Genomic DNA, 142,010 nt, shown 5'->3' with positions numbered 1-142,010 from the left:
ATATGCAGACTGGGATATGAAAATATTTAAGCAAATCAGTCTTTATATTTCATTGGTAACCAATTATTATGTGTTTGTATTTTTCTCGCTGGGCACCTTTTCAATATTGTTTTGGCATGGCAATTTTTAACTGTCTATTGATCACCAGTTATCTTTCTGCTCAATGACTTAGTTTTGTTTATGCTTTCTTTGATTCTTGATTATTAGAATCGGTCAGCGTCTTTTAAAACCATTTTGGAAACCTCTTGAGCTATTATGGTATTGGAAGGGTGCATGTTTGATTGAAAAAATGAAAAAATAAAGAAATACAGTTGGTGAAATTTCACTGTAATTACTTATTTGGAGTCTTCTCTACCTCAGACCTTTTAAGTTTCAACAGAATCAAAGTCATATTTTGTACCATACAAATATAAAATTCTTGTTCTGGTTCACTGGCGATTCTTCTTCCTTTTTCTATATTTTTCCTTCTCTCAAGACTTCCTTCTGCTAGAAAAATTTTGTTCTTGATCAAAATACTGTTGTTTGCAGAGCTTCTTTGATGTATCCATGTAGATAGTAGAAGTTAAAAATGCTATAATTGTATCAGATTTTTTGTACAATCATATATTCCCAATAGATGAAAAGTCTGCTGTTTCATATTGTCTGTTGGTCATCGATGATATCCTAATACACAGAAAGAAAGGCAACATACACAAACTTTTTTTTTTGACATATATCTAATGCAGGTGGAACTGGTCATTCTTCCTCGTTCGATAATTAATGAGACCCCACCAGAACAGCAAAACCAACAGCCTCCACCACCTCCCCCTCCGCAAAATCAAGATTCAGGGGAGGAGGAGCAGAATGAGGAGGAAGATCAGGAGGTTTGTTAAAATGGATCAGTATTTTAGATTTTTTAGCCTACATCCATTTCTCTTATATTAATATCAAGAAGTATGGTGGTGCTTTTTTCCCAGGATGAGAATGATGAAGAGAATGAACAGCAGCAGGAACAGTTGCCTGAAGAATTTATTTTTGATGCAGAAGGGGGTTTGGTTGATGAAAAACTTCTTTTCTTCGCACAACAAGCGCAGAGACGCCGAGGTAAGGCTGGGAGAACAAAGAATGTAATCTTTTCAGAGGATAGAGGGCGATATATTAAGCCAATGCTCCCAAAGGTTATAACCCTTTATCCCTCCGTATCTCCCTTCTTTCTACCATGCATAAGACATTAAAATTTCTGCTGTATACATGTGCTCTTTTCTCAATCTATTATTTCTTTTCTGGTCCTGAGAAGTGAGAACTTGTTGATTTTATGGACCCTTAGTGTGCATCATCAGTAAGTCCAGTTTCCAGTTGATTGGCTAGTAGTGTTTTATGTTTTTCTAAACTTTCTTTCCTCATACATACTTCACTTCATCAGTCTGAGTAAGCTCCATATCTTTCACAGGGTCCTATTAAGAGATTAGCTGTTGATGCAACACTTAGAGCAGCTGCACCATATCAAAAACTACGTCGAGAGAGGGATACTCAAAAAACTAGGAAAGTTTTTGTTGAGAAAACTGACATGAGGGCAAAAAGAATGGCAAGGAAAGCAGGAGCATTGGTAGGTTTGATGTTCTCAGTGCTTATTTTACAATTAATACTTTTACCATTTCAGGAAGAAAAAGGAAAAAGAATGAAGCTGATTTTCTCACAAAAACCATCTTGCATATTTTATTCTGGTTGATGCTTCATAATTTCGACAACTATTATATGCCAGTATATCAATATTGAGTAATGATATAGCCACAAAATCTTCTACAAATTTATTTTGTACAAACTGATGTGGTGTTAATTTCTTGATTGAATTAAATATCTCTTGGCTCACATGATTTATTTCTATTATTTTATATTTTCATTCAACTAATGAATTAATGACGCATCAGTTTGTACAAGAGTTTGTGGCTGTATTATCATTCATCAATATTTTCATCTTCTGTTTTTAGCTGCCTTTAATTGCCATGGAAAAATGGAAAATTGAACCTGTATGTTGGTTTGTGTGGAAGCGGACCATAATCTCATTTTGTGGGGCTTAGTCCAAATTTAAATAAATTCATAGTTGACTCTGCTTGTTTCATTTATTTTTATTGTTCATGTGTGAGAAATAGAGTAATAAATTCAATTGAAAAGGGCTGACAACTTTTAATGCATTTGACATTTGAGTTCTTGAAATTACTGTTTGTGGAAGGTAATATTTGTGGTTGATGCAAGTGGGAGCATGGCACTCAACCGAATGCAAAATGCTAAAGGTGCAGCACTTAAGCTACTTGCTGAGAGTTATACAAGCAGAGATCAGGTAACTTCAAACTGCAAATTATTCAGTATTTGGATTAAACAATATTCTCTTTCCATTGATTACTTTATTTCGCTGCAGCAAAGAATCAATTAATTTCTCCTTGGTTAATTGAATTTCCTTTGTCCCGATAGGATGTTCTAGTTGATTTTATCACTTGCTGTTAAAGCAAGAGGACAAGGGTTCAATCCCAAAGGGATATGTTTAATTTGGGATGGGACGGGTAGGGTGCATGGTTAAAAAAGAAAAAAAATGTGAATCTTTCTTTTCCTAGATTATTTTTCTCAGTGATGCATTTTATCATTTCCATGCAGTTCTGAAAATAAGCAAAGCTCCAAAGTTGGCTTTACAAAAGCCTGTGTTGCACATATTTACCTTTTAACTAATTTCAGGTATTGTTTGCTGGTAATTTAAGTAGGTTTCCATTATTCCTTTCCGAGGAGACTCTGCAGAAGTCCTTTTGCCTCCTTCCAGATCAATTGCAATGGCAAGGAAACGTCTAGAGAGACTTCCATGTGGCGGTGGTTCTCCTCTAGCTCATGGTTTATCAATGGTGTGTAGATCTGTTAAACCCCATCATTGTGGCATCTTGACAAAGATATTCTTAAGATGTTGGTGGCTTTTATTGTCAGAAACTATTGATGAACGTCTAAATGTTGCAAATGACTCCTCTTCTGATTATTGGAACCCAACTTGTTGATTATTATTTAGTGTACCAAGCAATTATTCTCTTTCTAAGATTTTCCATCCCTTCTCGTTCCTGCTTAAAGCTGTTCTTTTACCATCAAGTTCTACGAATTTTGGCATTTATTGTTCCAATTTTCTAATTATAGACAATCATTTATGATTATTTAATGCTTTAATATGCCTAGGCCGTCAGGGTTGGGCTAAATGCGGAGAAGAGTGGTGATGTTGGGCGTATAATGATTGTTGCAATAACAGATGGCAGAGCTAATATATCGCTGAAAAGATCTACGGATCCTGAAGCAACTGCTTCTGATGCCCCTAGGCCTTCGTCACAAGAATTGAAGGTAAATAATGAGAACCACAGTGTACGCTTAGTTTATCAGTATCAATGCACTTTGCTGACTGGCTGCGAACTTTCGTCACGATGAGATGATCTTTTATTTTATTTTATCGTATTTTCTCGTGATTCTTATTTTGAACTTGAGCATACTTGTTCAACCAATGCATGATCACCCATACAAATAAGATTTGGCAATTGGCATGCTTAGGTTCGAAGACATTCCTCGAAATTTAATATTGGAACTAATTGATATTGTTACATCTTTTTGTTTGATGAAGGATGAGATTCTTGAAGTTGCTGGGAAAATATACAAAGCGGGGATGTCTCTCTTAGTTATCGACACAGAAAACAAGTTTGTTTCTACTGGCTTTGCCAAAGAGATTGCCAGAGTTGCTCAAGGTGTGTTTGTTTGCTTTGAATACTGCTGGTTTTTCTGGATTCATATGCAACTAACACAAAATTTTTTTATTTTTGCAGGAAAATATTACTACTTGCCAAATGCTTCAGATGCTGTTATTTCAGCTACGACAAAGGATGCTTTATCAGCATTGAAGAATTCTTGATTTTTGTCCCTCTTCAATTTTTTATTTTTTATTTTTTAACTTTCTTATTTGGTATTAACAAAATCCTTTGATAGCATGTTCAAAAAGAAACAACTGACATTTACCCATTTCTCATATTGTGTAGCCTGTGAAACGTATGGCTTACATTTTATTTTATTTTATATAATTTTTCGATGGACTGTGTGAAATATATGTTACAACTTTCATTGAGATACAAAGAACTTGAGTTTTCTTAATTATTCAGTAGTATTTGTAAATGTGTGCATACATTAAAGTACCGTGGAATATTGAGATAGATCAGATATCAAATTAAATTTATTAATTTCAAGTGATACTCTGCTCAATTACTCCTCTGGGATTTATGAGAAATTATCCTTTCAAAGCTGAAATAAAATAAAAATACTTCAACCAATTGAAAAGTAATTACTTACTACTGTCCTAGGTTTATAATAAAGAATAATTCTATTATTTATAAATTTAAAATTATGAATAAAATATTTATATTGCATTCAACCGTTGAATTCATTTAAATGAATGGATCCATTAAAATACAACACCTAAGTGCAATGGTGGCATGGTACCACCGTTGCAGCATAGTTTTCTTCTTATATTGATTTCTTATATTGATTGACCTAATGCAATTTACAATCTGATGGACTGAATGACAATAATACTCAATTCCATAGGAAAAACAAAAATTACAGATTAAGGGTAATTTGGTAACTTGACATTTCTTTTAGAATAGGCTGGATCACTTCATTTTGACTTGTATAATTTTCCCGTCTCTATAATGGGAGATGTTATTTCGACTGCATCCTTTCGACGAGCTTTGGTTGCGACGTGAATGATTTGCTGGATGAGTTCGGAAATGAAGCTTAGTGAACATGTTTTTTGTTTGACGCTCAACCCAGTTCCTTCGAATAAGGTAGGAAAACACATACCTACTTGTTGTAATTGTTTGGTGCTGAGTCCACGATCCGTAAAAGAGATGAATGAAATACTATTGCTAGATATTGTAATGGACAAGAATAATTTTGATTTGAAAGATAACTCCGGGGCTTTGGTGAATGAAGATGCGATTTATGTGATTGGTATGGGAGGTGTTGGCAATGAAAATCTGGGTAGCCTTTTATCCAGATAGTTTCTTATTCAGTGACTGTTTAAGTGGAAAAAGACTTTCGAGGTCATTTTTTCAACAGTCAATTAAGAATTGCTCTTATCTTAAGGTCAATTTTTTAACAATCAATTAGTATATGTCTTGATTTTAGATGCATGACCTTATCCATGATCTTGAGCAATTAGCAAATCTGAGTGGCCTTCTATCTGGAAAGTTTTCTTTCCAGTGACTGGCTGGACCAGACAAGCTTGGGAAATTCGCTGAATAAATATGCAGGTTGATAAATAATGAAAACCTATCAAAAACCATTTATTTTAAATAAGATAGTATTGGAAAGTTCGAAGCCTTTTATGATGTAGCAGATGATCAATATAAAGATTTGGTGGGCTGCTGAACAAAAATGCTTTAGGAAATATGAGGTTGATAAGTAATGCAAACTTATCGAAAACCATTTATTTTAAATAAGATAGTATTAGAAAGTTTGAAGTCTTTTGTAATGTAGCGGATGGATTTTGCAAAAAGGATGGTTGGGAAGTACTTTGAGAGTTTGAGAGGGCTGATCCCAACACTGGGGATAATCCCCTCGATGCCGATCACATCTGGCGCTCTGCCATTTTGAACACAATTCTGGGGTTGATCCTTTCTAAATGCCTGATTGGTCTGTCTCAGAAAATGTACGAAGTGGACTGCTGTTTGGCTGACCCCTTTCTTCCCTTTCGGGTTGGGAATTCAAGTAGGAAGGAAGAGTACACCACTTATGATGCTAGTGTTAGGGTTATTTGATGATTAATGTTCGTGTTGATTTGTTATCAACGCCACAATGGTTAGGCGTCTTGTCTTTTAAATATATTAGAGCTTCTAGTTGAAATTAGAGATGATAAACATCTATGATGTCTTGATCTTTAAAATTTGAAGACACTTGTAGTAGAAAGGTATTGTTCTCTAAAGAAATTGTGTCAAGACATGGGGAGCCTCAGTTACCTACGACATCTCAAAATTTCTGATGTTGATTCATTGGAAAGAGTGGACAAACTGACCACTTTTATTTTTATGGGCTAAGCATTTGCTCTATATGAGTTGAAGTTGTAAACACGGCTTCGGGATACACTCAACATTTTAAAGATGGAGACTGTAGATGATGTTGGGGAGGCCAAGGATGCTGACTTAAATGGCAAGTGAAACCTTAACATGTTGTTGCTGAGAATTGTAATATTGGCATTTGGCAATTCAAGGAAGGCAGAAATTGAAAGATGAGTGCTTGACATGCCTTTACACCATGCAGAATCAGAGATCTCAAGATCTGTAAGCTATTATTTGAGTGGGGAATGCATAGACTCACACTTCTTTTAGACATCTCTTCATTAACAGAGGATGTTCAGAGAATGCCCTGCCGCCCTCACTTTTGAACCCATTAATCTTGGATGTTCTAGTTCTCTGCTAGAACAAGGGTGCATATGGGATGAAGGTTGATGTTGCCACATGATAACCCAGATACACATCTACAAGGTAAATCCATTTCTGAAATGCTTTAGTGTTACCTTTTTTCTACATTTCCGTAAATGAACTTCATGATCTTTGGCTGTTAAAGAAAGAAATGAGATAACAAACAAAATGTATGCCTGGACAACTGCAGGATTTGCTATGATTTTACAAATAGTGTTATTAATTATTTCTTTTCAATATTGATTTTGAGGAATTAGCTTCAGAGTAATTGAACAACTTGCAAATGATTTTGAAAGGCAAGTAATATTTTTCCCTTGGGAAAGTTAAAGCAAAATAGGTTTTGTGAATTCTCTGTTCCATTAATCAAAACCTTAATATCTTTATTGCCTACTGTTTGACAATTTATAGCTTATAGCATGGATATACAACCATCTTATATCTGTATGCATGTAGTTCAACCTCCTGTCTTTGTTCTGTGTTTTTGTTCTTTTTGTTTGACAAGGTCAAAGTTCTTTAAAACACTTGGGCAATGGGCATTTAGACGAGGGACAATTGCAACCCAATGGATTTGCATCAATACATGTTTATGTTATTAAAATGAATGGACCGTAGAGACTATCATCATTTTGCTCGTCGCTAATGGAAAATCAATTTAATTTTCTTCTTTTGATAATTTCTGATATGTTATTCTTGTGCTTACAAATCAATTCTAGGTTGTTTTGACTAGAAAATAATAAAATTTTAGGTTGTTTCCTCAATTCCACCACGAAGTAAAACATTACAGTTGTGTTTGTGTTTTTATTTGCAGTTCAATAAATCGATGGGATTATTTTTTTAGAAGTAACCCTTGTTGAGTATGTATAATGTCTGCAGGAGCAACAATGTTCTTCGTCTCCAGAAGTACCGGATGTTGAAGATACAGAATATACTGGTATTAGGTGTATTTGCTTTGGCTTTCTTGGCTTAAAGCTGCAGTGTTGTCTTTGCTGTGTATGTAAACAAAGGTGGTGTACAATCAATCACCTGTAAAACAGATTGATTTCACTTGGATTTTTGTATTTGATTGCCCCATCAAAACATAATTTTTTTTTTTTTTGGTTGTGACTTATGTTGATGAGAGTGGGCATTTGTTGCTTCCATTTACAGATAAATAAAAGATATTATAAATGAAATTTGTTTAGGTAAATGTAATATTACGCAGGTAATAACAAACTCGAGCCAGCCATGCATGATGATGATTGTTCATTGATTAAGTGCTTACCCCAAGTATATGATGATATAAAATAGGATTAGTGACTGTTTAACAATTGCCATTTTCCAATTTAGGTGTCGGATTCCCATATAGGAGAAGAAAACTAGAAAAGCAAAAGAACGGGAATAATTGGTACAAAATTTAACAATTATGTTTTTTTTTCAAATGTCAAAATAATATACTCATGGGTCTCGCTAAATCACTAAATACTGGTTTAAGTTTTGATAGTTGTATTTATCTACTCTTAACAAACAGTTTGTTTCTAGAGATATTTGTATTTTGAGTTATTAATATCTTATTGATAAAAATGAACGAAAAAAATGTAAGGTAGATTAAAAAAAAATATTTAAAACTGAGCCAATTAAAAAAAAAAAATATTCTCATGCAAGAGTTGAAGAAATCATACTTTTATACAATATTTTAATTAAATTCTACATAATGATCAATAAAATTTTGATTAATAAAATTTTGCATCGTTTATATTAAAAAACATGTACTTGGATTTCTAATTTATCTTTTCCTTTGTAATTAATTTTCTGGAAAGCATATTTTTAAATAAAAAAATTTATGAATATTATATCAAAGACATTCAACAAAATTAAAAATATTAAGAAAAAAATCGAAATTTTGCATTATATATTAATTTTTAAACTGTTTTCAACTTTCAAATCACAAATACTCAAACCGACGTCGCTTTGGCCTCCTAACAAGGCAACGGCCAACGAGCAACTAAAACGCAAAGCGTGAGTGGCGCTAAGCTAACCAACCAAAGTTGAAAGACTTGGAAACCCCGTCTTTCTTCCGGCCGTCACAGAGGCAAGTCAGTCACTCTCTCAGTCAACCTTTCTTTCAAACAGTTGGTGTGCACAAAAATATCAAAGAGAAAGATCAACAGAAACAGTAAACCCAAAACCAAAAAAAATAAAGAAATGTGGTACCTGTGCGTGTTTTTCCACAGACTGTTAGATTACAGAAAGCCAGAAGTTGAATCATTAGCTTACCTCTTCGGTGTCAATGATGCTTTAGAATGGAAGCTTCCAATACACCACCACCCTGACTCTCCTTTTCATTTCGTCAATCTTCCCTCTGAAGATATCGCTCGCAGCATTGCCAATCGAAGTGAGTTTCTTAAGTATTTTTAATAATTATTGTTTCTTTTTTAAACTTAATTGTAATTTAATTATTTCTCATAGGTATACTGGTGAAGGGGATGTACGAAGTTTGGGGAGAAGGAAGTAGTTATGAAGAATTGGAGGAGGCTATTAGAAGTTACCCAGAAGACCAGATGCTCCCGTATTTGAGCTCTGATACCACTTTCAAGATTACTGTTGATAGCTTTGGTAAAGTCTTCAGCTTCCAGGAGCAAAATGATCGAATTAAAGGACTTTCGTATATTCCTTTCAAGGTCCGTTGTTTTGTATCTTACCATTTGCTCATTGTGTGTTTTAATGAAGCAATAATGTTAGTGACATATAGCAATACCATTTTCCCTTTTTTCGCAATTGGTGACATATAGCAATATTATTTTCCCTTTTTTCACAAATTGGGTATCTTTCTATTTATTTAGAAGAGGTGGTATGATTGTGATTGATTGTGTGCTCTGTTTCTGTTCTGTTTCCTTGGACACACACCATGCTGTGTTTCTGTTTTGTTAGTCATTTACCTCTATGATGCATTCTGAGCACTTCTTGGTTGTACAATGTCTGAAGCTGCTATGCGCTTTTTTTTTTTTTTCACCTCTATTGATTTCAACTTCAAAATATATGACTTAGCAATCATTACATCAGTTAAACGCATTTAGAACATATGAACCTTCTTGTACTTTCAAATCATCTTTTTTCTTATGCTATCTTAAGATATTGTTCAGCCTTTTTTCTCTCGCTACCTCCATATGACCATGATAGATTCCCAAAATCTTGGAAAAGACCTGCTACTGCCTCTAGGATTAACTTGTCTCCATTATAGTCTCTCACAATTAGGATGACCATCTCACAGGCGCAACAGCTTGGTGCTAATTTTTCTTTTCAAAATTTTGTTGTTCCCTATTTTACATCAACTATTTCTTTTTGGGGCAGTAAACTGCATGGTTTTTCTGAAGTGGCAGAGTTTGCTGCTTTTAAAAATAATAATTATAATAAAAACAAAAAATAAGAAATAAAAATTTAATCCACTACAGGCAGCAACAAAGTAGAGGATATTTTTCCATTCTTATAAGTTCCATCTTTTAAATGATATAATTGGTATCTTAAAAATTTAAATAAAAAATGTATTTTGAGTGGGTGTTAAGAATAATTTATTTTATTTAGTTTTAACAGCCCAGATATTTAAAAATTCAAGATTTTCTAAATATCTCAAAGTTTCTACTGGTCAGTCAAAATTAGGCAAAAGTTCGAGAATGGATGGATTATAGGTTATGTCACTAAGTTCTAATGGCAATCAATTTATGTATTCTTTATCATCTCTAAAGTAAAGGAGTAATCAATATGTTGCAGGGTCGAGTTAATTTGAAAAATCCAGATCACAAGTTTTGGCTTATAGAAACTGATGACTATGGAGTGAATAATGGGCTCCCACCAGTGGCAGAAAGGAGAATCTTTTTCGGTAGAGAAATAGGTGCTGCTGATAGGAAACTAATACCAACATATCAGTTAAAAAGCCGCAATTATCTTGGCCCCACAGCAATGGATGCAGAAGTGGCTTTCTTAATGGCCAACCAGGCATTGGTTGAACCTGGGAAACTTGTCTATGACCCTTTTGTCGGCACTGGGAGTATTCTTGTTGCTGCAGCTCACTTCGGTGCAATGACAATGGTTAGCACTTGTTGCTCTCTTATTTACTTTGAAATACATTGCACTTGGTAGTTCTGTTTCAGAGTTTTTATCAACTATGTGCTCGTTATAAACTGGTTTAGTTATTATTTAACAGTTTTTAATATGTCAGGGTGCAGATATTGACATTAGAGTTGTCCGCGATGGGCGTGGCCCAGATACTAATGTTTGGAGCAATTTTAAGCAGGTGAATATTCTGTGTGATAGCATTTCCTTTCATTTCTTTTTTTGTTTAATGGAATATTTTATTTTAAGACGTACTTTAAACACTTGGTTGGTTATCCACACCACAAAAAGCAGTGATGAATTGTCATTAATATGCAATTGTGAACTCATTTGACATTATTAACTTATACTCCTTTTATATTAATAGCTCATTCTTAATTCTTTAGGTTTGAAAAGTTAATGTGGACCATGGTTTGTATAATTGTATCAGAATTGCATGACACTGTACTCGTTCTCATATTTCTGCAGTATGGATTACAAATGCCTATTGGTTTGCTAAGGGCAGATAATAACCTTCCACCTTGGCGTCCTGGTTTGAAAGAGGTATGTATGGGAGATTTTTACTCTTGCAGTGTGTACTGTGTAATAAGTGGTTCCTTTTCTGTCTGTACTCTGGTAGATTTTATTACTTAATTTTTCAATTGATTTCTTAACAATTATGATGTGCCAGTAATTTTGCTACTGACAGTTAAGAAAATATTACATCATCTCACAATAGAATCCCAAAAATTTTAACTGAAAGTAAAATGCACTAAATTGAAGCAAATTTTACTGGTGCGTGTTTACTAATTTGAGGCATTATACAATGACGAATTCTTTAGGATTTTATGGCAGTAATGTTGCGTTCTTAACAACATAACATCCATGTCCTTTTTGATGTTATTGACTAAAAAATGAAACTTTTACTAAATTTGAAGTATCAAATCGTTGAACTAAATTTTTTATTTATTTGTGTATCGGATGGTGACAGTTTTATTTTTAAAAAGCCTGAACTTACCAGATAGAAATGAATTTCTGTCTGTTCAACTGTTGTTGACTGCAATTTACCCAATGCTGTACAAATAAGAAGAAAGATGGTTGCCTAAGAACCTTATGGTGACATTTGGTAAAAGTTTAATCATTGATTGGAACTCTTAAGTTACATAAATTGATTATTACTGTTATTTTTCTGGATCTTATATTTTCATTTAAAGTTATATTATGTTGATTAGGTCTTTGATGCCATAATCTGTGACCCTCCTTATGGAGTGCGGGCTGGTGGACGTAAATCTGGTGGACGTAAATTGCTAAAGGGAGTCGTGGATCCTTACACTGTTCCTGATGACAAGAGAGTTGGCCACATACCATCGACAGCTCCATACTGCTTATCTGAGTGTGTGCATGATTTGCTTGACCTTGCTGGTAGGATGCTAGTAATGGGTGGCAGGCTTGTGTATTTCTACCCTGTTCTAAGAGAAGATTCAACGCGGAACCCTTTCCCTGAGCACCCATGTTTTAAATTGGTTGCTTCTTCTGAACAGATCTTAAGCTCACGTTACAGTCGGGTTCTGCTAACAATGGTGAAGATAGGTCCGTACACTGAGGAAATTGCAGAGACCGCCAGGAGAAAACACTTGGAGTTTAGAGAGAACCATTTAAAGTGGTTGGAAGATGGTAATCTTCATTCTTCGGTCTTTGCTTCCGCTGATCCGCAGGTGACTGCAGCAGGCGATCTCAAACTCAGTAAAGACCCAAAACCGAAGTACCGCGGCAAGTATGTATAGTCTTCTGAGCTACAATGCCTTGTCTTTAGTAGAAAAATTTTTGTGGGCTTCATACGAAACTGGCACCAAAGTTGCACCATACATCCAATAACATGTGTTATCTGTAGTGGTCAGTTTTATGCATGAATGTGTAGCAATGGAGTTTCTGTCCGAAGCAATGAGGTTTTCTTTTATTCTTCACGAGAATGTTTAAATTTTAATCATCAAATTATCTAAGGAAATATTGCGTGTTTCAAAACATGTTTTGCAAAAAAATCTGGTCAGTAATTTATGAAGCTTGTGATTAGATATTATAATGGCTTTGATGTTGAATGCCTTCTACTAGAAGTCCATAAAAATGATAAGGTTTAAGGAAAGCAAAAATATTATCAACAATATTAATGAGCAGGGATTTTTAATAAAATGTGCCTCAATAGGTCAATAATCTCTACATTTAACCCATATTCACATAGTTTTTAGATATCTCTAATTACAAATATAAAATACATAAATTCAAAGAAATAATGCATTCAATATGAAATTTATATTATATAATTGTTCACATCGATTGGCTGCGAATGCATTCTATATTCACGGTGATCCAAGAACAAGGCTGAGATGTTTGGAATTTCTCATCGTTATCCAAAACTTTAAAATAAAAAAATAAAAAAATGATATTATGATAAAGTTATTAATTAACATAAATTTGTAAAAAGTTTTGTGAATTATTATAAAATTATACTCACTTAATAATTTTTAAATATCTAAATTTCTTTAAAAAAAATCTAACCAATCTAAAAAGTCTTAAAACCTAATAAATTAATACCCCGCTAAACAGTACTAGGATTTAAAAGCAGAGGAAAACATGCCAATTTCCGTAATTTTTAAAAATAAATTATGATTGGTTTTCGTAAAGGGATTATTATTGTTTATTTCGTAAATAATATAAGGAAAAATTGTAAACTTCTTAATACATCCTTCCTTGGGGCTTAGAAACCCTACTGACTTTTGACTCTTTGAGAATTTTTCTCTACTTCACAAGAAGTGCTCGAGGATGCAGACGGCAAAGGAGAAGCAGAGGACGAAAGAACCAGTGAAGATCTGGCTTTACGAGCTTATAAACTTGGCTTATGAGATGAAGATTTACTTGATGAGTTTGCAAGTAAAGCTTTTCTTGAAGCTGAACCCAGTTCTTTCAAGTGAGGTAAGAAAACTCAAACCCACTTGTTATAACAGATTGATGATGAGTCCGCGATCTGTAAAAGAGATGACTGTGAGATTGCAAGATATTGTTATGGACAAAGGTAATTTTGATTTGAAGGAGAATCTAGGTTTTTTGTTGAATAAGAATCAAATTCATGTAATTGGTATGGGAGGTGCTGGCAATACAATTATTAGTCATTTTAATCACTGAATAGGTTAAAGATGTTTGTCTTTTGGCAGCAAAAACACTTGGGGATATAAATTCATCAAGATTATTTTACATGGTTGTTAAGTTTGAAATTTCTTTTAGTTACGGTTTTATGAATTATTATTATCATAAAATTGAGACACCATTCGAGCTAGTTTGATTGAAAGTTTTTTAAGATGGGTTATGCATCTGGAGTGGTGATCGGCTTATCCATCGCGTACACGGTGTTTAAGATGGTTTGTAAGGATGATCGAAAGTAAAAGGTGAGAAGGGTGATCAAATTAGACAATGCAAAAAGAAATAAGATAGTAAATGCCTCTATGTCCCTGATGAGTAATTATTAATTAGTTTGCCTTGGTGTTTAAGATGGTTTGTAAGGACGATCGAAAGTAAAAGGTGAGAAGGGTGATCAAATTAGACGGTGCAAAAAGAAATCAGATAGTAAATGCCTCTATGTCCCTCGATGAGTAATTATTAATTAGTTTGGCTTACGGATGTATAAACTGATATATGTACTATTGTTCTTTGAGTAGACAGCATGGTGCTCTTCACATAATCTAGCAGTTGATTTGTAAAAACCACAATCCTGATTAAATTCAAATTATGTTTGTAAGATCAGTACGTGTACGGATCTTGAAGGGGTTAATGATTGTTATGTTCACGAATTTTAGTTGTAGATAGCATGGTGAAATTTTTGTTGAATAAGAATCAAAAAATGTAATTGAAATGGGAGGTGCTGGCAATACAATTAACAGTGGCCTTAACCATGGAAATGGAATAGACTAAAGATACTTGCTTTTTAGCAGTAAAAAAGCAATATTTTAGAGGCATGCACTTGCTTTTTACTTGTTTTTTAACGGTAAAAACTCTTGGAGACATACACTTACCAATATTTTACATCAAGGAGAATTAGTAAGAAATATATGGAATATTTAAGCGATTGTTTTCAAAAACAGTCTCTGTCGCGATTAACTGTAAATTCTCGTCAGCTCCGTCAAGACATTAATTCGGAATAGGTGCTTTTTCAAATTCCCTGACCTCGTAAAGTGACTAATTCAGAATATATGATTTTTTTCTTCTAGAATTCGTGATGAAATCAACATGAATGTATACTTAATATCTTATCTTATGGATAGGCATGATGTAGAAAAAGTTTGAAGCATTCTGTAAGTTTGTACATTTACGCTGCCATTTTAAATACTTAATGGCGTTGAAAATCTTGCAAAAATCAATTTCTCTTCTTTACAAGAAATTGTGTTAAGAAATGGGAATATTGTATAGAAAATAGCATTGAAATTAAAAATGATGTGTCATAATAATTAATAGAATAATGGAAAATAAAAGTTCTAAGGAATATAAGTGGATAGGTGATGTGGAAAAAATATATACATATATAAATGCAATGTCAATTTTTACAAAAAAAACTTTATGCATAATTTGTGTATGTAATTCCTTCATTATTTTATGTCAATTTATAGATCAGCTATTGAGTGACTGGATAATATTATTTGTGCACTTAAGTTATATAAATTCGATGCTAACTTTTATTTTTTTTCTGATTATTAAGAGACCGAAGCACCTTGAATATGTCTAAAGTTGAAGAGATATATCTAAATGATTATACTTTATAAAAAAAAATGCATAAACTGAGATTTTTGGAGTTTTATAGCTCACGCGATGGAGAGAACATAAATAAAGTACATAATTTTCAAGGGCTGGAGTGTATTTTCACTGAGCTGAGGTGTCTTTGAGTGGCATGGATGTCCATTCAAATCATTATCTTCAATCATTCGTCCAAAAAATCTTGTTTCGCCCGAAATACCTCGTAACAGTATTAAACAACTGTGGAAGGTTGTCCAGGTAAAGCTCATTATTTATATTATAATTACTCTTTTATCAGGAAATTATAGATATAAATGCTAATTATTTTCTTTTTTTTAATAAATATTTACAGCGCTTTTTTTGTGTGTATTACATTGGGTCCCGACTAATTCAGATTCGAACCGAGTAAGACCACTGGGGTGGCAAAGCTCTCCCAACAAATATTTAATGCAGCTGCATTTCTAAGTCTCAAACCGAATACTTTGGTTAAGTTAGAACAACTCTATGCCAGTTAATCTATGCGCCTGTTGGTAAATATTTATAGCGCCTTGTTAACTTAAAAAGTATAAATCTAAATCATTCAGAGCATTTAACTGAAATCCCAAGTCTTTCATTGGCCACAAATCTTGAGAGCTTGAATTTCCAAGGCTATACAAGTTTGCTGGAGACTCACTCCTCTATACGACATTTGAATAAGTTTGTTGCCCGAAATCTAAAACATTGCAGAAGTCTTACGAATCTTTCTACAAGTATTCATTTGGAATCTCTCCAAAAACTTATTCTTTCTGGCTGCTCAAATCTCATGAGTTTTCCAGAGCTCTTTTATAATATAAAGGAGTTATCTCTAGATGGAACTGCAATCAATGAATTGCCCTCATCTATTGAGTATCTATCCAAGCTTGTCATACTGAATCTTGGAAACTGCTCAAGGCTTGAAGGGCTCCCTAGCAAAATATGTAAGCTGAAATCTCTACAACACCTTAATCTCTCATGTTGCTCAAATCTAGAGAGCTTTCCTAACGAACTTAGAAATTTAGTAACTTAAAGGGAGCTGAAAGCCGAAAGAATTGCTATAAGTACTTTCATCAATTGTATGTTTGAAAAATCTTGGTTGATTATCTTTCGAGAGATTCAAGGATCATGAGTGCTGCAATTATTGCCTATTTCATTTGGCTTGAAATGTCTAACTTATCTGAAGCTAATTGATTGCAGCATCACAGAGTTACCTGAAAGTATTGGCTAGTTATCCTCATTGAGAATTTTATTTCTAGAAAAAAAACCATTTTGAGAGAATATCAGAAAGCATCATTCATCTGTCTCATTTGTATTGGCTCAGCATAAGCTACTGTAAGAGGTTCAATCCTTACCACAGTTTCCTTGTGATCTATATGATATTGAAGCACATTGGTGCTCATCACTAGAAACGTTATCAGGTTTATCAATTATCTTCACGAAAATATCTCGGAATACACAGTTATTTGATTTCATCAATTGTTTTAAATTGCACCAGAATGTAGTCCAAGGAATTATCAACAATGCTCAACTAAAATTACAGCTTCCAACAAGTGCTGGGTGGAAAGAACATGAAAATGTGTCTCTCTTAACTCTCTTTTTTAATGATGTTAGTTCTTTTTTCTCCTAAAACAGCGAATGAGATTTAAAGGTAACAATGTGAAAAATGATATTTTTCATTGAACAAGAATATTGTGAAATCTCATCAGGTAGTCACTTTTTCTCCAGTAGTGAACTTTTAGAGTGGTTTATGTTTCAAAACATATGATCTTTTATGACCCTCAGGCTGCCGCCAAGTTGGTTTTCTGACAATTTTGTTGGATTTGCTCTGTACGCTATTATTGCATTTCAGTTATGATCTCGCATTCACAGGTAACTTAAAAACCCAAGCCATCATCATAATAGTCTTGAAATACAACAATAGCGCGCAGAGCAATGTCAACAGAGTTGTCAGAGAACCGACCTGATAGCAGCTTGAGGATCATAGAAGATCTTATGTTTTGAAACATAAACCACTCTACTGGGAAACAATGACTACCTGATGAGATTTTACAATATTTTTGTTCCATGAAAAATATCATTTTTCACATTATTACCTTTAACTCTCATTCCCCTTTTTTAAAGGAAAAAGAAACTAACATTATTAAAAAATAGAGTTAAGAGAAACACCTTGTGTGGAATGTATTCCAAGGAATTATTTGATTTCATTTTTCACATTATTACCTTTAAATCTCATTTCCCTTTTTTAAAGGAAAAAGAAACTAACAATATCAACTGAAAGCAACATTCTCTCGGATTACTGAAACTAAATGTGTGGAATTACTTGCTTGCTCGTAAAGGCCTACTACATTTTGGAGGAAATGAATCGTTTTGTGCTCAGCTACTAGGAAGTTTAGGGAGAGCCAACTCCAAGTAGTCATTTTCAGCACCATACGATCTGGATTGGAAAAGATTTTAACTGGAGGATTAGATTATGATTTTGCAAATAATGTTGTTAGTTATTAGTTTCCTTGTATGAATGATTATTTTTCATTGTTAATTTGAAGATTCAACCTCATAGTCTCATAGCATATGAACAAATTATTAATGATCTTGAGAGAGAACTGATAATTTTGTCTAAAGAAAGTAACAGAAGGCAGCTCAAGTTTTTGTGCCCTTTGCCTTATGCTCCCTCCTGCTTTCAGTTTTGTGGTGGTGCTGTGGCTGCTTGAACGAATAAGTTTTTGGAGCTATAAAATGGCTCTGTTATAGGTTGTGCCAAATGTGGTATGAGATTATTGGATGAATTTTTTTAAAAACTAAAGCAAATGATTTGCCTTAAATGACAACAGGTTCATAGAGTATTTCATTTTAAAAAAAAAAATTGAACGTTATTATTTGGCAATCAGATGTAGGAGAGCTTACTCAAACAATACTCAGAGAGTAACTTGAAAGAGAGAGGTTGTAGCATTTAACTTCTGTTCAGTAAATAACAGAACTCAACAGTGCATATATCTGACAATAACTTTAACCATAGTGCAACAAATCATTTCGAAACGTCATAAACTTTTGAGTGCTGTGCAAAAGGAGATCTATAAAAAGCTTCCGCTTACAAAAGGTACCAGCGGTGATTGCTTTACAGAGTACATCAATCTCTTGGGTGGTGTCGGCAGCAGCAATGGTAGTTCCTCTTCCTCATCAGAACTAAAATTCCAAACTGAATCCTCTGTTGAATCAGCAAAATCTCGGGAGTACAACAAATGAATCCCGCATTTTGTCACCTCACAAAAATCTACACACCTCCGATCCTCGAGATAGAATTGGATAAAAACTTCATCACTGCAATAATATTCATCCAAACCATCTGAAAACATATTGAAATCGAAACCCAAGAAAACGTGATCCGACCCAATATAACGAGGGCCAGGAGAACCATCAAACCAACCAGTCATGCGGCCATCAGTAACCCGAAAGAGACCATCTTCAGTTTTGAGTATGGATTCACAGCAAACATGAAAACCCCCACCACCATCATGATGGTCTCGAAATGCAACAACAGCACATAGAGCAAAGCCAACAAAGTTATAACTGAACCAATCCAGTGGTAGCTTGAAGATTGCAGAAGATCCCATGCTTTGAAACATAAACCACTCCGGAAGTTCACTACCAGGGAAACAGATCATACCCCTCGGGACTTCACAATGTTGCTGTACCCAAAAAAAAAAAACAATGTGTTAACATTGTTAGCTTTAACATCACACTCCTTTTCTTAGGAAAAATAATAATAATAATAAAATCATTCAAAGATAGAGTTAGAAAGACACCTTTTCAAGTTTTTCCCACCATGCAGTTGCTTCAAGCTGCATTTTCCGTTGAGCATCTTTGATAATTTCTTTGAGCTCATTCTTATCCAATTTAAAACAATTGACAAAATCAAAACACTGTGAATTCCAAGATGTTTGTGTGAAGAGAATTGATAAACCTGATAATGCCTCCAATGATGAGCAACAATGTGCTTCAATATCACTTAGATCACACGGAAGCTCTGGTAAAGATTTAAGCCTCTCACAATAGCTTATCCTCAGCCAATACAAGTGAGACAGGCAAATGATACTTTCTGGTATTCTCTCAAAATTGTTTTTGTCTAGAAATAAAATTCTCAGTGATGACAACTGGCCAAGACATTCAGGTAACTCTGTGATGCTGCAATCAGTTAGTCTTAGATATGTTAGACTGGTCAAGCCAAATGAAATAGGCAACAAGAGCCCCATCTGCTCATGACCCTTGAAGCTCTCAAAAGATAATCTACCCAGATTTTTCAAACAAACAATCGATGAAGGTACTTCTCTTATAGCAATTCCTTCGGCTTTCAGCTCCTTCAAGGCTTCTAAATTTCCAAGTTCGTTAGGTAACCTTTGCAGATTCGAGCAACCTGAGAGATTAAGGCGTTCGAGAGATTTCAACTTACATATTTTGCTCGGGAGCCCTTCAAGCCTCGAGCAATTTCCAAGATTCAATAAGATTAAACTGGATAGGCGCTCAATGGATGAGGGAAGTTCTTGGATTGCAGTTCCATCTAAAGATAACTCCTCTATATTACAAGATAGCTCTGGAAAACTCATGAGATTTGAGCAGCCAGAAAGAATAAGCTTTTTAAGAGATTCCAAATGAGTACTTGTGGAAAGACTCGTTAAACTTCTGCAATGTCCTAGATTTAGGACAATAAGCTTATTCAGATATTGAATAGAAGAGTGAGTCTCGAGCAAACTTGTGCAGCCTTGGAAATTCAGGCTCTCAAGATTTGTTGCCAATGAAAGGTCTGGGATTTTGGTTAGATGCTCTGAGTGACTGAGATTTAAATGTTTTAAGTTGACAAGACGCTGCAAAAATTTATTTCAAAGCAAAAGTATTAGCATATAGGAAATCAATAACTATTTCACAAAAAGACTAATTGCAATATGAATGCTAAGGTATACCTGGACACCCTTCCATAGTTGTTTAATGCTGCTATGAGGCATTTCAAGCGAAACAAGATTCTCTGGATGAATTTTCGAAGACAATGATTTTAATGGACATCCATGCCACTGAAGATACCTCAACTCAGTAGACTCCAATCCTCGAAAATTATGTACCTTATTCACGTTCTCTCCATAGTGTGAGCTATATAACTTAAAAAATCTCAATTTGTGCATATTTGTGAAACTGCGGGCATTCAGGTGTATATCTTCGACTTCAGACATATCCAAAGAGATGCCCTCAATTGATTCAGTTCCCTAATGAAATAATAATAATAATAATTTCGATTAATCTTAAACTACCATAAACTAAATTGATAATGCATATAAGGATATAAAAAACAAGTGATTTACTGGCACAGAATATGCATTCAAACTTTTCTATGCATCACCTATCCACTTACATTTCTTAGGCTTTTTTACTTTTACCATTCTAATTTTTAATGTCATTTTTCTATACGATATTACCATTCTAATTTTTAGTGTCATTTTTCTGTACGATATTACCCTTCTAATTTTTAATATTATTTTTCTATACAATATTCTCCAACAAAATGCTAAACTAATCTGGCATAAATGAAATAGACTTAAGTAGTAGTCACTTCAGTGCTCACCATATTTTTTGTTAAAACATTGTAGATATCCTCATGATGCCACAATCGACTGCGCTTTCCAGGATCTTTGATGGATTCTTGTCTGACAATTTCCCTGCCCATTTCTTGTAGCAAATCATGCATCATTATCGTGTTATTGGATATAATCATGAGACACTTATCAACAAGAACACTTATTCCTATTTCAGATGAGAAGCCACAGCCATCTAAGAATCTTATTACACAATCTTTGTCTTCTCCTTTAAAGAAACATGCAATATCTAGAAATATATTTTGTTCCTCGTCATCCAATCCATCATAACTTACTTTTAGCACTCTTTGGATATCCACATGAGGGATTCGTTTCATTTTATTCATTGCACTTTCCCAATCTTGTATTCTCCTTCCACATAGGAAGCGCCCGAAAACCTTAATAGCCAATGGAACTCCTTTAGCGTACTTTATAATTTTGTTTGACAGCTCCATATAATCTGCATTGGGATGGTTTTTTCCAAAGGCATATCGACTAAAAAGCATAAGAGCATCATCATCAAATAATTCTTTGACCTCGTATATTGTATCCACTCCACAATTTCTGAGAACTTGTTTATCTCTAGCTGTTATTACAAGTCGACTCCCTGGCATTAACCAACCCTTATCTCCAATTAGGAATTCCATTTGTTCAGAAGTAGATACATCATCAAAAACAATTAGAACCTTCTTGCGGCTAAGCCTTTTGCTTCTAAAGTTGAGGCCAATATTCCGACATACTATTGAAACATTTCCATCCTCTAATATTGCAGAAAGGAGTGTTTGTCGCAAGTGAGCTAGTCCTCCAGATTTTTCAGATTCCTCTCTAACATTTTGAATAAAGTAAGAACCATCAAAATGAGTCGAGATCTTGCTGAAAATAGCACTAGCAATTGTTGTCTTGCCTATACCACCAATGCCCCAAATACCAAGACTGTAAACTTCTTTCGACCCAGTACTTAGTAAAGATTCAATTACCCTTATGCTTGATTCTACACCAACCAGCCTTTCTTTGCAATCACTTGGAAATATATCATTTAATCTCTTCAAAACATCTTTGACCAGTTCCTCTATGAGTACAGATTCAGGCCTAAGAAATATTGAAAGCAAATAGAAAGTTCAGATAAATTAATAGAAAGTGAAAAAAAAAAAAATAGAGAAAGGCAATATATGTTAGGTTCCAAAGGGATAACAAATGGAAGTTTCACAAGATAATTACCTACCGTTAACATATATAGTTTAATATATATGTCAATTGTATGAATCATCTGTTTTAATGTCATTTACTATCTACAGACATGTGGATAACAATTATTCAGTACAATATAACTAAATTTCTTATGCTTTTATCCATTGATTCTGTATCATATATAGCTTTTGGTAGTAAATCCTGATTTTACAAAAGCTTCGGTAGTTTTAAGGGAATTTTCCCATACGTCAAAAACTTATCCCAACTTCTCAAATATGCAATCCTAAGCACATCATTCTGTAAAACTGAGCACAGATAACATTTTTTTAATCAATTTGCAACCACTTCCACAAGGATTTTATTTCTATCCATCAATTAAAGTTAAGGATATTTTTGTCTCAAAAGCATACATTGACAGTTGCTTTGCCATATTCATTTTATGCAAAGCCATACGGGAACAGTTGCTTTGCTATATTTATTTTATGCAGACAGTAGAGTATTCCATGAGGAGAGATTACCTGACAGTATTAGAATCAAAGCCAGAAATATTGGCAGCTTCCCTCAGTGCAATCCTGATTTTACAAATATAGCTTTTGGTAGTAAATCCTGATTTTACAAAAGCTTAGGTAGTTTTAACGGAATTTTCCCATACATCAAAAAATTATCCCAAATTCTCAAATATGCAATCCTAAGCACACATTCTGTAAAACTGAGCACAGTTAACATTTTTTTAATCAACTCACAACCATTTCCATAAGGATTTTATTTCTATCAATCAATTAAAGTTAAAGATATTTTTTTCTTCAAACCCATACGTGGACAGTTGCTTCGCTACATTGAGTTTATGCAGACAGTAGGGTATTCTTTGAGAAGAGATTACCTAACAGTATTAGAATCAAGGCCAGAAATATTGGCAGCTTCCCTCAGTGCAATCCTCCATGTTCGCAGCTTGTCTACCCTCCCCACAAATCGTCCTTCAAGCATTGAAAATTCATCCCCAAAAATCCCAGTTTGGTTTCTTACATTTGATGGCTCAACATGATAAAAAACTGGTATAACAATTTGTCCATATTTGTCTTTGCATTCCAGGATCTTCACAAGTTCTTCAAGGCACCATCCGGAAGAAGCATACCCTTTAGAGAAAATGACCACCGAAATCTTTGATCTTTCAATTGCATCCAAGAGAGACGGGGAAATGTCCTCTCCTCTAATAAGTTGGTTATCAATGAAAGTTTCAATCTTTTTCCGGCACAAAGCTGCGTAAAGATGGCTGGTGAAGTTGTCTCGGGTATCCTCACCTCTAAAACTAAGAAAAACATCGTATTTCACTTGAGGAAGAGTAGCGGTGGGAGAGAATGAAGAGGAAGCCATCGTGCTCAAACTGATCAGAGACTGCGTGTGGATCTGATGTCTTAACATATTTCATCTATCTTTCTTAGATTTAAGCTAACAAGAAAACAATATAATATTTCTATGCTTGCCATTTAACTTCTTTTTTCACTTTAGTCTTCGTCCATTTCTCAAAAGATACCTTGATCGGCAGCAATGTTGACTTTGAGTTAAACAATAAAAATTACCCAAAAAAAAAAAATTGAATTCATGTATCTTGCTTCCAGAATGACCAAATGAAAAACAGGGAAATTATATAAAGGATAGCCAAACAGGTCTTAACAACTAGCTTAATCAATCTTCAAATTGAAAAAAATAAATAAGATAAAACTACTAGCTTAATTATATATTCCAAATTCAGGCTCCATTGACTTGACTTTTGGGAGAATGAGTAATTTATTTTCTTCTTAACAAGTCATAATTCAGCCAAATTAAGTAATATGAGCCAAATACATGTATAAACACATGCATTCAATCAATTAAAATTTGAACATGTAATAAAAACTTTAGCACTTGAACACAGAGAAATATGAACTCACCAGCTGGAAGACGACCCATAATTTGACCAATATCTCTGCCAACAGGAAGCGCGATTATCTGATTTCATTAGTGATTGAAAGTAAAATCAAACAAAACGTTTTCACAATTTAATTATTAAATTTATAGAAAGTTTCATCTAGACCCCGGTATTTTTATATTTCTTTCATTGAAACCCTGACTTGACTTTTGCTCAAGTTCTTTAAGGTATCTTTGAATGAATTTGTTGAGGACTCGCTGAAGATTTGGTTGAATGAGCTTTGTTGCTTGGGTTTGCTTGATGAGTTGCAACTCAAGCGTTGCCCCTTTTTTTTTTAATAGGCAAACAAAGTTGTTTCTTGTACATCATCAGTATATTTCAAAGAGATAAACAAATTGATATCCATTTTTTTTAAGGAATATTTTACAATTACAGAATTCCTTTATTCTATTCAAGTAAGTGATAAATTAAAAATAAAAAAATATTAATAAAATATATTTTGTCTTGTAAAAACAATCAAATAGTTTAACAAGGATTTCATAATATGTAAAAAGAGATCATTGTAAAATTGACATACACTATCAAAATCTATCTCTAATTAAAGAATGAATTAAGAGAGCAAACGAGTCTCATCATAATAACCTAAAGAAACTACAACATACTAGAGATTATAACCGGTTATAGAATGTAAGTATTATAATATGAAACTTATACTAATTTAAGATTAATTCAAAATTCTGCTCTCGCTAATATTTGTAAAAAAATTTATCTCTACCCATATTTATGTGAGAGAAAATAATTGTAAGAGGGAAAACATGAACTTGTGTACTTAACCCCATCACTAAATCAAAGCTTTCGTTTTTGCTGGTGTAAACTTTTTGAATCGTGAGGAACTATTGGCATTTTGGCCCCATCAGTGATTTTTGGTAAATTAATAGATAATTGGTGAAATTTTTCTTTTGCTTTATATTAAAGGAAAAGAAAATTATTTTTAGTATAAAAACCCGAATTAGGAAATGACTAACTAATGAGTGAGGTGAAAACGGGGAGCGTGCGTTACACGCCCCGCATGTTTGTTGAAAACGGCAACGTTGAAATCATGAAAATAAAAACTAGCCGTTGGAGACCAAAATACAGACAACAGGAATCTACGCCGACCCATAACGTTCGAAATATTTTTCAAAAAACAATCACCATCAAACCGACACCGTTTTATGCCATCCACATTCTGTTTTAAACCAAACCCACAGGAATCTGCTTCTCATCTCTCGCTCTCTCGCAAACACTCTCTGAAGAAGAAGAGAAGATCAATAAAACCCTAATTCGTTCTCTTCTTCTTCTTCTTCTTCTTCTTCTTCTTCTTCTTCTCATTGTCACTGCAATTGAGCAATCCGACAGCGTTTTCTTGCCCTTTCTTGATCTGGGTTATTGAGTTTTCTTTGTTTGAATCAAGAAACAAAGAAGAAAGAAAAAGAATACAAAAGGTATGGCTACAGTTAACGGTTACCAAGGCAATACTCCGGTGGCCGCTTCGACAACGGCAACAGCACCGAAACAGCCCGTCAACACTTTAAAGACTGTGGATACGCAATCTGTGCTTAAAAGGTACTTTTTTCTTTGGTTCTCTTTGTTATGATTTGAATTGGGTTTTTGTTAAATGTCACTTTATTTTCACTTGAGTAATTATCTGATAATTTTTTCTCTTATTCTCATGTTTATTTAACAGGCTGCAATCTGAATTGATGGCCTTAATGGTGAGCACAGCAACCTCCTATTTAGTTACCCTAAATAATTCCCCTAATTTTCTGTTTGGATGCCAAGAAAACTGACAAGGAAAACATCAAAAATATAGTCTTGGACCTCAATTTGTCTTAGCTAGTACATGGTTTCTACGTCCTTTTTTGCTTTCTTTGATAATAGATGAGTTGACTGACAAAAATTTTCTTTTTGAATGCTAGGAAAATTTATTGATTTTCAATAACATAAGAGGAAATGTTCAGTTTCAATCCCAGGAATTTTCTTACCTGTGAGCCAATTAAACAGTAGACAATTAAAAAAATATAAAAAAGAGTCTGAATATGTTTTTTTCTTAAGCTAAAATAGGATTTCTAATTTTTTTCCTCTTTTTTTTTTATTTGTTTTTTCTTAAGCTAAAATTGGGTTTCTAATTTTTTTCCTCTTCTTTTTGATTTACTTATATAGATGAGTGGGGATTCTGGGATATCTGCATTCCCGGAGGAGGATAACATATTCTGCTGGAAAGGTACGATCCAGGGCAGCAAAGACACTGTTTTCGAAGGAACTGAATACAGGCTTTCCCTTTCATTTCCCAATGATTACCCCTTCAAGCCTCCTAAAGTGAAGTTCGAAACCGGCTGCTTCCACCCCAATGTTGATATCTACGGCAATATTTGCTTGGACATTCTCCAGGTACCCTTTGCTTTGCAGCAATTATCTCTTTCAAGATTATGGAATGTGCTTTTGAGTTGATTTGATCTGATTTGATTTATACAGGATAAATGGTCATCAGCTTATGATGTGAGAACCATTCTGCTATCGATCCAGTCTCTGCTTGGAGGTATAAATTTTCCTTCTAGGAATTAGCTGAGATAAGGCTTTTTGTGATCTTTTGGATGTTAATTTCTTAATTGATTGTTTCTCTTTGTGCTGTGTATTATTTCAGAACCAAACATTAGCTCTCCTCTAAACAGCCAGGCAGCACAACTTTGGAGCAATCAAGAAGGTAATATAATATGCAATCTGGATCATCCTTTCTCTTTATCCAACAGCATATACCTTTTTGGTTGCTTTTGTATGTCTGAACAAGGTTTTTCAATGATCTTGCAGAATATAGGAAGATGGTTGAGAAGCTGTACAAGCCTCCAAGTGCATAATTCTGAGAAGATTTGAAGGAATTAGAAGAGGGGTGTGAAAAAGGGATTGATACAAGATCTTTTTCTTTCTTTCTGTAAGAGAGGATTAAATGAAATTTTCTTTCAGTTTGGTTCATTCTTTCTTTGTTTCTTTGTAGATTTAAAGAGCCCTTATTTTCTCCTTTATGAATTGATTTTATTTTAGACACTTTATCTTTCCAAGCTCTCATATTCTTGGATTACCAGAAAAAGAAACACAGAATATTAAAAAAATTTAAAAAAAATGATGGAATATGCAGAATGTAGTGAATGAAGCCTAAAAGTAAGCAGACAACCCAAAAACACCCAATATCTAGCAGTAGAAGTGATGAGTATTGATAACTTCACATTGATGTACAATTATTGTCACGTTTGGCATTGGCTAACACTATTAGTGGCTCTGTGTTTAACAAAATAATAGAGGCGCATTGTACATAGAATTAATGCATTTGAATTGTTTTATTTTGTATATCAAATTTAAATAATTAATAATATTAAATTTAATATAATTAACAATATAAAACTTTAAAATATTAATAAGTCTAAATTATATTAATTTTTATAAATATTTATATAATAAAATATAATATAATATTAATTCAATATATCGTAATGTAATATACTACAATACAATACAATACAGTGTGTAAAACACCCCCTGAGATCATAAAATTATCTTTGTAAGAATTAGGAACCTAATAGGTGTCAACATTATGCAAAACATTCTAACTTTTCCATCAAAAAGGAAAAAAAAAATGGCAAAACTTTCTAATTAGGACTGCTCTCATTACTCTGGCCATTCTTCATGATGTAAATCCTCTTTCAAAATTACGCATATGTTTCAAAACATTAGTTGGAACATAAAAGTGAAAGTCTACGCAAGTGTCTTAAATATTCCATGCTCTTCTGACTATTGCTTTGGTGATGTCAACTGCCTCACGTTGTACTTTGCCAATTCCTTGTACTTCTCAACAACTCCGATCATGCACACGGTCTAACAAAAATTAAAGAAAAGTGAATCAGGTTCATCATCAAAGAATGCAAATTTCAACAAAGAGAAATATGCATTAAAAAAAAAAGGCAGAACCAAGATCTGGATGCATAATAAAAAGGAGCTGGAGGATTTGATGACGGAACAAACATATAAATTATTTGTCCTATTATTGAACCCACAAAAGATGCAACAAGATGAAATATTTCCCAATTACCTCGTCACTGTGAAGGTTTAGAAAAAAATAAAGGAGAAACTCCTCTCGTATACTTTTTTCTTGCAAGTCTAATAATCCTTGACAGAACATCATATCAACAAAGAGGATCCAATTGGAAAAAAACAAAGAAGTGAATATAGAGTGACGAGAGAACTATTCAAGCATATTCACACTAGTACTTAGCATGAATATGACAACTTTCTTACCTTGACGATTTCAACTACAATTGTCTTGTCAGGATTGCTAAGATCAACTTTATGAGGTGCAGGAACAGATTTTGCAACGGCATTTATTATTTTCATCCTGTCAATACCACTATTTGCACGAGCCTCATACAATACAGCAAACTGCAGAGAACAAGTGAAAAGTTTACAGGCCATTGCAACAGTTATAACTGAAAACCCATGGTGTGACCAATAGGTGGAACTAGAATTAGTGTTCCAAAGTCCTTTGAGATTCTCCTAACTTCAATTTTCCATTATATTCCCCAACTTTCATTTTCCTTTATACTTGAAGGAGGGGGTTTACCTGAGACGACCTAAGATGAAAACTCCGATAAGTGAGTAAATGAATACTATTATGTTTGCCATTATTCCACCATTAAGTATCAAAAAGGGCTTCCTTCAAAAGGAAAAAGTATCAAAGGAGGCCTAAAATACTTTCTAATAAGGACAAGCTCTTGAAAACTATTACTCATATTGATAAAATGACGAATATAAAAGTAATTTTGAGTTGTAAAAGTATATGTTGCAACTCATGGAAAGATGTTTCTTTGGCAGATTAACCTTAAGAAAATTTAGCAAGCATGTTGGAGGAACATCACAACATCATTACCATATACAGAAAGATAAGAAATGATTAGACTGATAAAAGATCGCACCTTTTGAGGGCTTTGAGTTTCCAATGGAAAATACTGTGCCACAAGAGGTTTAATTGCTCTTGAAATTTCCTCTTCAGAAGTATAGCATGCCAATTCAATGGGTAGCACCCTTAAGATGGACCTTCGGACAAAGATACAAAGGGTACACAATTTAGTTCCAGTCACCATTAGATGTTTATTAAGTGCAAGTTCACGATATTCTAAAGTATAAGAGAGAGTAATGCATGAACCTTGATATTGGTTTCCTTGTCGATGCAACAGATGTCATCATATGTTGTACAATATCTTTGGGACTGGGGTCCCCATCTATTTTTCGCATTTGAACGACAGCAACACCGTTACAGCCAGAGTCAAGGTTTATAAAGCGCCTCTGTTGAAACCAATATATATATATATAATGTCAGTTCGGAGAAAAAAGAAATCATATTTCCCCAGTCCCCACCAACTTCAAAATGTATACATGTATAATAAGTAAATATTCCCAATTTGTCTTTGGTAGATTGACTATAATAAGTACATATATATGAATCAGTTCAAAGATTTAAACTCCAGGTACCAAAGATAAGATGACTACAATGTTGCAGCACTTTTTGATGCCTCATCCATCACAAATCATTTGGTGGAATTATCGAATTTGTCTCTTTTGATGTGGAACCCATCAAATTTACTTCATGAATAAAATATGATCATTTTCATATTTATATTCTAAGCAATAAAATAAGTCATTAACTTAAATGGAAAGTTTATTATATTATTAGTGCATATCTAGTATGACTAGATCCACCTAAATAAACGTCTAGGGTTAATTAATTGATGGTATGTTTCACACCAAGTGCTCTTTTAAAAATTCTGAATATCATAGGATGAACTAATTGAATAATTTCATCATTTCTTATGGCAGCATAGAGGTTGGTTACAATTAAACATTCTTTGAGGTTGTGAAAGAATATATAAGTATAGAAGTGTCTGCATCTGTATACACCTTATTGCTCTTCCTGTAAAATTTAGTATCGAACACCATATTAGAGCTTGAATATAGTTGTGGCCCTTACCCGTATTGTCTTAAGCTTAGAGGTTAAGTGCTAACTCAAAAAACATGTTGTTTGTTCATCTTGTTTCACAACCCCGTTTGTGAATTATGAACACTTCCAAAAATCAAAACCAGAGAACCTAAATTTAGAGTTCAATTACAGCCAGTCTTTTGCATAAAATACTTCTAAACGAAAACATACCAACTAAAATCGCCGGAAAAGGCACACACACAAGCAGATGTGTATTTGCACCAGTGTATTAGTTTGACATATATTTGAAATCTATAGAAACTCAAAGCGCATAATAAGGAGAAAAATAAGAAGGAATGTCAAAACTGAAACTAATAGACACTCATAATTAACCAAAATCATATTCCTGCAGATAGGAAAAACAGAAGGGAAGGTAAAATAATTCACTCACCTTATTCTTGTCTCCAAGCTCTTTAAGCTCAGCTTCAATTAGCTTATCGATGGACTGCTCCTCCACTTTGTCATTATTCACAGATTTCGATGCACCTGCTTCTAGACACTGTTTCTTGGCTGGTGGCTCTTCAGCTTCATTTGTTTGACTTTCATGATTTTTATCATCCTCTTTATTTTCAGCAGTCACTGCCTCCATTTCTTTTCCACTGCACACTTTTTCTGCATCATGAGGATCAGTCTTCTTATTAGTTAAACTTTCATGACTTCGATCATCATCTTTACAAGTGTCTGAATGTTTCCCTTCCCCCTTTTGATCTTCTCCACCCTCCTTGTCCTTCCCCTCCCCCTCTACTGCCTCCTCCTTCTCCCCGACATCATTATCGTTGTCATCTTCATCGTCACTTGATGATGCAAATACAATCTTTTTATTCAAAGGTTTATTTGGGATCCCAGCAGGTTTCACACCAGTACCCTTCCCGTGGACCAGCTCTTCATAGAACTGTAAAGCAAACAAAAACAGCAGTTCAATTAAAAAAACAACCTGGAAAAAGAACAACCTGGAAAATGGAATACATTATTAAGTATTTTGGCCTTTCCCGTATGTAAAGTATAACAATAAAAGATCTATGCTATCAAGTTTAACGTTTTAACTCCTTTATAAGCAACAGAAATCATAAGGGGAAGAAAACCAAAACACAATGAATTTTAGGCCAATAGTAAATGGGGTATCTAGTAGAACCTACCAGGATCATCAAGTACGATAAGAATTATTAAAAACAAAGGGTCAAGGAGACCCTTTTACCCTCGTGCCTCAGATTCACACTGCAGACGCTTTACTGAAATTTTTTAGTGGATTTTAGAGACTCCAAAATTTGGCACAACTTTACTCCAAAGTCTATTTCACACAGCCAACAGTCAATTAAAAAAAATCAAATATTTTCCTTTTTACCTATTAAGAAAATTTGGAGGACCCAAAAAAAAAAAAATAAACAACTACCAAACCATGGTCCTTTTCTATAAAAATTTGAACTCTACCCATCTTCAAACAGAGTTTTCTAGTTTCAAGAAATTAACAAGATTTTTTTCCTCTTTCTAACATTAAGAACATCAATACTGAAGGAATCGATCATCAGCTGTATATACAGAGGAATAAATCATCACCTCGTAGGCGAAAGTCATTCAAAATATGACTGGATCTGGATTTGATACTCTGGTGTTTAAAACTATAATTATTGCAAAAAACAAAATCCAAAAATAAGAAAAAATATCAGCCTACCATCTCTGATTTGAGTGTAATAAAAAGTTAACAGATGGCTTTGCATCCATCTACAACTCCTGACTTAATCATGAAGTAAGAAACCTATATGCAATATTACTCCACTTCCTTCAAGAATCTACCACATTATAAGTGCAAAATTTCATCTACTTAGGTCTAAAAATTGTTTCTGCTCAAACAAATGGGGTGCAAAGAACTTCCATCATATAAAGAGGCATCTATTTGTCTCAGATCTTCCCCTTCAATTGGACACAACAATCTTAGTTTCTTTAACAATGAATGTGTTTGCTAAGAGTAGACAGGTCCTGGAACACTAATGACTCAGAGACTTCAGAAGTATATAATAGATGTAAAAGAGTTTTAAGAGAAGAGGAAATAAGTGATGGAAACTCATTTCCTTGACAACCAAATTTGAGGGATTTACCTTGACAAAGCATAAAATTACACAGAAAAAAAATTTGTGAGAGTTTTTGCAACACACTAACTGAGGTCATAATCTCAGAGACACTGGATATATAACTTTTAAGTATAACACACAATATTGCAGTGACCAATCAAAAAGACTACTAAAACGGCAAACACCAAGCTAAGGCTCTGTTTGGGGCTGCCGTCAACAGCTTTAGCTTTTAAGCTACAGTTCTAAAATGCTTGGTAAATATTTGCATCAATGGTTAAGAAGTTAAAGTGACTTCACTCCACAGTTGTTTGATGAAATTTAAATATGAAACCTTATTATTAATTTAAATATGAAACCTTATTATTTTGTCAAAATTATTAATTCACAGCGCCATAATACCAAATGGAGCCTAAGTAAAGTAAGCAGATTGTTTACTTATTTCTGCAATATATGTATATATCATGACAGTCAAATTCCCAAGACTGGACCAAACAAACAAAATATTCAAGTAAAATATACCCAACAAAAAAATGAACGAACAAAACAAAGCAAGAGAATTTGAACTTGGAAATAAGAAACAAAAATACCCAGATGAAAAATAAGCGAAAGAAATAAGAAAAGATACAGAATCAAGAACGTATATGGCTTCGTGGGAAGCTTGGCGTTCTCTGCCACCATCACAAGTGATGAAGAAGCCTTGAATTCCAGGCCTTAAAGGGTATGCCCCTTTCTTCTTCACGGGTCTGTTATGAGGAAGAAATTGCCTTCTCTTCTTGCCCTTGTCAGCCGCCATTGGAGTTTGAAGCAAGCTTGAAGCACGCAGTGTCGTTCGATTGGTCGAAGGATTTTTATTTTATGTAACTGTCTTTCAGAACGAGCTCCCTTGAGGTTTTGTGAAGTAAAAGACAATTAATTGTCAGTCCCTAAACTGTAACTGTTTATTACATTTTTTCATAAATTTGTTAACTTATTCACATAAGTCCCTGACTACAGTAAGAGCGGTGTAAAACTACATGAGAGCCTCTAATGGTCTTAAATTTTAGACATTATAGCCAATCTTAGTAAGTGGATCGACGCAGAATCATAGAAAAACTAATTAAATTTTTTTAAATATTTAATCAAATTAATATACCAATTTTTTTTTAATTACAATTACTATATTACTGATATTCTACAATCAAAAACCTAAATTTTTACTATTATTACTACATTACCGGCTTGAGCAGCATAAGAAAAATAACTTAAAAATTAGACTAGTTAAAGAATTTTTTTTTTCAAGGATCAAATTCTACCATCTTCAATAATAATTCTTAAATAATTGTTCATGATATAGTTTAGGGATATTTTAATAATTTAAATTAATAAAATCTATGATAATTAAAATAATCGAAACCCCGAGCATGAAATGGCATGAATAATACTCGCTAATAAGTCGTGCAAGGGCTATTGAAAATTAAGCATGGCATAAGCCAAAATTAAGCATGCCAAACCAATATGGCATGACATGATTTGTAACTCTATCCTTAACCTCTCGTAACCGCGGACTGCGAGTTTAGTGGTGGACACAAAGCCTCTCCATACGTTGAGGGTACAAGTTTGAGTTTTCATAAGCTACTAAAAGAGTGGAGATAGCTACTCACTTTATCTAAAAACTTAGATGATAAACGCTATCTGATTATCTAACATCACAAATTTACCACCTTGGATTGATTAAATACCAAATTCAAGTTTAAATATATTCTAAAATCACACAAATCTCATCCATTTATAATTTATTAGTTCAATTACATAATGTAAATGTCCAAAACCCAATTTATATCCATTAAAAACAAATCCTAACATCAATTTTGATATTTGATTAGCCAAAATGTGAAACTTAATATTACGAGTAATGTTAGGGATCTCATCTGTTGAATCCCAACTTAAGAAATATTAATTCTATCAGTTATTAGGTTCACTATTTAATATATGAATGACACGTAACAGTTGAGACTCAATTATTAGGATCTCTAATATTGTTCTAATATTAAAAATCAATCAAAATTAAATCTATTATCTAAAAGAAAACATAACAAAAACATTTAAAACTATATATTTGCTCCCCAATCTTCACAATTAAGCTACTTTCTTTTAAAGCTTTGGTTTTCTTAAGACGTGTTAGTTGAAATACTGATAAAATTATAAAAGCAGTGAAGTAAGGCTATAAAGTTTTTCCTGCATAATATTTTATATTAGTCATTTTACCCCTAATTGTTTGATTGTATGGCTACAATAGTGCGAGTTCCTACGATCATTTATCCAAATTTTTTAATAGAGATAAATAAATAACCCGCGATCCTTTCTTTTCAACTGTATTTCCATTTTACATAGCTCCTCAGCTTCTAGATAATTATGTTATCGACAATTTGTAGGTTGTATCTTAAATAATATGTTGCATACATTGGTTATCATGTATAAGGTATTTTATTATTCGTTATTTCAATTTAAAATTTAATAAATAAACCCTTATCTGAAATCGTACTAGAAATTGAAGAAAAAAAAAAAAAAGCAATGTCGATTGGTTAGAAAATGAAAAAAAAAAAATGTGTGGTGCTCGTTAACTAGCACCAAGCTAAATAAGTGACAATTATTAATTTCAATTCACATCTTTAATCGTTTGAAGTTCATTTTATAAATTTTAGTAATTTCACATACTTTTTCAATAATCAACAAGCCTGAGAAAATCAATGAAATGTTTTGTATTAACTCCATCTTTCTAAAGCAAACTCTGTTCATGACTGCATTTTTACGGCTTTTTATAGAAATTAGAAAAAGAAAAATTGATAGACTTAGTATTTGTGTCCACAAGCCGTTGCATACAAATGTTGGAGGAAACTAACGGTAAATATATCATTATGGACAATTATCCACCGATTTTTTTTTTGTGTTTTTTTTTTAAATATAAATTATTATTTTTTACTGAATTTCACTTGAAGTTATATTTTCTTGTACTAGTCTACTTCCGCCTACATTCTGTTATAACCTTGATGACATTATTAAAGTAAAATTGTCATTTCCCCAGCACATCATGTTACATTTTCTTCCACCTGGGTTCAATGGCCAGCTTTCCTCTATTCCTCCCACCAATCTTCCTTCCTCACTACCTCTTCAAATATACCGAGCTTTTGGATCTTTGCAACTAATTGAGAATCTTGAATATGTTACATGGTGCTGGCTTGATATTCGATTTGTATTTGGCAGTCATGGAGATGATTTATAAGGAAGTTTATTGCTAATCAATGGTGATGGAAATGTTAGAAAAAATAATCGCAATGAGTTTAACAAATAAAACCAGTAGGTAATTTAATTGCAGCAAAACAACAACTGAAAACGAAACGAAACGAAAGCTTGTAACACAGTGTCCTTAAAACAAATTTACCACCTACTGAAGTGCTTTAGGTTTGCTTGTAACTATTTCCCAGGATACAACGGGCACGAATTTTCCATCAAGTACAGACAGATAATTCCGGCGAACCACAACAGCGGCAAACTCGATCAGAAAACAAGACGAAAGAAGGAGGAAAGAAAAATTGTAAGTGCTCTGTGTGCTGGTTTCAGTATATGTAAAAACAGAAGAGGAAGGTGCCTTTTTATACTCATGTGGGTACGTAACAACAGCATAAAAATTAAATTTTGGAATTCAATATATGCAATTTAATTGTTGTAACAGCCATTGAATTTAAACAATTCAATTCAAAAATTGAATTGCATAACAGTCCAAAAATAATTGTGAAGCTGTTACAAATCTTTTGAATTCAAAAGATGTGAAACTGTTACAAAAAAATTTAAAAGGAAATTAAAAAATTGACATGCAAGCTTGGGTGATTTTGGGCTAACATTTGCTTACGCACACGAGTTCAACTAAATCAGTCATGGATTCGCAACTCCTTGCGCATGCGCGTGTAGAGAGATCATTTATCCTAAAAATTCTTGTTTATGCATAGTTAAGTGTTTATATATAAACACTAATCCCTCTTCTTTTCGCATGTGGGATAAGCCTCATTTCCTTTCAAATTTCCAACTTCAAGGATGAATTTTGAGAGACAATTTCTCATTTACCCAAACACCATTTTGAGAAAATAAAAATACACTTTTGAAGTATTAACGGAGTAGAATCCGAACCTCACAAGATTTTCCACTTTCGCAAAATGGGACCCACTCAAAATAGCATATTGATATACTATATTTTCAACGGGAAATGCAGCTGGTGAAGGAGACTTCTGCCACAACGTTGTCCACTGTCGGGATGGCGTCGGATTGCGAGTATTCAGAGATGAAAAGGAAGGGACAGATGGTTTATGACAAAGGGCCGGCGGTTTACTGCCTGACAATTATCAGCATTGTGGTGATGTGGCAGCTTTGCTTCATGGGTACAGCAGGGATAGTGTTCTTGACGTCGTCGTTGACAGAAGGCATCTACATGAGGACGATTTTGGCCATGAATGTTATCGGAGGGTTATGGTTTACGGCGACAGCTTTAGCAGTGTTGAGGCTGTTTCAACTGTGCTTTGTGCTAGGGGCCTTTGCTCTTGTGTGTATAGCATGTAATTTCATAGAAGTCCTAGAAATTGAAGAAGACATTGAAGTATGTTAAGTCAAAACATGTGAATAAATTAAAAGGTTCGTTCCCTCAAATAGATTGGGGGAGAATTAGCTCAAAGAAATTAATTTTATCGGAGAAAGATGAAAATTGAAACTATAATATTAAAGTTGACTTTTTTGGCATTTATTTAGGATAAAATTTTAATTTTACTTTTGGGGGCAAAAAATTATTTGCCTAGTTTTCCGTTAGTTATTTTAACTGTGTGTATATGGAAGTGGACTGGTATAAGAAAATGTAACTTCAAACGTGGAATTGTGATATAAAAAATAAAATATGTATTTTTTAAAAAGTATGAAAAAATAAATGGTCGGTAGATAATTTTCCTATAATTATTTTTGTGTGAGCTAAAATTTCAACCAGATAAGGGCTTCCTTTTTATGAAATTGAAGGTTTGCTGCCAATGATTGTCGGTATTTTAATGGTCGTAATTCATTCAAATAGAAGAGAGTTTTGAATGCTTTTCTAGGTACTACGTGACTTATAGATTATGTTTATTCTCCGACTATTGTTATTGGATATTATATTATTTTTACTATTTTTAAAATTGTTATTTTATGGACTAAAACAATATAACCGTGCATGTCTTTTATATAAGAAAAGTGTCAAAACCACTTAATAATATCAGTTAAATTTGATTATAGTGTGAAATTTAAAATCTTACATTGGATTTATAGTGTATTTACTTCTTAGATTAGGAAATGAGAATGATTTTCACTCCTCATTGATAATGTTTACTGGCTAAAAACATCAAAGAATGAGAATGGATTTTGGATAGGACCCATAAATTTGGGAATGAAGAATGCAAATCACATTCTCATGGAGAGGTGAGAATGAAAATGGGAAATAAATTAACACTTTTATCCCTAAAGGAAATTAAATATTCCTTTTTACCCATTTAAATAATAATAATAATAATTTAAAGAGGAATAAATTTAAACTTTATATTTGTCCTTTTATATAGGTATAAAATTCTAACAGAATTCTAATTGCTTAAATGAAAATGAATATGTTCAAATGTTCGTAAACAATGTTATAATACTTTGTTTTGTTAGTTACAACTTTCTAATTGCATGTTTATTTTTCTTAAAAATGTTTACTTATTTGTTTTGTTAGTGAAAAATATATAATTTTAACTAAAGACATTTTAGTAACTTATAACAATCTATTCTAATTCATATTCTCGTGCATTCCAATTCTATCTCATTCCAATTCCTACTTATTCCAATTCGGGGGAAATAAACGCACCATCAGTTTTATTCGATTACAATATGAAATCTACTTTTCAACTTTAAATTTATACTATATATAAGATTGAGTGGATTCAATGAATGAATATATGACAATAAAAAAAAAAGATCATTACTTTTATTTAAGGGAAAATATATTTTAATCCAACAGTCCAAGAAGAAAGATTGAAAATTTGTTAAGTTACTAAAGATCTGCGATTCGATCCTCATTTACATAAGTAGGGAATGGATTAGTTGATAGAGATAGGAAGTCTCAAGCCCTAAACACCAACCTTTATCCCACTATTATCAGTTGAACTCAGATGACCACAAGCGCATTGAGCATTCGTGTTTAATTGAGTTATGCTCAATGGGCTTACATATATATTATATTATATTATATTATACAAATGTATATATTAATGTCTTAATTCTTTGTATGATATTGAACAATTTATTTGTACTTATCCAAGCTTATACGAGTCATCACTGGTAGCCACCACTAGAACATTTGAAAGTGCCCAAGGCTTCGATCTTTCCTTTTCATTGCCTACAATATGCTTTGATCAGCAACCACCATCAAAGTTTTTTAAGGACTCTATTAATAGACGTTGACCTTATATTCTCCACCGAACTCATAAGATGAGGTCAATGATCAACTGCCCATTATAGTGATAGGTGGATAAAGAAATAAGATAGGTCCAATTTTTTTTTTTTTTTTAAATTTTTTTGGGAACTAGTATGGTACGATTATGACTTTGTTTAGGGATACACTGAGTCTATGTTGTAAAATCAATGTGATACATTATCATATTCAAATGATATTGTATGCTTTTATCATATTTTAATGATATTGTTAGCTTTATAGGTATTTCGCGTCCTTATAAGATTCATTCAATCTAATAATAATGCACAGAACTTAAGTGCATTAACATACATATAGAATGCATTCAATTCCTTATATTTCACTAAATCGCATTGCATTAAAATATTATTTTTTTAACTAACTCATATTTTACTGCAATTTTTCATTGCATTACACTGCATTAAAAAAGTAGTTAATACAATAAAAAATACCTAAAGTAACCCTCGCGTATAAATAATATTATTTTATATAATATAATTCACATTATACCAAATATGATATTATATTACAACTTAATGTAATGTATCTTAATGCATCACGTCATAATGTGATATAACTAATACAATATAATGTAATATAACATGCCAAACGCACCTATAATGTATTTCGTTCCACAAAGTTAAAACGCAGATTTTGAGGCTAATTACCTCAGTTAAACTCTAATTTAACATTATTGCAAGCCTTAACAAGCTTCAAATCTCCATTATAAAATGACATACAATACATCCAAGGGTTCCACTCAAGGCATCATATCGTGAAAAAAAGAAATAAATAAAAATTAAAAATATTAAAATTTTCATTTTTCTGGTAAGGCAAAGAACAATAATTTTCACATTGCCAATGCTAGCTTCACTGTACAATGACTTCAAAAGAATTTTGAAAAAAAAAAAAAACATAAGGATACAATGAGGGAAACTTGAGAAAGATTAACTAAGAGACGGACCTTTCCTTTATATATATGAAACAGATAAAATGAATTCTACATTTACAGGGGCTATATTTATATATAGATAATCATATATATATATTTATAGCGGCTGTACGGTATCCACACTATAGGATGAATGCGAGGCGGCTAAAAGGGCTGCTCCAATGCCTGATCCGTCTTCTGTAACCTTAAGTATGACATGTTGGGCAATATCGTCACCTAAAATGTCAGTCAAGGCTTCGTGCAAGTACTCTCTGAATAATGTATAGCTTGAATACAAACCCCCTTCGATTGCAACAACCGTTCTTCTCATTCGAATATCACTCCTACTTCGCCCACTACTAATACCACCACTCCCGTCCCGCCCAATCTTCTTCAAGATCCCAACAATACCAGCTGCAGCTAATCTAGCAGCTCTGCGTGTTACTACGTCACATATTTTTACAATGAGCTTCCGGACCTTTAAAGGTACGTCTGGAATCTGAAAAACACAAGATAAAGCAAACAAAACAAGGATTGCATCAACCAAGTGATCCCATTGACCCAAAAAAAAAAAAAAAAATCATTTGATGGACGAAAAGCCCAAGCGAAGAAACAAGTGACTCATCTACCTCGAGAACATCATTCAAGATTCTTGCTACTTCTGTCAACTCTGGGGAGTCATCTTCATGCATAGCTGCCATCAACGGTGTCCTGCAAATCAGCAAGTGATACATTATCTGTCTGTTGACAGTTTTGTAAAGCTCATAGTCCTATATTGAGCAAGCAGATGGTATTTAACAAATATATCATATTTTACAACTACCACACTGCACATTACAACTTTGGACCCCTTATTCATGATGGAAAAAAAAAATGCAATAATGTCCATGCATCACAGATCCATTTGCATCATGAAACTGGCCAAATGTAACTAATGGAACCCTACCCCAAGAAACAACCCCAACAAGCATCAATTAAGAAATGCATGCTTATTGGGATGCAAGAATGTGTCTATGTTCATAAACGAGGGAGAGAGAGAGAGAGAGCAAATTAAATATCAAAAGAATACCTCAAGATGAAGGGCATTGATAACCTGGAAGAAGCAGGTCCAAAGATATCAGACTCCTCTGACATCCTGAGAATCACTCTCCTAACGATATCACCCAAATACATTCCCGATATCATTTTCTCAAAACCCTACAGCAAAAACCTAACAAGTTAGAGCTGCTCCTTCAATTATTATCAAACAACAAAAAGTGAATATAAGGCAAAAAAATCCTCACCTGATCATTTGGATTAGGACTTTCTGCATCTAAATCAATATCATATGAAGTTCTAGGCAAATGAGATGACCAGAAATTACCCCATTCCATATTGACAACCTAATCAAGCAAAAGAGACTCAATGTAAGCGTGGGATAATATCTGACACATAAAAATTGATCACACCCTCAAATAAAGCAAGGAGATAATGTCTGACTAAGACAAAAGAAAGGATACCATGCCTCCAGAGGTCGTAAGAAGTCCCTGACACTTGATAATCGCATCTGTCCGTTCCAAATAGCATGCATTAGTGCCCGTTCCAATTATCACTGCAGCAACAGTGTCCTCATCATGATAATGCCCAAGAGCTAAAGTCCCGACAGTATCATTTACCTGCTTGGCAACAAATAAATTTGGGGAAAAAAAAAGTATTCTCAACAACTCATTTTCATAACCCAAACAAATAAAAGGTGACTTTCCCACAGCTTCAATTCCATCTCAAGCATCATTTTCTAGAGGGATAGATTATAGTAAGCCAAAAGACATTATCTTCAGTTCACTAATGAAACAAAGATAAATCGTGTAAAATGTCCAGGGTCAATCTTGGATCCCCACTAATTGCGTTTTAGACTAAAACTTCATTGGTGTAAGTATACTCAACTATAGTAATCAGCCATAACCCATACGAGAAGGTGTGATAACTGCAAACCAAATTAATGAAATTACAACATAACCAATAGCTATGAACTTTATTCCACTCATAATTAATCCCAACTATTATGTAAAAGCTTCCCAACAAGACACTGCAAATATTTTAATAGGCCAACTTTATCCTGAAAGGTCTACAAGAATTTCATATATGGTCATAACAAATAGCTCAAGCCCCTAAACATACTAAAATTTATTATTGAATCCAACACACCAACTATTTCCTTCTGCCACAATGATAGATCTTTTAATTCTTATTACATTGTGATGCTTGGTCTCAGAAACCAAAGAAACCATAAACGGATAAGACTACACACTTGACAAATAGAAGAGACAAGATCCATATATGCATTATGTATTTTGAAAGATGTGGATATAACCACTAGAGTGGTCTCAATATAAAAGTTATCACTTTAGATTTTGGATATGATCAAGGGACCTCAATTCTATATCATGCAAATTAGTAATCCTTGCTGTTTTCGAAGTAATATGGAAGTGAAAATGTAATTTTTCCGGTCTTTGTAATAAATTTGCTTATAGTTTTCATCCCTAGATGTTACATTTAGCCTCTTTACGTTTGCTACCTTTCTTAGAGTCGCTTTGTTAAATTACAACCACAAGAGCATCAGCCTAACTCAATTCAACAACTTGTTGATTTGACCTCATAAAATGACATGAAAAGTACATAAAAGCATAGGAAAAACTAAAGCGACAAATTCAAGACACTAAAGCATACTTAGGACAGATACCAATATCCATTTTTTATTCTAATGCCCCTAAAAATTGGAACTTGCATGCGGACTTAACTCACAACTGAATAGCCAAGTTAATTACAGACAAGGACAAAGTACTCACCAGTGCAGCTACCCGCATATCTAAGCCTCTCTTGTCCAGAGCTCGTTGTAAGCTTTCAGCGACTTCTTGTCCAACCTACAATGAATTGCTCCATATGTGTCAAGGCTAATATATAAAAAGGGCACCTGCAGTTATGAAGGGCAGATTTGAACTATGTTCACCTTCTGACAAACATAGTTCACATCCACACTTTATAAGTTGCGTCTGTCCAAAGTCTAACCAACCAAACAAGTCAGCATAGAGAAATTTCAAACGAAAAAATGCACAACTAACCATGCTTTCAATTGCAAATCCTTTGGTCCATTTGATTAGAATCCCTGATGACACAGACGTCTGTTTGACGGGGAAAGAGAATGTAAATCCAAGTTCTCTTCTTCTGATTGGAGGAGGCTCAGAACCATTTCCTTCTTTTTCAACAAATTGCTGCAACGCTGAAGCTATAAAATCAAAGAGATCCTGCAAGCATTTAAACCAACTAACATCTGTTAACATCAGAGCATAAAAGATTTCAAAAGCTTGACAAAATAAGTGAATATACGAGGCAAATATATTCACCTCACTTGTGCCAGTCATCAATTCTGGGGGAATGGGTTGTCGTTCCACATCTGATGATAGAATAGAGGACCTTTGACCTCCTAACTGGACCCTTAAGACCCTAAAATTAGTACCCCCAAGATCAAGAGCATAATAAATTCCTTTCTCACTCCTGTTAACAGATCAACTGTTAATTCACCAGAATAACCTATGGACACATTAAATCAATAAATGACCACATAAAATTACACAAATCAAAATATTAATCTCATCAAAAAGAAGTTTAATAATGTTAGAATACTATTTTGTCTTCTTAGGGTGATATAATTTTCAATACAAGTTTTTACCTAACATAGCTCAATCATAAGGTAAGGAGAAACACTACTTGGCAACAGTAGTATGCTCACTGTAGCCATTATTTTCCAATCATGCCCAAAACTGAAGCAACATGAATGCATACAGAGCATGTATATTTCTAAACAAATCTATCATTCAATTGCTAAATTACATCTACAGTTGAAGATCTTAGGATAGAGAGTAGCTAGCACTAACATAGCCTTACCAAATAGGGATTCACTAAGTTTTAATTAAAAAAATTAAAAAGTAAACAAGATATTACAGATTCCATTCAGAGTCTCTTCAAGTAACAAAACCTCATATCCCCATGGGAGAGAGAACTTAGAGAAACCACTTCAGGAACCTAACCACAGTACCATCATGCAAATAGTTCGACCACAATAAAAGAACTGAACAGGAAAAAGTATAGCTTTGAAAAAAAAAATTCCCTACTCACAATGTGGAATGTCAAAAGAACAGATAGCATTATATTAACGTAGATAATCATAAAGTGAAAATCTTTACATCAATGCCAATTCCAGAAACTCTGTAGATATCTCCTAAAAGAATGTAGCCAAAAAAAAAATACATATACATAAATTTTTTTTTTTTAAAAAAAAAAACTAGTTAAAGCGAAAGGGAGTTACAGCAAGACCAAAAAATGATATCAAAACCGAAGTGGGAATGGCAACGAATCATTAACTTAGCAGTTAAATGAGACAACCCACATCCAAAAAGTTCAAATAACAACGGAATGGAAAAACAGACATAGAAACAAATAAAAACAAGCACCCACAAACAAAGGTGTATGATCAATATTCTTGATAATAGAAGAATTTTGAATTTTCGACATGACATATAATATTTCAGAGGAAGGGATTGTTTTGATATACCCAGTAGGAAGGTTATCAACAAAAGTGAGCAACATTTTGAGCTTAGAGCCACCTTCAGAAGCCAAGCCAGCATGCATCTCAACAGCCATAGCATCAACAACTTGCCTTAATCTTGAAACAGTAGTCTCACAACCTTCTTCCAACTCTCTCAAAACACCCATCACTCTCTTCCACTTCCTCCTGCTCTTCACTCTTTTACCCACCACCACTCCCGCCACCACACACGCCGCCACCGCCACCCCAACCGCCGCCACCGCTACCACCCCTCTTCGCCCCATACTCTCTTTCTGCCAAATATATTATTATTATGATCATATATCAAATACCCATATAATAGTAATAAATAAATAATCTGTTTATCAGTTGGTTGATCAATTAGGCCAACTAAAAACGACCCAGTTTTGCAATGAACCGTCTGTTTTATCTGTGTCTCTGTGCATAAATACAAACTATGAAGAAACCCCAGAAAAGATCATTGATAAAAATTCAATCTTGTTTGGGATTTTTTTTTTAGTGAAATTTTGATTGTAAATAACCTGTTCGATGAAATGCTTAACAGAGAGTTTTTAATGATTTTATTAAAATTTTAAAAGAGAAAAAAAAAATAAAAGAGAGAAAGAACGAAAGAAACAAAGAGGAAATGAGAGAGTTTCTTCTTAACAAGTTGTAGCGTTGGAAAGCGAACTCTACGGTACTTATAGGGCAACTGAATTTACGGGTTTGCCCTTAGAAAAGCTAATTAATGGCAGATTTGTTAAGAGAATCTTTGGATTTTCCTTTTTTTTAAAAATTTACTGGGGTTATTGCCTTAACGGGGATTTTGACTTTGGGGATGTAGTTGGGTTTGGGATTTGCCACTAGATTTGGTGGATATTACGGTCTTGCCACGGACAACCTTTATATAGAAGTCGGTTACCTTAAAATCGTGTTTGAAAATTGAAAGTTGTTGTTTGATTGTTTGACCGAAAGATTAAGACCCTTTTGAAAGCTTTTAATTTTATTTAATTAATTATAATAATCGGAGTTACATCCAGGTTCGAAAGTTTGGGGGAATTATTCGTGACTGTGACTTGTAATCACGCCTAGCTTAGTGGATTAATCCCATTATTGATGCCCAAACAAAATTTATTTGAGTGACGATAGAATTTTAAATTTTTGTATAAATTTTATTTTATAAAAATTAATATGACCTAAATTTATTGATTCAATGAAAATATAAAAATAATAAAATAAATTATATAGGCCAAGATCTATTTAATCAAACTAATTAAATCATGCCACATCAATTTGTACAAATAAATTTACAAAGAGTTTGCATCTTTATCTTTACTAAGTTTGAGTATACAACAAGGTTATAAGAAATTCAATATCCAAGAAGGGTGATATCAAGATTACAGTTATAAGCCTTAATGCCACGGATATTGATATTATTATTATTATAAAATTTTCTTTTGTTGATATACACAAGATTATTGTAATGTTATTTTCATAAAGTTCCATTGTACACAAGACTTTTTCAATATTACCGTTATAAGGATGGATCAGGATCTTCTCCTGATTTGATATTTATCTAAGTAAATTCTGTTAACGTAATTGGTGGTTAATAAATTAAAAAGAAAAAGTAGTTAAATCATAATCATCTACTAACATTAAAATACAGGTGGCACAAAATCTGTAAAAAATTAGAAGTGTTCAGATTAGGAGAGAATCCTAATTCTATTAGGATCTCATTGCAAATAAAATTATTTCAATGTTACCGTTATAAGGATCTTACTATACACGAGATTATCTCAATATTACCGTTGTAAGGATTTCATTACAAATGAGATTGTTTCAATGTTGCCGTTATAAGGATTTCATTGTACAAGAGATTGCATTAATGCTACCGTTACAAGGATTTCATTGTACACGAGATTGTTTCCATGTAACATTTATAAAGATCTCGCTGTGTATGAAACTGTTTCACTATTATAGTTATAAGGAACTCTCGTGCACGAGAATGTTTCAATGTTATAATTATAAAGATATTGCCTATACATAAGATTGTTTCAATGTTACAATTATAAGAATCTTGCTGGCTAAATTCATACCAAAAAATTAAGAAATTGTATATCTAATTTGTATATTTTGAAGTAAAGACTAATTTTAAGTTCAGAACATTCAATTGCAAATAAGTATGAATAACCCTCATCATATAAAAAAAAATTAACAAAAAAACCGAACCAACCATCAAGAATAAATTTATAAACACATATAAATGTAATGAAATTATATTTACTTGTGAAATGAAGCTTGAGATCGCAACTTTATAATTTGAAATTGAATTTTGACGATGTTATTTAAATTTTGTAGAAGTAAGAATGACAATCTTATTATTTATAATGATTAAGTCATAAAATTGTATAAAACAAGACAATTATGGAGGCTAAATTCTCTGCCCTCCTAGAACAATTAATTACCTCAAACAAGCATTGAAGTAAATAAAAGTTGAGCAAAATACTTGTCGGCATCAAGTACAACTGCAATAACTAGTGTGAAAAGGTACTGTACGACATCGTTGCATGAAAAAACTTAACCGAACCGGTAAGGTTTGTCACTAATAATCTCTATCAACACCTTCCTCTTTCGTTAACTCTTTCTCCTATTTTTGTCACATGCTTCACGTTCGGTCTTTCTTAACTACAGTAATTTTTTTTAGTCACCTATAATTAAGTTTAATTTCCATTTTGATTAATCTTTTACTACATTTGAGTAAGATATGAAACTTTAAGCAGCATTAATGCGTAATTTAAAGCACCACTAATGTGTAAAAATTATAGTATGAGATCAATGGTTAAATTTTTTTTGTTGAAAATTTTAATCGAAATTTTTAATTAAAGATTAAACTAGTTCAACCCATCTAAGATAGATTTTATTTTTTGAATTACTCTTAAATAAAAAATTAAAATGTCAATATTCATGCTCACGGGCCTTTTAGTAAACTTGAACGAAATTCCTAAGGTCAATTGTATTAAAGTCACTAATTTTTTCATACTCCCACACAAAAAAAGCAAAAAAAAAGAAAAAAAAAAAGTAAAGTACCCATTTGTCTTAAACCACAAAAAGGGAGGGCAAAATAGGAATAAAAATTAATAAAGAGGGGACAGGAAGGGAGGATTTTGCCGTAGGATTTAGGTTCTTTTTGGGGCATAAAAAAATAAAAGGAAAGAAGGGCTTGTTTGGGACTTTGGGTTGCCAACTTGATGGACAGCACCGCAGCAGAGCCAGCTACACTCAGAAGAAGAAATAATTATAAAAAGACATCAAAACGGCGACGGTAGCTGCGTATCCGCCGCCGTACACTGCCAGCTGTGCTCCGCTAATTCCAGCTGTGCTCCTCACTCACAGCTCCCAAATTAATAAAGCCCTGTACCACATCATTTTTTTTTCTTGTTTTTTTTTAAATTTTTTTTACTAATTTCTAGTTTAATTACTGTTGCCGTCTCTTCATTTTTACTATTATTTTAATACTTTTTATTCTCTCTACTTTCAGTAAAACGCTGTCAAATTATATTAAAAATATTAATAATCATCAATCTTTCAACATCATCACTAAAACATAAATAAATTTCCGATAGTAAAAGTTTTATAAAAAAACATGTTATTAGATTTTCCAGATTAATTTTAGATTTATAAATTCTTTTCTCCAAAGAATTTTACTCCAAAATAATTATTTCTATATTTTGAATGCATCGAACAATCAATCAAACGACTGAATTTTTTTAATCTTTTGCACACAGAAAATTATTCTTTATTGAGACAGGCAGGCATTGTCGCATTGAGCTGTTTTCTTTAACGATGTTCTCTTTTTTTTTTTTTTTTCAAATAATTGTAATGTCTGATTTTTTTAGTTAAATTAGAAAAACAACATTTAATTGGAGCCAAATGTTTCCGGCGAGTGAGCCGATACATTCCACAAATATATTATCACTTGTCGCGATATATCCTGCAAAATGTCGAGGGGTGCGGTTAAGTTTCGTGCGCGTTGTGGGCGTTTGTTTCCTGAACACGTGTGAATAGGACCGGCGTTGAAACATCAATTCGGTAGAATTTGGTGGGGTCCACGTACAATGATGTTCATTAAATTCTAATCTACCGTTGGATTGCAAATACCTTCTTTTCATTCACTTTTTCTTCGGAACAAAATAATAAAAAGTCGTTGACTGAAAGACTTCGACTTTTCTATTCTACACAATACCTCGAGGTATCAAATTCTAGTCTGCTAGTCTGGATTACTGTTGGATGGTTAAAAAATTAATAAAAGATAATCATCGCACGGCGGTTCAAGTTATAAAAAGGAGGGGTACAATAGTCATTGTGAATGTTAAGAATTATAATTGCTTTTACTATTTTTTAAAAAAATGAAAACACTCTTATTATCAAAATTATTTTTAAAAAAATTCTAAGATAGCCAGCGATTTTGACTTGTCTTTCAAAAATTAGCTCAAATTCAAAATTTTTTACTTTAATTAAGAGAAAAATGAAGTATTTTGGAGGATAAAATACACCAAACTTGTTGACAACTATATGTCTATCAGCGTCAGTTACCTTACGGTCATTTAACGTCTCTTTATTATTATTTACATTAATTTTATTATTTATAGGAACCTTATACATTATTGGCATAATATATTCAAGATATTCAAACAACGAGAAGCTTTTTTATTCACATGCACAAACAAATTAGAAGAGTATTATACCTTCTATGAAACTAAGGAGGTGCTAATATCATACTATGTTATAACTACTAATCATAATCTGTAATATAAAGATACATACAAAATTTCATTTAACCAGCCAAAAACATATCATTCCCGCACTAATCTAATGTGGATCTTAGTTAGTTTAACTAGTAAAATCTTTTTTTAAGATATTATAAAAGATTTGGCTTGATGGTTCCAATTTTCCGAAGATTACAAACTTAAGTCCATAACAAACAATAATTGGTGCACAGAAACTTTTCCCATCTAAATATCTTAATTTTAACTTACTGATATGATTCTTCTTTTACGTTTGAAAAATTTTCCTTTCTTATTATATAACAAAGAAAAATAAAAGGGTAATTTTCCTGTGATTGTGATGCGACTAATCGAGATATCAAGGTGGGGTATATGGATTGTGATTAAAAGGCATATACAAATCAAATTTTGCTACCTATTGTTTCCTGTTTGCTATCAATTATGGTAATGACTTTGCATTTTTACGTGGTTATAAGAAAAGTCAGCAAGATTGATTATGATTCTATTTTTATGAAACGTGTGAAGTTGCTATCAGGAAAAGTCATTTCTAGAGGCCTTTATTCAATTTAAAGTAGGAGTGCTTGGTTAGAAATTGATTGATTTCTAACTATATATTTCCCTTTTTCACTTGAAGAATTTTCTAAAGGCTTCTCTAATTGGCTATCAATTATGGCTTCTCTAACTATCATTGAAATATGGTTATTTTATTTTATTTTATTTTATAAAATTTACATTATTATGTATTAGAAGTATAACGTTATGTATCATTAAAATGTGATTTAACTCGAGGGTTTAATTAACTGGAGCAATACTCAAATTCAAAGATGACAACTTTGTTTAAAATGTTGATGATCTCAATAGGGCTTTTGACCAAAATGGGGGCCACCAATTCCGAAGCACCGGCTAACCAATTTGAAAGAACATTCAAACCCTAGAGTCTAAAATTCCCAAATTGGCACCTAATCATAAAGATATATATATTTGTCGTCCGTCTTGGTGCAACTTTTATTTACCTTGCAATTTTGACTTGACCAATCAAAACCTTCCCCCCAATCAATTTTTATTTTAAATGAATCATTCAATTATTTACACGACTCAGTCTGTTATTGGCCACTACTTAATCGCGTGCTTAATATTTTATTATTTACTTCTTAAAAAATTTAAAATTTAGTTTGCTCGTTCCAACTATCATGCATGCATGTACGACATGTCGCTTTTATCAAACAGCGTGCGGTTGGTGCCCAGCTAACTAATTTCAAGTGGACTCGTTAAACAAAATACCAAACGACCAATTATACATGGAGGGCACAAGACCCATGATGCTGACCATCTCTACTAGATTTTCATTTTCATTCTTTTTTTTTGGGGGGGGTGGGGGGGGGAGATATATATTATCCTTTTGTTATTTCAAGGTTTCAACCATGCAAAAACAAAAACAATTAATTTCAATCATTTTGAAGTGTGTCATTTCTATAAATCAACTATGAAAAATAACATTTTAATATTATTTTTTTCAATTACCGTCGTCGGTCCAATAATATCATCACATGGTGGTATTTGTCTTTAACAATTACGCCAAGGAATGTGAGCAATAATTACTGTCCAAAACACTTCGGAGGCTAGTGGTTGAATTTGACCCCGGCTTCTTCGTTCTTAAAATTTGCCAAGTGTAAAAATGTATCAGAGTAATTATAGTTTATGGATGGGCCTGTAAGGCTGTGACAATTTAATTGCACTTCGATTTTTAAATGTTATTAAATTCGCGAATTGTGTGAGAAAAGAATGAATGAACGTCGTCGCCAGATAGCCGTTGTACCGCAGCGGAAAACCCTAAGAAAAGTTGATGACTTGCGATTCGGGGATATGTTAAAAGTCATAATCATTATGATGACTCACAATCAAAAAGCCATAAAATGATGAGCAATTTTCATTTTCGTGGGCATCTTCGAGATCTTGGTTTGACTTCGGCAACAGCCAATGAGATGCTTCGCATTGTTGAGGTGTCAAAGTGGCGTGTTCTGTCTTTTAATAAAGTATAAAATAAATGTGGTAGCGACAAATGCTGATGGTGATTCTAGTTGTGAGAACTTGTGCACCAATCAGACATCAACAAATGGAACCTAGTTCATAAATACCCAAAACTCCCCATTCTTTGTCATAGTTATTGTGTTGTTGCTTTTTTATCATCAACAAATAAATACACATTGGAACTTACTTATTTTGTCATTTGATTGAACTCTTAAATGATGATAAGAGATATTTATATAAGTTCTTCTCATATACGAAATGAATATATTTGTAGATTATAGGTAAATGATTAATATGTAAACATACTATAAATTTATAGATTGTAATTAATTTTTGTATTTGCATAAAAAGTCTTTGAAATTAATTAATTGATATGTTAATTCTTAAGGAATATTTGTTGAGTAATGTTGGAGATATAAGATCTAAATGGAAAAATGTGCCATATCCATACTTTCTAGTGAATAAAGAGAATAAAATAAAATATGTGAATGATTTAACCAATATTTGTGACTCATGGGTGTCAATATTACGAAAAATCATGGTAAAAAAGAAAAGGGTTATTTTGAGAATTACAATATATCAAATGACTACAACAAGTATTTTAATCTATTATTTTGTTATTAAATCTTTACAAATCCTATCATTTTACTATATTTTCTTTAGTTGACCAGTTAGTTGATTAATAGAATACTAATTTTACTTTTTTTAAAAAATTATACAAATAGAGGTATCAAATATTATATTCATGGGCTCATAAGGATTATTTTTAGCTACTTTATATTTTAAATTTATAATATTGTAATACTTTGCGACTTTGTGTGTTATTTTTTTATAAAATTATTCATATAAAGAATAAAATTGGTATTTTAGTTTTACCAATTGACTAACTGATCAATTAACGGTAAAAGTATGATAGTAAAATTATATTTTTTTATAGTCATTTAATATATTGTAATTCTTAAAGTAGTGAAACAATAATAAAAAAAATTGTATAACATGAGTGGCTGGGGTAACTAAGCACCATTCACTTCTATATGTTTGTAATAATTTAAATTGATTCAATTTCTTAAGGACGTGTGAATCTCATAGACCAAAAATTAGTTGATTTCCCTTTCTATCTTTCTTGAAAATACTAAAAAAAAAAGGGGGAGAAAAAAGAAAAAATAAAGTAAAATTCATCAACCTGCCGACCGAAAGTGCACATTTAATAATAATTAGGGTTGATATCTATGTGGATATTAGCGTCCAAAAGTACTTTAAAAAATTTCCAGTTGTTTCCATCATTTTGGCTCCACGCACGCATTCACAGACCGCAGTCCAAGCCTCACGATGAAAACATACACAACACAAAAAACAAAACTTTGTTGTAGGAAAAAATCGAGTTGGCCATTGGCCTTGGCATCAAATTGTGGGCGTCATTGTCAAATAAAAGTGGGTCCAAGTAATTGAAAATAAATCACAGGAGACCCAAAATTAACATACTTTACAGAAGCGCAGTCGCAGCCGATTAAATTATGTTTTGAGATAATAACGAACTATTTACGTGTTCTATTATAATTTGTAAAAGAATAATGTTTGGGATCCGAAGTGATCTGACAATTTATTTAAAACTATTATTTCAAATCATTATAATTACTAAATATTTATAAAATTAACATCCAAAATGATTTGATTGTTGCAGTTAAATCAACATAATTTGGACTCAAATATATTTGAAATTCTCTCCCAATCAACTCCTATCTATTAATACGAGATAAATAACAGTAATAATATAGGTATAAATTTATTTTACATAAATTTATTTTATATAAATTAATGTGACATAATAAAATTAATTGAATTAAATATTTATAGATTCACATAATTTATTTTTATTTTTATTCAACCAATAAATTAATGCTAAATCAATTTGTATAAAATAAATTTATACACGAATTTATAATTGTATCAACACTACAAAATTAAAGTCTTATAAGTAAGAGAGAAACTAAAGTCCTGACGGCCGACACTAATTTTTTTTTTTTTTTGGTTGTGGTAGGACTCAAATGTATATTTCTTAATTTTCAAGATTAAGGTTGCGAAATTATGATTCTCTCATGCTCCTCATAAGTAAAAATTTATGTGAGTGATGGTGATTAATATATAAAGAAAAAAGAAATTAAATTTTCATTATAACAATTACCAAAAAACACATGATACGAAATTTTTAAAAATCCAATAAACCTTTGTATTAGGAGAGGCTGCTGATCCAATACTTGAGATACAATACAATACTTGCAAGCTCACCATCTCGCTAAAATCTCGCGAAAAAAAGAATAGTCCTTCTGTCTCAAAGCCGTTAGCCGCGTTCGGAAGCGGAGCCGAGTCGAGGCAGATTGCTTAAGGGCTACATGCATACAGAAGTATAGCGTCTAATCGTACGCACCCGTGCGTACGGTATCTCAGCAGACATCGCTGTCACAGACAACATTGACGCACGTTGCTAAAATAAAGATGAAAAACGGTCTCGTGTCGGTAAAAGAAAATTATAAAGGCCTCCAGCTATAAGGGGACCACCCAAGACCCGGAGAAACGACACGTGTTGGTATCTGCGCCTTGACAGCTAATAATCTTTGATTGAATTTTTTTTTTTTTAAATAAAGAGGGACCACTCTACTAGAAGGTGACTACCACCACTGCCCCATTCTGTTAATTGATTTCCCCATTTTGCCCCCCTCTCTTCCTTGAACCTCGTGCAGAGCTGCGCATACATCATACTCAGTCACACGATTTTCCGCGTGCCCCGTCGGATTCGTGATATGTGTGGTCACGTGATGAGCCACGTCAGACACCAGTCATCGAGTTGTTTTCTTTTCTGTGCATCACTCGAACGTTTATAATTTTGCTAGCTTCTTGGGAACCGTCTGATCAGTAAATCGTATTGATCAACGTTCGATACTCGTAAGTTTTTTAACAGGGGCTCGTGCCATCCACGAGAGGCACGTCAAAAGTAATTAACGTCTTTATTTGCTGAGAAAATGGCACAATAATATTAGGAGAGAAATATTTGAAAAATATGGATGGTTTTTTAGTAAACTGATATTTTATGAATTTTTTGTATTTTACTCGTTCAAAATTTTTTTCTCAAAGCTAAATAAAATAGAGACTAGAGAGTGAGCCAAAGTAAAACCGACAAAGTGATTTGAGATAAGAAATTCTCGCATTTAAAATGTTTCGCTATTTTGAAGACGATGCTAAGAAAATGGTGAAAACACTTCAAACATGTTTTTTTTTTTTTCTATTCTCTCTTATTAGAGTGAAATTCTTTTTAAATTAAGATTCACACTTCTTTTGCAATGAGATAATAGACACAACGTAAATTTTTTTAAAAAGATTTTGTTTATGGTATATTTAAGATTATAATGTCGCAGCTTTCAGTCCACAACTATTGTCAAATAATAAATCACTAATTAGAGGGCGGATATCTTATGATCTCATGATTAAAATTGAGGGTTCGAGTTTTTTCGTATGTTTTTAAAAAGAATAATGATATAGTCACAAATTCTTGTACAAATTTATCTTATACAAACTAATGTAACATAATAAAATTAGTTGAATTAAATATCTCTTGGCCCACATGATTTATTTCTATTATTTTATTTTTCATTCAACTAATAAATTAATGACACATCAATTTGTATAAATTAAGTTTGTACAAAAGTTTATGACTATATCATCACTCTTTTAAGAATAATTTTCTTCTTCTCTTTGAAGTTAATATTTTTTTGGCTTAGACTTCCATTACAATACATAATCAAGGTACGCCTCTGTGAGGCATTGAATTGAGACCTTCAAGTTCTGTCAGCCTTTCTGATTCATTTATCAGTAATTTGTATTATAATTAACATATTCATGAAAAAGAAAAGGTTAAAATGCATAAATTAATACAGGCTTCAGTAATTACATTAGTTTTCTACCAGCTGGTCAAGTTTAGGCTGGAATCGGACCTAAAAACATACATAATTTGGGCTGTACTTAAAGGCTTTGCCTAGGCTACTTTGATCCATTTAAAGACAAGGTCTGGGCCAGTTAAGAGATGGGCCTTCTGAATTAAGGGACGGTAACTGAATAAATGCTTTAATCAATTGGCTAGTACTTTTCACACCCCCTCATCATCCTCATAAAACTCCTTTCCTCATGTAATTATATTTAAGGACAAGTATTTTAATTTTAGCTAAACTCATAGTTTTTCTTTCTCCGAATCATTTACTGCTTTTAGCTAGAATGAAAAAAGTTCTATCTTTTTTGGGATTTTCCATTTTCCAAAAATAACTTTCCATAAATATCTTTGTTGTAGCAATACAAAGTATATGGCCCAACAACAGTCTGGATCCGTCTCTAAATTATTTCAAAGCTACATAATATAGCTAATTTTCAGACACGATTTGTTTTGAATTATTGAATTATTGATGTCATGAAACAAACATATTATTTTATCGAATAAAATTAAAAAATAGTATAGCTTATATAGTAATTTAGGAACTAAAGTCCTTAGGATTTGGTCAAGCTGTGCATTACAAAGAGTAATAATAAACATCTCAAATTTTTTATCCGAAATTTCATCTCAAATGATGTATTATTTAGTAATCCTTTACAAGATCTAAGTAAATTTGTTATATTGTCTCACTAATCAATTGATGAACATCACATTATTTGAGTTCTATTTAAAAACAAAAAATGTTTTTGCCCATTTCTAGTTAGGTTAAAAACATTAAAAAAGATTGTCTTTGGGAGGTTCAAAGAGGACTAAGAAATGGGTCTTCAATGCATTGAGCGAGACGAGGAACGTCTTCTTGGTGGTGCCTATGAGTATTGAAATAACCAAAAGGTGGTCTTTGAGCTTCTAAAGACAGGAAGGACAATGAACCATTGAACCTAGATAAAAGAGAAAAAGATGTTACAAGGCAGTGCCGACAATGGCTTGTAACGACACTCAGACAGTCAAGTCAGTGGTGTGGTGATAAATGAAGAAGACCTCACTTGGAGGCCATTAAGCTGAAAGAAAAAATAAAAGTAGTTGAGAGAGTTCAAGAATGAGAGAGAGCATGGAAGTCATCCTTTTAGTTTATCTTAACTTTATTTATAAGAGTATCCCTACGTTCTTGGTCCATCCAGATACATGGTGTGGGCTTATTGCCTCTCCCTTGCTCAAATAGAGGTATTTTAGTATATTTTTATTTTATTCAAATATTTAGATTGCATCCTCTCTATTCGATAAACTCAAATTAATTCCTCAAATTATATAAAAATAAGGTGTTGACTGTCCTTTTCCATGTGGTAGACTCTCATTAGTCCTTCAGATTATGTAGGGATAAGGCATAGGTTCTTCCCACATGGTAGTGTCCTATTGGTTCCTTAGGCTTGACAAGCATGTCATTTGCACATGGACGCTCTAACACGAGTGGACTTATTTGTTCCTTTATGGTCCCAAGTTCGTACAATGACCAATGGGATAGATGTAGAGTTCTTGCGGGTGAAAAATGATATAGGACTCCCTAGGGAGGACTATCAACATCTATTTGGAGAGGATCCTTTAAATCCTTATGATGACTATTCTTCTAGGGAGGATCACTAGAATCCCTCGGGAGAGGTTCCTTCTGGGGCATCTTTATGGTGATTACCATTCTTCAAGGTATCCTCTTAGCGTCCATAGTGCATCTTCTATTTTCTTAGTTCATCATTTTCATTTGAAACATTTTACTTCCTAATTGGCCTACCTAAATTGAACTACAAATAAAACATTTAGGATATTTAGCACTACTTATATCACAAAATCTTATGTGATCATTTGAAATTTAAAAGTTTTTATTTGCACTAAATACAAAGTTCTCTAAGCCCTAACCTTTTAAAGTCCAAAAGAAGAGTCTGTGTCTGTCACAATCACATCTTTTAAAAATTATTATAAAAATTTTTTGGATAAAAGATTTCTGAGAAAATGAAGAAATGAGCAAAGCAAACTTCTGCTAGTGCCCAACAGCCCAAGAGATCAAATTGCTTAAGGTAAGTTACACTAATATTTCTCATGTTATTAATTGATTTATTATAAGTAGTATTGTCATATTTTGTTGCCATTTATGTGGACTTCATGAGAGTCTATCGAGAATCTAGGTATATATGATAAACCATAACATATATAGCATTGTTAGATTCACATAAAGATTGCTGAGTCTAATTTTCTAAAGAAAAGTTGTTCTTTAATTATTTACAACTGCTTTCAATAGATTTTTTTTTCTTTATCCCAATTTGATTAGAAATAAAATAAAAAACGTAAACATTAAAAATACATTTTTCTTAAAAAAATAAATCACCTTAATGCATTGATAAGATTACCCCATGGTGCCAATTAATGTGTTTTATCATTATCATTATTACTATCAACATCACTTCATGAGTAGTGTTAGCACCTGTACAGGGTGGTGATGACGATGATAGTGTTTGTGTGTGTATATATGCATGTATGTATTTTTTAGAGTAGTTAAAGATTTTTTAAAGTAAATAACAAAGAAAGATAATTTTAGAAAGCAGTTTATTCAAGATAAAATCTATCTTCAAATTGTTAAATTTTCTCTAATAAAAATGTAATTGTCCATCTATATCAATGACATCCTTCATCATGATCTCACCTTTATTGAAATGATCAAATTATCATTGACTTATTAAATTTTCACCATCATAATAAAGAGTATCTATGCTATTAAATTTGAGCCTTATGGAGTCTTTTTCACCTTTTTACGAAATATATAATAAATATATATTTCTTATTATTTGTTAGTGAGAGTAGATTTTTGAGATATATTAAATTAACATGTAGACTGTACTATAAATGTATTTGTCTAGATTCTATAAATTTAAATTGTGATACATCTATTGTAACTTGTTAAGTTGTGTCCCACATAGGCTAGTAAAGGGGAGATATCTAGATTTATAAGGAGGATAGATCATTTCACCTAATAAGTTAGTCTTTTGGGTTAGATACTTAGAAATCCTAGGTCAAGCCCCCCCCAATTGGTATTAGAGCAAGACTGCTCTCAAAGATCGAAGTATGACAACATCAAAAATAGATTTTGAAAAGTTCAATGGCAATAATGACTTTAACATGTGGAAAGTGAAGGTGGAAGCTCTATTGGTGAATCAAGGTTTGGGAGATACTCTAAAAAGGGGCACAAAGAATAAGGGAAAAGAAACTTCTTCATCCAAGACTGAACAAAAACTTGTTGAGAAAGATAAGAAAGCAATGAGTATTATCATCTTGAGTCTTGTTGACTTAGTGATAATGGAGGTGACTAGAGAAGAGAATATCTGCATTATGGGAGAAACTTCACAATTTTTACATGAAGAAGTCACTAATTTACAGCATTTACATCAAGAAAAGAATGTTTACACTAAAGATGGCAGAATGATCATCACTGGATAAACACATTAATGAGTTTAATCAAGTATGTGATACACTTGCCATTACTGATGAAGCTTTTGATGATGAAGGGAAAACACTTCTCCTAGTAAGCTCTCTACCAGAGTCATTTAAGCATTTTGTGGATATTTTACTTTATAGAAGATAAACTTTGTCACTTGATGAGTAAAATCCACCCTCAATACCAAAGAGCTTCAAGAAAAGCAAGGCAATATGGTAAGTGGCTTAGGTGAAAGCTTGGTGGCAAGAGGTAAAATTGAAAGAATTAAAAGAAAGAAAAAGAAGCAAAACAAAACAAAGAACAAGAACTTGAAATGCTTCAGTGCCACAAAGAAGAGCATTTTAAAAAAGATTGTTTAGAGAAGAAAAACAAATCAAAAGATCAAAAGAATCAGAGTGGAGATGATGTTGTTGCTGAAGAGGAAGAATATAAATCAGCATATGTTCTTATTATGTCTGATGTCAAACAAGAAAACAAATGGGTACTAGACTCAGGTTGCTCTTTCCATATGTGTCCGTTAAAGAATATTTTACTGATTATTAAGAATTTGATGGAGGTAGAGTGATGATAGAAAATAATGCCTCACATGCATGAGAATTGTAAAACTTAATATGCATGATGATTTTGTCTTCGAATTGAAACAAGTGAGACATGTTCCTGACCTAAAGAGGAGCTTAATATCCTTGGGTATGATTGATCAGATAAGATGCAATATTAAGATAAACATAGAGTATTGAAAGTGGTTAAGGGATCCACTATCTTGATGAATGGAATAAGAAGTAATGGATTATATGTCTTAGAAGGGAAAACAATTACTAGTGAGTTAACAGTGACATCAAGTGCTAGTATTGACAGAACCAAACTTTGGCACTTAAGACTTGGTCAAATGAGTCAAAGGAGACTTAGTGAGCTCTTTAAGCAAGGGCTCTTAGGTGGTGATCAGATTGATGCTCTAGTATTCTGTGAGGATTGTGTTCTTAGTAAATCAATAAGGACAAGTTTTAAATCTTCAATGAATACATCCAAGGATATGTTAGATTATGTGCACTCAGATTGATGGGGTCCAGTACATGAGTCATCTTTAAGAGGATCAAAATACTTTATGTCAATCATTGATGACTTCTCAATGAGGGTTTGGGTCTATACACTCAAGAATAAAGATTATGTGTTTAAGAAGTTCAAAGAATGAAATACATTAGTTAATAATCAAACAAGCAAGAAAATGAAGAAGTCAAAAACTGATAATGGACTTGAGTTCTATAATCATGAGTTTGATATTTTTTGTTCAAAAGAAGGATTATCTAGACATAAGACTGTGAGGTTAACATTTTACTAAAATAAGCTAGTTGAAAGGATGAACAGAGCCCTCATGGATAAAGTGAGGAGTACGTTAATCCAGTCAAAACTTCTCAGAAGTTTATTGGTTGAAACCTATAACACTACTTATTATTTGGTTAACTTGAGCCCCTCTACTGCCATAGGTTGCAAAATTTTATTTAAAATGTGGAATGGAAAGCCTACAAGCTACAAAGATTTAAAGGTATTTGGTTGTCATGCTTATGCACATATAAGTCAAGAGAAGTTAGCACTTAAAGCTCTTAAAAGGGTTTTCATTGGTTATCCAAATAGAGTAAAAGGTTATAGAATTTGGTGTTTATATTTGTCTCTACCAAAATGTACAATCAGCAGAGGTGTGGTTTTCATTGAGGTGAAAATTGTGAATAAATCTCAAGCAAGTGAAGATAAACAAGCTATCAGTACTGATGATGTTCAGTTTGAGGTGGAGCCACATGCGGAAAGTAACTCAGATGATGCTGCAGACTTATATGAAGCTGCTGAAGATTCATATGAGCAATATACCTTTCAACAACCTACTTAAGAACATTATCAATTTCAAGACTATCAACTGACTAAAGATAGACAAAGAAGACATGTGAAAGCCCTAAAAAGATATGGATACGTAGACTTAATTGTAGATACTCTTTACTTGGCACATGCATTAATAATGAGAAACCTAAATGCTTCAAGAATGTTGTTAACAATCAGCACAATAAAGAATAAAGGTCATCAATGAATGATGAAATGTGCTCTTTAAAAAGAAACAATGCCTAGGAATTGGTTCAGAAGCCAAAGAATAGAAGAATAGTGGGTTGCAAATGGGTATACAAGATCAAGGATGATATGACAAAATCTGATCTAAAAAGGTTTAAGGCAAGACTTGTTGCAAGTGGCTATACTCAAAGAGAAGACATAGACTTTAAGGAAGTCTTTTCACTAGTAGTAAGGCATGCATCAATTACGATATTACTGTCTTTAACTGTAGTATTTGATATGGAGTTGGATCGGTTACATGTCAAAACAACCTTTCTACATGGTGAGCTATAAGAAAAGATTTATATATTACAACTTGAAGGATATATTGCTCCAGACAAGGTTGATCATGTATGCTTACTCAATAAGTCTCTCTATGGCTTAAAGCAGTCCCCAAGGTAATGATATCTCAGGTTTGATGAATTTATGGTCTCACATGAGTTCAAAAGGTGTAGTTATGATTGTTGTGTGTATTTTAATCAATATTAGGCTGGAAAACACATATATCGACTTTTATATATGGATGACATGCTAATTGCATGTAAAAAAAGAACTGAGATAAATAAAGGACTTGGGTGTTGTAAGAAAGATACTGGGTGTGGAAATGATCATGAACAGACAAGAAGGGATTATCTTCTTATCTCAGAAGAACTATATGAAGAAGGTGTTGGAAACATATGATATGCTTGACGCAAAACTAATGCAGAGTCCTTTGGCTACTCATTTCAGGTTATGCAATCTATTTTGTCCAAAAACTGAAGATGAGAAATCTAAAATGTAGAAGGTTCTATATGCAAATGTTGTTCAATGCTTAATGTATGCTATGATCTTAATTAGACTTGATATCTCACATGCTGTAAATGTGGTTAATAGATACATGGCAGCACCTGGTAAAGAACATTGGAGGGTGTTGAGTGGATATTAAGGTATCTCAAAGGCACTTTAGACCTTGGTCTGGTTTATGGCAGAACTGCAGAAGAAATGGAACTGAAAAAGACTTATGAGGTTATATAGAATTTGACTATGCTAGGGGTTTAGATAGAAAAAGATCACCCACTAGCTATATGTTTATGTTGAATGGATGTTTGATCAACTGAAAGGCAAGTTTGCACCATATTGTAGCTCTTTTCACCACTAGAGCTAAGTATACTGCTGCAACATAAGCAATAAAAGAGGCAATATGGCTGAAAGAGCTATTAGCAAAACTTACATTCACTCGTGGATGTAAGTTTTGAAAGAAACCGAACCACGTAATTGATCAGTTTTCTTGTGATTACTTCGCCAATTGTTTCTAATTGCTTGAGTGATTACAATGAGTGTCAAGTTAGAGTTCCTGATGATCATTGATTAATTCACATGTGAAAATTGAACAAGCATTGCATCTTAATTGATGATTGAAAGCAATTTTGGTGTAAGAGTTGATTTTGTGACAAATCATAGATAGGTCAACTCCAACATAATTATTTATAGGAAAAAAAAGAAAATGACGCTCAGACAGGACCTATTTGATACAAAATAAAAATTGTTCAATACGTTGAAACAATATAAGAAATTGAGAATCCCCTTGTTATTTTGCGCCGAATAAAAACGGCCCTCAGACTCTCAGTAGTCTTTCATTTCGATTTCTCTCCTGTAAGCAGCTACCCCACTGAGACGAGCCAAAACATTTAATAGTATCCAAGTTCACAATTCAACCCATTGCAACTCTAACCGGGGAAGCTTTCACTTGCAAAATTCAAAATTTTTTCAGAGTGGGATGACAAAGAGAACGCGGCATAAGGTATCATTTCTGATTATATATATTTAAATATATGTGTATGTCAATCTTTATTGTCTTTTAATAATTTTATAATGCTAACATGGGTTCTTATTTATTACTATGTGGGTATTATTTTTCTTAATTCATTTGTTTTCACATTAATTTGATACTCTAATCAGGAGGAAATTTCGGAGGATTTGATCAATCGACTCCCAGATGATATTCTTGTTAATATTATATCACATTTAACTCTTAAGGAAGCTGCAAGAACCAGTGTTCTTTCCAATAGATGGAGAAATTTGTGGACATTTACTAATTCACTTGAGTTTGATGCTTCCGAGTCGCTTTGGAATGTTGGGTTTGGTAATTTAGAACAAGAAAGGTCTAAGTACATTAACTGGGTGAATAATGTCTTAGAATTGCATAGAGGCTCCGCTATAAATGAGTTTAAAGTACGTTTTGATCTGTGTGATTTCCATCAAAGTGACATTACCAATTGGGTTTACACAGTATTGGGAAAGAGAGTTCAATACATTAAGTTGGATTTGTGGCCGGGAAGATATGGGCACTATTACACATTTCCGAAAGAGTTTTATAACAGTATCGAGAGTGGTCGTGGTCTATCTGGTATTAAGTTTCTAAGATGTCTTCACTTTAAAACTGTGAATGTTAATGGAAAGGATCTTGAGCTTTTTATACAGAATTGTCCACTTCTTGATCGGTTATGCGTGGACCACTCTAAAACTTTGGTAAGGTTAAGGGTTATTGGTTCATCGATCCAGTTGAAGTACTTGGAAATTCAGTCTTGTTACTTAATGGAAGAAATTGAAATCTCTGCCCCGAGTCTTTTATCTTTTAGATACTATGGACAAGCAATCAAGATAAATATTGAGAATGTTCCCCAACTTGTTGATGTATCAATCCGCGGGAGTCACACATTTCGAGTGACTTATTTCGTTGGTCCAATTATAAGCTGTTTCCCTCAACTGAAGACCCTTGAGTTGGACAGCTGCAATGAGGTTAGTCTTTAAGGTGTTGCATGGTTTTTTAATCTAACTTTTAAGTCTCTTTTCTTATTTTAATTCTAATTTTCAGGTCTATATGCAATTTTCACTGTTTGAATTACCCAAACTAATTGACTTGAGACTTCGGGTTACAACACCTAATCGTGAAAGCCTACTTGGCTTGACTTGCATTATGAAGGCATGTCCCTTTTTGCAGAAGCTTATACTTCAGGTAAATGGTTTGATATATTACTCGTTGAGTTGGGAAGCTTGGGATAATTGACTAATTGAGATGGTTGTAAGAGTAGCTGTGGCTTGTTCATCTCTTAAATATTTGAGTCCTCTCCTTTCTTTATTAAGTATATGAGGCATCGATAAAGCAACCAATCTATCTTTGTATTTCGCACTTCAGAACTTGCATGTTTGATGTGGTGACGATAATTCTCATGATATTATCCAATTATTATTTAAGATTTCATTATGAAGTAACATGGTACTAGAAGATCATATATGTTGAAGGTTAATGCTTTTCAAAGATATTCCTATACCCTTCCGGTCATTAGCAATCTCCCATAATTCTCTGTCAACAATATTACATTAGAATGGACATGTCAATAGAAATTTCAAGTTAAAGTAAGAGTGTTAATGTTTGAGCAACTGTAATGAATTGCATTACACAACAATAATGAACAGCTTTCATAGAGCTGTATAAATCTAGTAGAGATTTGTTGTTTCATAAGGATCATTCATGTGGATCCTTTAATATCTAGTTCTATTGTATTCTATATGTTCCCTGCTTATTAATGCTTGTTTTTCAGTCAGCTTGCATTTTGCTTTAGTTGAATGAAGCTGGAGAATCTGCAAGACAGTTGCATTGGATCTTGTTATGAGTCTCTATGAATCTGACTATATTTTATTTTATTTTAAATGTTATGGCCAACTTTCCAAGTTTTAGAATTTACCAATCCAGTTATATATATATATTTTTTTGTGGGAACCATTTAGACATGACATGGTGTACTTGATTTTTGTCGTTTCAGTTAAATGATCATGGCCGCCGACTAGGAAAGAAAAGACAACAGTTTCCTAAATACTCTCATCAACATCTCAAGGTGGTGGAATTACATGGTTTTCTTGGGCGTCAATTTGATGTTGAACTTGCTCAATACTTATTTCAAAATGCGACCATGCTTGAGAAATTGATCATTGAACCTTCTAGATATGTGAGGAAAAAAGTACTAAGAAATTGTGTAAAGATGCTTGAGGCTAAGGTACCTCACAGTGTCAAACTTATAGTTGGTTCCTTGTATACAGACTAGAATTGATCTGAACTGAAGACACTGTTATGCCCTTGTTAAGTCTACATTTGATATTATTGCTTTATAGATGTAAATTTTTTATGTAAATCCATAGATATCAATAAGGTCAGCTACTCAAAACACTAGCAAACTGACTTTTTGTTTCTGCCAATATGAGGTGCATTTTAATTCCCTCATCAGCCTTTTGATTGATAGTATTTGTGCCTTTATATTTTATGATGTTTAGTATTGACCTGACTACTTGAACTCTTGGTTTAGTAAAATTTTACTCTAAGGTAATGAATTCGAGGGATAAAATAAAATTTGCTAGTTTAGTTGTTCACGGCAGCCATTAGACCCGTCAACCATTTGATGATTCATATGAAAACTGAAAGAAGCCAGCTCTAGAGCTCACCAAGATTTCAGTTTGCTTGTTGGGAATCCCCTTTTTCAATAAGGTAGTATTTGTCTTCTCGTTTGAAATTTGAGTAAATGTGAACTTGACTTAAATTTAAAAAGGAACCGTCTTGCATTGATCGACGTTAAATATTTCTTGAAGAGGCAATTAATTTAGATCTTTGAAATAATACACAACCGTAAATAAAATTTAACCCGGTTTGTATTTGAACTTCAAACTTCTAAAAGATATTATCAATTGAAAGGATCTTATGTTGATTCCTTTAAACCTGGCTCGGTTAGTGCACTCTCATAGCCACTCCTTTCTTTTCCATGGCTTCTTACTCTTTTGTTACAGAAAATTTATTATTGGATAATTAATTGCATTTATCTGCCTTATATGTTTGTTTGATTTCAGTTTTATCAAGCTATAAATCAAAGATTCAGAGCATGGGGTAACTTATTAATGAATCAAGAAGATGAATGAATCCATGTCTACGCCAAATGTGGAAGAAAAAACCATATTCAAAATTATACTGTCTGAGTTGTAATAATAAGCTATGAAATGGAAGTGCAACCCTTGGGGGGTGGGGGTGTTAAAAAAACAATCTCTGCTAAATTGCAAGCTACAAAATTTCCTTTCTGTATAAATAACTAATTGATTTGCTACAAGTCTCCGAATTACAGAGGAAATGAATATCCACGAAGATACTTGGAATCCACGCCTGATTCACGAACCAATGCTACTCGACCGGTTCGTGCCACCTGCAATGTTAGGGCAAAAATTTGAATGACATTTTGAACAGCAACAAAGATTCTACCAAAGCCAGAGACAGCGAATTTATTAGATCAAGGGCACAATTAGACCCAAGAGGAACAACAGGGAAGAGTTAAATCTAACTTCGTTTGATGACATACTTCACACCCCTGTTGGGCTGCTATGATCATGGCTGGACAAGAGAGATAAAAATATTCTAGGAAGCTGAAACTTGTTCTGCAACCACAGTCCTGTGTTGGAATGTATTAACAAAATTAAAGATCAAAAAACTGTAGGCAAACCTCGCAAATTCCATAAGGCTCTAACAGTCTCTGCAGTGCAACCATCTTGTCCAAATCTCCTGTAAGCTGGAACAAATATAGAATGCAGATTCATCAGTATGCAGAGAAAGGATTGAGCTTCGAAAAAGTAGTAAAAAATCATAGAGGAAAGCATCTGAGAATTCATTTACAGTAAGCAGGCAAGTGTGGCAGAGGGCATGAGGCAAAAAAAAATTAAATTAATGACCAAATTCTAACAATGATTTTCTCAAACAGTTCACAGTTAAAATATCGGGTATCCCCATATACTGGATAGAAAATAAAGAGGATAGAAAACTGATGCAATGATGCCTGAACAATATATCGATATCTACAAAACAAGTGAGCTTACCTCAAGAGTAATCGTATGATCGGATACATCAACTGCTTTGGCCCTAAATATGGTGGCAATGTCAAGAACATCTCTTCGAGCAGTGGTATTTACAGCAACCTTTATCAACATCAATTCTCGTTCAGCAAATGGCAAATGAGTAAGATCCCGAACCTAAAGGAGAGAAATATTACTTGTAAATTCTTCAATTCAAACACTAAAATCATAAGCCCATAAAAACAACATTCCTTAGAAGCCTGCCCAAATATTTTGATCTAGAGAGAAATACAATACACTGACAGAACATAGAAGGATCAAAATTCATATAAGATGATGGGACCTGTAAATGCATCTTTTAATAATATAAGATGGTTCCTTCCTAATAGTTTTCTCACCTCATGTAGATCTATTAGCTTATAAAGTTGCTGCATCAACTTGCTAATTGATTCATCTGTAGCGGGAACAACTGTTGTAATTCGTGAGAGCCCCTCAGTTTCTGCATGTCCAACAGCCAAACTCTGAGAAACAGAATAATTGAACATATTAGCAACCCTTAGATTAATGACAGGAAGGAGAGAAAGAGGGAGCAAAAACGACATCATATATACCTGAATGTTATAGCCCCTTCGAGCAAAAACCCCTGTAACAATGTTAAGAACTCCTGGAGAGTCATTCACAAGCATGGATAAAGTATGTGATCGAAGTCCACTTGTCTGAAAAATAATAAACCAAGCACTAATGAAAATCGACAAGAAAACTACCACCCAGCCAATTGCCCCAAGCTAACCGCAAAGAAGGAAAAAGCTTTTCACTGAAGTTCAGGTGACTACACATATAAACGATATCCATATATAAGCAAAAAACTAGCAGATTTTAAACCACTGACTCTCCTATTTCCAGATAAAAAATAAAAATAATATCCTAATTGTTCTTTTCTCCCGAAGGTGTACACTCTGAAGGCTCTAAAAAAATTTTCTTTTGACATGATCAATAGGTGTTCCTCATGGGCTTTTTGCTGAAAACATTAGGCTCTTCTGTGCTTTGGATGGAATTTAAAAATTGTCACAGCATTAGAGACTTGCATAAGCACAACCTAGCTTTGATACAATGCTAAGTTGCCCCTTGACCCAACAAATTAAGTTGATAGAGATGCAGAAAATACTATTTAAACCCTAAAAAACAACATTGAACCATGCTCACAAGTTCCAATTGCAGGTAGCTCGTACATTTGTAACAGCCAAAGCACCTTCAGACGCAGGCAAAGATAAGGGAGATATACAGGAAGGGGTGGGGATAATAAAACCCAAGGAAATGATGAAAAGGAAAAGAAGGAATAGAAGAAATTTAAGCCGTGGAATATTTTCTTACATCATCATCATTTAGAACACCCCAGTGCGGATCAAGAACTTGATTTACAGTCAAGCCATCAGATGGTTCAACCGGATAAACATCTCCCTTCACAAACAAAAAAAGAATATCAAATGCTCAATCCATAAATGAGTTACATAAGATCAATTAAACAATATATAAGACGAGAAGCTAGGATTGATGCAAAAGAACAAACAAGAGATTAATTTGAAAGTCAATATTCACCGGAACAAGCAAGATCCATTAAAACCAACTTATGGTTTCATTATGGACAAGTATAGAAACCCAAGAATAGAAGTGTTAATATCCATGTGACAGGACATTTGATCAGGGAAATGGTGTCCATTCCAAACATAAATACAACATAGGCGATAGGATGGATATGTGGAAAAGTAAATACATAACAAGATTTGTCGTTAACAGGTCTCCAGTAGTTAATTAGTGGACATTCATTTCCAAGCACACACATCGGTCCCCAACCAATAATAAAACATTCGTAATCTAACATGAAGACAAATGAATGAAAAATTACAATAACCAAGAAATTAAAGCATTACAGGTGTGTATATATGTAACGGTAAATAAAATCTGGCAGCAGGATATCACAAGAAATTTTGCAAACAGTTTTTCTGTTCCATTTAAAAGCACATCTTTCTCTGCACCAATATCTCATAAACAAGCTCACATAAGAGAAAACACGGAAATGTGATGTGCTAGAAATTTATATATTATTTTTATTTTTCCCTAACTTAATTTTATGTTAAATTATATTTTTTTATGTTAATTTTTATATTTTGCTATTTTAGGTACAATCTAGGATTATAGAGTAATTAAATAGGAACATTCAGGAAGAAATCTGCTTGAAGGAATCAAAAAGGCAAAAAATAAAGAAATTTAATTGAAACAAACTAAGGAAGATTTAATTTAATTAATCATCATGCATGCAAACACGTGGGGAGCATTAAAGAATTAATTGACAATTTAAATGGAAAGCATGTGGTGGGCCTAATGTTGGCGGCTTGGCTTGATTTGTTTTAAATCCTTCTGAGTTAAGGATTTGAGGCCATGCATTAGCATATTAAAGAGGCGGTCAGCATTATTAAAAGGGAAGGTCACCGATTGAAGCAATATTAAAAAAAAAAAAAAAGGCACGAGCAGAACCGAATTAGGAGAAGAATCAGCAGCCGCAAAACCAAGAGCAGAATTTTGGAGAAGCTGAATTGCATAGATTAGAGGGAGATAGCTTCCTGAGTTTATTCTTTCTCTTTTCTTTTCCAAGTGTCTTGCTTGAATGTTTCCTATCATATTTATGGGTTCTCTTTATATTCCCATGAACTAATTTAATTTACAAAGGCAACAATGTAGCCTAACTATGAAAATTTAATTCCATAAATCTGTGTTACTTTTTGTATATTATTTCATGATTGAGTGTTCATTATTGTGTTTAATACTTTTAAATATCTGGCCAATATTTGAATGATTTGAAGATACATAATGTGACCGAGAGGAGATTTATGTATTTTCGCTCTGTGTAATGAATGCCATGAATTGAATGAAAGACAGAGATATGCCAACGTGATTCACACAGTTTTTCTAAGAATTTCTATAAAGGTTAATGAATCTTTGTAGATTTAAATTCACATAGAGATATAATAGGTTAATATGTGAAGGTATTTTTCATATTACTCGAGAGAGGATATTGAATAGATTAGGGAAATTCACTGTCAACATGGGTAATAAACTTTAATAGCATAGATGGAGGATTAAATTAGATTGGTTATGGTAAAATCGGATGTCCTAGTGTCTTAATCTCTTGGTGATTTCTATTATTGTCTATATCTTTATTTAATTTTCAGTTACTTCATATTTTATTTTAGTTTTCAATCTAAATTCACTTAATCGGTTTTTCAAATAAATTTCGGTAGCTAATAGGGTATACAATCTCTGTGGGACAATACTCTACTCTTCATTGTAATTCTTGTGTCGACTGGTACATTTGCTAACTTACACAACAAAATGCCATGTTAGGATGGAAATTTAAGCAAATCTAAGAGACGCGCATACCTCTACGGTATCAGTTTCACTGAGAAGTGGTCTATGTCCTGCCCCAACGAGACCGTCAATAGTAGGCGTTTCATTAAGATCTGGATATGAAGCTGCTGAAAATCGCCAAAATGGAGCAGAAGCACCCAACTTTTCCCTTCTCAAAGCAATCTACTAAGAATAACAGGTGCATAAGTTAGCAAATGAATATTTCTCTCTCTCTCTCTCTCTCTCTCTCATCATAACTAATAAAATGAGATTATTCCAACCCATCCCTTTACTTAAGTTAGAAACACGAAATAATGTCTTGGCAGGTCTTTTAAAATGCCAAAGCAATGAAAATAACAACAAAGTACACGTGTTTTTTCAAGGCAGTTCATAACCTTTCCAGTTCTCGCAATTTCTCTGATCCCAAACTTGCTTAAGTTCCTTTGAACAGCAACCATCTTCCCCGGATCTCCAGTTACCTGGATTATGCATAAGATAATAACTTATGTCACAAGAGTTTTAACAATGAAAGGAAGCAAGAAGACAGAAAATGCAGTTTATTTATAATGGCAATTTAAATCGTCTTCAGACTTGGAAAGCATTTGACAGGGCCAAATAGTTGAGATCAAGAACCAATATTTTTTGCGTCTTTGAGTTTATTGTGTTTTGCGGCATTTACTTCTCACAAAAAAAAAAGAAAAAAAAGAAAGGTAGGGCGGGGGAAGAAATTGCTTCAGCTTTTTCTTCACTGAGGCAAGTCAAAACTATCCAAATACTTAGCTGTCATTGTTGTTATTATCTATTCCTTTCCAAATACTCAATTTTCATGATGGAAAGACGCAATCCAAACTTCTGAGTCCATATCACACTATACCAAAGCAGAAAAAATTAAGTCTTGAAAAAGGTCAGAACTGAAGGACATCCAAAGTCAATATTGCCACAGTAAATAACATGTCCAAGTAGCCCTTTGCTCATGAGGCATCAATACGATATAGAATGGGGGTCAGGGGTAGAAGAGGGACTGCAATAAAATTCTAACAATCATCACCTCAATTGTCAGAGAGTATTCTGAGATATCCACAATTTTCGCTCTAAATATGTCCACTAACCACCTGATCTGAAGATGAACACCAAGACATGGAAATAGAAAAATCTGAGAAAATGAAAAGAAGAAAACATGAACCTCAATCTCCAACAATCAAATGAACATGCCGTAGCTACCTCAGCACGGAACTTTGGATCTGCATTCACTTTTATGAGCATTAATTCACGTTCAACCTGGGGTTCATTTGAGAGATCTTCAACCTGAAAATCAGATTTGAGGACAGAAGTTGGGAAATCAATTATAATGCAAAAAAATTACTTTTAGAAGGCAGAAAATCATAGGAGATGTTAACAGCAGAAATTGATCAAGAAACTTTAAGGAAATCTGAGAGGCACATACATCTAGAAGGAAGCAGTTAATCCTAAAAAATTATAAGGTTAGGATATCCACATGCCAACTTGAATATAATTGAAGAATGAAATTCTGAAGGAAGAAATAAATTTCGAGAGGGGGATTCCAGTGTAATGTGATAACCTTCAAAACATTAACAAGTTTCTGAAGCTGCTCCATAACTTGCTGCAGCACCTTATCAGTACCATAAACAACTATGGTGAAGAGTGCCTTGTCCTTGTTCAGACCGACAGCGAGGGACTCAATGTTATATCCCCTCCTTGCGAAGACCCCAGCAATCCGGTTGATCATTCCACTTTCATCCCCAACGAACACAGAAATTGTGTGCCGTCGCACACTGAGTTCACAACAGTAGTAGCAGAGAGTCAAGGCAAGCATATTAGAATTAGCATCCAGAAGAAAACTCAATAGTTATTAATTATTTTTTTAAAAAAAAAAACTTGCCGGCACAAAATCAGCAAGGTGGCAGCAAGTTTTGTACATAAACAAAATAAAAGTTCGTAACAAACTTGCATAATTTATGAATACGATTACCAATTTGCATAATTTCTCAACATAAAGCCTTTATCAATACAAACTTACAAATCAAAAGCAAAATATATACAATGACCAATTAAGGAAAGCAAGGTTATCACGATTCAGCTTGACAACCCAAATGAGAAAAGCAGGCATGTAATTGAAAAATACATAACAAATGCACAAGCTTTCTTTACTGAAAGAGTCATTTGCATACTTCATTAAGGCGCTGCCCTACAGAACCCAAACACACCCCCAGAAAGGAGAAAAATAAAATAAAAGAAGACTACGTTCCCCTTTTAGAGTGCTTTTGTAGAAGGGCCTATCTGATGGTACACCAAGGAATTAAGTTTAAGCACTTCATAAAATAATGTTTTAACAAATAAATCGCTTATCAAGAGTTTCTCCATGAGAAACTTCAATCACTTTTCAATCCCAAAAGGCACCTCCTTTATTTCATCTAAATATCATAAACAAAAACAATGGTTTGAAATACGATTTAATAGCACTTCTAAGGATATCAAAAATCGTTCTCAAATTTGCAGAGGCTCTGTATGGTATTGTCGTTTGGACGTTATCCTTACAAAACAAAGCTGCTAGATTGTTCGATAAACAATTACAATTTACAGAGCCTAAAATGTAGACTCATAGCCGGCACGCATGTACACAAAATCATCTTGACCTAACTGAAGAATCGCACATGCAATCATCCACCCAGAACCAAAACATAACGTTTATTTATTCACTACAACAAACTTGTCCAACATCTAAACATATCCATGCAACCAATATACAAAACTCTACACAAAAAATCACCTTGTCCCAGTTGAAGTATCACAATTGTACGCTAGCTACATTACCAACACAATAATCTTATCACAGAATCGGCTTAACTGACGGATATATGAATATAAACACATATTAGAAAAAGAATGAGTGAAGTGAATACTTGGTGCGGTTAGTAGAAGGGGAAGTGAAAGTGCCTTCAGTGATATTCTCATTGGCACTTCTTGCAGAGACGGCGAGTTTCTTGGGCTCATAGTGAAGAAAGCTTTTGTTAGATTTTGAGAGCGAAGAGGAAACTGACGGCGAAAAACTTACAGATATTGAGAACCCAAGATTAGGAAGCGAGTCGGAGCAGGGTTTTAGGAAACAGGTTGATGGTGATTGAAACGTTGGATTTGGAATGGCCGCCATTAAAGAGAACGACGATGAAAGACTGAAAGTAAGCGAAAGAGAAACTGAAGAACGAAACTGATGGCGTTTGTTTACAGCTGTCAAAATTTAACACTATTCGATTAGAGACACGGCGCGACACGAATAAATGACAATGAATCGCGAATTTAATGTGATTATTAAATAGATTAAATTCGGATTGATACGAATATTTTTGTATTAGATTAGAGTTAAAGTTATTGACTCATTTACTCGGTCAATAATTTGATTATATTTTTTATTTTAAAATAATTTATAGGTTTTTATTATTAAAATTTAAATATTAGAGATAATTTTTTTAAAAAATATGAATATAAATATAGTATTTTATTTGTAAAATTTTATATACATTTAAATTTTTAATAATATAAATATGTAAAATATTGTTAGATGTGTATATTTTATAATATAAATGTAATATATATATATATATATATATATATATACAAGTCTGCCTTTGGAACCAGATCTGACTTAGAACAGATTAATATCCCGCACGTTCTAAGTCTTCCTTCAGATTTATATACAAAATGAGCTTTACACTGTAGACTGTAGCGGAGCTGTAGCATACAGTAATCTTTAGAACTCTGCACTGTTCACTGTAGCAGAGTTTGAAGCAAACAATAAGCTTTGGATTGTATGTAACATTAATCTTTGGAGCGTATGTTGAAATAGTGACTTTGTAGAAATATAATACGGGTGAAGAGACATGTGCGCTCTCACTTGTGTTCAGAGGACCACCCGAAGAAAGTATAATTACAAGGGAAATAAATATTCCTTTTTTTTTTTACATTAGTACAATAATCATTTGGAATGCTTTAATGAGGAGAATATGCCGAAGCAGTCATCTTCATTTTCATCACCAAGGGAAATAAAAGGCTCTTCATCTCCGGAGATGCTTGAGGAGGAACTTGCAACAGATGTTTCAGATCTTGTGGCGAGAAGCTGTTGCATAACTTTAAAATACTCTTCTTCAGTTTTGGCACTGACTAAAAGAGATTGGGCTTTGGATTTTTTGGTTAGAAAAGTTTGCTGGGCTTTGGAGTGGTGAATGGTTGGTTCGAGAAATCCTTTGGTAGAGAGCCAATTTCGGATTAAGGTGTCAGTCAATTTTGACTGTTCATCGAACTTTGACCACCATTTTACTTAAAAGGTTCTTTGTAGGATAAGTTAGGCGTCATGGGTGTGATAACGGAGGTTCCACATCCATACCCAAGGAAGGAAGAAATTTGTGCAAAAACAGAGAAAGGGGGGAAATCTTTTCTCTGAGTCAGAGGGTATATAATGAGCTTTGAAGAGGTTTAGACAATTCGTGGCGTTTGGAGTTAGGATTTGTGGTATTGGGCCAAAGAAGTTCCACCAATGTTGAAACCAATTTGGGAGGCTCTGAACGGTTATTTTTGAGTTAAAGAAAAATAACCATGAATGGGATTTCTTTGGGTTTTGTAAGAAGAATGTGTTATACCAGGCTTGTTGGTAATCCCAGTGGGTATAGGATAAACAATGTGGTAAACGCATGTGGAAATTTGGAGGGAAATGTTTAAACTTGTGAAGTTGATCACCCCACTGATTTGGGCTTAAGACTTTTAGTATGATAGCCGTGGAATAGGCTGGATCAGAATGGGTTTCACTGAGAAAGAAATGTTTGAATTTAACTGACTCAGTAGCTTCCAAAATGCTTTGATAGTAAGGCTGGGGTTTTGTTAAATCCCATGGTTTGAAAAACCAGCCTTTAGGGAAAAACTTTGAAATTGCCTGAAAATGATCAGTATGGTAAAATCCATCTTCCATAGATAAAATGTTTTGAAAATGAGTTTTATCAAACCAATCTGAAGTTTTCTTTGAAGGTGTTGGCTGAGAAAGCACAATTTGAGAAGATGAATTTTCACCAGAAACAACAACATTTTGGGAAGTGAGCTTTGAAATTTCTTTTGAAATAGGTTTTTCTTCTTTAATAGGGGTTTGGCTTTGAGAGAGGCTTTGTAAAGCGAGCATAAGCTCAGGGGATTTTGTAATGGAACTCATCCATTGTTTTACTTGGTCATCAGAGGAAATGGTTTTGTACTGGGCTTCATGTTCTTCAACCATTTCAATTCAGGATTTGATAGGCATGGTAGAAGAAAGCAATTTTTCTTTAGAAGGAGTTGGTTGGGGTTCTTTAGAGGTTGCTTGAGATTCAGTGTCGTTAATAACAACTTTACCTTTATCCTTCTTTCTTGGCGGCATTATCTGTTTTGAAGAAATTCTCTGGTCAGAAAATCAAGAATAGAATTTGTATCTCCTTTAATAAACTCAATATCAAAATCAAAAACACTTAAAATGGCTTGCCATCGTGCAAAAATCTGTTTTGATGCAATGTTTTGAACATCTTTTTCTAAGACATGTTTTGCAGCTTTACAATCAATTCTAAGTAAAAAATTTTGATTTAATAAATCACTTTGAAATTTGGAAATGCATAAAACAATTGAAAGAATTTCTTTTTTGATAGTAGAATAATTCTTTTGGCATTCATTCTAATGTGCAGAAACATATTGGACTATTTGTTCTTTATTATTATCTACTTGCTTTAATATGCTCCATAGCCTAAATCAGATGCATCAGTTTCAACTACTTTAGGTAATGCAGGATTAGTAAGATATAAACATGGAATGCTTTTAACAGAATTCTTTATGAGTTTAACAGTTCTACTATGCTCATCAGTCAATGCAACATGATTCTTTTTTAATCGATCGTATAAAGGTTTAGACATCCTATTGATATTAGGACAAAAGTCAAGAACATAATTTAAACTTCCTAGAAACCTCTGTAATTGAGTTTTGTCTAGGATTTTGTCTGGGAATTTGTCTGCAAAGACAAGAGAACGCTCAATAGGGGTAATGGTTCCTTTGGAGATATGGTGACCTAGGAACCTGATTTTTGTTTGGAACAAAGAGACTTTAGAATTAGAAATTGTTAAACCAACTTTCCTAGTGGCAAAGTAAAAAGTCTTTAAATGTTTGAAATGTTGGTCGATGGTTTGAGAAAAAATCAAAACATCATCGATATAAACAATGCAAAATTCAGAATAAGGGTTATAAATATCATTCATAATTCTTTGAAATTCTGAAGGTGCATTTTTCAACCCAAATGGCATAACAGTCCACTCATACTGTCCAAAAGGAACAGTAAAAGCGGTTTTATAACGGTTTTTTGGATGAATTTGAATTTGCCAAAAACCCGATTTCATGTCAAATTTGGAAAATATGAAAGCAGAATACAGTTTTTGAAGCAAATCCTTTTTGTTAGATATTGAGTACCTAATCCATTTTAATGCTTTATTTAGGGGTTTATAATTTATAACCAATCTAGGTGTTCCCCTCTCAATCTCGGATTTCTAATTGACATAAAACGCGGCGCAAGACCAAGGAGACCGAGATTTAACAATAAGTCCTTTGGATTCCAAGTCACTTATTTCAGCTTTACAATGTTGTTCCAATTCCATGTTCATCTGGATTGGACGGGCTTTAGTAGGAATCTGTCTTTCATCAAAAGAATTTTCATAAGGTAAATCTACCAAGTGTTGTTTTCTATTCCAAAAAGCAGATGGTAGATCAGCACAGATTTCTTTTTCAATAAGAGCTTTGAAATCAGAAATTTTCTTTTGTATGAAATCATTTTGTAATTGGCTTTCAATTCTTTTTAAATTTAAATCCTTTTGTAAAAATATTAAATCACTTTGTCTTGATCTGAGAAGATTGTTGATTTGATTCTGATAGACAGAACATGCTTTAACAATATTTAAATTTCTTGTTTTTGGCTTTTCAATAAACGGGAAAACAAACTTTTTGTCTTTTGCTTTGAAAGATATACTATCATAATTGACAGTATAAGGAGTGATAAGATTTATAAAAGGAGTTCCTAAAATGACAGTATGGTGTATGTCATTTGTAAGAACAAAAGAAGTTTTAAATTCAAAACCATCATTATGAATTGAAGCTTCAACTTTAGAATTAACATTAAGTTTTGAATTGTTAGCGGCAGAGAGTCTTTCTTTTGTTTTTTCATGAAATCTTTTGGGGAAAATGTCCTCTCTTATGCAATTCAAATCGGCACCAGTGTCAAAAAGGGCAATGGCGTCAATTGCAAAATCATCAGAAAAAATTAAAGTGATTTTAATCAAATATTTTCTCATGGTGATTTGTTTTAAAACAAATAGAAAATCATTGGGTACAGATTCAATATTTTCTAAGCTTTGATCATTGTTATCACCATCATCAGAATTGGATTCATTATCCGATTTATCCTGTAATTGTTTTTGTAAAAGAAGTTGGATAGTTTCAGAATCACCTTTTTGTTTTTCTTTTAATTCTCTAATCTCAGATTTGATTTCTTTGATCTCCTTTTGGAGGTCTTGAATGTTGGGGATAGTTTTCTTTGTTTTCTTCTTGTCCAAAATCTCAATAAGATCATAAGAATTCTTTTTGACAATTGGAACTTTGGAAGTCTCTGCTTTATTAAAATCTAGGGTTTTCAAAAGCTTATCTAGATATTCTTTTTGAAGATTTGGATCAGAAATATGTTTTATGAGCTCAAGAAAGGTTTCTTGGTCTTTAGTCAAAACATTGATTTTCTTTAAATAAAAATCTATTTCAGAATCACTACTGCTAGATGCAGAGGTATCTGAGTCAATAAGCTCATCGACCTGAAGGGGATCACTATCTCCCGTCATGGAAGACTCTATAAGGAGAGGGGCAACTTTGGAGAGGATTTCTTCATCAAGGCCAAGTTCATGAAGCTTTCGATTCATTCTGCAATACTTAGCAGTATGGCCTTTTATACCACACTTATGACAAATGGCTTCTTTGTAGTTGAAAGATGCTTTGTGTTTGGGTTTAAATTCCTTTTTCTTAGAGAAGTTGGGCTTCTTGTAAGGCCTCTGAGGTTTCTTATAAGAAGATTCTCTAAATTTCTGGAATGACTTTCTATAGTTTTTGGATCTGTAGTGTCTCTTGTGAGGTTTGGAAGAACACACACCATTACAATATTTGGAAATGGAAGTTTTAAAGGGGTCATAATTGAATTGTTTACAGAAACTGCCTAATTCTTGCTTAGATCTCCTAAGCTCCCATTTAAGTCGTTTCTGTAATTTCAAATCTTGACAGATCTTTAAACCTTCTTTGTTGATGAAACTGACTAGTTCACCATAGGTGAGCTCATCATAAGGAATACGATTGTCATAAAGGGCTTTAATGGAATTTCTAACCTTTTCGCCTAGAAGAGTAGGTAAACCTGTTAAGAACTTCTCTTTCCAGGTTATATGATTTGCATCATCTCTGAGAAAGAGTTTGGTGAAGAAGGTGGTTTTGTAATCTTGGAATTCACTAAATTTCCTACATCTCAAATTATGTAGTAACTCAACATTTTTATCTCTAAGGTGAGAAGGGTCACCTATGAAATGGAGGGATATGGTTAGGATCAGGGTGGCTACGGCATCCTGAATTGGGTTATTAAACTCGTCAAGAATGGGGGCTTCATTCTCATCAATTTGGATAGCATTTAGGATTTCTAATTGTTGCTGCTTGGTGAGAAGGTAATCCCACCAACCTTTAAGTTGACCTGTAAAACCCGCAATAAGAATCTCTACAATGGCTTTGTCAGAAGTTCCTGATTGGGTTTTATAGGCATTGGCTGCCATGGTCATCTGTTGTAACAATCTTAGGATGTTATACTCGGACATTCCATCTATATTCCACTCATAGACAGATGATGCATTATATCGAGACTGATTTAATGCACTAGGCCTGTTGTCTATGGTCAAATCAGGTGGAGACTTGACGGTGGGAAGGGCAAGTTCCCAATGGATTTTATTAGCTCTCGGGGTAGGTTCTTCTTTAAAGGCTTCTAAATCAGAAGAGGTTGTAGACATTTGGTTTTGTTCTAATACTCCAATCTTACTAGATTGAGGAGTATCAGGGGCTATTTGAATTTTGCAAGATGAGGAAGAAGCAGCTTCTATCCTATCTAGTTGTTCTCTAATGGCTTTAGCAAAATCTGATTTTGACTCTTGAACAAGCTTTTGACTAGTTTTTGAAACCTGAAAAGGTTTGAGAATAGGCTCCTTAAGCTTTTTGTCAGAATCCGATTTTGATGGAACAGGAGAAACAGAAGAAATATCAATGGTTGACTTTTGGAATTGGTTTTCTATCCTAGTCAACTGTTTTCCTATTGTATTTAAGTTAGTATTACAGAAATTATTCTGTTGAATAATACTACTTAAATTTGCATTGGAATCATTTGGTTTTGGGATTTTGTAAGGTGAGGCTCTAATCTGAATATGAGGTTCACCATGGTCGACGGTTAAACTTCGAAGAGGTGGATGCTCAGATTCTATGGTTCTATCACTATCAGAAAGTTTCCATTCAGGAATTTTCTTCCTAACAGTAATAGGATTTGATTCTTTGAAGGGATAAGAAATGTTGTTCTCAGAAGAATATATCTCGAACCAATCAAAAAACAATATATGAACTTGATGTAGGTTTACAAAATCATAATAGATTTGTTGGATTTCTTTTCTTTGGTTTAAAAAATTCTTAAAAAACCAAAGTCTTTTGTCTTTATTAATGTCAGAGTAAAAATCATTGTGAAGAAGATTTTATCCAATTCAAATTCTTTTTCAATGACATTAATTACATTTTCTGTGACTGCTGAAAATGTAGGAGAAGTTGGAGGAGAATGATCCTTCTCTTCCTTCTTTTGCTCATGTTGGCTGCTAATGTAAATAGGGTGAGGAACATTAGTTCCATAGTCAACAGAGTGAATAGATGAACTTGGTATATCTGAGGTGGAAAACCTCGGTTGACTTTTTACTGACTGATAAAGGAGATTTATAACAGAAGGGATTTTTGTAAATTTCCTTTCTAATGAAGGGATGTTTGAGCACGACTCTTTATCAGAAAATCTTGTTGAGTTACACCTTTTGAAAGATAGTTTGACTCTACCATCAGAATACTGAGTCACATTTTACAACTCTGTATTTGGCTCAAGTTGTTTTGGAATTGCTGGTGGAGCGGCTCCTTCAAAAATCCATTCTTCTGGAAGATTGACGTCTTTCCATTGGATTGGTTTTGGAATGACAGTGTTGGCTTTGGACAGATCAGTCTGCAAGAGAAGAGTCTCATCTCTTTTTGATTGGAATTTGTGTTGTGTACTAAATGCAGAAATCATGGCTTTATAGGAAATCTTAAAAATTAATGCAACTGGGACAGATCCTTCAATCATATTATAATTGTGGGTTTTAATTTGTAAAATCATGCTTTTCAAAATGTTTTTGTCTTTAAGAAAAATTGTTATGTTTGGATAACAATCAAAAGATATGTGACCTTTACAGAGACTCGATTCAATACTACTGAGTAAAGAATCATCAAAAGAGATGAATCGGTCATCTCTAAGGACAACGAGGATAGAAGTATCCAAGCCTTCTTTGGTTAATGGTTTTATGCCTACTTGGATAAATCCTATATGAATATAATTAAAATTCTTTTCTTTTAATTTCTTTAATGAATGTTCTGAAAACAATTGAATTGTTTCAAATGGCTTTGAAAGAGTTATATCACGTTTTTCAGTCTTTATGACATAATCATTTTTGAAAAAATCAAGCTTTTTTGTTTTATAAATCTTTTCTTTAGAAACTTTTGGAAGTTCCCAACAATCAATTGCTTTATCAAAGTTCTCAATAACGAATTCTTCTGAACTCACAACATGCTTTGAATCACTAGTTTTTCCAGAAGAAGAGCTAGAAAAGGACGATGTTCTACAGAGTAGAGGGTCCATGGGTAAAAACCTGTGGTCAATAAATGGTTCTGTTTGAATGGCTACAGGTATGGTTTTACAGTCCTAAGCGAAAATCCTTATCTTAAAGCGGGACTTACTACCAGTAAGAAATTCACCACACAATAAAACTTCAAAATAAAACACAGATTTTTAAACACGAAATCTCTAAACAATATTACACTATCCTCCCCTTGGCTCTGATACCAGAAGGAAATATATATATATATATATATAATTAAAACTTTAATAGTGTAAATGTGTAATATTTTTGGTAAATATGTACATTTTATTATATCGATAAATTATGTATGTATTTCAGTATTTATGTTTGTACGACATTGTGTAAATGTTTGATGTAAATTTTGTTTAATATATAAATATTAAGCGGGTTATTGGGTAGCCTAATTATTTTTCCGTATCAGGTTTGAGTTTTAATATTTTGACACGATTATTAAATGAGTCAGTTTTGGATTGATTTAAATTTGAGACGATACAAACATAACCCAATGACCCATTTTGCTAGCTCTACGTTTGTTTCTCTACTTTTATTTACTGAGTGTGTACGATGTTTTTAATCGTCAGAGTATATCAAAATTTTTATTAATTTTATTCTTTAAATAACTATTTACTTAAGTAAAAAAATTATTTTAAAATTTTTAAATAAAAATAAATTAATATTATTATAATTAAATAAATATTTTTAAAAATAAATAATAATTAAAATATTTTTTATAATAAAAATAATAAAATATAAATTAAAGAGAGATAAAATAATTCTATAAAATTAAAGAGATAAAATTATTTTTTATTTAAAAAATCTTAAATAGGATATTTTTTAAAGTGTTAAACGTTGATATATTTTTTTAAATAAGTAATAAAATTTTATTTGAATAATTTTATAGATATGCGTTAAATGTAAATGACGTGGATTATTATATTACAACTACGAAAATCACAATAAACGAGTACAGTCCGGCCCGGCCCGGCCCGGTCCACTAGCTCATTTCTCCAGCCCTAAATTTGCTCAGCATCAGCCATCTTCTTCATCTCTCTACTCTCTACTCACTCAGAAAAACTCTCACGGTGGCTGTCACCTTTCTGCTCAGTGTATTCACCCATCTTTCAATTCCACAGCATTCTTTTCTCAGCCGTAGGGTGCTTTAGCTTCTGTCACCGCCGGTAATCTTATCTCAGCCTGTTTCTCTCTGTTTAATGTTGTTTATTATGCAATTTACAGAATTGAATTCAATGTTTCGCATATGTATTAGATTTATATTAACAATAAAATTAATCCTAAAACAGGTTTTATCTTGTAGTATGTAAATTTCATGTAAATTTTTCAGCTTTACGATTGTCATATATTTAAAGATCTAAATTTTGTTTCGAGATTATATGACTTTTAGATTGTTTTGTTGCATTTTCATTTTTGTTTTGTTTTAATTTTTTTGCTTTGTGTATAGGATATCCATTATGCAAGGTAAGGTTCATTATCGATTGATTAGATACATCCTTTTTAATAAGATCATCTCATTTTGTTAAACTTTGCTTGAATAAATATCTAAATAGTGTCGAAAGAAGTTTACTGGGAAAAGAATTTGTTAAGCCACCCAAATACAATTTCTCACCATGTCTGGCTTTGTATGATTTAATCAGTGGACATGGATTTTGATCTTGTGTTGCTTTGTTTCTGGCAGGTGGCTAATTTAACTTCATATTAAACTTTCTCAATTATTAGTTGAATTATTTAGATTTGAAGCATCAAGTTCTTAACAAACACCATTTTAATAATTGATCAAACGATAAATCTTCAAGGACCAAGTATTATGACCACGGTGATAATGTTTCTGACATGCAGGTAACATGTTGTGATAGACAGTGAAATCAGCAGAAGAAAACAAAACGGAGGAGAAAGAGACACAGAAAGAGATCAGCAGAAATGGCTTTGTGCAGAGTACGCTCAGCTTCATCGACGCTCTTCAACAGGCTTCTCTGTCCTTTCGTTCTCAACAACAACACTACTTATCGCTATCAGTCCTCTGGTAATCTTGTTTTTATATTATGGATCGATATCAGTCTTCTGGTACTCTTGTTTTTTATATTATGGAATCTCACTCCTTTATCCTCAAAAGATTGAACTATATTATATTGCCGTTGTATTTCACAGAAACCGAATTAGTTGGTGATCCTTCAAAACAAGAAAAACCAAAAAAAGAAACTGTGCGTGATAAGATAATGAGACAGATGGCTCATGTTGATATAAATTCTCAAATTGGAAGTTGCATGCCACTTGCTTGTATGCGTATTGGGACCATCATTCACAACATTGAGGTAAACCCAGGACAAGGTGGCAAGCTAGTTAGAGCTGCGGGGACGTCAGCCAAGATTTTGAAAGAACCCACTTCAAGCTTCTGTTTAGTAAGACTACCTTCTGGTAATGAGAAACTGATTGACACTAGATGTCGAGCCACCATTGGTACAGTGTCTAACCCCAGCCATGGAGCTAAGAAGCTTAGGAAGGCTGGTCAGAGCCGTTGGTTGGGTCGAAGACCTGTGGTTAGAGGAGTAGCCATGAATCCAGTTGATCATCCTCATGGTGGAGGTGAGGGACGAAGCAAAAGTAGTGGTAACCATGGACGGTGTTCACTTACACCTTGGGGCAAGCCTTGCAAGTCTGGGTATAAAACTGCATCTCCTAAGAAGAAAAAGAAATTAGCCTTCTGATAATATTGTCCTTTTGTGCTAGTGAGCATTTTTAGTATTGTTACATTATTTTGTTTTCTTTGCAGTTAGTTTTTATCCAGTTTTAACCGATCAATAATGAAACTGAAGTTTAACTTCCGATTGAACTTATTGTCATCTAGTTTTACTCTTCTGTCATTTCAATTTAGCATGATTCAAGATGCTGCATTCTGTGCCTGGAACTTGTAACCGGGAAAGAGAGGTAATATGGGTTAGAATATAGATTTTGTGTTTTGCTTTGTCAGGTTTAGAGATACTCTGTTCTTTTTCATTTGTTCAATTTGGTTAGTGGTGATTCTTAAAGCGTCAATGCATGAGTATATATTTTTCTTTTTCCTTGATTCTGTTTGTTGGGGAGTTTATAGAGATTCTCTTTTTTGTGCTTCGCATGCCACATGAGAGATCAAAGCCTTTGTGTGTGATGAGTATTGACTTGCATCAAAGTAACTTTAAACCCCTGTAACATTTTAATAATAACAGTCTGAGATCTCCTTGAAGGATTCAAGGCATTTTGTTTTATGGTCTTGGCTTGCATTAAGCTCCTTTGTGGTCTCCTTTTAAAGCAATTCCTGTTTTAAGTAATCAAAAATTGTGATTTATTATTTGATTGAAAGTGTATTTAAAGTACTTTACAATGCTAAAGCGATAATTCTGTCTGATTGAAGTACATGAAAGTACTTTTGGCTAATAATATACAACTGGGGTTTTTTAGCAAAGTCTTCAACATCTTTTTTTTAAAATATAATTATTTATCCTCAAGGTAGTTTTCTAGTTATTCTCTGAAAGAAATTCCTACATAAGCATTTCTCAGAAGCACTTTTATATGTCCGCATTTAGAAAATTTTATTACAGTGTTCGCTTAATTTACATAGAGAGTTAGTCAAATCTAATAGGGTTGGTGTTGATCTGAATTCTGAACTCTGAATAAATATAATAGCTCCTTGAAACAGCCCCTGTGACTACAAATTTGTTACTTGTTCCATAGTTTATATTGTTCTACATGTGAACAAATGTTATTTAATTTAAGATTGTAACTGATCTTGTATTTATCGGCACCCGTTTGTGAGCCTATGCTTGTGAGACCAACTGAACAGAGTTTGCAGGCACATTTGGATATGTTGCCCCCGGTCTGTATGTATAACATTCGTTTGTTGCCATTTTGAGGAATATTATTGTGTTGTAAGTGCGGTAAAGCAAACAATGTAACTAGATATGTATTGTTGAAAAGAAAATATGTAATACATTCGATCGACTTTTTAAAACCTTATTAGTTTAAGTGACTTATACACATATTGATCTTAAAAACAGAGTAAACAGAGGAATCTTTGCTTTTCATTTTGATTAGGTTTGTGTTTCGAGCAGATAAAACTCGGGTCTACATTCCAAATATCCACGTTCTAAAATTTTATTGTTGTATAGTCCCTACTTTTTATTGGTAATCTGATCGCCCCCATAAAAGGTTTTTACCTTTTGCCCCAAGGCTTTGTTAGATATTTTTGATCTGGCTACTTTCCATGCAAGTTTGGATTTTTCAAAAGCTATACAAGAGCTTCCCATCAAAGAAAGTGCAAACCGCGGATTGTAAATTTCCAATATTATTCTCCTTCCATTGCAAGGACATCCTAAAATTAATTTTCCTGAAATCCTGACCATTAAAAGGTACCCTAATCCAAATTATTAGATAACAAAACAACTCCCTATAGGTTTGATTGGGTGAAAAAAAAGAAAAAAAGAAAAGAAAAAAAACTCTATAAATAAGTAAAACCTACGTTAAAAATCAACCGCATACACATTTCACCTTCACCACATCACACTCTCATTCATTCTTTCAGACAACAAGAAAAATTCAACCAAACAAAGAATTTCGTCTGATAAAATTAATAAATATATGGCGACTTGCCATGGCTACTATTCTCAGAGGAGGGCAGCTTCCCCCACTCCCCGAAGCGTGCCAACATGGGAGCAAAGATTCTGCTGGGAGGTGGGCCGCGTGCCGTGGAAGAGAGTTCTGAACTCCAAGAAATATATACGCCACTCACACAAAGTCATGTGCTGGAATGATTCGGCAGGCGAAGAGGCTTTCAACGCCGCGAAGCGCCGGTACTGGGCAAAGATCAAAGGGCTACCGTGCAAAATACCGCTGCCAAGTCCGGACGAATACATTGATCAAGTTAAATGGAGCGTCCCTAACTGTAGTAGTAGTAGCAGTAGCAGCAGTAATGTTATTGATGATGCTGAGGTTTTAGATGGTTTGGATGAAGCTGCTCGGGTGGAACGAGAACCAGAAGAAGAGAACCATGTGCTGCAGAAGAGTAGTTTCGAGGTTTCGTTTCATCAGATAAAGCCTACGGGTTGGGACGACGATTACGTCGGCCATGATCGGAGATATCATTCGCTCACGGGGATGATGGTCGGAGAATAATTACATACATACATATATATGCATGGATACATGCATGGTTGCTAAAATAATGGAGATACAAATGCATGATGGTGACAAGCTGCTAATTCATAAACTGTGTACGTATTTTGTGTAGGGTTTTGAGTTTTTTAAGTACGTACTAAATTTGTAGGGAGTGTAACACTTTTTTTGTTTCTATTTAGAGAACTTATTTGCTTTCCTCTATGCTCCATTTTAAGAATTTTTTTATTATTATTTACTTTTTAATTACTTATTAGATTCTTTGAAATAAGATCATGTGAGATTCGTGCTAAAAAGAAAGCTAATTGACCATTATTTGCAAACTTAAGTAAAGCAAAACCTAGCTAATACATAAGACTAATCATTTTCATTCTCTCTTTAATTTTGGTGCTAAACTATTTAAAAATGTCATAAATTTTTTTTTTATAATTAAGGAGAGGTAGAATAATAAATAAATAAATGATAATTTTATATGTTATCTCTCAACAGGAAGAATTAAATAACTAATTAAAAGTTTAGTAAGAATATAAGTGATGAGTATGGTATTTATTAAGAATAAAACGAGGATCCTTCAAAAAATCTATACATGCCAGAATGTTACAAGTTTCATAAGTATACAGTATGTAATGATTAGAGGGGGACTCTATAATTGACTCTTCCAGTTGTTTCTACCTTCTAGAGATAATCTTTAAATAAAATGTGGGTATTGTGCTGGCCCTCAAGATCAACATGGAGGCCTGTCATTAAAACATTCCTACACAAGTCAATTAAAAAGGGTCTTAAAGGAACCATCATATTGTATAATGTAAATAATTTCATTAAAATACAGCTTTAATAATACAATTTACGAAAATTGTATGCGTCAGCCGCTAAAGAAAGATCGTAAGGGTAAGATCAATTTTATATTTTATATATTAATGGGATTTTAAATTTTATAAATAATTTTGGTATTGAATAATATATTTTTAAGATGTTATTCGCAGTTGGAATTATTATTATGATGTTACAGTTACAAACTCTTGTATAAATTTATTTTGTACAAATTGATGTAATATTAATTTACTGGTTGAATGAAAATATAAAATAATAAAAATAAATTTATACAAAATAAGTTTGCACACAAATTTATGACTGTATCATTATTATTATTTTTAAATAATGCAAGAGAGAGAAAAAAAGATTAGGAGAGATAATAATTTAATAAATTATGTATAATGATGTATGATATAATAATTAGTACTACATTTATAAGAGACCAAAAAAAAAAAAATTCTCTTGTAATGAAGTTTTTTTCGTCTATCTCTATCTCTATGATTTAGTAACAAAATTTCGTGAAAACTCGTGTAAATATAGTGTTAAGACCAGACAATATATAGTATTACTAAAAGTTAATCATGCCGCATGAATAAAAACATATGAATTATTGTTTTTTATTGCAAACTTTCTACACATTGCAACATGACTTTTACGGATCATCAAATTCATCAGGATTTTTAGATCAATGAAGCGAATATTACTACTGTTAAAAAAAAAATTCTTATCATCAAATTAAATAAAAGAGGAAAAAATATTCTTGGATAATTTCTATTTTTACGAACAAATTCCAGAAGAAACTTTTCGTTTACATCATCATCTAATTATTTTTATTCCAATAAAAAAATTGATAAAAAAACAAATAAACTACTAAAAATAGTCTCTCAAATTATAAAAGCATACTTGATTAAAAAAATTTAAAAATTGAAAAAAAAAGCAAAAACCAAAATTTTGATTAAATTAAAAAAAAAGGCACCCATGAGAAAACTTGCAAAGGCGTCTCTTTCTGGCCACTGTCTCTGTATTTCTTCGAATCATACATAATTGCATATGATCGATCAATCATTTATCATTAATTCTTATTATTTTTTGTCATAAAATCTTGGCCGTCGGATTTGATGACCCATTCCCGCTTTGGCGTGACATGTTCCCGGCGTTGCTAGGCCCCGCCGGAGACGGTCAGTTTTCTCATTATCATTCTATATCCTCTGGTTCTACAAAAGACGTCGTCTTATTCGTCACAAGCAATGAATCCATTGTCAAAAGAGTCGATTTTCAGCTTCAATACTCGTTCAGTTTCGAATTCATCGAAGCCCACGAGGCCGAGATTGCATAAGACGCGAAAGCAATCGAAATCGAATTCCCAGAATTTTAATTTTCCAGGGGTTTCGGTTTCAGAATCCGGAACCGAGTCCGGGTTCAACCCATTTCGGGCTGAACCGGGTATGGGTTTGGGCGCACACGAGTCACTGGAGAAAAACAAAGGTGGGATTCTGTTTGGAAGTAGAAATGGTTTTGAAAGTTGTGATATTGGTGAATTGAAGATAGAGGAAAACTTGAGAAAGTTGAAGATTGATGGTCATCGCGGCAATGTGGAATCTGAGCTTGAAAATGAGTTGAAGCAGAAACTGAGTAAACTGACATTTAAGGATAGTGGGGAGAAAGATGATGTGAAGAATTTTGTATTTAGTGGTAGTAAAAAGAGCAGCGATTCATTTGCTGCAGCGAGTGAACTTCCTGATCAAATGAAGAATTTGAACATAACTAGTAAAGGTGGCAGTGGGTATATTGTTGGAGAAAGTGAGAATATGCTGTCAAATGAGATGGGGAGAAAGTTAAAAATTGGAAGTGTGAGTAGTGATTCTTCTGCTGGTCAAACCGATATGGGAAGAATGTCATCTCATATTTTTGTCAAGGATAAACAATCTACAAATTTGGGTGATAAGAAGTTACATGATTTGGGTAAATCGGTTCCCACAGAAGTTGATTTTCAGGCAGGATTGCAGGGTAAGAACAGTGGTGGTGGTGAAGATCCTGTAGACAAAGCGAAAGATGGTGCAATACCCAGTGAAACTGCCTCATCATCATCTTCTTTTTCATCTAGTGGCATCCCGTTTCAATCAGTTGATAATGCATCAAAAGTGCCTGATGTTGATAGAACTGACCGAATGAATGAGTTTAGCTTTATGAGCAAGCAAGATGGGATGGCGGCACCCTTTGTAGGATTTAGAACTCCAAATCAGAAAATTAATTTATTCTCCGGGGCAGGTCAGGAGGTGGAGTTCAGTGCAAAGAGGGGTTCTGTTAGAGACACAAAGGTAAAGAAAAAGAGGGGAAAGTTGAGGAAGCCAATTTCCATTCCGCTGTGGCACGGACAGGATTTTGTCTCGAGGGATAGCAGTTCCCCGGAGGATCCAGAGCCTTCAGAATCTTATTCGCCTATGGATGTTTCACCATATCAGGAAACATTGGCTGATACTAAATGTTCAAGAGAAACGTCTGTGGCATCAGATGAGTCTTTCAGTCTTGACAACAATGATGCATCTACTGATTCACAACCTGCAGCTCCAAATGTTGCAGTTGATGAAGAGTTGGTCGCTGCTACAGAACGGATGGATATAAATGATGAGGATGTTGAATTTAGGGATACAAAAGAGGATCATTCTGACAGAGGTGTTGGTTCTGAAGTTCCTCAAGATGAGTCTGTTTCTGGGACTGAGACTGAAAGTTTTAAATCCGCAAATGAGGAGATCGATGACGCCACTGATAATTCAGCTGAAACTGAAGCAAGTTCAAGTGCAGGCATTCAGAGGCAAGATAGTGACAGCAGGATGCAATTTAGTTTTCCTTCTCATTCAGAAGACATAGGCGGTTCTAACTTCACCTTTGCTGCATCTTCTGCTAGTCAAGGTCACTTAGCATCAAAACGCCACCCTAAAAAAAATTTGGTGAAAATTGGTTTTGAGTCTTATAGTACCACACCAAATTCAAAAGTTCCGCATGCATTGTCCTCCCTACAGTTTTCTTCTTTCTCTGGAGCTTCTCCGCTTTTGTCTTCCGGGCAGGAGGAGAGAGGAGATCTATTTTCTTCTCGACTCAAAGGAGATCGTAATTCTGAGGTGGATAGAGGACAGGAAATCAAGCAAGAGCCTAATTTGGCTTCTGCTGAAACTATTGCAGCTCAGGAAGCATGCGAGAAATGGCGATTAAGGTTTTTCTTTATTCCCATTAATTTTTCCCCCCTTCTGAAGCTCACATTAGAAAATTCTCATTTGATTCCTTTTAGGAAATCTCGGTTTAGTACTTTGATTTAATGACTGTAAAATACGCTCATCCTGTCTTCCAGCTAACAAGTTATTTTATTTTTGAAATGTTACATATATATCAGGGGAAACCAAGCCTATACAAATTCAAACTTGTCCAAAGCTGAGGACTGTTACACACAAGGGATAAACTGTATATCTGAAAGTGAAACTTCTCAAAGTTGTCTCAGGGCATTAATGCTGTGTTATAGCAACCGTGCAGCAACACGTATGGCACTTGGAAGAATGAGAGATGCACTGTCAGACTGTATGTTGGCTGTTGCCATTGATCCAGACTTTCTCCGAGTGCAAGTTAGAGCTGCAAAGTAAGGCTGTCCTTTATATCTCTGATTTCTCATTTTGAGTGAGCAGTAAAAATAAACTCCTATTAGTCGTTCCATAATAATCCTAATATCTGAAGAGTTTCTGCTGTTGTAGGGTTTGTTCTTCATGAGAACCTTAGTTTTACATAAAGATTCCATCGCCTTAATTCCTTGTATGGGCGCAAATGCTTTTGCATTTTGTACTGCTGACTTTCCGAATGTGCTATTTGTGAATAACAAATTAAGGGTTTTGAAGTTTCTAATTTTTCTTTACTGCTACCAGATCATCTAGCTTTTATTGAGTTTTTGTTATACTAATTAGTATTAATGTGCTGTAACTTTGTTGAGCTGCATCATTGGACTTACCTATTCTGCATGTGTTTGATCTTTGTCAAACATATTATCATCTAATTTGTGCTTATTTTTACTTTCTAAAAGTTGTCACCTTGCACTTGGGGAAATTGAAGATGCATCAAAGTATTTTAGAATGTGCTTACAGTCAGGAAGTGATGTCTGTGTGGACCAGAAAATTGCAGTAGAGGCCTCTGATGGTCTTCAAAAGGCACAGGTACCATGAATCCTCTAACTGAATAATATTTTATCTTTATCTGTCCTATTAAGCAGTTTATGATAGGTGTATATTGTATTCGACATCAGTTATTAATTGCAGTTCAGTCACCAACTAGATTAAATTTTTGCATATTATTCATAGCAAGTTGTTTCCTAGTCCTGGCTGGTTTATGTTAGAAGGTTTGCTGTTGTTATTCATTCACATTCTTTTTCTAGCTGTTCAGATCCTATGGTTATCTTCAGATATATACAATGTTATTCTAGCATTGTTTGTCAGAATTGGCATAGAAATTTTAATCCTATTTTGCAACTTCTCATATCCGTAATAAATCATGCTAAATGTTTTGCTAATATTTTCCCCCATTTTTTCACTTAATTTTGAGGAAATTTATGGTTTCTCCAATGACATTGTGACTTATTTAGTGTTCTTCCTGTTTGGCAGAAAGTGTCAGAATGCATGCAACGCTCTGCTCAGCTTCTACAAAATAAAACATCCAACGATGCTGAAATTGCTTTGGGAGTAATTGATGAGGCTTTGTTTATAAGCTCATACTCAGAAAAGTTGCTTGAAATGAAAGCAGAGGCTCTTTTCATGGTTTGCTTTACAGTCTTTTGAGGCCTGATGCTTTTACGTGTACAAGAAATTGTTGTTGATTCAGAGTCGTCTATGCCAATAGGCATTTACTATTGTGTCAGAGTAGAGGTATATTTGAGTTAACTATTTTTTTCTGCAGCTACGAAAGTATGAAGAGGTAATTCAGCTGTGTGAACAGACCTTTCATTTTGCTGAAAAGAATTCTCCTCCATTGGATGCCAATGGCCAATCAATGGAGCTTGATAGTTCTGAATCCACAAAAGATGTCTCCTTTAGGCTTTGGCGGTGCTGCCTAATTTTCAAATCCTACTTTACTCTGGGAAGACTGGAGGAGGCAATTGCCGCACTCGAGAGGCATGAATCGGGGTAATTCCTAATTGTCGTGCAAAATAAATTTCTTTCACTTTTATTTGTGATCTACTATTTTCTTACTGTTTCATCTTCTTCATCCTTTTCTGGTTTTCAATTATTTTAATTTTATTTTTTGCCCCCAGGAATGGAGGAAAGATGCTGGAGTCATTGATTCCTTTGGCTGGCACAGTCCGTGAGCTGTTATGCCGTAAGGTATGCCTACTCTATGCTTCGATATACTCGCTCTCTCTCTCTGACCCTCTCTCTTCTCTCTAGTGCTTTATTCTTTCAATCTTTCCATTCTAGCAGTGAACGAATGAAATAATATTTGGTGCATAGGAATATTTTTTGTTTTTGAGTATTGTATTTGTATTATTCTGTTGTAGTCTGCTGGGAATGAAGCATTTCAAGCAGGAAGACATTCAGAAGCTGTTGAACATTATACGGCTGCTTTATCTTGCACTGTGGAGTCACATCCTTTTGCAGCTATTTGTTTCTGTAACCGAGCTGCTGCATACAAGGCATTGCGTCATATCACTGATGCTATTGCAGACTGCAACCTAGCTATTGCTCTCGATGGAAATTATCTGAAGGTTTGGTTCTAAACTTATTCTTTTTACTCTTAAGTGAGTAATGAATTTTTCCCTTGAAGTTCTCTTATGATTCTAAATCCACTGGCCCATTTATGTAGTAATGTATCTGAGATTTTAATGATTCCATATCACCCACTGTGATTAAATGGGACATTAGAAGCCTATTTGATCTAACTTACTCATGAATAAGCCAGTTGACTAACTCTTGGAGCTTGAACTACTTGCAGGCAGGCTGTTCATGCTGGACAGCAGTCTAATCCCTTCCATGAAAGTACTATACTAAAATGTACCTTTAGTACTTTCTATGTGAGTTGAGTAGTGTGTTTTATTACACAAGGAAAGCATGTGAATTGCAATTTATTTGTTGTATAATTATGAATAGAATACTACTAGCAAAGATGGTGATTATAATCATATAACTTTTGGATAGGATAACTGTTGTGCATTTAAGTGCTGAGAAGAACTTACCAGGTAGAAAGGTTGTTAGAAGTAATTACATCTTTTCCGACACCTCATGCTCATGACAGCTTTTTTCCTTGGAGCCAGTTAGTTGGCCAAAGTAAATTTCAGTTTAGTCTAATTTGTATTTTTTGTTTAAATTAACTTGCAAGTGAACTTCACACAATAATACCCTGGAGATGATCTACTTATTTTTATTTTTTACTCTTTTTTAAGGTTCTGGAATATTTTATTGTTCCTTCCCATGATCTTTCAAGGTAAAATTGTGGTTGCTCTCTCTTTAACAACATTTTAGCTAAAATGTATGACCTGTTTCTACTCTACAGGCAATCTCCAGAAGAGCTACTTTATATGAGATGATTAGGGATTATGACCATGCAGCTAGTGATTTTCATAGACTTATCGCCCTTCTTACTAAGCAAATAGAGAAGAGTAATCAGTCTGGAGTGTCTGACAGATCAATTAACTTGGCAAACGATCTCAGACAAGCTCGTATGCGACTTACTGCTGTAGAAGAAGAAGCAAGGAAGGACATTCCCTTGGATATGTACCTTATTTTGTAAGTTGCTCTCTTTATTCATGTTGAGAGAAAGTTATCCTGGAACATGTAATGCATGAAGATTTATGGGATTTGTGTTGAATGCTTAGGGAAATAGGTAGATCTTGTTGTCGATTTGCTTTGATGCACAACAAATCTTGATATGAACCATTTTATTAAGCCTTTTCTTTTCCTCCCTATGAAGTTGTTGTGCATGATATGAACTAGTATAGCAGTGTGAGATGCTGAGAGTGAGGACAGATAATTAACTAAAGGTTTTCTTTGCCATGGATACAAATATATTAGGCATGTTTGTTGGCTTCATGGCTTGTCATATTCTGGTTATATCAACTTTACATCATTAGGACACTATTTATTGATCTGTAAGAATTTTCTGCTAACTTAAACTTTTGCACATTGCATTTGAAATTTCTTATTTCTAAGCACTCTCAGTTGAAAGTATGAAGTTTTTTTTCCCCCACTTTTTTTTTAAAATAAAAAGAAGGTTATTATCAGTGGAGTTAATGTATGCTAGTTATATATTCATCATTCTGTTTCCACTCAAAATGTAGCTTCCACAACCAGGGGCTAGCTGTTGCTTAACAGCTAAGATAACGCCGTCTCTTCTTTCCACATCCTCCTTCTTCCGGATACTTATCTCATGCTACGGAACCAGCTTTCCCAATCAATAAATAGAGTATACTTAGATTATATCCATATGTTTATGCATATACATGAATGTGTATTTTGGCAGGTTTTAGAAAAGAAAAATGGAAAATGGTTGCTACATACATAAATATCCTTGCTATTAGCTTACAGTCTTCTCCACTCCAGAGTGTAACCTGAACCTCTTCTCAGTATGGTCAGACTGTTCCATCTGTCTTTCATTTTACAGGGTTTAGGGGTTAATATTTAGGTGCCTGAACAATTGTAAATTTTGTCAAATTCGTGCCTGCTGAGAGATTGAACTCTTTGGCATTTTTTGTTTTTTTGATTCTAACTCTTTGGCAATTTAAGTGAAAATAAAATTATTGGGACAAGAAATGAAAGGGGGTATTTAGCAAAGAAGGATGCATTTGGAACTACTCTGCCTTGATCTATTATTTCTTATGTACCCTGTATGGAGTTATTATGAGTAATTAATGACTCTTGTACATTTTCTATACTTGTATGTTGCATTAATGTTAATTGCCTTCTGAATTTAATGGAATATACTGTAATTGTTAGTGAAGTCATAACTAGAGGCAATCATTGTATTTTAATTTCATGGTCTTAGATCCCTACTTTACATTATGTGGCAGAGGAGTTGAATCATCTGTTTCAGTGGCAGATATCAAAAGGGGTTATCGGAAAGCTGCACTTCGACATCATCCTGACAAGGTTTCATAAATTAAATGCTCTACTTACTTGCTTACTACTATTCACTCATCTAACAATCCGCTGTTGATGTAGGCGGGTCAGTCCTTGGTTAGAAGTGATAATGGAGATGATGGGCTTTGGAAGGAAATTGGAGCAGAAGTCCACAAAGATGCTGAGAAACTTTTTAAAATGATTGCAGAGGCATATGCTGTACTGTCAGATCCTTCCAAGGTCCCAAATTCATCACTATAACTCTCTTTTCTTTTCGTGCATTATTCTCTTATCTGACAAACTTTCAAGAGTTTGGGCATTCTATTACCATCATTTTTACTCTCTTTGTTTTTGTTTCCAAATCCTCTGTAAGAAATTTTTGGTGTTGCTAGCAAAGTGTTGTTAAGGATCATTACTTGGGCTGGGCACTTTGAATTTTCTTGCAGTGGTGTGCCACTTCATGTTAAGCCCTAAAGAAACTGTGCATCCCCGACAGGGCACTGGGTTAAATTTGTCTTTGGTCAAAGAATGATCATTAAAACTATTTTCTCTCAATGTCAACATGAACATGAAGTCTAACAAACAAGTGCCCAAAGAAGATGTGTATTTTTGTTGGAGCAAAAATGGTATACTTGGGCCCTCACCTAGGATCTCAACTTTGTGTGAAGTGGTATAGGAGATGTTCAAGTCACCCCACTGTAGTCATTAAATTATAGTAAGTCATAATATGTGTATGCTATGTTTGCATTCGTAATTGATCCACGCGATTTATACGTTAGGGTATTGCCAGCTACCCATAAGCTTATACATTAGGGTATTATTTGAATCTTAGGCTTAAACCTTTTAGCCTGTAATCTGTATCAGCCTTTATTACAAATGATTGACCTCATCTTAAATTTACAGATCATAATTGCTTGCTTCAATAAGTGGTTGTTACAAGTTTAGTACCCTCAAATCTTGCATCACCTGCCCTTGTCTATGCTAGGCCTAGTTCATGCTGCCCGTCTGTTTTATGCTATTCTGTTACTGAAGCTGTTTATTGATTGTTCTTGTATTATTCTCTTTTTATGCAAGAATAGCATTGACGGAGTCAACTACTGTTTTATCTTTTCAGCGGTCACGGTATGATCTTGAGGAAGAGACAAGGAACACCCAAAAGAAACAGAATGGAAGCAACACATCCAGAACACACGCATATGCTCAAAATTACCCATTTGAAAGGAGCAGTAGTAGGCGACAGTGGAGAGAAGTTCGGAGATCATATGATAACTCAGCTGCGAGAGGTACAGAAGGCACTCGATCAAACAGATATTCGTGACAACTGTTGTAGCCCCCGTTTGCTGATTGAGTTATAAACAAGGCTCTTCAGGTGACATTTATTCAATTAGCTTCAATCTGCGTATAGCCTCAAACAAGAGATGCTACAGGCCTTTTGTCACTATCCGAGAGTTCATGGCATGTGCGTGCCAATGGAGGTACCAGATTGTCGAAAGCCAGACCGAGGATTGTGGTTAGTTCTTCTAAAAGAGATTTTTGCTAACCAAAAAAGTTTTGTTTGTTAAAGTTCAAAAGATTGTTGGAGTTTTGAGAAAGGATTTGTATCATAATATCAAGATTCTTTTACTGAAAAGGACCCAAAAAAAAAAAAAAAAAAGTGAGTTGGGGGTTTTTGTGGGGTGGGGGGTGTTAGAGAGGCACTCAGTTACAAGATTCTGAGATAACAGGGTCACTAACTGTTTTTGTAAATTGAACACTGACCCATCAATATGTATGTGATGTGATGACGTGTGACAATGCAATCGAGAAACTTAGAAATCAGGTTCATACTGAGCAATTGGATGGTGGGGATCTCTGATGGATTGCAGAAGAGTCATATCAAATAGTTGAACAGTTTTGGTTTGATTACACATTTTAGTATGGTTGGTTTCATTCTTTGTTCATTTAGTGAATTTACTTTCTTCTTTTGTTGTATTACACAAACGAAAATTGCTTGTTTGTACAGTAGTTTCTTTGGGTGTTGCTTGCATCTTGTTGAATTTTCAATGAAGATCATTCTATTGTTTCACATTTTGCGTTTTCTTCATTTGTTAAGTTAATTGATCTGGGGTAATAAACTAATAATGAACTAGCCTGTTATAGAATTTAATATATGATTTGTGTTGTGTGCAAGCGTGAGACTCACGTCATGAGCCAATTCCATAAACTCCTTCTTCTTTGAAAATATCAAACATAAAATAATCAATGGTGTAATGTAACTTTGTGTATTTTCTCCGAAAAATGAACTCTCAATGGTCCCCACTCCCCTATATCTAAAATTCTGTAGCTGGATCATAGGAAACGTATACAAACTATTATCAACAGGTTACATTCATGGCAAACAATACTTGGAACTTCTACCTTAAAGTACAGATAGAGAACTTCCTTTCCAGCATTCTCATATGTATATTCCTAATCCGAGCTCTTTCGGCTCTGTTTCCACCATCCATGGCGCCCTATTGAGAAGAGAAAAATAAGCCATGACTACCAAAAAACTGGAAATAAGACTAAAAGAACAAAACAGAGTTCAATTTGGGGATCAGAATCATTACTTGTTCATTACAAAATTTATTGTTCCTTGTGAAGCGCGTTTGAGAAGAACTTCCCTTGCCTCAATTGCAATTCCTTCAGGCTGCACAAAAAATTCAATGAGATGGTGTAACAGTTAACGGTAATATTTGAGTTGCTAAATCATCTAGTCATTCTGCATACCTCTTCGGGGAACCATACTCCTGGCTGCGTGGCTCCCTCAAGAACTGCAAGGACAAAAGCAGCTATAGCTGTTCCCACAGATCTGAAAGATCAGAAAATTCTGTGCACATTAGATCCAGTTTAAAGCATCCAACAATATGTTTTGGCATTTATTTCGAATTAGCAAGAATCATTAAAAAAGTAGAACATTTCACCGGAGTTTTATGCAGTGAGATTACTGGATATGAAATATAGAAAACGAGATGAGAAGACTTACACTGAGAGCCTCCTGTGACTAAATATACCAACTGTATTCCGTCCATCCGTGCATTCTAAATCAACCTGCCAGGAAAAAAAAGGTAATGACAAAGTGATGTATAGAAGATATTTGTAACGAACCACAAGGTGGATTTATACCCTCCACTAAAATTGAGAAAGGTCAAACACAAGATAATAAAAATGATGGATTGAAGATATCTCACCCTCATTGATACACGTTCTCCAGCAATCCCATCAAACGCTCGAACTACAGGATCAAACAATTGAACTAACTGTTGGACTTTGCTTCGGTCTCTTAGATATTCCTGCAAGATTAATGCGAAACAACATATCCTTATCAAGAGGAGCTAAAAGAAGAGTTTCTCATTTGAAATTGATGTGCACTGTTTATTTCTTAGTGCTTAATAATAGGTATCCAGCCAGTTCAGTGTACGGAATGGCTTTTATAGCCAGACAAATTGTTGTTAAAACTTACTGCAGGAAAAAGCCTTTGCATGGCTACCATTCCCCAATTCCAGAAGAATGGTGCAGTTCCAAATCGAGCACTGACGGTTGGTACTCCTAGGACCTCACGGGCACTTCTCACCTCTGGTAAATTCCTAAAAATGAGATTCTGTTCAGTTGAATTGTTACAAGGAGGCAAACCAAGCAGACACACCAAATCTAATTGATAAAATTACATTCATTTTAAGCAACACAATAAAGCAAGCCTGAATTCCGAGATATTATTATAATGGAAACTGATTAATTATAGGTATAAGCTCCAAACATAGGCAAGAAAATTCGCTAGCTCAGAGAGCACTGAACTTACAACAGAAAGACATCTTTCCTTCCAATCCCTTTCCCGAAGTCAACACTGAGCATTCCACTATAAGGCTCTAATGTGATTTCCTCTCCTGCTTGGATTATGCATTGTCACAGTCAGGCGACATAAACAGTAGACCAATTAAAACAAAACAGACATAAATAATTTTCAATATGCTCTCGAACGAACCTTTATTATATGCAACAACTTCCTCTCCAAGAAGTAAAAAACTAGTGGCTAATATTGTTGGGCCAGCACCACCCGTGCCTGCTGTATAGTAGGAGAATCTGAGAAGAGCATATTTTCATGTAAATTGTAAATTACAGCAGAAAGGAAAAGGAAGAAAAGGAGCCATTATATATTTTATAAGGTGATGCAAGCATAATGATTATGATTCCCAATTCTTTCTGTTGTAATAAGTGACCTGATTTTTTGACATCTTTTAAGGGTTTAGTGCAAAAATTTGAGTGTATATCTCACCAGGACTATATATACCAGTGACACCACCTTGAACTCAAAAATTTAAGCCATTGGTATAGGAGCCAACATCTTGTATACAAACACAAGTCTGGTATTCTTATTATTTTTATATGGGATTTACAGCATACCTACCCACTTGTGTAATTCTCTTATGGAATCAGAAATACTCCAGAGACTCAAAGAAAATTACTCAAAGAAGAATTTCAATTTGTCATTACAGTTAGATACATTTTCAGAATTTTAAAATCTTTAGTAGCAACTGTAGCATCCCTTGGTACTGATTAGGGATGTCAATTTAACCCGGACCCGGCCCGGACCCGGAAGAACCCGGATAATCCGGGCCGGGTTTAACCCGCACCGGACGAAATAAAATCCGGAATCCGGATGTGATTTTCTAAACCCGGACGTTTCCGGGTCCGGATCCGGATTTGGGTGAACCCGCAAATCCGGAACCCGGACCCGGGTGTATTTATTTTTATATTATTTTTTTATTATAAATAGAAACAATTGAAAAAAAAATAGCAGCCTTGCCCTAGTTTCAGTTTCACAGCCGCGCCGCCAAAGCCAACCAAATATTTCCTCATCAAATCACCGTGAATCATGCTTTGTTCCTCATCCTCACCGCCAAAGCCCGAAGCAAATCGCCGACAGTTATCACCAAAGAAGGCAGCACAGTCGAGAAAAAGAAGAAGCATGCAAAGAAGACCAATCCTGAAGCAGCTCCATCTCGATATTGCAATCTCCAGCAAGGCCACGGGCAAGCAGTTTCATCAACGATATTTTCAAGAAGTTGGCCCAAGAACATGATTTCATTCATTTTAGGTTCTGATTATTGGAAGGGTATTTGGTTGTGATTTGATGGGAGTATGAACAAGGCAATTGCAGAACAAGTAAAGGCTATAAATGGGATCTTGAAAAAAAAAATTCTCTTTTAAGATTGTGAATTCGAGAAGCTTTGGTTGAGTGATATTGTGAATTCGAGAAGCTTTGGTTGAGTGATCTTGTTGATAATAATCTGGCTTTAGTTATTCAATTTTCATTACTTCATCGTTTACTCCTTGCAGGTTCTAGTAAGAAAAGTTTGATAAAGGATTTTTCAAAGCAACTGAGAAATTAGGTTCAAAAAACATTATCCGGGTTTAAAACCCGGAATCCGGGAACCCGGATTTTTCCGGGTTTAACCCGTACCGGACCCGCACTCAAAATATCCGGGTTTTAGCCGGGTCCGGTAAGACGAATTCTCATCCGGGTCCGGAACCGGAAAGGCCAAACCCGGACCCGGACCCGGATTTTGCCATCCCTAGCACTGATGGGTTATATAATTAGGCCAATGTTTTCTCCTTGACAGTCCCTATCAATTAGTCAATGTGGATAGATTTCACCAAAACATGAAAAGGGAAAAAACTGCCAATCTGAGCAGGAGATAACTTGAAATCACTTCATCAAAGTAACTGTTCTACGACTTTACCATAGGAAAGTTACCGGACATAGTACCTTAGCCTCTCCGGCTCTCCCTTGCTTTCATTTCTTGCAACACGAACTAGCTCTGCTGCCATCACTGTCATGTAACAGATATCAGTTAGTATAAGGATCCAAAAGCAGCATAATAGCAGATACAATTTTTCACTCCTCAAAAAAGACATAGCATAGTCCAATTTTAAAAATTGCTGTAATCTCATAGATTGTACGAGTGTCACAAGCAGAGCTCTCACTTAGCTTGCCTAAATCTAAGTAGAGGAGGCTTTGCATCATCTTGAGCAAAAATCCCAACATCCAAAATTAAATAAACAGATCCAAAGAGCAGGGACTGGGCATCAGATAATTCAGCTTAGTTGGAATGTAAGCATGAAAATAGAAACCATCTCAAGTTTAAGAGCCCTACCTAATTAAGTGTCATCTAAAGTGTTTAATATTGATACTTATTTCAGCAGAAGCAAAATGGCTATTCAGGCAAGATATGCCCTTGGAGATCTGAAAGAATCATTATGTAGTGCAAGTAGCTCAAGATTTTGAAGACTTTGTCAAAGAAAGCTTTGAGCTTTATCTTAGTTGCAATACTCAAGTTAATGATATAAAGTCACTAAAACTATCTGTCAAACCAATATGTGCACCCATATATAAGAACTTTGGACCCAGGTCTATGAGTTTACCAACAATTAAGTTTTAGCTCTAAAGCAAGAATTGGTAGTCTGCACATGTTTCAATTAAAGAATTAGTACTCTATCCATATTCTTCACTTAATCGTATAATTTACAGTGCTAGAAGTGCGGATAGCAGGACAAGAATGTCCATGTTCATAAAAGCACCATTGCTCACTCCTGGATAGATTCCTCCAGTGGTTATGGCTGGAATGTTTGCAGCTATTGCTCTGTCCTTGAAGGATTTTGCACGCTGGGAGTAGATGGTATCGTCACAAACATCAATGTATGCTGTCTGTTAGGAGACACAAAAAAGAACACATAAGATTACATCTTGGGTACATAGTAAAGTTGTATACATGCTTCAATTATCACATATACAAAACATAGAAAACTGGACTTGGAAAAGAGATATTCAAACACAACATTTACCTTTCCTCACCTTGGTCTCTATGGCAGCTTCCAATACAGTGCATTTCGGTGCCTGTTGAAAAGGTCCTGCTGCATGAACCACAAGATCCACATCTGACGAAGCAAAGTTACAGCATTTCACATACAGACTAAAATATCATCAAAATATTGTCAATAACGAAATATCTGCTTCAAAAGAAAAAAAAAAATCCCTTTACTTCGACTCTAGAAGAAAAAGAATTATTGATGTGGAACAATAGAAGATACATCTAGTCAGTGAGGAGTGATCTCACCTCTTAAAGCCATTAATAATGAGCCTTCATTGTAAATGTTAACTTCAGCAAATTCAGAATTCTTCCCCAATGTAGAGACCATTGCAGCACCTTTTTCCCTGCCGGTATGCAAAATTTTCTCAGCGACGCTGTAAATTAGGAAATATTCCAGCCATAACTATTTGAATTTACAACTCCATGTCCCCATAGTTCCATCCAAGAACTAGCATGTTGACAGCATTCTAAATATTAACATATCACAGTCAAAGCATATCAATCAACAAAAACAGCCTTTCGAATGTTTAGGAAAACCAAAAAGAGACAGAATTACAAATTTTGCATCATTGGCAATATTATTATGGACTGTTTAGGTTCTCTTTTTTATTACCATCTAATCACAACTTTAAAGTATTTGGTAAACACTCACAATTACAGTTTGAAAATTATGACGATTTTACCCACAATTGCCCGACCTATATTAGCTTTACTATTTTTGTCGAAATGATTATTTAAAGGTAGCATTTACCAGACACTATGAACTTTTATTTCATAACTAGAGCTCTCATTTAAGAGTAGATGTCTTAACAAGCCACGACCGCACAACATCACTACCAATTGGAGCCCTAATCTACAACTGTGGGACATGATAATCACTTGTAGTTGAGTGACTGTTTAGAAATGTGCTTTCAGAACCATGTAAAAGCATTGCAGTTTACCAGTAGCCATCACCATGAATTTTAAATTTTAAAATAACCAAAGAAACATAGTAAACGTAAAAAAAAAAAAACAGAAAAGAACAAAGCTTGAAAATTTTCCCTCCTTTATTTCTTGCTTTTTTTCGGTGACCAAACAGAAGAAAGAAAAGGGTATTAATTATTTAACCTGTTTCGAGAGCCAACTACAATCTGAAGGTCGGGGCAGAGCTTCGAGAGAGCAACAGCAGTGGATCCACCGACCCGACCCGTACCTCCAAGTACCAAAACGCGGGCATTTCGGTTCTTCATTTGAAAGTGAGCTCCGTCAAGAACTGTCTCTTTAGTAGCACTTGTAGCACTGGCCATTATGGCCGTGGCCGTGCTATTCAAACGAGGCAAAGCTCGCGCCATTTTGGTTTCTCTGTCTTTGGTGCTCTCCCGTTGTGACTTGTGAAGAGACCCAATTCAACTGTTTTTCTTATCCAAATTATCATCAGTTACAACCGCTTGAATGATGACGTGGCGAGAGCGCTGAGGCTGGTGACGTGGATGAGTTTTCACATGTTGACGCGGCACATACTGAGCCATTTGAACAAGCATCAAATAAGTCAAAGCTTTTTTGGACTTGAAAGTTATTTCGATTATTCATGTGCATTTTCTTTTACGTCCAATCAATTTTCATCCACTAAATATCTAATTAGAGTGAATGAGTGATCATTGGCTCACTAACTCTTGGACAAATTGGGTATACCTAATTCAAAGCTTACTCATGAGGGGTGAGGAAAACAGCACTGAGATATAAACAGTGAATATCTACCCAGTGTCCACGCATCACATGACATTCCCATAGAATTTTGTATTTTTAATTTCTAGTTTTATAAAATGCAGAATAGAAAAATGATTTTGAGCCCTAAAATAGTAGAGTTTGAAAATGCAAGAAATAAAGAAGTAAACTTGATCAAGCTTTGTTATTTTATGTTATTTTTACATTTACTATGTTTCTTTGGCTCTTTTAAAATTTAAATTCAAGGCGATGGCCAACGAAACTGCAATGCTTTTACATGGTATTTATAATTTTATTTTTTTAATTCAATATTTACATGGTATTTATAATTTAAAATTTAAACACTTTTTATTATTAGCACTCTTATATAAAGAGATCATCACTCAAAGGTGTGTGTCTGTGTGTGTATATATATAAAGATACATGCGGAATATGTATATTGTATGACAATATTTATTCTCTTATTCTCTTTTCTCTTTTATTATTTATTTATTATCATGTTATTTTTAATCTCTAGCTTAAGTATCGGAGGGTCTACATCGATAACACCCCCAAGTGAATCCTGATGGCTTATTGTTTTAAAAAATTCCGATTATCAAGCTTTTCACTCTCAATAATGGCAATTATGAGTACATCAAACTCTCTCAACTTGTTCCCTAAGTAAATAATTTTTTTTCAACTCTTATTACTGATCTATATTTTCGTATCAACAATCACATTAATGCATACATTTATGAAATCATGATATTTATAATTTTATTTTTTAAAATCATGATCATCTATTCATTTAGTAAATTATAAATGCAAAACAATTAGAGTATTTTTTTTAAACTAAGAAGTAAATGAATTTTAAAAAAACTATGCTAATGAAATATATAAAAGATTCAAATTTAAATTATTTGTAAAATCATAAAATTTCAATTTTACTTTCATAAAAAAAAATCACTAAAATATGTATTGGCCCACATGTTATTGATGGTCTGCAAGCCGTGTGCTAGCCCAACAGATAAACGTTCTTATTGCGGACCTTTTCATGTGTTGTGTTTTATACTATCTCTAATCATACTGTGTTTGTTAGGCACATGTACCTAAAATTATTAATCCAGCCCAGCTCAACCCTCGTACGTGCCATGTCATGCCGTACCACGTGCCCTATCAAAATGTGCTCATATCGTGTTGTATGGACATGTGTCGTTTTGGTGCCCTACTGAAACTCTGTCTGTATTGTGCCATGTGTTGTACCTGTGTCCTGCCATAGGCCACCAGGTTCATTGGTCATCTTAGCGAACTTCCAATCAAACCAGCTCGAATTATTATCTCTTTTGTTCAATCTTGTTAGTAATAGTTCTAATGTCTCAATGTTACAGCTTTGTGATAATGAAAATCACACAACCTCAAGTTTACAGTATAAAAATCGTTTGGAAGTGTAGTTAATTGAGGTCCTTGAGGTTTATGTCCCTCAAGCTGGTTGTACAAAAAATTTAGCAAGAAAAGAAATTTCAGACTCGCCAATTGCATTGGAATCAACCCAATAAGCTTGTTTGAGGAGAAGTCAAAAGTTTCAAGCTCTGACAGATTTCCCAACAATGATGGAATGCCACTTGTCACCTTGTTGTGAAAAATGTTAAGACATTTAAGTGAATTAAGTTATCTCACCACTTCTAAAATTTTCCTCGAAATTGATTGTTCGACAAATCAATTGGCATGAAAATGATTAGAATCCTCTCCATTTGTTGGTCGGTTCCTTCTATGGTCAAAATTATTAATTCATAGTAAGAGTTGAAATCAACGTTATTGTTATCCCTACGCATTATGACTTTAGAATTTTCAAGATACTGAGTTGGCAAAACACCAGTGAGTTAATTCTGAGAGAGAACAATTATTCGCAACTTGGGGAAGGGAACTCTTGTTTTAATATGACCAATGGCATCACGAAATTGGTTAGATCGTAATATAAGCACTTACAATTTATGAATAATTTCTAACCAATAAAGAAAGATATTAATAACATGATCATTTTTACTATCAAAAACTTTCAAATGCCAACAGTTAACCAAAGAGAGAGGTAATAGTCCTTCTAATTGATTGTCATTAAGGTTAAAGATTTCTCAAATTACAACTCTTTGCAGCATTTCTCAAATGTTTGCAAAAAGTTGTGACTTCCTAAGTTATAACCTTAATAGCAATCAGTTGGAAGGACTATTGCCTCAATCTTTGGTTAACTATCAGCATTTGGAAGTTTTTGATATTGTGAACAATCATGTTAATGATACCTCTTCTCATTGGTTAGAAATTCTTCCTAAATTGCAAGTAATTATATTACGGCCTAACTGATTTGCAGTCCCATTGGTCATACCCAAACAAGAGTTCCTATTTCAAAGCTGTAAATAATTGATCGCTCTCACAATCAACTGACTCGTGTTTTGCCAATTCAGTATCTTGATAATTTTAAAGCCTGATATATGGAGATAACAATTGTGTTGATCATTAAGCAAAATTTATGAGGCTTAAAGATTTCAACTCCTACTATGAATCAATAAGTTTGATCATGGAAGGAATAGACCAATAAATACAGATGATTCTAACCATTTTCATGTCAATTCATTTGTTGAGCAATCAATTTCAAGGGGAAATTCCATAAGTAGTGGGAAAGTTTAATTCACTCAAGTGTCTCAAAATGTCTCACAACAACTTGATAGGTGGCGCTCCATTATTGTTGGAAAATCTAACATGACTTGAATCTTTAGACCTCTGGTCAAACAAGCTTATTGGGTTGATTGCAACGCAATTGGCGAGTTTGTAAAAAAAAGAAAAGAAATTCAGAGAAGATTAAGGTGTAAGCTGAAATTAATTAAAAACGCAACAAACGGAAGTAGCTTAAGATTTTGTTATGAAAATAAAAGTACAAATCTTAGAAGTTTCCTCAGGGCTGTAATTTAAAATAAATTCAAATGCAATTTTGGGTCCTAAAATGGTATAATTTCCTAAAAGTCGGATGGATATTCAAAGGCAATGAGTAACGTTGTTCACCTTGTCACTCATCAGCTCTAAAATGGTATAATTTAAAAGTCGGATGGATAATTTCAATTTTTTTTAGGGATATATGCTCTATTTATATGGATATAACAAAGTGCGTCCCACGAATTAATTGCTCTCAAGATTTGAGAGCATGAGTGCTGTCAACGGGCTACGAGCCTATTGGCAGATGATGAGGATTTCTTTTAATACAACCAACACGCAACGTTACATTAAGCATTAAACATTGATAGACTATGTTTGTATTTTACTCGTTTCCTTTCTTGTCGTCTTTAGTAGACTTTGATTATTCGAGTTTTTCTAATTTTCACTAACTAGTCCAAATTAAAGGTCAAACGATATATAGATAAGAGAAATGTTAGTTGTCTGTTGTGCATGGTGACGTGGCAGCCGCCTAGACTCCAGTTGTTGTTATTATTGTTTTATACAAGGTAGAGGAGGCGGTATCCATATATATGTTATAACACGTACGATATATAGATAAGAGAAATGTTAGTTGTCTGTCGTCTTTTCCATGCTATGAAACCAATGGAATCCATAAAAAAGGTTGAAAGTTGCATGTATTTGTGGCCAATTTAATAAAATTCCAAACTACTTTAACTTCTTTTCCATGGCTACGAAACCCATGGCAAGGATAAAAAAGGTTGGAAGTTGCTGAAGAAAGATTGTTCAAATTAAGAGGGATATATAGAACAAGTCTTTCTTTCTCAAAGCCATTAATAATGAGCACTTTATTCAAGTCCAACTTACAAGAATAAAAAACTTATCGTAGCCATCTCTTTAACTCACACCAAAACAGGGGAATCTAATTAAATACAACACTTTTTTTAAAAACTAGTAATAATAAATATACTACTTTTAGACTTACAGTACCAAGTCTTGTTACTAAATGTAACTCGTCATCTTGTTTTGGAGTCTAGTTGGTGCATTGATTTGTCGCCAGTTTTGTAAAATTGCAGACTATATACTTTAGCTTCTTTTCCACGGCTATATGTGCACTCATTGGAAGGATCAAAAAATGAAAGTCATTAATTAGGACTTTTTCATTTTTTGATGATGGATTTTATTAAACATTGATCATATTTGTAATCTCATCTAATTATAATGTTTTTCAATTAATTATTGATAAGACTAGGAGTACTCTGCTGAATCATATATGTACACACACACTTGAGTGCTGTCAATGCTATACAAGCCCACTGGTAGATGTGTGGGATTTCATTTAATACATTTTCTCCAAGAAGAGCAATGCACACACTTAATAGAGTTATTGATTGGCAAAGAATGTTTCCTGCTCATAAACTTTGAAATAGTACGTTCTACGCCCAAATTTGAAGTACGTGGCCCAAGATAAAATATGAGTTATTAATTAAGCTCTGAGTTTTTAAATTGATATCACTGAGCCAAAGACAAACAACGTTGTCTGCTCACAAACTTTGAAATAGCACGTTCTACGCCCAAATTTGAAGTACATGATTACAAACCAAAGTTACCCCGCACAATTTCCTGCAACAAGATTACTTCAAATCATTTTACCATGAAAATGTACATCCGTGACGACATGTTCTAATGAAATGGCAATAAAAGTAAAAACAATCGCATCAATAATTCAGTTAAAATTTTCTTTCTTATACATTATCCTCATTTTGTTTCTCACTATAGATGTTGATAATAAGCATAATTTGAAATTAATTAGGATTGTGATTTTTGCAAGTCAACTGTTAGATTACGATAATATCAGCATGCTATCTACTTAAAGAACAGTAGAAACCAGCTTATAATTCCAAAAGACAAACTAATAATTACTCACCTGGGCCTTTAGAGATGCACCAACAAACTTCTTCTACCAGCTCTGCCTCGTCTGATCACCCTTCTCAGCTTCCTGGATTGCTGCCTTTCGATCATTCTTACAAACCATTGTGGCCTTCCAGTCACAAATGCCATGTATCCGATGGACAAGCCGATCACCACTCCAGATGCGTAACCCAACATAGCGAGCTTCCAATCAAACCAGCTTGAAGCGTCGTCTCCTTCGATAAATCCTGTTGGTGTTGTTGGTTCTGGTGCCTCATCAATCCTGCAGATTTTTGATAATGGGAATCCACACAGCCCCACGTTACCAGAATAGGAATCAATTCCAAATGTATTAAATTGGGGTCCTCCTGGTATGGGTCCCTCGAGCTGGTTGTTCGAAAGATTCAACACCGAAAGATAATTGAGACTCGCCAGTTGTGTTGGGATACGTCCAGCAAGCTTGTTTGAAGAGAGGTCTAGAGATTCAAGCTCTGTTAGATTTCTTAGCGACGATGGAATACCACCTGTCAGGTTGTTGTGAGAAATATTGAGACTTTTGAGTGAATTAAGCTTTCCCAACACTTCTGATATTTCCCCTTGAAATCTGTTGCTTGACAAATCAATAGTTGCAAAAGTGGTTAAAATCCTCTCCATTTGTATGTCATTGCCTTTCATAGTCAGAGATATTGATTCATAGTAAGAATAATTCAACGACCTCATATAATTGACTTCAATACTATTGTCATCCCTGTGCATCATGGCTTTAAAACCATTCAAATACCATATTGGCAAAACACCGGTGAATTGATTGTAAGAGAGATCAATTATTCGCAACTTGGGGAAAGGAACTCTTGTTTTGGTATCACCAATGGGACCGCAAAATCTATTAGAACGCAATGTAAGTACTTGCAATTCGGGAAGAACGTCTAACCAGTGGGGAAAGGTCTCATTAATCTGATTGTTCCCAACATCTATAACTTCCAAATGTCGACAATTAACCAAAGATGGAGGCAATGGTCCTTCCAACCGATTTCCATTAAGTTTAAGACTTACCAAAACACAACTTTTTCCAAATGTTTGAGGGAGGCTGCCGCTGAACTTGTTCATTCTCATATCCAAGACTTCAAGTGTTGAGTTTCCAAGATATTCCGGAATTGGGCCGCTCAAGCTGTTATTCCCAACATCAAGAAAAGACAAACTTGTTGAGTTTCCAAGACATTCTGGAATTGGGCCGCTCAAGTTGTTATTCCTAACATCAAGAAATGACAAACGTGTTGAGTTTCCAAGACATTCTGGAATTGGGCCGCTCAAGTTGTTATTCCCAACATCAAGAACTTGCAAATTGACACAGTTACTCAAAGATGGCGGTAATGGTCCCTCCAAGTGATTGCCACTCAGCCGAAGATAAGTCAAGTTGCAGCCCTTTGCATATGTCTGTGGGATGCTACCTTGGAAGTTGTTCATTCCGAGATCTAAATTTTCAAGTGTAGAGTTTCCAAGACACTGTGGAATTTGTCCACTCAAGCTATTGTTGGATAAGTAAAGATATTGAATGGAACTCAAATTGCAAAATGATGAAGGAATCTCTCCGGTCAAACTATTGTTGGAAATTGAAAGCTGTACCATGTGAGGTGGTAGATTTGGAAGTGATCCTTGAAGTAGGTTCGAATCAAGGGTAAGAAATTCGAGATTTTTCCACGGAAGATGGTCTATGCTTGTCAGGAAGTTTCGTGAAAGATCTAGGCGAAACAAAGTATGTACTCCTATATCCCACATCCAACTGGGAATCCTACCACGGATTTGGTTTTCAGAAAGGTCCAACCAGTCTAACTGATGTTGAGTTTTCAGGATGTCTGGAAACTCACTTATATTGCAAGCCGATAAACCCAACGCCCAAAGATTAGGGAAAGACGAGTTGACTGTTAATTTGGTGCTAACTGATAAACTAATATTAGAAAGAATAAGATATTTAAGATTTTTGAGCTTTGCAAAATCGTAAAGCTCAATGCTGCCACTGAAATTGTTAAAAGAAAGATAGATCTCAGTCAAATTAACAAGTTCAAAGATTGAACTTGGAATCGAGCCAATCAGTTGATTATCTGCCAAGTTTAAAGAAGAAAGTTGGGTTAGGTTGGTAAACATATCCGGAATTTGACCAACAAATTTATTGCCCCCAAGACCTAAATCACGAAGCTGCTGAAGATTTGAAAAAGATGATGGAATGTGACCACTAAAACTGTTAAATGATAGATCCAAATAAGCAAGCTGTGTAATATTGTTACCTAATGACCCAAGAATTTCACCAACAAAGTGATTGTCCTGAAGATCTAAATGACGAAGCTGCTGAAGATTTGAAAAAGATGATGGAATCTGACCACTAAAACTGTTAAATGATAGATCCAAATAAGCAAGTAGTGTAATATTGTTACCTAGTGAGGCAGGAATTTTACCAACAAAGCTATTGGACTGAAGATCTAAATGACGAAGCTGTTGAAGATTTGAAAAAGATGATGGAATCTGACCACTAAAACTATTAGATGAGAGATCCAAATAAGCAAGTTGTGTAATATTGTTACCTAGTGATGCAGGAATTTTACCCACAAAGCTATTGAACCGAAGATCTAAATGACGAAGCTGCTGAAGATTTGAAAAAGATGATGGAATCTGACCACTAAAACTGTTAGATGAGAGATCCAAGTAAGCAAGTTGTGTAATATTGTTACCTAGTGAGGGAGGAATTGACCCCGTGAAATTGCTCCGAGTGAGGTTAAGGATTGTCAAACTCGGAAATTGAGCAGTAAAACCAGAGGAAATCTCAGAGTAATTGAAATCATTGAAGGCTAGGTTGAGCTTTCGGAGGCGAGGAAGCAAGGAAAGGCTACTGTTGGAAGGGATGTTGCCGTGAAGCCAACTGCAACTGAGGTCGAGGCCAATCACGTGACCCGTCACCGAATCACATGTTACTCCATCCCAGGAGCAGCAATCAGCGTCCTCTTTCCAAGACATCATCTTTGGACGAGATTGTTGACGTCCATCACAAAACCACGAAGAATCTTTTTTAAAGGAAAAGAGCTGCTTAAATTGGAGTAAAGCAGAACTTTGGTCGTGAGAGCAAAGTATTGCTGAACATTGAGAATAGAAGAGGAATAACTGGAGGCAAATAAAAAGTTGATAAGGCAGAGTGATATAACCCATTTTCTTTTTCTTTTTCTTTTCTGGATGATGAAATCACAAGAAGAGAGAGAGAAATAATGAATATTTATAGAAGTTGAATATGGTGTGTAATTAATTAATAATATAATATTTATTGACTTATGGCACCAAGTCTTGCTTTGGAATTTAGGTGGTAAGTGGAATCCTACTCATTTTGATTTTCCATCCTCTGCTTTAATTCTGTATAGTATTTAATGTTAGATTATACTTTATCAATTTTGTATTAATATTGTTTAAATTTATTACTGCTTTATTATTAATTATATTAAATTAATTATTAAATTATTATTTTATATTAATTTCTAATGTGCAAATATAATATGGTAATGGGCATACGAAATGATTTCTTTTTACATATGATTCTCGTTTTCAATTTTCCTATAGATGTTGATTATAATTATTATTTGAATTTAATCAGGACTCGGGTTGTTGTAAATCAATTGTTAGATTATGAAAATTTTTATTCTGTTAATACATTATTCCAATTTAAAAACAACATATGAGCCGATGTGGTAAGAGTTTCACCAGTCAAACAATACACAAATTAGCCCCGTTCAGCCGCGAAGCTAAATGCTTTTTTTTTTTGGGGTAGCTGATTTTTTTTTAATTGATTATGAGAGAATTTTTTAAAAAGAAATTAAAAATACAACTAATGGGAGGAGACATAATGAGCCTTGTTCCTCAAAATATTTATTTAATACATCATTTGAGATTGTTTAGATAACACATTTACTACTAAACTGGTGAACTCGAATAAGAATTTGGTAATAGTTGAAGACGTGATAGAACTAATTTACTACTTAAAAATAGTTTTATGGGTTTCAAAAAAAGTAATTTTGTAGTTAAATGAAAAACTAGCCCCAATGTTTTAATAACTGTTTAACTCAAAGATATATTTAGTATAAAAGAATAACGTCCACCAAAGACGTTATAAAGTTTTGCATTTGGAAAACTAAAAAAGGCCATTGTTTTGTGATAAAGTTTTGTGGGATAAAACTAAAAAAGGTGCATACATTTGGAAGGTGCCTCCTCTTTCTTATTACTGAACTTAAAATATGAAAAGGGATAATCGTTTTGTGATAAATTGTATTAGGAAAGTTAAATGCTTGATTAGCCCAGAGGTCAACATTGTGTTAAGAAAATAAGAATTGGTTATGAAAATAAAAGTAGTAAAGTACAAATCTTAGAAGTTTCCCGAAGTGCTGGAATTTGAAATAACTTCAATTCTTCAAATGCGATTTTGAGTCCTGAAATTGTACAATTTCATCTTGTTAATGCCCCACGGACATCAGAGTCAAAGGCAAATGGACAACATTGTTCATGTTGTTACCAGCTTTGAAAAGTATATACCATACGCCCAATTGAAAAAATGTGGCCTAAATGGCACCAAATGAATGTCGCCCCAAATCATTTCCTACGTCAAAATTATTTTTAAAATAATTTTTTTTCCTGAAAATTTTGATCAAGTTAACCATCAAAATGTAAGTGTGTAGTATCATGTTCTTATGCAATGGAAATGAAAGCAAAACATATTTTGGTACCTGGACATTATTTGACTTCCACTACTAGCTTCCAAAAGTCTAAAATTCCTAATCAAGAGAACACATCCTATCAGTGATTTCTTATATATGACCCTCATTTTCTTTCTCTCTATAGACTATAGATGCTGATTATAAGCATAATTTCAATTTAATCAGGGCTGTGATTTTTGTAAATCAAATGTAAGAATATGAAACATATCAGTTGGTTATCTACTCCATGAACAATACATAAATTAGGCAAGTATTGTGGCATATAAAAACAAAAAACTCTTGAGCAAATTGTTGGGTAAACCTCGATGGTGGGGCAAACCTCAACGAGGACGCTGAGTCCCCAAGGGGGGGTGTATGTAACACCCTAGGCGAATCCCACATCGGCAAAGCACGGGAAAGATGCTGGGTTTATAAGGAGTGATACACATCTTAATTGACAAGACGCGTTTTAGGGTGTATGGCCGATGTGGGATTCGCCTAGGATGTTACATACACCCCCTTTGGGGACTCAGCGTCCTTGCTGAGGTTTGCCCCGCCATCGCTCAAGAGGACACGTGGAACCGCTCTGATACCATAATGTCATGACCCAACCCCGACCTGGCAAGATATTGTCCGCTTCGGGTCTTAACAAGGCCCGAACGGATTTGTTCTTGGGGCGCCCATACACCCCAAAACGCGTCTTGCCAATTAAGGTGTGGATCACCCCTTATAAACCCAACATCTCTCCCGTGCTTTGCCGATGTAGGATTCGCCTAAGGTGTTACATACACCCCCCTTGCGGACTCAGCGTCCTCGCTGAGGATTGTCCCGCCATCGCTCAAGAGGACACGCGGAGCCGCTCTGATACCATAATGTCAAGACCCAAACCAGACCTGGCAAGATATTGTCCGCTTTGAGTCTTAACAAGGCCCGCACGGATTTGTTCATGGGGCGCCCATACACCCCAAAACGCGTCTTGCCAATTAAGGTGTGTATCACCCCTTATAAACCCAACATCTCTCTCGTGCTTTGCCGATGTGGGATTCGCCTAAGGTGTTACATACACCCCCCCTTGAGGACTCAGCGTCCTCGCTGAGGTTTGCCCCACCATCGCTCAAGAGGACACGCGGAGCCACTCTGATACCATAATGTCGTGACCCAACCCAGACCTGGCAAGATATTGTCCGCTTTGGGTCTTAACAAGGTCCGCACGGATTTGTTCTTGGGGCGCCTATACACCCCAAAACGCGTCTTGCCAATTAAGGTGTGGATCACCCCTTATAAACCCAACATCTCTCCCGTGCTTTGTCGATGTGGGATTCGCCTAAGGTGTTACATTCTTTCTCAACGTCATGTCATTAATGAACACTTTAGTCAAGTCCACCTCATAAGTTAAAATAACCTTTTCTATCCATATCTTTTAATCACACCACTAGAGGGGAATCTAATTAAATAGAACACCTTTAGAGTCAGAGCACCAAGTCTTCTAAATTATAAACTAAATTATTTGTTTTTGTTGTTGTATTTGGGTTAATTATTTTTAATTTATATACTTCTTTATTATCTTTTCTACTGGGATTATTACCTATTATCTCTAATTTTTCTAACTTTCTACTTTTTTCCTCGTAATCTTGTTCTAGAGTCTAGTTTATTGGTGCATTTGCCACTGGTTTTGTAAAATTCCAGTTAGTTGCTAGACCTTCCATTTACTCTTAATTGTTTACTATTTATGTGTGTAATCTCTATGCTGAAATTGCTTGATCAATACTCGATATAGATCTTAAACCCTTTTCCTAAGTAAGGCTCACTAAATATGTGATATTTTTCTCTAGTTTGAATTAATTTTGTACTAATATTACTCTATTTGTAATGGTATATAGCTTCTTTTATGTAGGCGTTAATATGCTCTCTTAAGCTGAAAAAAAAAATTCGGCAAAGTTTAAGGTGTAAACTGAAATTAATTAAAAACGCAACAAACGGAAGTAGCTTAAGATTTTGTTATGAAAATAAAAGTATAAATCTTAGAAGTTTCCTCAGGGCTGTAATTTAAAATAAATTCAAATGAAATTTTGGGTCCTGATTCCTGAAATGGTATAATTTCCTAAAAGTCAGATGGATAATTTCGTAAATTTGTTAGGGATATATGCTCTATTTATATTAGTAGAAAAAATCTACCCATATCTAATTATATTGACAGAAAAATGTGAGTCCCACGAATTAATTGCTCTCAAGATTTGAGAGCATGAGTGCTGTCAAGGGGCTACGAACCTATTGGCAAATGCGGAGGATTTCTATTAATACAGCCAACACGCAACGTTACATTAAACATTAAACATTGATAGACTATGTTTGTATTTTACTCATTTCCTTTCTTGACGTTTTTAGTAGACTTTGATTATTCTATTTCCACTAACCTGTCCAAATTAAAGCTCAAACAATATATAGATAAGAGAAATGGTGATGTGGCAGCCGCTTAGACTCCAGTTGTTGTTATTATTATTGTTTTATACAAGGTAGAGGAATAGACGGTATCCATATATATGTTATAACACCTACATCCCTTATGATCGAATAGCGAATCAAATAAAGTTATTTGATTAGTACACGACAACAGTGTGTTAAACTGGCAAATTCGTTTTAATACAAAATAATGTGTCCCAATTTTAATGCAAGAAGGCATTGGAATTTGGCAAAAAGTCTCGCATACATCACGAGAAGGAAAAGATTTTTATCCATCTCATTGCGTACTTCAAATGACATATTAAATGCACAAATCTTACAATTATATGCAAGAAGACATTGAAGTTAGCCTCTAAATATTATTTGATTTTCCCAATGGCGCATACAAAGAACAATTTGTTAAACGGGCAAATTCGTTGGGCTTATAAATATTTCTAAAGTGAGACGAAAAGAAGAAATAAAGTTTCTGAATAATATGTTTAATTGATAAAAATTGTTTAGCCATGAGGTTTTATAGCCTGTTAATGCCTAATCTACGAACGCAGCAGATTCTAACCATTATTAGAAAAATACTGGAAATTAGAGTAAGAATATGTATTTCTTATAAAATAAAAATAAAAAGAAAAATCATAGAAGATTCCTAAGGTGCTGGAAATTAAGTAAATTGAAATGCGATATTCAGTCCAGAAACATTGAAATTTGTCAATAGTATCATGGGCAACAAGGACAATGACAATGAATGTTGTTCATCCTGTTGCAGGCTTCCAAGTACGCCCAAATTCAACATTTCATAGCCCAAAGATGCACTAAATCAAAGTGATCAGCCCACGCCATTTCCTACATCAATAATTTTTCGAATCATTTTTTCCCTCAAAATTTTTATAAATTTAATTACCAATAAAATATAAGTGGTAAAATATTCTAAAGATATGGAAATAAAGCAAGGCAAGTTTGGCACCAGGAGGATTGCTTCACTTCCAATGCTACCTTCCATAAGTCTAAAATTCCTGTACAAAAAACACGTCACATTATTATGCAGTTCAAATAGTAGTTCAGAATATATAAAAATCAGCGTGCAATCTACAAATAGCTTGGAGCAGTGGATGCACCCTCCTCATGACCTTCTTAGATTGCTTCCGTTCAATCATCTTTACAAAACACTGAGGTCTTCCAGTGGCAAAAATCATGAATATGAACACAAGCACGCTGGATCCTGTCCATAATATATAAGAGCTTTGGAGCCAGGCCTATGCGTTCACCAACAATGATGTTCTAGCTCTAAAGCAAGAATTTGTAGGCTGTACATGTTTCAATTGCAGAATTTGTGCTCTATCCATCCATACTCTTCACTTCACGTCATATATTTAATTTTCTGCACTAGAAGTGCAGATTGCAGGACAAGAATGTTCATAAAATCACCATTGCTTACTCCTGGATAGATTCCTTCAGAAGTTATGGCTGGAATGTTTGTAGTTATTGCTTTAACCTTGAAGGACTTTGCGGGCTGAGAGTTACTGGTATCGTCACAAACATTAATGTATGCTGTCTGTTAGGAGACACAAAAAGAACACATAAGATGACATCTCGGTTACATAGTAAAGTTGTATACATGCTTCAATCATCACATATATAAAACGTAGAAAACTGGACTTGGAAAAGAGAGAATCAAACACAACATTTACCTTTCCTCACCTTGGTTTCCATGGCAAATTCCAATACAGTGCATTTCGGTGCCTGTTGAAAAGGCTCTGCTGCATGAACCACAAGATCCACATCTGCAGAAGCAAAGTTGCAGCATTTCAACTACAGACTAAAACATCATTAAAATATTGTCAATAACGAAATATCTGTCCTGAAAAAATTCCTTTACTTCGACCCTAGAAGAAAAAGAATTATTGATGCGGAGTAACAGAAGATACATCTAGTATGAGAGGAATGATCACACTTCTTTGGTAATGTTTACATTTTATATTGAAGTAAGAATCCTGAAAAGTGGAAATCTTAGGATTGAGAGTGTGGAGTAGGAGTGAGAGCAGGTTGTTTACTTACATCAGAATGGAAGCATGAAATGGAAATAAGAATCTAATTTATGTGTTTACTTTATCTTGAATCGTGAGTAAATAGTTTCAAATTATAATTTTACCTTTATTTAAAGAATTATAGTTTTTAATTACAAAGTTATTAAAAATATATATTTGATGAGTAAATATTTATTTTATTATATTTGTAAAATTATAATAATTCTTAATATTCTTAATTCTGTACATCACATTTTTTTATTAATTTTAATTTTAAGTATGTATATTAAAAATTATTGATAAGGGCAATATAAATAAAACATTTTTACTATTAAGATAGTATGAAATTAATATTTTCTTAGAATAAACTATTTATTACTATTAATTATTAATATTAAATAAATATAATACTATTATTTTTAAATAAATATAATACTATTATTTTTAAATAAATATAATAGTATTATATTTTCAAATAAAGATAGTTTATATTAATATTATTAATTCTCTATTAATATAATAATATTATTTTTAATAATTTTAACTTAGAATCAATACAAATTATTATTTAGTTAAATATAATAATATTATTTAAATAAATATAATATTATTTATTTTAATTTATTAAATATAATTATATTAAATATAATAAAAAGAGGGTAGAAAAGGAAGAGGTGGGAGTGGAATTAATTTATTAAATTTAATTATATTAAATTTAATAAAAAGAGGGTAGAAAAGGAAGAGGTGGGAGTGGAACATTGGAGTCTCACTCCCACTCCCCATCCTACCTTAAAATGTTGAAGTAAACATTAGAGTGGGAGGAATCCACACTCCTTACTCCCACTTCAGAAAGTAAACACAACATTAAAGCCATTTATAATGAGCCTTCATTGTCAACGTTAACTTCAGCAAATGCAGAATTCTTCCTCAGTGTAGAGACCACTGTGGCACTTTTTTCCCTGCCAGTATGCAGAATTTTCTCAGCAACACTCTAAATTAGGAAACATTCTAGCCATAAGTATTTGAATTCACAACTCTATAGTTCCATCCAAGAACTAACATGTTTGACGACATTCTAAAATAATAACATACCGTGGTCAAAGCATATCAATAAAAAAAAAAAAAAGATATTATTGCCTTTCGAATGCTTATGAAAACCAAAAAGAGAGAGAATTACAATTTTTTGTATAATTGGTAATTTTATAATGGCTTGTTTAGGCACTCTCAAATATTTGGTAAATAGTATAACCACAGTTTGACAATTAAAGCAAATTTATTCACAATTGCCTAACCTATGTTAGGTTTACTATTTTTATCAAAATTATTATTTAAAAAAAATTACCAAACACTATAAACTTTTATTTTATAACTAAAATTTTGATTTCACAGTAGCTCTCATTTAAAAGTAGATGTGCCTTAAAAAGCCTCGACCGCACAATACCACTACCAAATGTAGCCTTAATCTACAATTACAGGACATGACAATTGCTTGTAGTTGAGTGGCTGTTTAGAAATGTGCTTTTGGAATCATGTAAAAGCATTGCAGTTTACCCTTAGCCATCACCTTGAAATTAAATTTTAAAAGAACCAAAGAAACATAGTAAACATAAAAATAACATAAAATAACAAAGCTTTAAAAATTTCCCTCCTTTATTTCTTGCATTTTTTCGGAAACCAAACAGAAGAAAGAAAAGGACATTGATGATTTGACCTATTTCGAGAGCCAACTACAATCTGAAGGTTGGGGCAGAGTTTGTAGAGAGAAACAGCAGTGGATCCCACGACCCGACCCGTAACTCCAAGTACCAAAACGCGGGTGTTTTGGTTCTTCATTTGAAACTGAGCTCCATCAAGAACTGTCTCTGTAGTAGCACTTGTAGGATGTAGCCCTGGCCACTAAGGCCGTGGCTGTGCTATTTAAGTGAAGCAAAGCTCGCGCTTTTTTGGTTTCTCTGTGAAGAGTGAAGGCTCTCAATTCAACAATTTTTCTTATCCAAATTATCATCACTGGTAACCTGTTGAGTGATAGACGTGGCGAGAATATTGATGCTGGTGACGTGGATGAGTTTTCACATGTAGACGTGGCACGTACTGGGTCATTTGAACAAGGATCATGTAAGGTCAGAGATTTTGGACAGAAGTTAATTCAATTATTCAATCTATTTTCTTTTTACACCCAATCAATTATCTTATTGAGTTTCAGAACAGTAATATTACACATTCAAATTCAACTTGTAAAACCAAAGAAGTACACCCAAATTAAGCTCATATAATCTCCTACATCATTATTGCTACAATTAATTGAGTCACGATTATTTGATATTGCCCATTGTTGCATTTAGAGAAGGACATGATTTTAAGGGCCACATACTTAAAATTCTCAGCCCTATCTAATTTGTTAATTTGTGTGCACACCATGCTACGTGCCCTTCTAAAACATACTCGCATTGGCGAGTGGCCATCTCTATGTCCAAATAATAGCTTCAGTCGTGCCTTGGAAACTTTACAATGGGGTACTTAAATATTAGAATGAACAATCTTCGTGGTAGAATCCCACAATCATATGCAAAAAAGGTGGCAATTTGTATGCTTACGCTGAATGACAATCACCTAGAAGGATCATTGGCACCATATTTAGTTAATTGTATCGGTTTGATGTTTATTAATTTCAGGAATAACAATTTGAGCAGCCCAATTCCACAATGTCTTGGATAAAGATGGCAAAAAAGCTCGACCCGATTTTTGACCGGATTGGCCCGACTCGAATTTTTAGGGCTTTGACTTGAATTTGAGGGTCAAAAATCGAACTCAAGTTTAAAAAATAAAAGTTTAATTAAATTTGGGTTAGGGTTTGGGCTTTATGTAACCCAACTCTCTCATTTAACAATTTAAAAAAAAATTGATGAACTCTTTGTTAAACCAATGAACTAATGAACTCCTGGTCTAAATTGTGGTATTGAGTTGTGTGTTTTTATTTTATTTGTTAAATTGATGAACTCTTTGCTTAGATTATGGAATTAAATTGTGTGTTTTTTAAAGGAATGAGACATGGTTTTTAACTTTGTATTTATATTTAGTTATTTATATAATTTATGGTTGAGATGTTGAGTAGAGTAATTTTTATATTTATGTTACTTTAAACAAGTTTTACAGTTTTTTAAATTTTAACATATTAGGGGATTTAAATAATAACATACGAAAGTCAAACCACATCAATCAACATAACTATTATGGTCGTGGCTGTGCGATTCAAATAAAGCAAAGCTCGCGCCATTTCAGTTTCTCTTTGTCTTTTGTGCTCGGCCTCTGTGATGACTGACGAGACCCAATTCAACTGTTTTTCTTAATCCAAATGATCATCGAGTGATGATGTGGCGAGAGCGCTGAGGCTGGTGACGTGGATGAGTTTGCACATGTTGACGTGGCACGTACTGGGCCGTTTGAACAAGGATCATAAAAGGTTAGAGATTTTGGACCAATGTTTTTTTAATTATTCAAACCATTTTCTTTTTACACCTAATCAATTATCTTGAGAACGTGTTATAAGTGGAATCATGGGCCGCGCCGTATGTGGGGACTGCTGTTAAGGTATGGCATCTGTGAAGGTAAGTTAGTTAATTCTGTTAAGAGGTTAAGTGGTTAAGTGGCAAACTGAGTCAGCGTTGGTGGGGCCAGAGTTAGTTAAGTTTGTTACTACTAACAGCTGGACAAAATAGAGCTATAAAAGATGGCTCAAGGCTGATCAGCAGTAGCACTTGATTCACGATTTTGAGAGGCTTAGGGTGAGAGATATGTTCGAGGGAAATATATCGAGGAGACCAGACGTGATGAGCAGGTGTTTGGTGGCAGAGTTCTGCGAGCACGTGTGTCCTGTAAGAGCCAAGTAGCAGGGGAATAGGAGTAGAAATATTCTGCTCATCCACGAATATGCCATTCGCGAGGCCGAACTCCCGTTAGAGGCATAAGGTCATTCCTGCTAAAGGTCGAGGCGAGGAGACCCAGTCAACGACAGTTGGCAGGACGTGCGTTCCTATCCGAGAATTAAGGCACGAGGTTCGACTCCATTCGCCCACAATGGCGATAATGGGGCGTCCACATCCGAGAGTGGGGAGAATGACGGGCGTAGACTGCGGAAGACCGGGATTCAGAGGAAGCCTATAAAAAGGTAGCCAACGAAGGTAAAAGGGTTAGAATTTTTGCTATTTTTAACTAAGAAAAGAGAACTCTAAAGAACGGAGATTACAGAAAAGCCATAAGATCCGTGGCAAGCGTTCCCGGAACCTTCATATCTGACTTGAGCATCGGAGGGTTTACGCCGGAAAAACAACCGGCGTGCTCTGACTTGTTTCTGTGGACACAGGAATACCTGGAGCAGAAAGCGTATGAGGAGAGATCCTGATCGAGGTGAGGTTGGTCGAGCAGATATCCTGGTTGTAGGAAGAGTGTAACCAGAATCTCGCATCAACATTTTGGCACCGTCTGTGAGGAGTTGAGCAAAAAGCTTCTGTTGATAGGAAGAAGAGGAGTGAAGCAAGTGAAAAGCAATGGAGACAGGAGGAAGTAGTGCACAAGGGGGTGATTTGAGGCTTAACGATTCCGTGACGCTGAGGGAGATAGCCAGTGAAGCACGGGAAAAAGCCATGTTCGACCGGATGGAACGGATGGAAACGCAGATGGAGACCCTGACAACCATCCTGCATGAGCTACGGAGTGAACGCAGGGTAACCCAGGAGGAAAGGGTGAGAGGTGGTGGAGTGGCACCAGGTCCTGATAGTGCGAGGAGAAGTCAAACCACCGGGAGATTTGGTGGTGAGAGAGATAACATACCTCTGCGGGAGCAAGAAACCCTTCGGGAATTCATCAAGAGGTTTCATCGTGCTGTCCTCGATTTGGGAGCCTTCAACCATCCTCAGGCACTAAGGGGATTGAAAGAGGGAGTGAAGATAGGAAGGCTGTGGTACAACTTGAGAAGCCCAGCTATTCAGTCATATGTGGCCGCATACGAGCAGGTTAAAAGAGACATAGAGATCGAGGAAGAAAAGGCGGCTCGAATTAAGACTGACCAGCTAGAGGGGTTGGAAAAGAAAGAGAAGAAGGCACCACCAGGGAATGGGCCGATCAGGAGGAGGGACCACCAGGCCTCAGGTAGTGGAGCAGGAGGTCGGGTAACAGCTTACCAGCCTCATCAGAGGCCACCACAATATCAGCGCAGCAGGGCGCAACCTTTTCGTTCCCCAGCTAGGGATCCTTGGAGAAGGCATGATTCGACATATGGTGGTCTTCATCAACACTCCCACGGCAGTAGAGGGAGCAGACCAGAAGTGCTGCCACTACCCCCAACTTAAAACGGAGCAAATAGAGAAAAGGCAGTACACCTGATCGACCAGAACCAAGACTATGGGCGGTATACTTCATTGAAGATGTCCCTGGACGAGGTGTACGAGGCCATAAAGGACCGAGGATTGCTGTACCTCTCTGCCCTAATAACAAAGCTACCCGGCAGGAGGGATAGGGGACGCTATTGTAAGTTTCATGGCACTCATGGCCATACCACAGCAGAGTGTAGAGATCTCAAGACCCAGGTTGAAGATTTTGTGAGAAATCGGTACCTGGACGAGTTTATAGATGGGACCTTCCCAATGGTAGCCTCGACAAGTGAAGGGGAGCAGAGAGACAGGAACTTGAGGCGCGAGCAGCCTGCAGTTAGGGTGATAGCTGGGGCCCAACATTGGCCAGAGATTCCAACAGGTCGAGGAAGAACTATGCTAGATACGCCATGACCAGCAAAGAGGTATTCTTCAATACCCCAGCAGCCAAACGTGCAAGAGTGAGGCAAGTGCCAATTATGTGGACAGATGAGGATGAAGAAGGAATTCTGTACCCCCACGAGGATGCTTTGGTCATCAAGGCCACTATCGCTAGCAAGAAGTTTGACAGGATACTGGTTGACATAGGGAGCTCAGTTGACGTGTTGCTTAAGTCAACCCTGGAGGAAATGGGAATAGCAGACCTGAAGTTAGAATACACCAATACCTCCTTGAAGGGATTCGGAGGAGGAAAGCTGGTCCCCCTAGGTGTGGTCGAGCTGCCTATCACAATTGGGAGCTCCCCGACAGAAAGGACTGTGATACTAGACTTTATGGTGGTGGATGAAGAAGGTCCATACCAGATGATCCTAGGTCGGCCGTTTCTGAGGATGAGCAAAGCGGTACTGTTTAACCATTATCTGGCTCTCAAGTACCGGGTGAACGGGGTAGTCGGGGTGGTACGAGGAGACCAGAGAATCGCTAGAAGCTGTTACTTCTCGGCAGCAAGGGAAGCAATGCAGATAACATCCCTTGATGCTCGAGTGGAAAACAAGAATGGTAGACAAGAACCCGTAGAGGAGCTGGAGACCGTAAGCCTGAGACCAGAGAATCTGGGGAAGACGATCAGAATCGGGTCGAGACTTTAGGAAGAGCAGAAGCAGGAGTTGGTGAAATGCTTACAGGCTCATGCAGATGTGTTTGCTTGGACACATGAAGACATGCTAGAGATTGATCCTGAGGTAGCATGTCATAAGCTGGCAATAAAGAAAGGTGCTCGAACAGTAAGGCAGAAAAGGAGGTGCTTCAACCAAGAGAGGTATGAGGTTATAAATGGCGAGGTGGAAAAGCTCTTAAGAGCAGGGTTCATTCGGGAAGTCAATTATCCTGAGTGGATATCGAATGTGGTGTTGGTAAAGAAGGCAAACGGAAAATGAAGGATGTGTGTGGACTTCACAGATCTCAATAAAGCATGCCCGAAAGATAGCTTCCCTTTGCCAAAAATCGACCAGCTAGTAAATTCAACAGCTGGGCACGGCCTGCTCAGTTTCATGGACGCGTTCTCGGGATATAACCAAATTCCTATGTACGAGCAGGATGAGGAGAGTACTGCTTTTATCACTAACCAGGGTTTATTCTGTTACAGGGTAATGCCATTTGGTCTCAAAAATGCTGGGGCCACCTATCAGAGGCTGGTGAATAAAGTCTTTAAGCCGTTGATTGGGAAAACCATGGAGGTGTACGTGGATGACATGATCACCAAATCTAAAATCCCGAAGGATCATGTCAGACACCTCGAGGAGACATTCGGGCTTTTGAGGAAGTATAAGATGAAGCTCAACCCGGAGAAGTGTGCTTTTGGGGTCGAGTCAGGGAAGTTCCTTGGATTCATGGTAAGCCATAGGGGGATTGAAGCAAACCCCGAGAAGATCCAGGCGATCGTGCAGATGAGGTCTCCTCGGAACCTGAAGGAGATGCAGAGCCTTACGGGGAGGTTGGCGGCATTGAGCCGGTTCATATCCAAGGCTACAGATAAGTGTTAGCCATTCTTTCAAGTAATAAGGAGGGGAAAGAAAACAGAATGGACCCCAGAATGCGAGGAAGCCTTCCAGAACTTGAAACAGTATTTGCAGCAAGCCCCTTTGCTATCTACACCGAGAAATAGAGACAAGTTATTTTTATATTTGGTGGTATCGGATCGGGCCATCAGTTCTGTTCTGGTGAGAGAGAAAGAGGGAGTTCAGTATCCGATATACTACACCAGCAAGGCCCTACTCGACGCTGAGACTAGATACCCACCGTTGGAGAAATGGGCGCTTGCCCTTGTGGTTGCTGCTCGGAAATTGAGGCCATATTTTCAGGCATTCCCCATCTCGGTAATAACAAATCAGTCATTGCGTCAAACTCTGCACAAGCCAGATGCTTCTGGTCGGCTCGTCAAATGGGCTATAGAGCTGAGCGAGTTCGACATAGACTACAAACCCCGAGTAGCGATAAAGGCGCAAGCAATGGCCGACTTCGTAGCAGAGTTCGCAGAGCCTGAAATATGCTTGGACCAGCTGGATGTTGCCTTAGATAGCAACGAAGCCCGAATATGGCAGATGTCAGTAGATGGGTCATCAGGGGAGCAGAGATCAGGAGCAGGAATTGTCTTAGAAGGCCCAGAGGGGGAGGAGATCTCTTATGCGATAAAATTAGAATTCGCGGCCACAAATAACCAGGCAGAGTATGAAGCCTTGATAGCAGGATTGGAATTAGCTAAGGCCATGAAAGCAGATAGGGTTAAGATCAGAACTGATTCCCAGCTGGTCGCGAATCATGTCAGTGAAAGATTTCAACCAAGAGAGGAGAAGATGGAACAATACCTGAAGATAGTCAGGCAGATGATAGGGAAATTTGAAGCAGTGGAAGTGGTATAAATCCTTAGGGAGCAGAATAGTAGAGCAGATATTTTGGCCAAGATGGCAGCGGTAGCAGACCCAAAAATGCCAAAGTCGATCCCTCTAGAAGTGAAGTCCAGCCCAAGTATCGAGCAGAATTTGGGGGTATTGCAGATAGAACGAAAATGCTCGTGGATGGATACGATAACTTCATACCTTACAGACGGGGTATGGCCATCAGATAAGCTGCGAGCTCGGAAGATTAGAGCCTAGGCCTCGAGATACACGATGATCGACGGGGTACTGTATTGGCGAGGATATACATTACCCTTCCTGCGATGTTTGGATGAGGACGACGCAGATTACGTACTGAGAGAAGTACATGAAGGAATTTGCAGGAATTATTCTGGTGGGAGGTCTTTGGCCCACAAGGTTCTAAGGCAGGGATATTTCTGGCCGACAATGCACTAGGATGCACAAGAGAAGACCAGGAGCTGTGTAAGCTGCCCGAGTTTTGCATGTTTCTCCAACCAGCCACCAGAGAAGCTCACCTCTATGGCCTCCCCTTGGCCATTTGCTCAATGGGGAATTGATCTGATCGGCCCGCTGCCAAAGGGACGAGGAGCAGCAACACATGCAATAGTTGCTATAGACTACTTCACGAAGTGGATAGAGGTAGAAGCCCTTAGCAGGATCACAAAGAAGAAAACAACAGACTTTGTGTGGAGAAACCTGGTCTGTCGATACGGGATCCCTTATGCCTTGGTAACGGATAATGGCAGGCAGTTCGATAATCACAGCTTCAGGGATTTCTACCAGAACCTCGGGATAGAGCTGAAGTATTGCTCGCCTGCTCACACCCAATCGAATGGACAAGTAGAAGCAGCCAACAAAACCATCAAAAGGCTTTTGAAAACCAGGCTTGGAGCAAAGAAAGGTGCTTGGGTTGATGAGCTATCAGGCGTACTATGGGCATACAGGACAACCCATAAGACAGCAACGGGGGAGACACCGTTCGCCTTGGCTTTCGGACATGAAGCGGTCATACCAACTGAGATAGGAACGACCACACACCGAACAGATCATTTCAACGAGCAAGAAAACGATGAGCAGATGTGTTTGAATTTGGACTTGCTAACGGAAAAAAGGGAGCAAGCAGCCGAGCGATCAGTCATTTACCAGCAGAGGGTTGCCCGGTATTATAACCAGAAGGTGAATGTACGGCAGTTCAAGGTCGGAGATTGGGTGTTAAGGAGAGTAAATCAGAACACCAAAGACTCGACTCAGGGAGTGCTCGGTCCGAATTGGGAGGGACCATATAGAGTCAAGCAGCTAGTTGGACCAGGAGCGTACAAGCTGGTTCGCATGGATGGCCACGAGGTGAAGCGCCCATGAAACGCAGCACATCTCAGGAAATATTTCCAGTAAGAGTCGTTAATATTTTCAAGTTACTTCTGTTAGTATTTGCCGTTATTTATTTTATGTACAAACAATTCCATGTAAGTTGAATCCTGCAATTAATGGAACGTCGAGGAAATTCAGTCACTGGAAACCGTGAAAATTTCTAAGGCATGCAAAGGCTCGTCAAGTCTCAAAGCCTGTTTTATAGCGAGACAGAAGCCAAGCGTGCCAGGATCTGCTCGACCACGTGAAGGCGAGCAGACTCCAAAGCATTCGAAAAAAGTTCTAAGGCATGCAAAGGCTCGTCAAGTCTCAAAGCCTGTTTTATGGCGAGATAGAAGCCAAGCGTGCCAGGATCTGCTCGACCACGTGAAGGCGAGCAGACTCCAAAACATTCGAAAAAAGTTCTAAGGCATGCAAAGGCTCGTCAAGTCTCAAAGCCTGTTTTATGGCGAGACAGAAGCCAAGCGTGCCAGGATCTGCTCGACCACGTGAAGGCGAGCAGACTCCAAAGCATTCAAAAAAAGTTCTAAGGCATGCAAAGGCTCGTCAAGTCTCAAAGCCTGCGCCATGGCGAGACCGGAAGCCAAGCATGCCAGGATCTGTTCGACCACGCGAAGGCGAGCAGAATCCCAAACATTGAAGAATTCTCTAAGGCATGTGGCAAAACCATATGCCAAGCCAGAACCTGCTCAACCAGACGAAGACGAGCAGATTCTCAAACGGAAAATAACTCATGATTCCAACGCAAGAAAGTAATCAAAAACATCTTTATTAATTGGTTAATAATTAACAGAAGAGGTAATCTTCACAAACATTGTTCATTACAACACAAGAAATATGTTCAAGAAGATGGTGGATCGGTAAGCCGAGCAGCATCAGTTGGCTGGACCTCCTCAGGTGCAGGGGGAGTATCACCAGTTGCGTCCGGGGGGGTGCTCGCCTCGCTAACGGGGGCAGGGGTGCTCGCCTCGCCAACGTCAGCAGGGACTACACGTGGAGGAGAATTTTCCTCCTCAATCACGATCGGTTCTATCCCTTCGGCATCTTCCTTGGCCGCCTCCTCATTCATATGTTGAGCAACACCAGCTGCAAGGTCATCCATCTTCATATCAGGGTGCTGCTTCCCGAGAACGGCCATGATACAATGATAGGAATGCCGAAGTCCCTGGTCGTACTGGTTGTCGGCTTCTCTCTCCAAGTTTTCGACCTGAGCTCGGTGGGAATCGCGAAGAGATTCGAGCTGAGCCTCATACATAGCCTTCTGCCTTCGCAGATCCTCCTTGACTTTGTTCAGCTCCTCCTCGAGGGTAATGGCTTTTGCTTGAGCAAGAGATTCTTGCTCTATCAGCTTGAGGTTCTCAACATTCAGCTCCCCTGCTTTCTTCTCGGCAACGTCAGCTCTGGTCGTCGCCGATTGAATATCCTCCTTCATCTTCCGGTCGTAGCGTCCAACCTTGGCCTTATAGTAGGTGGTCATGCAGCTGAGATGGAAAGCGTTGTACTGCATGGCTCTCACCAGCTCGCCTAAGGTGCAACCATCAAAATCCTCGAGGTCTTTCTTGCTCACGAGTTTGGAAAGCTCGTTGAGATAGAGGGCCAAATGCTCTGCTCGGTTGTCAGGTAGACGAGACCGAGACCCAACAGAAGGAGAAGAGGAAGTAGGATCAGTGGCTGCTCCGCTAGTTTCTCCGGCTTTGGCAGGAGGAGGAGGCAAAGTCTTCAAAGGAGAGACCTGCTGCACGATGTTGGCCCGCTTTGCAGTAGAGGCGCCCTTACTCTGGTCCCTCTTCGTGGCTGGAGGACGAGAACGTTTCCTGGTTAGAGCCCCAATCACAGCGTCCTCCATCTTATGGCCAAGAAGTATCAAGCGAAACTCGAGGAAGTTGTATGTAGTTAGTAGTTCTCGGCTCGAGCAGGAATTGGCCAGTACAGCCTCGACCCGTTTAAGCTGGTCAAGTTTGAGCGGGAAGTGAACACCCCAAGAACCTGCAACACAAACAAACTCTTGGTTAGGGACAAACCAGTAAAGTGCAAACAAGAAGGGAGACAAGACATCTAATACGAGCAGGCAACCTGGGACCACGAAACGGGGTGGGACGCGGAAGTCCTGCCCATCAACCTGTGCAACTTGACCCCAGGGACCCCCTGCAAAAAAGAACTTCCTCTTCCAATTCCCACCACCACCAATAAGAAGATTGGTTATGGGTTTCCTGGTCTTGGTACTTGATTGGAAGTAATACCAGCCGGCGTCTTTGGGGCTGCTTTTCAGCTGGTACAGGTGCTTCACCTCATCGATTGTGGGCTCGCTTTGGCAACATCTATCCCACAGTATGAACAGACCAGAGAGCACTCTCCACCTGTTTGGGTTCAGCTGACCAGGAGCTAGATTTAGCCCGTTAAGAATCCGGGCAAAGTAGGGTTGCAAGGGACACCTCAGCCCGTGCCTGAAACTCTCCAAGAACAAGGTAATATAACCCCTAGGAGGCCGGCTAGGGGTATCCTTCTTTCTTGGGACCTTAAGAATTATTTCACCAGGAATGCTATACTTAAGCCGGAGGTCATCGAGCTCGCCAAACGTGGTCGTGCACGTCATATAATCAATAGCGTAATCCCGCAATAGGGCTCTACCCCCTACTGTACTCTGCCCTTCTGGTCGCGACGCTCTTGATGGGGACACCTCACCAGAATTATCTCCTCGACCCTCACTCAAGGTGTTCTCCGAGCCTGAAGACCCTTTTTCATCGCTATGTCCGCTCGAGGAGGTTGTTTGGGGAGACATCCTCCTAGCGCTAGTGCCAACACTGGAGCTAATAGGCTCCAAGGGGATCCCGGGGTCAAAATCAGGATCGGTGAGCAGACTAGGCAGGAAGTCCAACCCACCGTCGTCAACCTCAATGACCTTTTCTTTACCTTTCGACATTCCCTAAGCTCTAACCACAATACCACCACCAACTACTACCCAAACAAAAGAAAAGAGAAATTATCTATAACTATCCGAGACGAAGGAGATAGAAGAAATACCTGAAGTAATGGTTCAGTCGGTGAAAGACAGAGATGGAGGCCTTTATGCCGGAACTTCTTCGCCGGAGAGACAGAGACGAAGACAGAGGGAAATATGAGTTTGCCGATTCGAAAGGATATGGGTTACCTAATGGGGACGGACTCTTGGGTTGCCAGCATTTAACGGCACCAAATCCCAAGGGCCTCGTAACCGTTGGTTTGAAATTCGAATGGAGGGGCAGATTTCTGCCACCTCACCTTCTCCGCAATTAAATACGATATGACTCTTGGCAGTCTTTCCCAGTCCCACGCGAGCAAGAGCTATTGAGTTTCTACTGCTGGTCCATTACATTACCCAACACTATAAACTGGGGGACCAGTGTTCGAGGGAAATATATCGAGGAGACCAGACGTGATGAGCAGGTGTCTGGTGGCAGAGTTCTGCGAGCAGGTGTGTCCTGTAAGAGCCAAGTAGCAGGGGAATAGGAGTAGAAATATTCTGCTCATCCACGAATATGCCATTCGTGAGGCCGAACTCCCGTTAGAGGCTTAAGGTCATTCCTGCTAAAGGTCGAGGCGAGGAGACCCAGTCAACGACAGTTGGCAGGACGTGCGTTCCTATCCAAGAATTAAGGCACGAGGTCTGACTCCATTCGCCCACAATGGCGATAATGGGGCGTCCACATCCGAGAGTGGGGAGAATGACGGGCGTAGACTGCGAAAGACCGGGATTCAGAGGAAGCCTATAAAAAGGTAGCCAACGAAGGTAAAGGGTTAGAATTTTTGCTATTTTTAACTAAGAAAAGAGAACTCTAAAGAACGGAGATTACAGAAAAGCCATAAGATCCGTGGCAAGCGTTCCCGGAACCTTCATATCTGACTTGAGCATCGAAGGGTTTACGCCGGAAAAACAACCGGCGTGCTCTAACTTGTTTCTGTGGACGCAGGAATACCTGGAGCAGAAAGCGTATGAGGAGAGATCCTGATCGAGGTGAGGTTGGTCGAGCAGATATCCTGGTCGTAGGAAGAGTGTAACCAGAATCTCGCATCAACAAGATAGAAAATACTCTGTGAGAGAGATTTAATCCTTGTCATCAGTTGTCTCTGTGTAATCGATTTGTTCAATAAAAGCTTCAAACCCAAGAGGGTTCTTCAGCCGTGGATGTAGGTACCATTGGTACTGAACCACGTAATCAATTTAGTTCTTCTTCTTCCTCTTACCCTCTCTGTTCTAAGTTCTTTAGTGTCTTGGGTGTGTTGATTGTTTTTTTATCTTTTGATAATTGGTTCTTGGGGAGTTAGTTTGATTCGTTTGGTTGATTAAGTCTCAAGATTTAACTTTTAATCTCAACAGCATCGCTATGAAAACCCCTCTAAATTTAATGGCCGTTTGGTTTCATTTTACGCATAATTATTTTTGTTTCTACAAAACGAAAAAAATTGATATATGAAAAAGTGCAGATTTTTCTTAATTAAAATTGGATGACGGTGGTTTCTTCCTTTTGAAATATAGATACATATATTACAATAAAAGATCTACGAAAATTACTTTAAACCCTCAGATGTATGAGTATGAGTGCCGTCAACGTTGTACAAGCCCATTGGCAAATGTGTGGGATTTCATTTAATACATTTTCTCCAAGAAGAGCAATGCACCCACTTAATAATTACTCACCTTGGCCTTTAGAGATGCATCTACAAACTTCTTCTACTTGCTCTGCCTCGCCTGATCACCCTTCTCAGCTTCCTGGATTGCTTCCTTTCGATCATTCTTACAAACCATTGTGGCCCTCTAGTCACAAATGCCATGTATCCTATGGACAAGCCGATCACCACTCCAGATGCATAACCCAACTTAGCGAGCTTCCAATCAAACCAGCTTGAAGCATCGTCTCCTTCGATAAATCCCGTTGGTGTTGTTGGTTCTGGTGCCTCATCAATGCTGCAGCTTTTTGATAATGGGAATCCACACAGACCCGAGTTACCAGAATAGGAATCATTTCCAAATGTATTAAACTGGGGTCCTCCTGGTATGGGTCCCTCGAGCTGGTTGTTCGAAAGATTCAACACCGAAAGATAATTGAGACTCGCCAGTTGTGTTGGGATACGTCCAGCAAGCTTGTTTGAAGAGAGATCTAAAGATTCAAGCTCTGTCAGATTTCTCAGCGATGAAGGAATACAACCTGTCAGGTTGTTGTGAGAAATGTTGAGACTTTTGAGTGAATTCAACTTTCCCACTACTTCTGGAATTTTCCGTTGAAATCTATTGCTGGACAAATCAATAGTTGCAAAAGTTGTTAGAATCCTCTCCATTTGTAAGTCAATGCCTTTCATAGTCAGAAATATTGACTCATAGTAATTAGAAGAACCCGGCAACCTCATATAACCGACTTCAACACTATTGTTATTCCCATGCATCATGGCTTTAAAACTTTCCAAATACCATAATGGCAAAACACCGGTGAGTTGATTGTGAGAGCAATCCATTATTCGCAACTTGGGAAAGGGAACTCTTGTTTTGGTATCACCAATAGGACCCCAAAATCTATTAGAACGCAATATAAGAACTTGCAACTCAAGAAGAACGTCTAACCAGTAGGGAAAGGTGTCATCAATCTGATTATTCCCAACATCTAAAACTTCCAAATACTGACAATTAACCAAAGATGGAGGTAATGGTCCTTTCAACCGATTGCCATTAAGGTTAAGACTTACCAAAACACAACTTTTTGCAAATGTTTGTGGGAGGCTGCCACTAAAATTGTTCATTCTCATATCCAAGACTTGAAGTGTTGAGTTTCCAAGACATTCTGGAATTTGACCGCTCAAGTTGTTATTCCCAACATCAAGAAATTGCAATTTGACACAGTTAGTCAAAGATGGTGGTAACGGTCCCTCCAAGTGATTGCCACTCAGCCGAAGATAAGTTAACTTGCAGCCTTTTGCATTTGTCTGTGGGATGCTACCTTGGAAGTTGTTCATTCGGAGATCCAAAGTCTCAAGTGTAGAGTTTCCAAGACACTGTGGAATTTGTCCACTCAAGCTATTGTTGGATAAGTCAAGATATTGAATGGAACTCAAATTACAAAATGATGAAGGAATCTCTCCAGTCAAACTATTGTTGGAAATTGAAAAGGATACCATGTGAGGTGGTAGATCTGGAAGTGATCCTTGAAGTGAGTTCGAATCAAGGTGGAGATATTCGAGATTTTTCCACGGAAGATGGTCTATACTTGTCAGGAAGTTTCGTGAAAGATCTAGTTCAATCAAAGTATGTACTCCTATATCCCACATCCAACTGGGAATCCTACCACCGATTTGGTTTTCAGAAAGGTCCAACAACTCTAACTGATGTTGAGTTCTCAAGTTGTCTGGAAACTCACTTAAATTACAAGCCGATAAATCCCACGCCGAAAGATTAGGGAACGATGAGTTGGCTGTTAATTTGGTGCTCACTGATAAACTAATATTAGAAAGAGAAAGAACTTTAAGATTTTTGAGCTTTGCAAAATCGTAAAGCTCAACGCTGCCACTGAAATTGCTAAAGGAAAGATAGATCTCAGTCAAATTCAAAAGTTCAAAGATTGAACTTGGAATCGAGCCTATCAGTTCATTATATGCCAAGCCTAAAAAAGAAAGTTGGGTTAGGTTGGTAAACATATCCGGAATTTTACCAACAAAATTATTGTACTCAAGATTTAACCAAAGAAGCTGCTGAAGATTTGAAAAAGATGATGGAATGTGACCACTAAAACCGTTAGATGAGAGATCCAAATAAGCAAGTTGTGTACTATTGTTACCAAGTGAAGCAGAAATTTCACCAACAAAGTGATTGTCATCAAGATCTAAATAACAAAGCTGCTGACGATTTGAAAAAGATGATGGAATGTGACCACTAAAACTGTTAGATGAGAGATCCAAATAAGCAAGTTGTGTAATATTGTTACCTAATGATGCAGGAATTTTACCAACAAAGTTGTTGGACTGAAGATCTAAATGACGAAGCTGGTGGAGATTTGAAAAAGATGATGGAATGTGACCAATAAAACTGTTAATTGATAGATCCAAATAAGCAAGCTGTGTAATATTGTTACCTAGTGAGGGAGGAATTGACCCCGTGAAATTGCAGGAACAGAGGTCAAGGAGTGTCAAACTTGGAAATTGATCAGTAAAACCAGAAGAAATTTTAGAGTAATTGAAATCATTAAAGGCTAGGTTGAGCATTCGCAGGCGAGGAAGAAAGAAAAGGCTAGTGTTGGAAGGGATGTTGCCATGAAGCCAACTGCAACTGAGGTCGAGGCCAATCACGTGACCCGTCGCCGAATCACATGTTACTCCATCCCAGGAGCAGCAATCAGCGTCCTCTTTCCAAGACATCATCTTTGGACGAGATATTTGTTGAAATATTTCACAAGATAATGAAGAATGTTTTTGAAAGGAAAAGAGCTGTTTAAATTGGAGTAAAGCAGAACTTTGGTCGTGAGAGCAAAGTATTGCTGAACACTGAGAATAGAAGAGCAATAACAGGAGGCAAATAAAAAGTTGATAAGGCTGCGTGGTATAACCCATTTTCTTTTTCTTTTTCTTTTCTGGATGATGAAATCACAAGAAGAGAGAGAGATATAATGAATATTTATAGAAGTTGAATATGGTGTGTAATTAATTAATAATATAATATTTATTGACTTACGGCACCAAATCTTGCTTTGGAATTTAGGTGGTAAGTGGAATCCTTTCAAGAGGGGGATCTTGACGACATGCTTGACGCGGAATGATATTAGTTATGTGTTATATATGCTGATGTGGCAGGCAGTTAAACTCGTAGTTAGTTAGTTAGTCAGCCATATACATTGCACAAAGCACAATTGATTTTCCCTCCTCTGCTTTAATTCTGTTTCAGTTTGTTAAAAAAGTTGTTCGGCCTTCCATTTACTTCTTGATCAATACTACCATGAGAAAAAAAGATGAGGAGGAATAATCTACATGGATGCATTGATAAGACTAAATTTAGAATTCAATGTTATACACCGTTAACATCAAATAAACGAATCCGAATCAATATTATAACTAACGCATGGATGTTGGCAGCGAAAGAGAAATTACACAGTTTATACTCCCTCGGGGTAGTTAAAGAATCAATGTCAAAGCACATGCTTGTTGAAAATTAAAGATGCTCCAGAATCTACCGATTTTGCCAGAAGACGAATGAGAAAAATGAACAGAAACAAATTAGTTAAAGACCGGCGTGGAATGTAGGACAGGGCGTCCGGCCCTCCATGTTTAATTTTTATGAATAATTATTGTTACCTTAATTAATTGATTTTCTTTTTCTTTTTCTTTTTCCTTCAAGGCATAAATTATGAAGTCTTCTTTTAGGTAACTTGTCATTTTCGATCCAGTTCTATAGATATTCGCGTGACGCCATAACACTTGTGGATCAGAGCCAGAGCACCCCTACATTAATATATGTAACAATATTGTTAATGCGCAGCATTGTTCATCTTGTTACCAGCTTTGAGAAAGTATATACTATACGCCCAATTCTGAAAATGTGGCCTAAATGGCACCAAATGAAAGCAAAACATATTTTGGTACCTGGAGAATATTTGACTTCCACTGCTAGCTTCCAAGTGTCTAAAATTCCTGATCAAGAGAACACATCCTATCATTGATTTCTTATATATGACCCTCATTTTCTCTCTCTATAGACTAAAGATGCTGATTATAAACATAATTTGAATTTAATCAGGATTGTGATTTTTGTATATCAACTGTTAGAATATGATACATATCAGCTGGTCATCTACTCCATGAACAATATATAAACCAGCTTATAATGCCGATAGTTAACCAAAGACGGAGGCAGCGGTCCTTCCAACCGATTGCCATTAAGGTTAAGACTTGTCAATACACAACTTTTGCAAATGTTTGAGGAAGGCTGCGTCTGAATTTGTTCATAAGGGGAGTGTGACTGGCCTTGCACCCTCAAAGGTTCTAAACATTCTCGCGTCAGCAGGTGAAGATTCTGAGGTAAGCTATTCAGTATGTATTGATTTCACTTGCATGATTGTATTGATTTCATTTGAATGTTGTATGAACATTTTACATCAACATATGCTAGTCAACACGCAACGTTACATTAAGCATAATCATTGATAGATTATGTTTGTTTTTTGCTCGTTTCCTTTCTTGGTGTCTATAGCAGACTTTGATTATTCGAAAGCAGCATTTTCCAGTTTTTCCAATTTCCACCAATCAGTCCATATTAAAGCTTAAATGATATACAGATAAGACAAATGTTAGTTGTCTTTCGTATATGGTGATGTAGCAGCCGGCTAGACTCCAGTTATTATTATTATTATGGTTTTATAGAAAGTAGATGAATAGACGACATCAATATGTATGTTATAATACATATCTCCCTTATGATCGAATGGCAAATTAAATAAAGATATTTGAGAGTTAGTCGACTAAGTCTGTAGAATCCGAACTCCAATTACATGTAAATGGACACACTGTTCATTTTCCCTCCTCTGTTTTGATTTTGTTTTAGTTTACTAAGCAAGTTGACTTAGAATAGACCTTCCATTTACTTTGTAGTTTACAGTAAATATGTGCAATCTATATGCTGAATTTGTAAGCTTAGATCAATTAATATGCAGAAGAATGATCAGATGCACATCATCTATACGTTATTGTGGGTGATATGCTACGTGTTACTTGATAAGTGGCCAAGCTATTAAACACCAATCTATAATCAAGTGAGATTTGGCCCATCACATTCTATTGGGTCTCTCAATATCCAATACTTTATAAGAATACTCTCAAAGAGAGATAGTAAATAGGTTGCATACGATTTAAGCACGTGCAATGTCGTTTCATACATTATTGCTTAGGGAAAAGTGCTACCCATGTGGCCACGCTCCTAAGGTTGCTTAATTGGTCACATACCCCCTTAATCTTATAAATAACTATTATATCCTTTGATTACAATAACTGAAGTAAATATAAATATAGCAATAAGATAAAAATAGTAAATAAATAGCATATGATACAAATAAATTATTACAAGAAGTATAATTAATAAAATTACTTATAAAATGAAAATTATTTTTAGTATTAAGTTATTATTAGTCTATCCCAACGGACTTTATTAATACTAAAATCTATTAATCCAAAACTTTGAGTTTAAGATTTATACTAATATAGACATAATTAAAAACGATATTGCAAATAAAATAATATAAATTTTATAAATTAGTGTGAATGTTAGGTATAATTATTTAAATATTATTAATATGTCAAATAGATTTTATTACTATTAAAAGAATATGACAAATTAATAATATTAAAATAACCTTTCTAATATTCAAAATATTTTATAAATTTTATCTTATTTATATATTATATTATTTTAAGTTTAATTTATATTGATTACATGTAGAAGTTTAATTAAAGTCAATTATTCGGTTGTTGTAATCAAGGGTATAATAGTGAATGACCTTTCCCCTATTGCTTATAATCAAACATTTTCAAGCACAGCAATCTCACTTTCATTTGAATAAACTTTGTTTTTAAAGTAGATTAATGACAACTCTTCTTTTTCTTTTAACATAGGATGATTTGAATTCTAGATCTCCTTTTTAGACTGAAGAGATTTTACCAATTGAATTCGTTAGTACAACAAAACAATGTGTTAACCTGGCAAATTCGTTTTAATACAAAACAATGCGTCCGACTTCGAATACAAGAAGACATTGGAATTTGGCGAAAAGTCTCGCATACATCACGCGAAGGAAAAGATTAAGAGTCAAGCTTATTTGTTAAACGGGCAAATTCGTTGGGCTTATAAATATTTCTAAAGTGAGACGAAAAGGAGAAATAAAGTTTCTGAATAATATGTTTAATTGATAAAAATTATTTAACCGCCTGAGTTTTATAACCTGTTAATTCCTAACCTATGAACATAGCAGATTCTGTCCATTACTAGAAAAATACTGGAAATTAAAGTAAGAAAAAGACAAAACACAGGAGTAAGAAACGAATTTCTTATAAACAAATAAAAATAAAATTCATAGAAGATTCCTAAAGTGCTGGCAATTAAGTAACTTGAAATCCAGAAACATTTGAAATTTGGCAATAATCTCATGGGTAACAAGGACAATGACAATGAATGTTGTTCATCTTGTGCTATTCAAATGAAGCAAAGCTCGCGCCATTTTGGTTTCTCTGTGAAGAGTGAAGGCTCTCAATTCAGCTGTTTTTTCTTATCCAAATTATCGCCAGTGGTAACCTGTTGAGTGATGACGTGGCGAGAATATTGAGGCTGGTGACTTGGATCAGTTTTCACATGCTGACCTGGCAAGTACTGGGCCATTTGAACAGGGATCATGTAAGGTTAGAGATTTTGGACCTAAGTTATTTCAATTATTCAATCCATTTTCTTTTTACACCCAATCAATTATCTTATTATGAGTTTCAGAACAGTAATTTTACACATTCAAATTCAACTTACAGAACCGAAGTTGCACACCCAAATTAAGCCCACATCGTCTCCTACATCATTATTGCTGCAATTAATTGAGTCAGGATTATTTGATACTTCCCATTGTTGCATATAGAGAAGGACGTGATTTTGAGGACTACGTGCTTAAAATTTCTAGTCCAATCCAGTTTGTTTGTGTGCACACCATGCCACATACCCTACTAAAACATCCTCGCACATACCACCCAACTTGTAGGCCATCTCTATGTCCAATAATAGCTTCAGTGGACAAATTCCCCAGTGTCTTGGAAACACTGGGGTGTTTAGATGTTAGAATGAACAATCTTCATGGTAGAATCCCACAAACGTATGCAAAAGGCTGTAATTTGTATGCTTAGGCTGAATGACAAGGACCATTGTCAACATAGTTAGTTAATTGTATCGGTTTGATGTTTATTAATTTAGGAAATAACAACTTTAGCAGCCCAATTCTATAATGTCTTGGAAACTCAACATTTGTTAAGATCTTGAATATGATAATGAATAAATTCAGTTGGAAGTATCATTGCCTCCGTCTTTAGTTAACTGTCAACGATTGGAAGTTTTTGATATTGGGAATAATAATAATTATGTTAATGATACTTTTCCTTATTGATTAGAAATTCTTTTGGAATTGCAAGTACTTATATTACGATCTAACGATTTTGGGGTACTAAAACAAGAGTCCCTTTCCTCTTGTTTTGCTATCACCAATTAGATCCGAAATCGGTTAGATCGTAATATAAACACTTGCAATTCATGAAGAATTTCTAGCAAATGAGGAAATGTATCATTAACATGATTATTCCCATTATCAAAAACTTTCAAATCTGACTCTCAGTAAAAGATGGAGGGCAATGTCCTTCTAATTGGTTGCCTGTTAAGACTTCTCAAATCACAACTCTTTGCAAACATTTGCAAACATTTGAGGGATGCTGCCTCAAATCCACTCATTCTCATATCCAAGACCCTAGTAAGTGTTGAGTTTCTAAGAAGTTGTGGAATTGGGCTGCTCAAGTTGTTATTCCGAGCATCCATAAACATTAAACCGGTACGATTAATCAAAGATGGTTGCAATGGTCCATTCTAGTGATTGTCTTTTAGCCTAAGCAGACAAATTACAGTTTTTTGCATACGCTTCTAGGATCCTACCATGAAGATTGTTCATTCTAAGATCCAAATGCCCAAGTGTAAAGTTTCCAAGACACTGTAGAATTGGTGCACCCAATTAGCTATCGTTGGACAAGTCAGGATGAATTGGTAAAATTACAAAATGATCCTTGAAGTATGCTATGAATAAAATTTATTATCATTATAATTCAACAATTGTTAAGAAACTTTTAAAATAAAATAAAATTAAAAGATTGGTGGATATGGTTATAGATTTAGATATTAAGATAGATTCAGACCTGCTCCAAATCCGTCTTAGATCAACACATCGATATCCAAATCCGATCTAAATTCATTTTAAATCGACCCAAATCCGATCCGATTGGATTTGGATCACGTGGATCTTGGGTCAGATCCAATCTATTGTCATCCCTAACAAAAAGAATACATGCTTCAATCATCACATATATAAAACATAGGAAACTGGACTTGGAAAAGAGATAATCAAACACAACATTTACCTTTCCTCACCTTGGTTTCTGTGGCAGCTTCCAATACAGTGCATTTCAGTGCCTGTTGATAAGGCCCTGCTGCCACGAACAAGATCCACATCTGCAGAAGCAAAGTTACAGCATTTCAACTATAGACTAAAACATCATCAAAATATTGTCAATAACGAAATATCTTCTCCTGAAAAAAATTCCTTTACTTTGACCCTAGAAGAAAAAGAATTATTGATGTGGTACATCTAGTATGAGAGGAATGATCTCACCTCTTAAAGCCATTAATAATGAGCCTTCATTGCCAATGTTAACTTCAGCAAATTCAGAGTTCTTCCCCAGTGTAGAGACCATTGCAGCATCTTTTTCCCTGCCGGTACGCAAATTCATTAATATGACAATTTCTTAATGAAAAGTCATAGATATCCTTAAAAAGTATATTTATTCTACATTTTTTTAGTTTTTACCTTACCATACCCCCCGTTTTTTACCTGACCATTACCCACCCATCGACTATAATTATTAAATACTCGACCTTTGTGTAAAAATTACGCGACCTTTTATCTCACTCTTATGACACTTGCATTTATACTCGATTATACTCTTGATTTGTGCCTAGACCATTTCCATTAGTCGATGATCACCTAACTTGTGCGTGACTATGACAGAATAATTTCTCAAAAACTCGACTATTACTTTATTTGTACATGACTGTGGTAGAGTAAATTTTCAGCTACACAACCCTTACCCCGCCATACTTGAACAATAATTTTTACACGAACTACGAAAATTAAAAAGATAATTTTAAGACCCATGGAATTAATTTTTTAAGAAACCAAAATAAATATTGGGATAGTCTAAATCAATATAATTGCCTTCACTTTATTACACAAGCAAACAATGAGACCTTAACTGAAACGACCCGACCCGCACCCCCAGGGCGAGTCTATCTAAACTCGTATAATCGAATCGATATTATTTATGATATCTAAGAATTCTATTAAAAATTCGGCAGAATCTCCCTTATAAATAAAACATCCCCAAACCGACAATTTACAAAACAATACTCCCAAAATAATTCAATATCCATCCATCCTTTATAACCAACTTCTCAAGTCAACATATCAAATATCACCCAAATCATTCTAATATAAAAATGCAATGGTTATCCTTAATTACAAAATATAACAAATAAATACAATTCGCAATATCCCAAAAAAATCAAAATTATTAAATCTACGACTCCTAGCACCATCACGTGGCCACAATTTCAAAACTAACATTCGTTGCTGGGTCGACTGATGTACCTGCAAATCTCCTGCCGGGGGGGGGGGAATATAATAAAAACGGGGTGAGTATAAAACTCAGTGAGCTTAGTGAGTGGATAATAGTTTTTGAAAAATAAATTTATTTAAAATGATTTAATCTTTCTCAAATCAATTTCATCAAAATATCATAAGAACTTACATAAACTTATTTAATTCAAATCAGTCACTGAAATACTATATTACATAAATCTGCATAAAATCGATGGAATCATAATACTTATCATATTAAATACTTAATACCAAAAACTATCATCAAACAAGTACCCAGGGGAATGATCTCATCATATCCGGACCTCGACGGACGGGCAATCAGGGAACCATCATGCCCCGGAGCTACAACATGTTCTGTGATAGCAAAAATTTGATTTACCATCAAAACATACATGTTCTGTGATAGCAAGTTCTCATGGGCTATAGAAATAAATCAAAGCAAAAATAAGTTTGGCACCAAGGGACCAAAATTCCTATAGTTGAGGTAAATTTTCCTCCATCATGAAATGATTTT

General features: G+C 35.1%; 13 protein-coding genes across 23 annotated transcripts in view; 7 read left to right on the top strand and 6 right to left on the bottom strand.

Annotated features, from left to right (window-relative positions):
- The window catches only part of LOC18053144 (magnesium-chelatase subunit ChlD, chloroplastic), a 9,432-nt gene extending 5,374 nt beyond the window's left edge, over positions 1 to 4,058 (top strand). The window contains exons 8-15 of the mRNA XM_006446147.2: positions 726 to 863; positions 957 to 1,157; positions 1,430 to 1,585; positions 2,210 to 2,317; positions 2,733 to 2,867; positions 3,187 to 3,345; positions 3,620 to 3,740; positions 3,819 to 4,058. Coding sequence (XP_006446210.2) covers positions 726 to 863; positions 957 to 1,157; positions 1,430 to 1,585; positions 2,210 to 2,317; positions 2,733 to 2,867; positions 3,187 to 3,345; positions 3,620 to 3,740; positions 3,819 to 3,904 — 1,104 coding nt within the window. The 3' untranslated portion in view covers positions 3,905 to 4,058. The remainder of the gene's footprint in view (positions 1 to 725; positions 864 to 956; positions 1,158 to 1,429; positions 1,586 to 2,209; positions 2,318 to 2,732; positions 2,868 to 3,186; positions 3,346 to 3,619; positions 3,741 to 3,818) is intronic.
- A 4,411-nt stretch (positions 4,059 to 8,469) lies between these two features.
- LOC18053142 (tRNA (guanine(10)-N2)-methyltransferase homolog) lies at positions 8,470 to 12,467 on the top strand. Its single transcript, XM_006446145.2, has 6 exons — positions 8,470 to 8,835; positions 8,910 to 9,121; positions 10,209 to 10,526; positions 10,657 to 10,731; positions 11,019 to 11,093; positions 11,762 to 12,467. Exons 1-6 carry the CDS (start codon positions 8,646 to 8,648, stop codon positions 12,311 to 12,313), a joined length of 1,422 nt encoding a protein of 473 aa, XP_006446208.1. The 5' UTR covers positions 8,470 to 8,645; the 3' UTR covers positions 12,314 to 12,467.
- A 5,793-nt stretch (positions 12,468 to 18,260) lies between these two features.
- Positions 18,261 to 23,706, bottom strand: LOC18053141 (disease resistance-like protein DSC1). The gene is made up of 5 exons (XM_024191815.1): positions 23,004 to 23,706; positions 20,926 to 22,024; positions 20,273 to 20,569; positions 19,121 to 20,176; positions 18,261 to 19,003 (listed from the first exon to the last, which is right to left on the bottom strand). The coding sequence occupies exons 1-5, from the start codon at positions 23,540 to 23,542 to the stop codon at positions 18,389 to 18,391; spliced, it is 3,606 nt and encodes a 1,201-aa protein (XP_024047583.1). The 5' UTR covers positions 23,543 to 23,706; the 3' UTR covers positions 18,261 to 18,388.
- A 1,571-nt stretch (positions 23,707 to 25,277) lies between these two features.
- Positions 25,278 to 27,127, top strand: LOC18053140 (ubiquitin-conjugating enzyme E2 20). The gene is made up of 6 exons (XM_006446143.2): positions 25,278 to 25,634; positions 25,756 to 25,783; positions 26,232 to 26,459; positions 26,544 to 26,607; positions 26,713 to 26,772; positions 26,877 to 27,127. Exons 1-6 carry the CDS (start codon positions 25,516 to 25,518, stop codon positions 26,921 to 26,923), a joined length of 546 nt encoding a protein of 181 aa, XP_006446206.1. The 5' UTR covers positions 25,278 to 25,515; the 3' UTR covers positions 26,924 to 27,127.
- Positions 27,128 to 27,702: 575 nt separating this feature from the next.
- Positions 27,703 to 33,007, bottom strand: LOC18050514 (THUMP domain-containing protein 1). 3 transcript variants are annotated; one of them, XM_006446142.2, is made up of 6 exons: positions 32,782 to 33,007; positions 30,482 to 30,982; positions 29,260 to 29,399; positions 29,030 to 29,150; positions 28,356 to 28,496; positions 27,703 to 27,935 (listed from the first exon to the last, which is right to left on the bottom strand). In XM_006446142.2, exons 1-6 carry the CDS (start codon positions 32,947 to 32,949, stop codon positions 27,852 to 27,854), a joined length of 1,155 nt encoding a protein of 384 aa, XP_006446205.1. In that variant the 5' UTR covers positions 32,950 to 33,007; the 3' UTR covers positions 27,703 to 27,851. The 3 variants fall into 3 exon arrangements, with proteins under 3 accessions (XP_006446205.1, XP_024047789.1, XP_006446204.1); XM_024192021.1 differs by lacking the exon at positions 32,782 to 33,007 and adding an exon at positions 31,760 to 32,175; XM_006446141.2 differs by lacking the exon at positions 28,356 to 28,496.
- A 3,386-nt stretch (positions 33,008 to 36,393) lies between these two features.
- Positions 36,394 to 36,789, top strand: LOC112100852 (probable purine permease 4). The gene has a single exon (XM_024190701.1). It carries the CDS (start codon positions 36,394 to 36,396, stop codon positions 36,787 to 36,789), a length of 396 nt encoding a protein of 131 aa, XP_024046469.1.
- Positions 36,790 to 39,596: 2,807 nt separating this feature from the next.
- LOC18050513 (hexokinase-3) lies at positions 39,597 to 44,774 on the bottom strand. The gene is made up of 9 exons (XM_006446140.2): positions 44,169 to 44,774; positions 42,961 to 43,111; positions 42,679 to 42,861; positions 42,406 to 42,480; positions 41,080 to 41,235; positions 40,864 to 40,962; positions 40,650 to 40,777; positions 40,210 to 40,291; positions 39,597 to 40,079 (listed from the first exon to the last, which is right to left on the bottom strand). Exons 1-9 carry the CDS (start codon positions 44,444 to 44,446, stop codon positions 39,699 to 39,701), a joined length of 1,533 nt encoding a protein of 510 aa, XP_006446203.1. The 5' UTR covers positions 44,447 to 44,774; the 3' UTR covers positions 39,597 to 39,698.
- A 17,358-nt stretch (positions 44,775 to 62,132) lies between these two features.
- Positions 62,133 to 64,765, top strand: LOC18050511 (FBD-associated F-box protein At4g10400). The gene is made up of 4 exons (XM_024190144.1): positions 62,133 to 62,296; positions 62,455 to 63,294; positions 63,371 to 63,511; positions 64,320 to 64,765. Exons 1-4 carry the CDS (start codon positions 62,273 to 62,275, stop codon positions 64,596 to 64,598), a joined length of 1,284 nt encoding a protein of 427 aa, XP_024045912.1. The 5' UTR covers positions 62,133 to 62,272; the 3' UTR covers positions 64,599 to 64,765.
- A 725-nt stretch (positions 64,766 to 65,490) lies between these two features.
- LOC18050510 (acetolactate synthase small subunit 2, chloroplastic) lies at positions 65,491 to 73,050 on the bottom strand. Of its 2 annotated transcripts, none has more exons than XM_006446136.2 (12): positions 72,702 to 73,050; positions 71,360 to 71,573; positions 71,002 to 71,085; positions 70,829 to 70,897; positions 70,176 to 70,259; positions 69,814 to 69,963; positions 67,750 to 67,836; positions 66,990 to 67,094; positions 66,777 to 66,899; positions 66,403 to 66,555; positions 66,033 to 66,098; positions 65,491 to 65,738 (listed from the first exon to the last, which is right to left on the bottom strand). In XM_006446136.2, exons 1-12 carry the CDS (start codon positions 72,947 to 72,949, stop codon positions 65,655 to 65,657), a joined length of 1,467 nt encoding a protein of 488 aa, XP_006446199.1. In that variant the 5' UTR covers positions 72,950 to 73,050; the 3' UTR covers positions 65,491 to 65,654. The 2 variants fall into 2 exon arrangements, 1 of the variants encoding a protein (XP_006446199.1); XR_002907194.1 differs by having other exon boundaries at positions 65,648 to 65,738; positions 65,892 to 66,098.
- Positions 73,051 to 81,775: 8,725 nt separating this feature from the next.
- LOC18050509 (60S ribosomal protein L2, mitochondrial) lies at positions 81,776 to 83,791 on the top strand. Its single transcript, XM_006446134.2, has 3 exons — positions 81,776 to 81,955; positions 82,632 to 82,815; positions 82,941 to 83,791. Exons 2-3 carry the CDS (start codon positions 82,713 to 82,715, stop codon positions 83,495 to 83,497), a joined length of 660 nt encoding a protein of 219 aa, XP_006446197.1. The 5' UTR covers positions 81,776 to 81,955; positions 82,632 to 82,712; the 3' UTR covers positions 83,498 to 83,791.
- A 3,910-nt stretch (positions 83,792 to 87,701) lies between these two features.
- LOC18050506 lies at positions 87,702 to 96,875 on the top strand. Of its 3 annotated transcripts, XM_006446132.2 has the most exons (11): positions 87,702 to 89,961; positions 90,139 to 90,378; positions 90,814 to 90,943; positions 91,388 to 91,540; positions 91,680 to 91,906; positions 92,035 to 92,104; positions 92,278 to 92,484; positions 93,270 to 93,502; positions 94,783 to 94,861; positions 94,934 to 95,071; positions 95,946 to 96,875. In XM_006446132.2, exons 1-11 carry the CDS (start codon positions 87,998 to 88,000, stop codon positions 96,147 to 96,149), a joined length of 3,645 nt encoding a protein of 1,214 aa, XP_006446195.1. In that variant the 5' UTR covers positions 87,702 to 87,997; the 3' UTR covers positions 96,150 to 96,875. The 3 variants fall into 3 exon arrangements, with proteins under 3 accessions (XP_006446195.1, XP_024046166.1, XP_024046167.1); XM_024190398.1 differs by lacking the exon at positions 95,946 to 96,875 and having other exon boundaries at positions 94,806 to 94,861; positions 94,934 to 95,025; XM_024190399.1 differs by lacking the exons at positions 94,783 to 94,861; positions 94,934 to 95,071; positions 95,946 to 96,875 and having other exon boundaries at positions 92,712 to 93,362.
- Positions 96,876 to 97,007: 132 nt separating this feature from the next.
- Positions 97,008 to 103,090, bottom strand: LOC18050505. 3 transcript variants are annotated; one of them, XM_024191208.1, is made up of 13 exons: positions 102,826 to 103,090; positions 101,965 to 102,092; positions 101,703 to 101,785; positions 101,429 to 101,555; positions 100,617 to 100,680; positions 98,832 to 98,929; positions 98,649 to 98,733; positions 98,313 to 98,436; positions 98,041 to 98,142; positions 97,836 to 97,900; positions 97,580 to 97,661; positions 97,420 to 97,499; positions 97,008 to 97,323 (listed from the first exon to the last, which is right to left on the bottom strand). In XM_024191208.1, the coding sequence occupies exons 1-13, from the start codon at positions 103,047 to 103,049 to the stop codon at positions 97,266 to 97,268; spliced, it is 1,320 nt and encodes a 439-aa protein (XP_024046976.1). In that variant the 5' UTR covers positions 103,050 to 103,090; the 3' UTR covers positions 97,008 to 97,265. The 3 variants fall into 3 exon arrangements, with proteins under 3 accessions (XP_024046976.1, XP_006446194.1, XP_024046977.1); XM_006446131.2 differs by having other exon boundaries at positions 97,009 to 97,323; positions 101,965 to 102,062; XM_024191209.1 differs by having other exon boundaries at positions 97,010 to 97,323; positions 101,965 to 102,185; positions 102,826 to 102,907.
- A 4,552-nt stretch (positions 103,091 to 107,642) lies between these two features.
- LOC18050504 (receptor-like protein 9DC3) lies at positions 107,643 to 111,464 on the bottom strand. Of its 4 annotated transcripts, none has more exons than XM_024191049.1 (3): positions 108,968 to 111,464; positions 108,269 to 108,856; positions 107,643 to 107,964 (listed from the first exon to the last, which is right to left on the bottom strand). In XM_024191049.1, the coding sequence occupies exons 1-2, from the start codon at positions 111,445 to 111,447 to the stop codon at positions 108,277 to 108,279; spliced, it is 3,060 nt and encodes a 1,019-aa protein (XP_024046817.1). In that variant the 5' UTR covers positions 111,448 to 111,464; the 3' UTR covers positions 107,643 to 107,964; positions 108,269 to 108,276. The 4 variants fall into 4 exon arrangements, with proteins under 4 accessions (XP_024046817.1, XP_024046816.1, XP_024046819.1 ...); XM_024191048.1 differs by having other exon boundaries at positions 108,269 to 109,501; positions 109,574 to 111,464; XM_024191051.1 differs by having other exon boundaries at positions 108,269 to 110,579; positions 110,874 to 111,464.
- Between the last annotated feature and the right edge of the window lie 30,546 nt (positions 111,465 to 142,010).

Source organism: Citrus clementina, unplaced genomic scaffold (genome assembly GCF_000493195.1).
Source record: "Citrus clementina cultivar Clemenules unplaced genomic scaffold, Citrus_clementina_v1.0 scaffold_2, whole genome shotgun sequence".
NCBI classification, from domain to species: Eukaryota; Viridiplantae; Streptophyta; class Magnoliopsida; order Sapindales; family Rutaceae; genus Citrus; species Citrus x clementina.
Note: the sequence above shows the minus strand (reverse complement) of the source record. Positions and strands in the feature narration are given on the sequence as shown.

Coding starts and splice junctions, on each gene's coding strand:
- LOC18050514 (XM_006446142.2), bottom strand. CDS start 32,949: ATGGCGGCTGACAAGGGCAAGAAGAGAAGGCAATTTCTTCCTCATAAC. Junction 29,151..29,259: donor ACAAGGAAACCAATATCAAG/GTTCATGCATTA, acceptor CTTTGTCCGAAG/GTCCATCTTAAGGGTGCTAC. Junction 27,936..28,355: donor TTGTAGTTGAAATCGTCAAG/GTAAGAAAGTTG, acceptor AATTTTTGTTAG/ACCGTGTGCATGATCGGAGT.
- LOC18050511 (XM_024190144.1), top strand. CDS start 62,273: ATGACAAAGAGAACGCGGCATAAG. Junction 63,295..63,370: donor AGTTGGACAGCTGCAATGAG/GTTAGTCTTTAA, acceptor TCTAATTTTCAG/GTCTATATGCAATTTTCACT. Junction 63,512..64,319: donor TGCAGAAGCTTATACTTCAG/GTAAATGGTTTG, acceptor TTGTCGTTTCAG/TTAAATGATCATGGCCGCCG.
- LOC18050509 (XM_006446134.2), top strand. CDS start 82,713: ATGGCTTTGTGCAGAGTACGCTCAGCTTCATCGACGCTCTTCAACAGG. Junction 82,816..82,940: donor TTATCGCTATCAGTCCTCTG/GTAATCTTGTTT, acceptor TGTATTTCACAG/AAACCGAATTAGTTGGTGAT.
- LOC18050510 (XM_006446136.2), bottom strand. CDS start 72,949: ATGGCGGCCATTCCAAATCCAACGTTTCAATCACCATCAACCTGTTTC. Junction 70,260..70,828: donor AATACTCTCTGACAATTGAG/GTGATGATTGTT, acceptor TGCATAATCCAG/GTAACTGGAGATCCGGGGAA. Junction 67,095..67,749: donor GTGTTCTAAATGATGATGAT/GTAAGAAAATAT, acceptor ATTATTTTTCAG/ACAAGTGGACTTCGATCACA.
- LOC18050513 (XM_006446140.2), bottom strand. CDS start 44,446: ATGGGGCGAAGAGGGGTGGTAGCGGTGGCGGCGGTTGGGGTGGCGGTG. Junction 43,112..44,168: donor GTTGATAACCTTCCTACTGG/GTATATCAAAAC, acceptor ATCTGTTAACAG/GAGTGAGAAAGGAATTTATT. Junction 42,862..42,960: donor TGATGACTGGCACAAGTGAG/GTGAATATATTT, acceptor AAATGCTTGCAG/GATCTCTTTGATTTTATAGC.
- LOC18050506 (XM_006446132.2), top strand. CDS start 87,998: ATGAATCCATTGTCAAAAGAGTCGATTTTCAGCTTCAATACTCGTTCA. Junction 90,944..91,387: donor ATGGTCTTCAAAAGGCACAG/GTACCATGAATC, acceptor CCTGTTTGGCAG/AAAGTGTCAGAATGCATGCA. Junction 93,503..94,782: donor TTGGATATGTACCTTATTTT/GTAAGTTGCTCT, acceptor ATTATGTGGCAG/AGGAGTTGAATCATCTGTTT.
- LOC18053141 (XM_024191815.1), bottom strand. CDS start 23,542: ATGTTAAGACATCAGATCCACACGCAGTCTCTGATCAGTTTGAGCACG. Junction 20,570..20,925: donor ATGTTTTAACAAAAAATATG/GTGAGCACTGAA, acceptor TTATTTCATTAG/GGAACTGAATCAATTGAGGG. Junction 19,004..19,120: donor GGTGGGAAAAACTTGAAAAG/GTGTCTTTCTAA, acceptor TTTTGGGTACAG/CAACATTGTGAAGTCCCGAG.
- LOC18050505 (XM_024191208.1), bottom strand. CDS start 103,049: ATGGCGCGAGCTTTGCCTCGTTTGAATAGCACGGCCACGGCCATAATG. Junction 101,556..101,702: donor AAGCTGCCATAGAGACCAAG/GTGAGGAAAGGT, acceptor GTCTCCTAACAG/ACAGCATACATTGATGTTTG. Junction 98,437..98,648: donor AGGAAAGATGTCTTTCTGTT/GTAAGTTCAGTG, acceptor TCTCATTTTTAG/GAATTTACCAGAGGTGAGAA.
- LOC112100852 (XM_024190701.1), top strand. CDS start 36,394: ATGCAGCTGGTGAAGGAGACTTCTGCCACAACGTTGTCCACTGTCGGG.
- LOC18050504 (XM_006446129.2), bottom strand. CDS start 111,447: ATGGGTTATATCACTCTGCCTTATCAACTTTTTATTTGCCTCCAGTTA.
- LOC18053142 (XM_006446145.2), top strand. CDS start 8,646: ATGTGGTACCTGTGCGTGTTTTTCCACAGACTGTTAGATTACAGAAAG. Junction 9,122..10,208: donor TTTCGTATATTCCTTTCAAG/GTCCGTTGTTTT, acceptor AATATGTTGCAG/GGTCGAGTTAATTTGAAAAA. Junction 10,527..10,656: donor ACTTCGGTGCAATGACAATG/GTTAGCACTTGT, acceptor TTAATATGTCAG/GGTGCAGATATTGACATTAG.
- LOC18053140 (XM_006446143.2), top strand. CDS start 25,516: ATGGCTACAGTTAACGGTTACCAAGGCAATACTCCGGTGGCCGCTTCG. Junction 25,784..26,231: donor CTGAATTGATGGCCTTAATG/GTGAGCACAGCA, acceptor TTACTTATATAG/ATGAGTGGGGATTCTGGGAT. Junction 26,773..26,876: donor ACTTTGGAGCAATCAAGAAG/GTAATATAATAT, acceptor ATGATCTTGCAG/AATATAGGAAGATGGTTGAG.